At 37.4% G+C, this 120125-nt stretch overlaps 11 protein-coding genes, 1 non-coding gene and 3 pseudogenes across 14 annotated transcripts; 9 read left to right on the top strand and 6 right to left on the bottom strand.

The window, feature by feature from the left end:
* Positions 1–18264: 18264 nt before the first annotated feature.
* On the top strand, positions 18265–20138 carry NF-YC1 (nuclear factor Y, subunit C1). The gene is made up of 2 exons (XM_089628373.1): positions 18265–19016; positions 19851–20138. Exon 1 carries the CDS (start codon positions 18360–18362, stop codon positions 18999–19001), a length of 642 nt encoding a protein of 213 aa, XP_089484499.1. The 5' UTR covers positions 18265–18359; the 3' UTR covers positions 19002–19016; positions 19851–20138.
* A 2735-nt stretch (positions 20139–22873) lies between these two features.
* LOC149383253 (protein transport protein Sec61 subunit gamma) lies at positions 22874–23990 on the top strand. 2 transcript variants are annotated; one of them, XM_089628375.1, is made up of 3 exons: positions 22874–23104; positions 23225–23340; positions 23762–23990. In XM_089628375.1, the coding sequence occupies exons 1-2, from the start codon at positions 23011–23013 to the stop codon at positions 23338–23340; spliced, it is 210 nt and encodes a 69-aa protein (XP_089484501.1). In that variant the 5' UTR covers positions 22874–23010; the 3' UTR covers positions 23762–23990. The 2 variants fall into 2 exon arrangements, with proteins under 2 accessions (XP_089484501.1, XP_089484500.1); XM_089628374.1 differs by having other exon boundaries at positions 22880–23104; positions 23788–23990.
* A 107-nt stretch (positions 23991–24097) lies between these two features.
* Positions 24098–26558, bottom strand: LOC149383252 (protein NUCLEAR FUSION DEFECTIVE 4-like; annotated as a pseudogene).
* Positions 26559–27125: 567 nt separating this feature from the next.
* Positions 27126–29772, bottom strand: LOC149383251 (protein NUCLEAR FUSION DEFECTIVE 4-like). The gene is made up of 4 exons (XM_089629198.1): positions 29313–29772; positions 28964–29235; positions 28159–28833; positions 27126–27649 (listed from the first exon to the last, which is right to left on the bottom strand). The coding sequence occupies exons 1-4, from the start codon at positions 29646–29648 to the stop codon at positions 27181–27183; spliced, it is 1752 nt and encodes a 583-aa protein (XP_089485324.1). The 5' UTR covers positions 29649–29772; the 3' UTR covers positions 27126–27180.
* Positions 29773–30574: 802 nt separating this feature from the next.
* On the bottom strand, positions 30575–31868 carry LOC149383250 (thylakoid lumenal 17.9 kDa protein, chloroplast). The gene is made up of 4 exons (XM_089629503.1): positions 31581–31868; positions 31249–31363; positions 31080–31149; positions 30575–30989 (listed from the first exon to the last, which is right to left on the bottom strand). The coding sequence occupies exons 1-4, from the start codon at positions 31850–31852 to the stop codon at positions 30763–30765; spliced, it is 684 nt and encodes a 227-aa protein (XP_089485629.1). The 5' UTR covers positions 31853–31868; the 3' UTR covers positions 30575–30762.
* A 91-nt stretch (positions 31869–31959) lies between these two features.
* Positions 31960–32041, top strand: TRNAS-UGA (transfer RNA serine (anticodon UGA)). Its single transcript has one exon. It is a non-coding gene; the product is annotated as a tRNA-Ser (tRNA).
* A 253-nt stretch (positions 32042–32294) lies between these two features.
* Positions 32295–33920, top strand: LOC149383248 (2,3-bisphosphoglycerate-dependent phosphoglycerate mutase). The gene is made up of 4 exons (XM_089629504.1): positions 32295–32415; positions 32509–32626; positions 32711–32763; positions 33448–33920. Exons 2-4 carry the CDS (start codon positions 32536–32538, stop codon positions 33685–33687), a joined length of 384 nt encoding a protein of 127 aa, XP_089485630.1. The 5' UTR covers positions 32295–32415; positions 32509–32535; the 3' UTR covers positions 33688–33920.
* Positions 33921–39240: 5320 nt separating this feature from the next.
* LOC149383247 (dolichyl-diphosphooligosaccharide--protein glycosyltransferase subunit 4A pseudogene) lies at positions 39241–39574 on the top strand (annotated as a pseudogene).
* A 1399-nt stretch (positions 39575–40973) lies between these two features.
* NPC6 (non-specific phospholipase C6) lies at positions 40974–45119 on the bottom strand. The gene is made up of 4 exons (XM_089629009.1): positions 44443–45119; positions 42717–43220; positions 41686–41862; positions 40974–41469 (listed from the first exon to the last, which is right to left on the bottom strand). Exons 1-4 carry the CDS (start codon positions 45041–45043, stop codon positions 41174–41176), a joined length of 1578 nt encoding a protein of 525 aa, XP_089485135.1. The 5' UTR covers positions 45044–45119; the 3' UTR covers positions 40974–41173.
* Positions 45120–49742: 4623 nt separating this feature from the next.
* LOC149383245 (uncharacterized) lies at positions 49743–51313 on the top strand. The gene is made up of 4 exons (XM_089627723.1): positions 49743–50687; positions 50757–50807; positions 50974–51105; positions 51299–51313. The coding sequence occupies exons 1-4, from the start codon at positions 49743–49745 to the stop codon at positions 51311–51313; spliced, it is 1143 nt and encodes a 380-aa protein (XP_089483849.1).
* Positions 51314–54751: 3438 nt separating this feature from the next.
* LOC149383244 (CBS domain-containing protein CBSCBSPB5-like) lies at positions 54752–59379 on the bottom strand. Its single transcript, XM_089628724.1, has 15 exons — positions 59052–59379; positions 58582–58776; positions 58295–58463; positions 58060–58192; positions 57810–57980; positions 57301–57379; positions 57095–57208; positions 56915–56981; positions 56711–56816; positions 56564–56622; positions 55993–56096; positions 55757–55890; positions 55535–55620; positions 55345–55434; positions 54752–55242 (listed from the first exon to the last, which is right to left on the bottom strand). Exons 2-15 carry the CDS (start codon positions 58704–58706, stop codon positions 55063–55065), a joined length of 1617 nt encoding a protein of 538 aa, XP_089484850.1. The 5' UTR covers positions 58707–58776; positions 59052–59379; the 3' UTR covers positions 54752–55062.
* LOC149383243 (uncharacterized) lies at positions 59103–61706 on the bottom strand (annotated as a pseudogene). Its single transcript, XR_016301564.1, has 4 exons — positions 61573–61706; positions 61485–61496; positions 60890–61341; positions 59103–59204 (listed from the first exon to the last, which is right to left on the bottom strand). The product of XR_016301564.1 is annotated as an uncharacterized LOC149383243 (transcript).
* Positions 61707–65611: 3905 nt separating this feature from the next.
* Positions 65612–66138, top strand: LOC149383242 (uncharacterized). Its single transcript, XM_089629352.1, has one exon. It carries the CDS (start codon positions 65754–65756, stop codon positions 65961–65963), a length of 210 nt encoding a protein of 69 aa, XP_089485478.1. The 5' UTR covers positions 65612–65753; the 3' UTR covers positions 65964–66138.
* Positions 66139–68967: 2829 nt separating this feature from the next.
* LOC149383241 (uncharacterized) lies at positions 68968–69531 on the top strand. Its single transcript, XM_089629125.1, has one exon. It carries the CDS (start codon positions 69138–69140, stop codon positions 69345–69347), a length of 210 nt encoding a protein of 69 aa, XP_089485251.1. The 5' UTR covers positions 68968–69137; the 3' UTR covers positions 69348–69531.
* Positions 69532–69643: 112 nt separating this feature from the next.
* Positions 69644–72742, top strand: LOC149383240 (Pentatricopeptide repeat (PPR) superfamily protein). The gene has a single exon (XM_089629124.1). It carries the CDS (start codon positions 69792–69794, stop codon positions 72696–72698), a length of 2907 nt encoding a protein of 968 aa, XP_089485250.1. The 5' UTR covers positions 69644–69791; the 3' UTR covers positions 72699–72742.
* The last annotated feature ends 47383 nt before the right edge of the window (positions 72743–120125 follow it).

Raw genomic sequence — 120125 nt, 5'->3', positions numbered from 1 at the left:
AGAAAGTCAGAGTTCTAAATTCACTATGTGATATAGACAAGACCTATTGGTGAAATACTAAGCTATGAAGATGTCATGAACAACTTTGTGAAGATCTCATAGATATGGAATTCATGTACAAGATTGCTGAAATGCAATGTATATCACCTCATTCTTTATTCCTTGGTATGTGAATAAATGAACTGGCCAGTGTCCAAATTCAGTCGTGACTCTTTTGGATGAATCAATGTGACTTGTTAGCTCCTCTTCAATACATTGTTTCTAACTTATTCACGAGCGACAAAGGAGTTGAGGAAATAATAACTAGAAGGGTGAAATGGTAATTTTGTAAATCTCATCTATTTGATGATATTCATGAAGGGTAAACATAGATAATATTCAATGGATCCACTCATTACAATTAAGTAGAATTCTTGAGTAGAAAATATATTCATTTGAACCTAGAGATTTCAGTGTCGGCTCTTTAGTGGAGTCAGTTGACATTAAGCTAGAACTTGAAAAAGGTTTATGAACTTTTGAGACCAAGTATGCTAGCTCAAGCTTTGTTCATTTGGATCCATGAGGTCACTACCACAAGTCATTAGAGTAAGATTAGTTAAACAAGAAAGCTAAGTCAAAACAAGTTCAAATGTTGAACTAGACAAGTTTTACGAAAATTGTCTAAAGGGTAATTTTGTCCTTTTGGACATAGGATGGTATGAATGTCAATAAATAAGTTTTTTGACATTGTCATATGATGACAAATGAATTTGGATCACACGGCCAACTTGAGAAATTTGGCCTTGAGGATTGAATTTCATTTCATGGAATTTTATGTGAAAATTATACATGGGCCTTTCCTATGTTGTCATGAACAAATAAAGAAACATCTAGAAGCATGTTCTAGAAGGTCCAAACTGTCCAACCCAAGAGAGAAAAAGATATTATTTTGTGCATTGATGTATGGAGATACTTGCCAAAAGAAAAAGAGGAAACAAATTTCCTCTAAGAGGAAATGAAGTGGGTGACCAAGGAGAGAGACAAAGCAAATGAGGAAACAAATCCATGATGGCATGTTGGACGTGCAAGAAGGGGAGAAAGAGGAAACACGGATTTGATCATGAATATGTGATATTCAATGGAAAAGAGGAAACTACCTTTTCAAGGCAAAACCTCCTCCTATAAATACCCCACCTCATTCACAATTCACAACACACAATTTTAGAGATTGAGAGCTTCTCTCTCTAGATTGTAGCCTCCCCCCCCCTTCTCTCTCTCTCTCTCTCTCTCTCTCTCTCTCTCTCTCTCTCTCTCTCTTCTTGTCCTTTTGTTTTGGCACCTAGGTCCTCATTAGACCTAGTATTTTGGTTTAGCTCTTTGGCTCCAAGACAAGTTCTTGAGTCATAGTGTTTAAAAGTGGCCACACACTAAATCCTAGCCATACTCGAAAGACTCTAGTGGTAGAAACATTCGTGGTTACTCACAGGTTCAGGAAGACTAGTAGGAGGTGAGCTAAGTGGGGAGACGAACGATTCAACCTTCCTAAGGCTTCTCAACGTTCAAGCTCCATTCAAGATTGGTACCGAGTGAAAACTCAAGTAGTTTTAAAATTTTAAATTATACGCTCATGCACTTTGTCTAATTAGTAAAAACGTTTTACAAGTTTTTAAAGAAATTTTTATATTCCGCCGCTTGCTAGAAGCGATAATCTTTTCTTCAATCCTATAGATCTATTCCAACACTCTCGTCATAATCTCGTGGGTCTTTATTTTTCGGAAAGATCAATTGGATCTTCTCGTCAAGGCCCTTGACATATTGGCTTAGCTCGTCAATTTTTCCATATATGTCCTTGAGATCAGACTTTACAGTAGCCATTTGATTCTCCAAAGCTTGCAACCGCTCCCAATAGAATGAATTTTTTTTTAATATACACCAGTTATTAATATTAATGTCAATAAAGACATGTTTATGCAACTTTTGACATTTATGGCAATAAACACATATTTTTGACATGAATGTCAATAAACGCATGCAGTTATTGACATTTATGTCAATAAACGCATGTTCTTATTGACATTTATGTCAATAAACACAAGTTCTTATTGACATGAATGTCAATAAACACATGTTCTTATTGACATTTATGTCAATAAACACAAGTTTTTATTGACATGAATGTCAATAAACACATATTTTTAATTGACATGAATATAATAAACACACATTTTTTATTTACCTGGGAATGCTTGTCAGTACTCGTCGGTGGCACCTTCGAGGCTTCTTTCGCCGCCACATTGGATTTCATTAACTTTTTTTCACGACTTTCGACAACTCTTCCTTTCGCCGCCACAGTGGATGAGCGAAGTGGAGTGTAAACAATCTGGTACATTAATTCAAGAACATGTTGCTAAACAATTTGATACATTAATCAAAGGACATGTTATTAAACAATCTAGTAATTTACTTGAGAGCTTGAGAAATCAATTTCTCGCATCTTTAGCGCAGAAACCTTAAACGTAGATTTCCATCGGAGCATGAGAGGAATGACGGTGTCGGAGACTTTGTGGTAGATTTTTTGCTCCGAGAGGATGGGAAAAGACTCGAATGCCCAAATTTGAAGAGGCAAAAAGAAACCTGACAGTCTCACCTTACTCGTGTCCATCGACCTTGACTTCTCAATGAAGGTTGTAATCTTTTCATGGAGGAAATTCCAAGCCACATTTCCCTAAGGGTATCGGTTGAACTCGTCCAAGTTATCCACCAACTTGACATAGTTCATGTTCGGTACCTAAACAAAACACAATCAAGTTAGACATTCAAAAAGGTTTATCGAAATGCAATACTCATAATTATTGTCATTACTAGACAATTTGAATTGTCGGGGATGAGCACGTTCAACAAAAAAAATACAGTATTTTAAACTTCACCTTCTTCTTAGTCTGCCATTCTTCGATCTCGAAGACCAAGGACTGCACGACGTCCCTCTTATTTAAGGCACCGTTGTGGAAGGCAGTTTCATAGATACCATCCTTAACAACTTCCGAATAAGAACATTTAGTGTAGTCGTCAACAAACCGCAAGCCGGTGATCTCCCCAAAATTCTCCTTAGTAAATGACCGAGGTTCACCGCCAATTTCAAAAAACAAAGCGTCAGAAGATGAGTCCTTGTATTGTCCAGCCCGCGATATAATATGGTTGACTATGGCTGAATAATTGGCTATCTCGGGGACGTCAAGGAAATGCCCAAAACAAGATTGCCTGAATATATGGTCCTCTTCCTCGGACATTGATTTCTTGATGATCTCATTGAACTTCTGAATACCGCCCAAAAATTTGAACGTAACCCCAGCAATTTGGTCACCGTCCAAGACTTTGCTCCATCCCTGAATGACAACAAAAAAAACTTAGAACATGCTAACGTTGAAGTAACAATGTCAAACCAGCCAGTTTATTGACATCAATGTCAATAAACCAGACAGTTTATTGACATCAATGTCAATAAACAAGCTACTGTCAATGACCTCGGCAACACCAAACACATGTTATCAAAATTGGGAAACAACAGCTTTGTATAAACACACATTTGGGCGCCAAGAGTTAGAGATGCATTTTTAGTAACATCTCACATAATTAACATCTCAAAAAGAAGCAAATTTATATAATCAACATCAACGGATTTTTCAACAACAAAATCATGGTTTTTCTTCAACAACATAAAACTATAATCAACATCAACATTAAAATTAACTTCAAAAATAATCACTAACCTTTTTTTTTTTACCGGATGACTTTACGGTTTGGGGCTTAGCCGATGGATTTTTTTATGACGAAATCATCAAATGATTCATCTTCGGCTTCAGATACCACATTGGTATCTATCTTTGGTCGCTTGGCCGGAGACTTCGGCGACTTTGAGATGGTCGTCTTCCTCTTCTTCTTTGTAACGCTCGGATTCTTCTTCACAACGCTCGGATTTGACCCATCGACGCTGGGATGGGACACACGAGGACTTCTACGCACCACCGGGGGTGATTTCTCAGGCGAGAGTTTGGGTTTCTAGGCGGGCGATTACTTCTTAGGGTTTGAGTTTGAGTCCGGTATTTGGGTTTGGGTTTCAGTCAAAATGGGTCTCGTTTTAGGGTTTTGGTCTGGGTGTTTTTCGTTAGGGGTCTGGGTATTCGTCATTTTGGGTGGTTTTGCCGAAGAAGTGGAGAAGAACTGGAGAGAAAGAGAGAGATAGGCGCGGTGGGTTTCGGTGGTGAGAGAGAGCGAAATGGAGATAGTGTCGGTGGATCGAGCTCGCATCAGACACGAACGATCGCTCCGATGCGCCTCTTTTGAGATGATTCCACCATATAACCATATTAATGCGGAAAAATAATTAATTACGCTGATCATAAGCTAATTAAATTATGGTTATAATTAACAAGATCTAGTTATGTTTAATTAATTTAATTCACGAGAGCATATAAGTCAAGCAACCGATATAAGAGTAAACGAGTACTTACATTGATTTTCGGTTCAGCTACAGAACGCTCCAATCCAATCGCGTACTTCTTGCGTCGTCTTGATGAAGGACTCGAGGATGACACCTTAGTCTTCCGAAACGTAATCTCCTAGACGAATAAGAAAGATGAATGGGCACAGTCTTTATCTCACTAGATCACGAAACTAGGTGTTTCGAGATCTCTCTCTTATTTTACTAAGAATGGAAACGAATTTCCGAGGGGAGGGAGAGGCAGATGCACGGCTAAGGGAGGCTAGTGATGCACGAAATTTCTCTCAAATTTCTTAAAATAATTGCTTATTTTTGCATTCTCATGAACCCCTATTTATAGTAGTAAAAGGGAGATATTCATGAAATCTTCCAAAATATTTTATTTTCTTTTATTGTGTTCACACTAGTGGATTAAATCTAGGTCATTGGATCTCAACAAGTGAATCCTACTTTTTCTCTCATTCATCAGATCAATATCTATGGGATATTATTCTTTTATTTAAATAGAGAATAATTTATTTAGTGAGATAATAAAGGAGAATATATTATTCTCCTAAATATCCTCCTAAATAATTTCCTTTAAATAAGGAGAAAATATAGGACAATATCTTATATTTTTCTCTCTCCTTTATTTAAACAACTAAAGAGAAAATATTGGTAAATACCAATTATGTATTTTCGAATTTGATGGCACACGGCCAAAGAGATTTGCGCAAACCCTAGTGCCAAATAACCAAATTCGAATTTTCCATGTGTGCAAGGCCCAATTGCTTAAAACTCAATTAATCATTTATTTACTTGGTCCAACAATAAACAAATAATTAATAATTGTTTATTTACTTGATCAAATAATAAATAAACAATTCTACCATAAATATTTATTTAATTCTGCGAATACCCGTTTTCCAGAATTAATGCTGTCAATCACAATTACAGCAAGTGAGATTAATAATGATAAACATTATTATACGAAAGTTCTTATCCGCCTTTATCAGAGCCGAATCGGGGACTATGGACCTAGTAATAGGAGCTTAACAAATCCGATGAAAAAGACGAAATAGTCATTTCTCTTTTGTCCATCGATTCGTCTAATCTTGGTCAAATACTCCACCTTGTAAGCCAAGACTGAACTCTCCTTTATACTAGAATTATATTTACTCATCGTGACGAGTGTCCACTGATATAGTCAGTTCGTGATCAAGATCCTCCATGGTTCAACCCGTGTCAAGAGAAGTCAATTTTTCCGTTATACTTCTCTTGATACATATCAGCCCTAAGCATTGTTGCTTCCTTAGCGAAAGATTCTTTCGAACGTTACTTACTTCGAAAGTGCTAGCAATCTATCGGTTCTGGAATCAACCCTTAGGTGAGTGAACATTAACCTTCTTTCAGGAAGGCTGTATTCCGTATCTGTAAATCACTTCCCACTCGAATCATGCTCTGAGAAAACTCACAAGACATAAGCTGTGATTAGCATGAATAGCCTTTTAGCGAATGAGTCAAAGAGCTCAGTAACATAACCCAGTGTCCATGATCACTTCAGAATTTAGATCAAGTCTCACTGTGACCATCATAGTGACCTCGGTTAGTGTGTCGTAACGGTCCTTAAACGACACATCTACAACCAAGACATGTCCAAGTCGTACACTTACCACAAGTGTAGAATGCTCCCACATAGTGATCAGCCTTCACCTATGTGTTCCACATATATGACTTTAGATATAGCTTTCCAGGCGTATATCAGTCATCGACCATGTTTTAGCACACCGCCCGAACTCAGATGCCCAGCACGTGACTCAGTTAGATACGGAGGCTATGGAAGATAGTTGTTATTGATTCTAATTGTTTAGAACTCAATCCACTAATCATATAATGCCAATAAAGTAATCTTATTATCAAATTTAGTAATCATTATCTTCAAGTGGGCAATATTCCCAACAATCTCCCACTTTGACCAGAGAAGATAAGTTTCCTTCAGCCAATTTAATTCTTTGCCATCATTATAGACGGTTTAGACTTTGACCCAGGATTGAGATTCCCATCATATGGATTCCCATTTTATCTATACTCTATCATTTATGTCGATCTGACATATGTCCCATTATTCTAGTTCATGCATTTTTGCAAGTGATCTTTGACTTACCATTTAAGGTCAAGTCAAATTGTCCATAGTAAATAAATTTACTTTAGAACAAATTAACACTTCGCATACCTTTAGATTATACACCAGACTTTATATCTAAAGATAACAAGTCTCCCTATCAAGGTGTACATCCCTTTGGTGCCAAAACCGGTTGCACCATTGCATGGTTTGATCTCATCACCACTTACTATAGTGTGATTTATTGAACGTGTTTAAATAAGAATTTATTGACCTATTTCTATTACTTGGTTATTTATAGTTCATCCTTGTTTGTCGTGTTCATATTCAATATATACACAGGACTTTAAGGATCTACTATATTTAAATAACTAAGTATCTAACTATTTCCAGAAATTACAGTGTTTACAACACATGTAGTTATTCTCGGAAATACGGCATTGTCTAAGGTCTAATTATTAGTCCTTTTAAAGACAATGTCAATAGCCTCAACATTGAGCTCATACCTTATATCAATAAGTATGTTTGAGACATAACGGAATGAGCATGTCATTTCTAAATTTAATTTTAGAAACAGTTAGCTCAGTCAATTTACCTGTGTCATAATGAGGTCTAGAACTATAATAGTAATGACTTTATTCATGACACTTGTTTAGGAGCTACATTTATCGATCATTCTCAAAATATCGATTATAACAAATATCCATGTCCAATCAATGATTAGTTTGTTAAGTATTCAGGATCTACCTTTCATATTTCAAAAAGGTTTAGTAGTAAAACTACTTCGATCCATGTCTTTATGTTATTGGAACTCCATCCTCAAAGGACAGTTCATCTTCAATTTTGAAGATCCTTAATGAAGTGGTTCGTGGTATCAGAAAGAAGAGTATCATTAATGATAATGTCTCTCCTTAAGGGCTCAATCCCTTACCTTATAGCTTATTAAAGCTTAAACCATTTCATTAATCCTTTTATAGATCTCTATATTCCTTTAAGCTAATAGCTTAACAGGTAGATCTATTAAATATGGGCTAATAACTTTCAGACAAGTTAGTATGATCGAGAGTGATATCTCAAGATCATGTCTTTCCATTTAAGGAAAGTTTATTGTTGATGAGAGTGACAAGGATCCATTCTAGGATGCTCCCACTAGGTTATTGATTTTAACGACAAGATAATTCAAAATTATCCTTCCTTTCAATTCATTGATTTATGTGGCAAGGTAATCATTGATTACTCTTTCACTTTAATTATTGAATAATGGCATATACATTCCGGTTAAGGATGCCATCTTCAATGATGGGTTTAATCCTGTGAAGGATGTTGCTATTTATTGAACAACAAGTGGCTAGATTTCATTAAAGAAAGTTCCCACTCTTTTATTGAACAATAGTGACTAGAATCCAATTAAGGATGCTCCCACTCAATAATATTGGTTATTTAGTGGCTAGGTTCCATTTATGGATGCTCCTACTATGTCAATGAATAAGAGCAGCTAGGTTCCAGCTAAAGATGCTCCTACTCGATTATTGAATTTTAGACTGGCTAGGTTCCAATTAAGGATGCTCCCACTCAATCAATAAATCTAGAGTGACTAGGTTCCACTCAAGGATGCTCCCACTCAATCAATACGAATATTAGTGACTAGGTTCCAATTAAGGAAGCTCCCACTAATTTAATTCATCATCAACACTAACTTTTGGTTGTGTCTCCTTTATTACTTATTATTCGCACAAGTCATTGTCGAATAATGGTAATAATTATTTAGACGCTTTCAAAGCTCTAAATAGTTTTTAAACAATAAAACATATTCAACATAAGAATTTAATGAAGCAATAAAAGCTAATTAAATTCTAACAGAGATAATAACTTAGAAAATATTTATATTTATTTATTGTGCTTCTATATAGCATACGAACGGAAAAAAAAAGTGACCTTCATATTCTATACCTTTTTTCATAAGGACATAAGCATTCATGCATATTCAAATATCATAAAAGCTATCAAGGCATTCAATTATAGAAGGAAATATTTAAAGACACAACCATGTGTTCATAAATAATGTAATAAAACATAACGAAAGAAAGATTCATCCTATCTGGAATAACCATAAAGGCTACAGTCCAGAAAACCTCGGATTATTAAATGACACATCCCATGTTCAAAAATAAATCCAAAAATGAAAGTAATAAAACTAGCGGGAAATTAGATCTTCAAACGGAGCATGAGCTTCTCTACAATTCGGGCTTGAATCCGACATTGTTCAGCAAGCTCGTCTACACATGTGTGCTCCATCAGATCTGCTCTGCAACAAGAAAAGAAGTATGCTCATGAATAATTATCCTCAAAATATTTTTAGGATATCTTTAATCATGAATTTTAAGGTACCATACCAGCATTCTTCTTGTTTTTCTCAAGCTCAGCCAAGTACAAAAGACAATGCCTCTTCCAATGGCCTTCAGTGTTGCAGTGGTGACATTTACCAATGCTTTCTCGCTTCTTTTCTTTTCATTTTCCACTTCTCTTGAAATTCTTCCTTTCCTTCTTAGCGGGACCTTTCCCCTTTGAAGTATTCGGACGTGTCTTAGATGACTCAGCACCAGAAGTCAACTTCTTCTTGGTTTTAGGCGAAGAACTCTTGTCAGCATAGAGAGCTGACCCTTTGTTCTTCCCATGTCAAGTGATAGACTCGAAAGTCTGTAGTTCATTCAACAGCTGAGACAGTCCATACGTCAACTTGTTCATGATGTAGTTGGACGTAAACTGTATGAAGTCACTCGAAAGGGAATTCAGGATTATTCCCACCTGAGTAACCTCATCCATCTGTGCCCCATGGAGTTCAGCTTCGGTGAAGTAGTTAGTCATCTTCATGACATGATCCCTCACCGGAGTTCCCGCAGTCATCCTAGTGCTAGTGCACTTACGGGTGAGCTCAATGCGGGCTTGCTCGCTTTGCATCCCAAACATTTGTTGCAACGAGTCAAGGATCTCCACAGCGGTCTCCTTCCCTTCCATCTTAGTTCGCAACGCATCAGATATGCTTGCGAGCATGTAGGCCACCGTCTTGTTATTGGCAGTAGTCCACTTGTCATAGTCCTCCCTCAAGTTCTTAGAGGCACCATGAGCAGGAAGAGGAGGTCTGTCTTCAGTGAGGATAAAGCGAATGCTTTCACTCACAAGCACAATGTTGAGATTCGACTTCCACTTAGGGAAGTTATCTCCAGTCAGGACGTCTTTCGACAACAGGGCCATAATAGGGTTCGACATGATTACTAAAAACATAAAAAGCACATTTATTGGCAATATGAAAAGAAACAACCATCAATATAATTCAGGAAATAAAAACTATAATGCAAACATGCACGGGATAAAATACTAAACAAAAGAACCCGGTTTTTATATTCCAAGGTAATTCGACTAATAGCCACAGTCCGTTTCACTCTGGTGACGTAACGGAGTGCACCTAGTGAAAATGAGAACCATCTCAGATTAGTGAGCAATCATAGTACATGCACCTTCATAACTATGCTCACTAACTACCAATTTTATAGGAATCTTTGGCCACATGAGCAACCACCGGTTGGTTCATGCATGAGTCAACCCATCATTTCAGTGAAAGAAATCTAGCTCATACGCACTAGCGTAACTAGTACACGCAGAGATCAACCCTCCCACCTATCGTCAGAGACACAACCTTGGTATTGGAATCAAAAAAGCCCTTCCGAATGGAACTGACCACCATGTTTAGAAAACCGCCGGTCACGAGGGGATCTTTCATCCTCACGGTGTTGTGTCAATGTTGGAGACCTACGACTCAATATACTTTCAGTATTTTAATTTTCCTAGCATTAACTTTAATCTAGGTGATCCACTCAAGTTAACTAAGTCATATTAAAAACTCGAGTGTTTCTAAGCTACCCTTAAAAACAAATGTTTCGATATAGGTTAGTGATTAGGAATTCGTGACATCTAGTCTTGATTATCCTAAAAGTATTCCATCACGGAAAAGCTCCCAGTAGAGAAGGTGAGACACTAGGTCTTCTTAAGTACCTCTCAGCTTAGCCTCTTATCGGCTTGGTGACAAAGCTCTCCGATCCGTTCAACTCATTCATTAATTAACTATCCTAATCCAATTAGATAATATTAATGAATGAAAGCCCATGACAACTATTAACATACGATACATGATCTAAGTTATAGCATACAAGCATGGCATAGTAATTAAATAAACAAGCAAGAGCATGCAAGAATGGTTTGATTCAGATTGATCGTTTCCTATTTGATTCTATAAAGTAAAACAAGATGAGCCCAATTATATTGGCCCATGGATTCAATTGGGCCCATTCTTATGTCCCTTAGAAAAATAAATCAATATCAAATTATTTAATTTCTCTAATTTTTTATCGAAAAAATTAATTAAGTAAGGGCTCATTCTAATGTCTCATTTAAAATAAATCGATATCATAATCATTTATTTTGTAATGTTTTAAATAAAAATCATTAGAGCTCAGCCCATACAATTAATTAAATAAAACATTTAAAAACTTAATTTTTTTTCGGTAAATTTTTTTTTTAATGATTGGGCCCGTGGGCCCACTAGGGTTTCCGGGCTGAGGCCCGGACGAATCCTCTAATCTTGACCTAGGACAAGATTAGACTTGAGGCTGCACCGGACCGCCGCCGCCAAGAGGGCGCGGCCCGGCACTAAGAGGACGGCCGAGACTTGTCACAAAATTTTGTGACAAGTTTTCTTGTGACGTAGTCGTGGAGGCTTTCTTCGTCCGTCATGCTTCTTCGTTGTGTGTCCGTCTCTCGCCGATCGTCGTGATCAAGAACGTCGCACCATCGGATTACAACAATAATAATAATAATTACATAAAACCTATACCCTTTGAATTTCGGGTTTACAAAAAATCTAGAAAAGCGAGAATCAAATATTCTACGATCAAACCACGAATCACAATTCACATATCATATATTGAATTGCATGAAATTCACATCCACATATAATTTCATTCAAACCATATTTAAATTAATTACAAGAACGAATCGATTAATTAATCATAACATCTAGCTCTGATACCACTTGTCGGTGGATCGAGCGCGCATCGGACACGAACGATCGCTCCGATGCGCCTCTTTTGAGATGATTCCACCATATAACCATATTAATGCGGAAAAATAATTAATTACGCTGATCATAAGCTAATTAAATTATGGTTATAATTAACAAGATCTAGTTATGTTTAATTAATTTAATTCACGAGAGCATATAAGTCAAGCAACCGATATAAGAGTAAACGAGTACTTACATTGATTTTCGGTTCAGCTACAGAACGCTCCAATCCAATCGCGTAGTCCTTGCGTCGTCTTGATGAAGGACTCGAGGATGACACCTTAGTCTTCCGAAACGTAATCTCCGAGACGAATAAGAAAGATGAGTGGGCACAGTTTTTATCTTACTAGATCACGAAACTAGGTGTTTCGAGATCTCTCTCTTATTTTACTAAGAATGGAAACGAATTTCCGAGGGGAGGGAGAGGCAGATGCACGGCCAAGGGTGGCTAGTGATGCACGAAATTTCTCTCAAATTTCTTAAAATAATTGCTTATTTTTGCCTTCTCATGAACCCTTATTTATAGTAGTAAAAATGAAATATTCATGGAATCTTCCAGAATATTTTATTTTCTTTTATTGTGTTCACACTAGTGGATTAAATCTAGGTCATTGGATCTCAACAAGTGAATCCTACTTTTTCTCTCATCCATCAGATCAATATCTATGGGATATTATTCTTTTATTTAAATAGAGAATAATTTATTTAGTGAGATAATAAAGGAGAATATATTATTCTCCTAAATATTCTCCTAAATACTTTCCTTTAAATAAGGAGAAAATATAGGACAATATCTTATATTTTTCTCTCTCCTTTATTTAAACAACTAAAGAGAAAATATTGGTAAATACCAATTATGTATTTTCGAATTTGATGGCACACGGCCAAGGAGATTTGCGCAAACCCTAGTGCCAAATAACCAAATTCGAATTTTCCATGTGTGCAAGGCCCAATTGCTTAAAACTCAATTAATCATTTATTTACTTGGTCCAACAATAAACAAATAATTAATAATTGTTTATTTACTTGATCAAATAATAAATAAACAATTCTACCATAAATATTTATTTAATTCTGCGAATACCCGTTTTCCAGAATTAATGCTGTCAATCACAATTACAGCAAGTGAGATTAATAATGATAAACATTATTATACGAAAGTTCTTATCCGCCTTTATCATAGCCGAATCGGGGACTATGGACCTAGTAATAGGAGCTTAACAAATCCGATGAAAAAGACGAAATAGTCATTTCTCTTTTGTCCATCGATTCGTCTAATCTTGGTCAAATACTCCACCTTGTAAGCCAAGACTGAACTCTCCTTTATACTAGAATTATATTTACTCATCGTGACGAGTGTCCACTGATATAGTCAGTTCGTGATCAAGATCCTCCATGGTTCAACCCGTGTCAAGAGAAGTCAATTTTTCCGTTATACTTCTCTTGATACATATCAGCCCTAAGCATTGTTGCTTCCCCAGCGAAAGATTCTTTCGAACGTTACTTACTTCGAAAGTGCTAGCAATCTATCGGTTCTGGAATCAACCCTTAGGTGAGTGAACATTAACCTTCTTTCAGGAAGGCTGGATTCCGTATCTGTAAATCACTTCCCACTCGAATCATGCTCTGAGAAAACTCCCAAGACATAAGCTGTGATTAGCATGAATAGCCTTTTAGCGAATGAGTCAAAGAGCTCAGTAACATAACCCAGTGTCCATGATCACTTCAGGATTTAGATCAAGTCTCACTGTGACCATCATAGTGACCTCGGTTAGTGTGTCGTAACGGTCCTTAAACGACACATCTACAACCAAGACCTGTCCAAGTCGTACACTTACCACAAGTGTAGAATGCTCCCACATAGTGATCAGCCTTCACCTATGTGTTCCACATATATGACTTTAGATATAGCTTTCCAGGCGTATATCAGTCATCGACCATGTTTTAGCACACCGCCCGAACTCAGATGCCCAGCACGTGACTCAGTTAGATACGGAGGCTATGGAAGATAGTTGTTATTGATTCTAATTGTTTAGAACTCAACCCACTAATCATATAATGCTAATAAAGTAATCTTATTATCGAATTTAGTAATCATTATCTTCAAGTGGGCAATATTCCCAACAGATAGAGACAGCGAAACGGAGAGACGAAGAGAGAGAGAGAGAGAGAGAGAGAGAGAGAGAGAGAGAGAAGATGAAGTGAGGTCGGGTTTTTTTGGCCGACGAACTGGAGAGAGAGAGATTTTGGATTTGGATTTGGACGAAGAAGAAGAAAAGAAATGATTATGGACGGTTTCAAATTTTAATTCCAAATAAAAAATAATTGTTAGAGGTAATAAAATTTTAAAAAAAAAAAATTAATTTTCTTAATAATTATCTATTAAAAAAGAAACTAAATAGGAAGGATATAAATGTTATAGCTTAGTTCATGTAATCATATTTTAGGATTAAATTGGACTTATTTGATTTTGGTCTAAAATCATTGTATGAGTCATAGAATATGAATAATCCCTTAATTTTTTTTGCTATGGGCTTTGTTGTTGCTACAAGGTGTGCTTTACACCATGTCCACTCCTTCTTTCTTAGTAGGGAAAATTACATAACTAGCTTAAAATATGCGTCATTTTTCATATCTTATTAATGTTTTCAAAATATTTCGACAGTAACCGTTTTCATTTTCTCTGGACAAAAATACCCTTGTGTTTAAATTTGATTAACAGTTTTTAAAATTTGGTTAACAATTATTGAAATTTAGTCAATAGCTATTGAAATCTGATTAACAGTTTTGAAATATGGTTAACAGTGATTGAAATCTGGTCAACAGTTATTAAAATTTGGTTAATACTTACTAAGGATAAAATTGACACTTTAAAAATGAAACGGTTATTTGTGAAAAATAAATAACGGGTATTAAAAGCTATTTCGAGTTTTAGTATGTTGCTAATAGAATAGGACCCGAACAAACAACAAGCATTGTTGTTTATTTGTGACAACATAAAAGGTAACGCAATGACCTTTTACTATGTAATTTGTATCATAACCATGTATTAAATAGTTTACTGAAAAGCCGTCTTCAATATTTTTCCCTTCAAAAAACCTATCTTTAGAAAACTATTATTATTTTATAAGATATCAAAGTAGGTAAGTGCAAATAACCACTTACTTAATGATTGGAAATTGGGATATATTTGTCTGAAAAAGTGGCTTTAGTTTCTACTCAATACAAAGTGGAAATCATTGGTCTTTTTTTTGTTGTTGCTTATATATGAAAGTGGGTTCAACAATAAATATATATATATATATATATATATATATATATATGAGTGGGAAATCATTAGCCATAAACTAACAATCTAAGCCCCACTTTTTGGGAAAAATTACACGGAAACTCTATTAAAAAAAGATTACTATAAGAAAAAGTGAGAATCTAGTCGCATAGAATTTTGACAGATTTGTAATTCTTGAAAATAATAAATTGCTTTAAGGGTGTTCTTTGACAACATGAAAAAATCAAACGCTCCGCCCTCTCTATCAGATAGAAGGGCATGTTAATTTTTTTTTTAACTGGTTAGATTTATATTATGTCCATCTTACTACATAATATAATAAAATAGAGTAAAAATAGAGTTGGATTTGCTACAATCCAACTTCATTATGAAGTGAATGAATAGAGAAACTTCAAATTTCATTAAGAAATAAGTTCAATAGACTCACACTAAATACTTTATTCCTAGAGGTTTTTTTGCTTCATTCGAAAACCATACGGGATATTAGTTCCCACCTACGATAATCAGGTATTCTCTTTGTCGTGCCGTTGCCACCCTCTAGAGCTCCTCTATTTTCGTTGGAGATTCACCGTCGCCGGATTTTCTCCCTTGATGGAGATTCACCGTCGCCGGATTTTCCCCCTTGACGGAGATTCAATCTCTTCTTCTTCTTCTTCTTCAACATCTGTCTGCATACGTAGTCAACGCTTTCCAAAGCTGCAATTGAAAGGTTGAAGATGAACATGAGACTTCATTCGGCGTTGTAGACGCCACAATCATTGTGGGAGATTTCTGCAGTTGTGACGAAAGCCTTGAATTCTTAGATATTGGCAATAGATAGATTTGTACAATTCAACACCAAATACTCACACTTTCCAAAGCTAGGGGTCACAAAAATTCATGTCCGAGAGATCTGTCTGGTTGTGAGCCAAAATCGTTTGAATCACATATCTAGGAAGTGGATCAAGATTCCAGCGATTCAAAGTTGAGAACCCTAGTTATCGGATGTGTTATGGACATCGCCACCAAGGGTTCTCCGGTCATCTACAAGTCAAGAGGCGCGACTTCCTCCAGTTTTCCCTTCCCGGCAATCTCAGCTCGTTTTTATTCCTATACCTGCATCTTCTTCACGCATTGCTTCACTGATCCTAGTTCTTTCTCCTTCATTAGTTGTTGAATCTTGACTTGATCACCTAGGTACGTACTTGCTCCATCGGCGGATGAAAGTAGTCAAGTGAGTTGATCTTCATTTCATTCAAGTTAAGAATGAATGGTGACTATCCTCCCATCGGAATCAATCTAGTGCTTATTTGATCATTGATTTATATGCGATATGCAACTTCTCATAATTTGAGTACATGTACAAAGTGAAGAAGTACTCTACCGATGAGATTCACGCTGCTGGATCACGATCGTTGAAGATTAGAATATGATTCCATATCCTCAAGCTCGCCATTGTTATATAACAAAAATTCCAAAATTTCATCCAATGGTATTATAGGGCAACAAGTTGTTGTTGCTCGGTAATTTTAAAAGTTTGAAAGGAGTTCCAATAAAAATTCATAGAGATTCATATTGGTATAAGTAAAGATAGGAGTATTTTTTTTTCAAAAATAAACTCTAACTAACCAAGAAAATATTTAAGTAGAAGGTTTCTTCCCTTGATTGATAATATTTTGTTGGTCAAGACCAGACATTGGAATCTCTATACCTTGGAGGATGCAAAGGCGCTAAAGATTTATGACCAATGACGGAAGTGCAAGTGCTCGCCTCCTAGATGACAGACACCATCGACTTCCGAGTCAAACATTGGAGGAGCTCAACTTCTCAATCTTGTCGTCTCATCCTCAACTATGTATTACCTTTAAAAAAATTATAATGCCAATCAATAAATAGCTCGATAAATAATGTAGACAACACACTCACACTTAACCTTGAGCTTGTGGAAGGAAATGCATTTTCATTTTCACGAGACACATAATTTTGGGTTTGACTGGAATGAATTATTATTTCCAGTGTTGACCGGAATTCCGCTCGGTATGGAAAGGAAATTTTCGTTTCGAGTAAGTCGACATGAGTTTCCTTCCGATCATAATACATTTATTTTCGGCATATTTTAGACCCGTTGGATTTGCAACTGTCACAAATCTAACGATTTATATGTTTATATATATATATATATATATATATATATATATATATATATATATTTAAACATAAAAAAAACCTTAATTGTACGTGTGGAAGAAACCATTTTCGTTGGTTGCTGTCAACATTCGTTCATCCAGTGGAAGGAAATCCTGCCACTCACGCTTCTCCATGGAAGGAATCCTTCCACTCGAATTTCAAAGTCGGAAGGATAGAATTTTCATCCCTCTTCCGTACCATAAATCCAAGATTACTCGCGTTATGCAACAACGTGGATATAGTCTCCAATAGTGAATAATCAATCACAATAATTTATAATAAATAAACAATGCAAATCCATCGTCGTTATACAATATACATTAAACTTTTGACAGAAAATATATATAAATATATATCAACTTCCATTTTATAATTTAAAAAAATTTAAAAATAAACCACCAAACAAACAAACAACATGCATATACAATGTTTCTTCTCTTTTATGTATTTTTGAATTTTTTTTTTAAATTTAGTTTTGGTACTAATATTGTTTCTTCTCTCCTTGTCTATCCATTCCCATCTCTCTACTATATGCAACAAACAAACACACACTATGCAACAAAATACAAACAACATGCATACTATGTCCAAAAAAAAAAAAAAACCATGCATAGCCTCAAATAATAATGAATAATAAACACCAACAATAACATGTATATAAACAAAACAAAATCAATAATGAATAAAAAATAGTTAAGAGCACACATCAATGCCCAATATTTAATAATTAATAACCTTCCATTTTATATTCCTTATTTTAATTTTTTTAACTAAAATAAATAAATAAAACCAAACATAGAAAACGCCACAAACAACATGCATACTCTGTAATAAAAAAAAAAAAAATAATAAAAAATAAAAAAGTGCATAGTCTCCGATAATGAATAACAATAATAATATGTATATAATAAACAAAACAAAATCAATAATGAATAAAAAAAAATTAAGAACAAGCATCAATGCCTAATGTTTAATAATTAATAACCTTCCGTTTTATATTAAAAAAAAAAAAAAAAAAAAAAAAAAAAAAAAAAAACAGAAAAACCGCAACAAAGGAATTGCACTTCAATTCAAAGAAAGGGAATCTAATAATAATAAATAAAAAAAATTCAAAGAAAAAGAGTATTATTTTATATCTCCTCTCCTTATCCCCATCTTCCTCTCTCCATCTCTCAAACAAAACAAAAACAAAAACAAAGCCTCTCTCTCCATGGACGGAAGTAACGGCGGAGGAAACGGCGGAGCTCCGGTGGGAGCGGCGGCGTTCCAGCAGCTCCTTCAGCAGCAGCAACAGCAGCTCCAGATGTTCTGGTCGTACCAGCGACAAGAGATCGAGTCGGTGAACGACTTCAAGAACCACCAGCTTCCATTGGCGAGAATCAAGAAGATCATGAAAGCCGACGAGGACGTTCGGATGATCTCCGCCGAGGCTCCGATCCTCTTCGCCAAGGCCTGCGAGCTCTTCATCCTCGAGCTCACCATCCGATCCTGGCTCCACGCCGAGGAGAACAAGCGCCGGACTCTCCAGAAGAACGACATCGCCGCCGCGATCACGCGCACCGATATCTTCGACTTCCTCGTCGACATCGTCCCCAGGGACGATCCCAAGGACGACGCCGTTTCCGGCGGAGGAATCGGCTCCGGAATCGTCGGGGCGGCGAGCGGAGTTCCGTACTTTTATCCGCCGATGGGGCAGCCGACGGCGGGCGGGATGATCATCGGACGGCCGGCGGATCCGTCGGCGTACGGACAGCCGCCGTCGCAGGCGTGGCAGTCTGTTTGGCAGGCCGCGGCGGAGGACAGTGGGCCCTACGGCGGCGGCGGAGGAGGTCAGGGGGGTCTCGATGGGTAGTGGAGAGTCTCAAAGGTAAGATGGGAATGATAATTTTGATTTAGGGTTTGATTTTGGGGGTTTTTAAGGGATGCTTTTGAATTTGGGGATGAACATTGATTCTTTGTTTCAAATTTTGAATTTTTTTTTGTTTTTTTCGAATGGAATGGGTGATGAATTTGATCAAGTGTTGGAATTGATTTTTTTTTTTTTGGGAAGAATTTATAGCCAGCCAAAAAGAAAAAAAAAAAAAAAAAAAAACTTGAAAGACAGAGATTTAGTATGAACATTATTGTTTTGGTGTCTTATTTGAGAGCGGAACCAATCGGAGAACAGAAATTGATGGTTTTCATTTTTGGGGATGATTTTTTTGTGTTTTTCTCTTGCCAATTGTTTAGGGATCAAAGTTGTGTCCTTTTTTTCCCTGTTATCGTATTGATTCTAAGCTCATGTGTTGAATACAAAGCATTGTTTTGTGTAAAAAAAAAAAAAAAAAAAAAAAAAAAAAAAAAAAAAAACACAGATGGTATTTAGGAACAATGTGGCAACTTGTGATGAAGAAATGGCTGCCTTTTTTTTGCCTATGTTTTGTATGTTATCTTTGTTTCTGACTGATTTTTTTTTCCCACTTTTAATGCCAACCGTTGAAAGAAAAACTTTTGGTTGCTGTTTTATTGTGTGATTAGGTTGGAACGCAAAGTTTTTGGTTTTATTATTTAGGCATTTGATCTTTTCCAGAACACAGGCATAAACTATAACACTAAAGAGATGAACTTATTATCTTCTGTAATCCATTTTTTTTTATTGCTACAATTTACAAGTTTTTGTTTTTATTTTACTGGGAATGATCGGAAAGATTTTGTTTTGCAGCCGAGAAGCTAATTTGCCGACAGAAATGCTGCACGGTTTGAAAGGAAAACATATCGACTATCGAGCTGTGCAGAAACATGTTCATCCGAATATTTTATTGATATTCTCTCAATTGTAATTTACTATTCTTCTTCTTCTTCTTCTTGTTTCTGGATCGGACTACTTAATTAATACCCACTCTGATCTGTTGAGTGTCTGATGTGCAGAGTCTTTTGGCGTCTTAATGTTATCGCTAATTGAGATGATATTTCAGGTCATCAATTCTTAAAGACAGCTTCTTTTTTTTTTTTTCATTGAGGACAAGGGTCTCTCTTATTCTCTTCCGTAACATTGGATATATCATAATTTACACATTAACCAACCAAAACTACACTAATTGCCGTTGTTTAGCATAACAAGTACACAAAATTACACAGACGACAACTTTTATTTTGATAAGTTAATTCGGCTCGATAAACATTCAAACTATTGATTTATTAATTGTTAATGCCGTTTTCTAGAACATTCAAGGTACATGTGGCAATGCAAGAAGCGGACTCGAGATTCCAAATGCTTTGTTGAAGTCATTGGCACTGTTTTTTTCGGCGGTCTTACGACGATTGTGATTAATTGGGTTGGACCCGAAAGGTCACGATTGATCGAGGGTAATAGTGAACAAGAATGATGGTTGTTTTTCGGCATTTGCGAGAGATCCGTGGCGAATTGGGGTCAATTCCGAATATCCACAATCTTCAAACTTCAAAGAGCCTAATATTTCTCAATAGTCTTAGTATTGGAATAATCTCAAATTGTAAATAGGTAGACATCTTCCTTTCATCTAATAAACTTTCGTTGGAGTCTAATTTTGAAGCTTCAATTGCTGGAGTATGTTCTTTAGGGGTTTTCCACACGAGTTCTGTCAAGGAAAGCATAAATAAGAAATGATAAGGGCATTTTAGAAATATGGCCAAAAGCTAACTTTCTTTTTTGGTTTTAACTCATGTTTGTCGAACTTTAGGAATATAGCCAAACGGATTGACAAGCAAAAAACAAAGTCTGATTTGCCATTATCTATTAACAAATTCGTCACTTTCTATCTCCTATTTTTTTCACACTTTTTTTTCATAAAAACTTTAAAAAACCATATCTATCTCATATGAACTCGAAATTGAATGATTCCAAATCATACGGATTCGTGACGCCGAGATCTTCAAAAATAGATCTATTGTGTTTGATGAAAAATCATGTTCAATGTCATAGATGTAGAAAAATCACGTTACTACCTTAGACATGGAAATAACTGAAAATTTTCGAAAATCATCTGAAAATAAATGAAAATGTAAACATGATGCATTAAACATGATTTTTCATCAAACACAATGAGTCTATTTTTTAAGATCTTGGCGCCACGAATCTGTAGGATTTGGAATCACTCAATTTCGAGTTCGTATGAGATAGATATGGATTTTTGAAGCCTTGATGCAAAAAAAAAAAATGTTTGAAAAAAAGTAGGAGAGAAAGTGACGAATTAAAAAACAAGAGAGAGAAAGTGATGAATCTAGAAAAAAAAACGTTATATTTATTTAAGGACAAATATGAAATTTTAACCCATTACTCTAGTGCCACATAATATAATTGGCTATTTTTCTAAAACTCTTCAAACGTTGGCTAAATCTCAAACATTGAGTTTAAGATTGCTTAGTTAATTACAAAATTCAAATAATAATTATAGAATTTTGAGAATTAGCTACTATATATGATTTTCTATATTGTAAAACATGTAAGTTTGTCATTTTTTTTATATCTGTTAGCACCCAGCCGGACAAGGCCATAATATCTTATATTTGTAGACTTTTTTTGTTTTTATCGCAAGAATATCGTATTTAAACTTTTTACTATGAAAATAATGTTTATTGTTAAGTTGTAACAAGCATTTTACCCCGCACGTTGCAGTTGGAATAAAATTACATAAATTTGTAATTTTTTTTTAAGAAGTTTATTGAAAACAGTAATGGACTATACTCTAAAACACACTTGTTTACTTTTAAAAAAATATATGTAATGATAAATAATAAAATTTTAAGCTAGAAATTATGACATTTATTTATATTCATATAAGATGATTATATACAATAAAAGATAATAAATTTATAAGCTATAAATTATGACATTGTATTTATATTCATAATAAATGATTTTATATATAAGATCGTTAGCTCAGTAGTCTAATAGCACATTCTGCTTTTGAAAAATAGCAAAAGTTTCATTTTATTAAGAAAATAGTCTACCGGACCGAAGTAAATTTAATTAATTGTTTTAGTTGCAACAAATTCTACTGAAAATCAACAAAACTAAAATTTATCAACGTATAAATAAGGCTAAAAATTGATAAAACACAATTTGTAAAAATTAATGTACGAAGAAACTCAATTTGGAATATATATATAAAAAATGTAATCGGTCACCATTAGTTTATGGTCATATTTATGTACATATGGATTATATGTATATATACTAATTTTATAGAAAATAAAAAGGTTAAAGTGTTATATAAAAAGAAAACTTTAAGTTGATATAGGAATAAAGAAACTCTGTTTATATAACAAAATATATAAAGGGTACTTTTGGTGTGTATATAGATGATATTAAAAGATATGTATGTAAGATTGTATGCGTGTTTATATGTATAAAAGAAATATGTATGCATATATAAAAGTCAGATAGGGTAAACAAAGAGTAAACAATTAAATAAAATAAAGGCTACAGTATTTTAGAGGTTTGTTTTAGTTATAATATAGGATAATGTTTTAGTTGATTTAATTTTATGTACCGTTTATAATTTCATTTATCATAAAAATAATCGTTTTGCTGTGTGAAAAAATGTTATTTTTGAAAGTATTTTAAATAGCCATCTAAAACTGTTATTTCCGTAATTTTCCATATTTCTACGCTGGTCCGGCCCAAACAATTCTATCTGATCTTGGTGAAAGAAAAAGGGCCGAAAAGAAAAAGACAATTTAGAAGTCCAAAATTGTCCAATCAGAAAACAAGAAACACGTCATTGACTATCCATCGTGTAAACGCCTCTCAACTCTCCGACTCTCTCTATTTATCTCTCTCTCTCTCCCTATTTCCCTCCGACAATTCTCCGATCCATTTCGAAAGACGAAGCACAACAACAATGGAAGCCATTGACTCCGTCATCGATCCCCTCAGAGACTTCGCCAAGGACAGCGTTCGTCTCGTCAAGAGATGCCACAAACCCGATCGCAAAGGTTTGTTTTTAGATCTGCGCTAATTCGATTCGATTTGTTGATTTCGTTTGATCTCATTTACTTTTGTTGTTGATTCATACGTCTCCGTGGTTGATTTGATTTGATTTAATTTTGATTCAGAGTTCTCCAAGGTCGCTCTCCGTACAGCAATTGGGTTCGTGGTGATGGGATTTGTGGGTTTCTTCGTGAAGCTGATCTTTATCCCGATCAACAACATCATCGTTGGATCCGGTTAGGTGAGATTTTCTTCCGATCTCGATTCGTTGAATAGTTAATCCCTTGATCCGATCGGTGTATCTGTTATATTATGCGAATTCATTTCGTACGAATCTAATTGAATTGATTGTCTAGGGTTTTTGAATGTTTAGCCAAATAGATGATAGCGTTTGTGATCTGTATCACATATAAATCGGTGTTGACTAGACAAAAAAGTTCCCAAGTAATTTCTCGTTTGCATGTCGATTTATATCTATGCATTTCAAGGTTGAATTTCGTAGCATACATAGCTGGGTTTAGATAGACCAAATTGTCACAAATGATTTCTCGTATGCATGTTGATAATATGACATGCTTTGTAGATTAAATTGGTGGTGTTATTTGTACCTGTGCCTTTACAAATCCAAACCAGTTACTTAGTTTTTTTTTTTTTTTACTCAGGCTTTTGTTCTATGTTCCTATTTCAGGTCTTCTTGAGGATAAAGCTATTAGAAGGAGGATTCCATAGACGTAGCTTGTATTCACAAAAGAGCTTTGTTTTTTATGAACATCAATTTTTGTTTTTAAACGTGTTCAATTGACAGAAACAAGATCATATAATTTGACTTTACCGTTTCGTTGAATGCCACTCTGTTCCTTTCAATTGTTATTAATTTTTTTTTATCCTTTAGTTTTCTTATCCGTGTTTGTTTGTTATCTAAATAATTTTCATGTTAATATGGTGACCTCTAAATAATGTGCATGATAATGCTATATGATGGGCAATCAACCAAAAACTGCATATTTGAAAACTTTTTTTTTTTTTTTTTTTTTCTGAATGCCACTAAATGGCTAAATATTAAACAATTAAAAAAAATTAAGAAAAATAAGTAAATCCATTGGTGTCATAAAACGTTACATGAATAACAGGAGTTATGGGAATTGAATTTGAAATCCTGAGTGCGAGGTTTAAAATTTAAATTATACCGAGATAATATGAATATGCATTGTTCACCTATCAAGCTAATAGAGCCACGAGAAAGAAATTTAAAGTTCGAGCCTTTGTTTGTAAGCAGGATCTTCAGCTGAACAAAAAGCATGGCATGCCTATAATTTGTATTGAAACTGGTTTTACACAGATGAATCAAACAATGGTGTTTCCATAAAGCTGCGCATAAACTGGTCTCGTTCGATAAATGACGATCGAGGTTACTGCTGATGCGATGACACACAGCCCCGAGAGGATTCCACAAGTGAGAGCATAGCAAACGGAACCCGAGCAAGTGAGAGAATCTGAATTGGCCATGGAAACCGTGTTCTGTTTCTCGGCATAGTAATCGTATATTCTGCTCGCAATTACTCCGGAGAAGATGAGCGAGCCCACGGGGTTGGCCAAATTGAGGAAGTTGTAGAGAGCGCCAAAGCTCTTCAACCCAAAGAGCTCGGAAGCCGAAGCAGGCAAAACCGCCCAGTGAGCCCCGTAGCCAAGGCCTATCAGAACGCTCAAAACGTAAATCTCGCCTAGCCACGCCATCGCGTAGTAGAAAAATCCGAATGCCATTATCATCTGAAATATCGCGATCGCTATTGGCCTCGGGTACGCATAGTCTCTGATTAAAAGAAGAGGAGAAAACCTTAAAAATGATGATAAAAAAAAAAAAAAAAAAAATCACTTGTTTGAGCTAGTTGAGTTATGATTTCATGTTAAGATTTAGAGATTATGAACTTGGTAAACGCATAAGATGCAAACTGAGCTATACGAATTCTGATACCATGTTAGGATTTACGAGATCTCATCTTAGAATCAATTACCAAAAAAGTAAAATATGTTTCACTTTCACCTTGTTATGATCTCGGAAAAGTAGCCTCCCGCGCGATGCGGCCGAGGAAATTCCAAATGCTGATCATGGAGATGAAAATGGTGGTATCATCGTACCCGAGCGACTCAGTCATTTGTCCCAAGTTGTCGATAACAGTCACACCCGACCCAGAGGCCCAGACGAGCGAGGCGAACATGAGCCAAAAGTCAGCCTTGGCCAACGCTTGCCTCAACGTGAAATCTTCCCCTCTCCGTGGGCCCCGCCTCCTGACCCTGACCGCCCCATCCGCCACCGCTTTGACAAGCCTCGCCTGAAGTTGAGCCACTCGTCTTTTCCTCTCTAGACGCGACAGAGCCTCGAGCTCTTACCTCGGCTTCTCGTCCTCAACCTCGCTCGTGATGCTGACATCATCATCATCTTCTTCCCGATTCTCTGACCTTGACATGAGTCTCTCTCCTCCTTCTTCATCTTCTTCTTTCGACGAAGACGAAGAAGTCAAAGGGATCACTATCGGAAGAAAGACGAGGGCGAGCAAGACTGCCGCGAAAACCGTAATTAGGGTTTGGCTCAGGCTATACAAGTCCTCTATCACAAGCACTCCGAGCAAATAGATTGCGAGGAAGAGGCAAGCTGCGTAGACGAAGGTGAACCTTGGGGAATCAGATGACTTGGCTTGTCTGTGTGTTTAAAGATGAGAGACCAAGGTTTACCTCGAATTTTTAGGATTAAAATGGCTAAAATGCTATTAAAATTATCTTACTAGCCGTTGTTTTTTTTTTTTAATTGATAGCATGAATACCTGTGGGCCTCGGTGATTGGCCGGACCACGAGCAGGAGAGCCGCCACAATGACTGAGGGACCGACCGCGATCATGAACACGATCGAGGACTGGCTTGTCGCGTTGAATATCAGGTAGACCTGGGTCAAGATCGCGCCGCTCAGCCCGGCAAACCCTTTTAGAATCCCCACGATTGGACCGCGGTTCTTCGGGAAGTTTCGGACGCATGAAACAAGCGACGCCGTGTTGAAGTACGTCTCTCCGCTCGTCCCGATGAAAATGCAGAGACAGAGCTGAGAAGAAAAAGAGGTAACTTGTGACCCAAGAAAAGAGAAAAGGAAAATAGATAGCGGTGTTAGGGGTTGAAAAGTAGTCGACTGACCACCCAGAGAGGCATATTGGATTTGGGGAGTCTGTTTGTGATGATGAGCCAGAGAGCTCCGTAGCCGAGGAAATTCTGGAAGATTCCGATGAGAAGAAGAGCCCAAGTCGGGACGAGCTCAGAGAGAGCTCCGGCGAGAAAGCCGATGCTGTCTCCGAGGTCTTTGGCGACGCCGATCATTGCGAGCTGTCTCTGGTTGTATCCCATGGCGGTTTTGATCACTGGAGATATGATTCCGAAGAGGTATCCGATACCGGCACCGCCACAAATACAAGCCATCTGTTCCTACTCAAAGCCACAAAACCTTCACGAAACTGCGTCGTTATGATCCAACGTCTCTTAGATCTGGTATTAATTTATGGGGTTGCTTCGTCTGTGATATATATCCCATACAACTTTCCAGGAGCTTTTGGAGACTTTTGCTTTTGATAGTCAGAGAATGATTATATTGGTGAGTTTGTTTTTATATTAGTCTCTATCACCATGTTGTGTCCCTGTGGTAGATTAGTTTCTGCTAAAAACTCAAGCATTGTATATATATATGTATATATATATATATATATATATATATATATATATATATATATTACAATAAGTTTATCAATGAAATTGTGTGTGCTCGAAAGCCTGACTGCATGTGCTTGTTACCATGGAAGGCTGGGATATATTGTTATGTTAAAAAGATCCAAAGCATGATTTGCATTTGTAATTAAGGACGAAGAGACCTTAAATGATCATTTTGCTTTTTTTTTTTATTTTTTTTTTTTTTACAAAAAATCAACGTGTTAACTAATAGCCATGAGAGCCTAAAGCTGCATATCCTTGGAACAGATAAATATCTGAATATATTGGCATTGTAGGCCTAGAATTTGTATGGAAACTTATTTTACAAAAAAGTGAATCAAGCATTTGTAGTGTTTCCGTAAAGCTGCGCATAAACTCGCCTCGTTCGATAAACGACGATCAAGCTCAACACCGCTGCAATGACGCACAGCCCCGAGAGGATTCCACAAGTGAGAGCATAGCAAACCGAACCCGAGCAAGTGAGAGAATCAGAATTGGCCATGGAATCCGCTTCCTGTTTCTCGGCATAGTAATCATATATTCCGCTCGCAATCACTCCGGAGAAGATGAGCGATCCGACGGGGTTGGCCAATATGAGGAAGTTGTAGAGAGCTCCGAAGCTCTTCAACCCAAAGAGCTCGGAAGCCGAAGCAGGCAAAACCGCCCAATGAGCGCCGTAGCCTAACCCTATGAGCACGCTCAGGACGTATATCTCGCCCGGCCATGCCATCGCGTAGTAGAAAAACCCAAATGCCATTATCGCCTGAACTATAGCAATCGCGACTGGTCTCGGATACGCATAGCCTCTGATAAAAAAACACAACGTGCACAAGAACAAGAAGTATAAGAAAAAGAAAACCTTTAACATGACAGTTTTTACTTACTTGAGCTTGTTGAGCTCTGATATCATGTTAAAATTCAGAGAATACGAATTTATCCTTGTTTTCTATATGCGCGATGCTTAACATATACAGGGATGGAGCCAGAACAATTTATTAAGGTTGCTAAAATGAAGATAAAGAAAAATTAGCAGTTAATCTTTAGATGTTCAAAATGATTAAAGGTTTAATTGGTTAACCGTGATTTTTTTTGAAAAATGTAAACTAATTAACGCTTGGTTCCAATATTTTTTATCAGATGGTTGATTAACCACGGTTAATCATGAAATAATTGGTTGAAATTGGATCTTAATCGGAAATTCAATATTTAAATTAATTGACTTGTTGATTTTAACCGGTTAAAAAACCCACATTTACCTTAGGCTCAAGCCAGCTCCGTCCCTGTTTATACGTAAAACATTTGTTTTTCTTTTCACCTTGTTATGATCTCGGAAAAGTAGCCCCCAGCGATGCGGCCGAGGAAATTCCAAATGCTGATCATGGAGATGAAAATGGTGGTATCATCGTACCCGAGCGACTCAGTCATTTGTCCCAAGTTGTCGATAACAGTCACGCCCGACCCAGAGGCCAAGACGAGCGAGGCGAACATGAGCCAAAAGTCAGCCTTGACCAACGCCTGACTCAGCGTGAAATCTTCCCCTCTCCGTGGGCCCCGCCTCCTGACCCTGACCGCCCCATCCGCCGCCGCTTTGACAAGCCTCGCCTGAAGTTGAGCCACTCGTCTTTTCCTCTCCGGACGCGACAGAGCCTCGAGCTCTTCCCTCGGCTTCTCGTCCTCAACCTCGCTCATTATGATGCTATCGTTATCATCGTCGTCTTTATCGTCTTCTCGCCTTTCTGTCCCCGAAACGAGCCTCTCTCCTTCTACCTCGCCGTATTCTTCCAATAAAGACGGATGTTTGACGAGAGTCAAAGGAATCGCTATCGGAAGAATCACGAGCGCAATCAAGACCGACGCGAAAACCGTGATTAGAGTTTGGCTCGGGCTATACAAATCCTCTATCACGAGCACTCCGAGCAAATAGGTCGCCAAGACGATGCAGATCGCGTACACGAAGGCGAAGCTAGGACCATCGGATAACCTAACTTGCCTGTGTCAAAAGATGTGACTAAAGTTAACCTTACATTTTTTTTAACCTTTTTTTACCCCGGAAAATCGAAAAATTCAAGTTTTTTTTTACTTTTTTTTTTGTTTACTGGTTAAAAATGAGCTATGTATACCTGTGGGACCCCGGGACGGGCCGGACCACGAGCATCAGAGCTGAAACGACGACTGTGGGACCGACCGCGATCATGAACACGATCGAGGACTGGCTTGTCGCGTTGAACATCAGGTAGACCTGGGTCAAGATCGCACCGCTTAGCCCGGCAAAACCTTTCAGAATCCCCACGATCGGGCCGCGGTTTTTTGGGAAGTTTCGGATGCAAGAGACCAATGACGCCGTGTTGAAGAATGTCTCTCCGTTAGTTCCAACAAAGATGCAGAGACACAGCTGAGCAGAAAAAGGAGGTAACTTGTGATGCAAGAAAAGATAATGTAGTTAATTTTTTTATTTTTATTTTCACTGACCACCCAGAGAGACATATTGGGGAGTCTGTTGGTGATGATGAGCCACAGAGCTCCGTAGCCGAGGAAGTTCTGGAAGATTCCGATGAGAAGAAGAGCCCAAGTTGGGACGAGCTCGGTGAGAGCTCCGGCTAGAAATCCGATGCTGTCTCCAAGGTCTTTAGCGACGCCGAGCATGGCGATCTGTCTCTGATTGTATCCCATGGCGGTTTTGATCACCGGAGATATGCTTCCGAAGAGGTATCCGATCCCAGCACAGGACTGGACCCACATTGCCGCCACGAAAACGAGCCATCTGTTCTTCGCCAAGGCCTCGGAAGCCTCTCGAAACCGCCTCATTGTGATCTATCGATCCAACGGCTCTTTGATTATTACAGAACAAAACCGATTTGTTATATGTTATATCCGAGAGTGTTGATGCGAATCAAAAGGCTTCCGAGAACTTTAGTGTGTGCAAGGAATACTGATTTGGTTTGTGATATATTAAGACTGAGAATGGGAATATTGATGATTTGTTTCTCCATTTTCACCGTATTCAGACTGAGAATGGTAGTTGGTCATTGTGAGATTTTATGTACAGATGTACACATGCATCGACAGCTTATATTTTATGTATAATATTGGAAGTTCCCATGGAAGACTTATATTAGTCCAGTTTTTAATTAATAAATAATCTAGTTAAAATCCTGATATATTTTTAACCTATTATCCTCCGGTTAATCTAAAACGAGTTCGGTAAGTCAGCTTGAAGCGCCTCCAAGTGTACAGCTAATCAGGTTTTATTTATTTACATAAGAGGCCTCTTTACATAATCTAGGGTCTTTTCTAGCTACATATATATATAATTTAGGTTTAATATTGATATATATTGATATGTGGCATCAATATTCTCATTATTGGTATATAATAAGTTAAACTTTTGTAATTAGGCTATTTTTAGTCCTTGACTTTTTTCTTATAGTAATTTTTGTTCCTAACTTATTCATAATTAGTAGCTTTTATAGTCCTTTAAAAAAAAAAAAAAAAAAAAAAAAAAAAAACTTGAAACATATTTATCAACTAAAATATTTTGTGAATTTGAAACTATATTTTGACCCTAAAAACACAATAAAACTTAGAAAATTGTATTTTAGAGCATTATTTTACCTGAATTACACTTTTTAAACGTCTAAATAAACTAGTTTAGTTTACGTGTGCGTTATAAATAGTTTAGGAGTTAAATTTTATTTTGAGACATAAATTTATTTCGCACAGGATCAACAGACTATCAGCGCTTAAAGCCAAAAAAAAAAAAAAAATAGAAATCAACCAAAATTCAAATGCCTGAGACATTTACGGCTATCAGCAGGATCAGAAAGTGAACCCCAAAAAATATTGGTGAACTTGTTTCCGAAGTTCAAATAACAATGTTGATCAAAACAGAGCTGATAAAAACAAAACTGAGAAAACAGCCCTACTCAGAATCCATGGCATCGAAACTCGGAGCATACCAGCCGAGCTGGTCCACAATGCTCTTCAACCGCGCTTCTTGTCCCTTTGAATTTCCTAAGGCCGTCGTAAACGGGTACACATACGTCACGTTTTTCGCCACTGCCCTATAAGCCACCACGTCTCGTTTCACCAAAAACTCGAGCACGTCTTTTCCAAACCCGCCAAAAACTTCGGCTCTCAAGTATTGGCCTGTGCTCAATCAATATGTCACACATCTTTTAATTACTATTAAAAAAAATATATCTAAGAAAAGGCTTCAATCAAGTTGGTTTCACTTACCATCAGGGGTATCTTCCAAGGCCTCAATTTTCACATTAGTTTGAGTCTTCAAGATTGCTTCTTTAAGTTTCTGCTCAATTTATCCCCCCCAAGAAAAAAGGATTGAAAAACCTAAATTATGTGGAAAATAAAATACATCAAAATTTGAGATCAAAGTTTGTAGAAAAACCTCCATTGCATTGCCTGAGTAATTCTCCGGAATCATCCATGGGATCGAAAAGGAGGCCGATTTCGGGTTAGACGATATACAGCCTGGATTAATAGATGGGCAAGGTCTGATTTTCCTGAGGAAAAAAAAAAAGTCACATATTTGATGATGAATCAAAAAGCTCAATTTGTAATGTGAAAAAAGAGAGCAAAAAATGTAGGAACTTGACAACTAAGCATCCAAGCTAATTAACGATGAAAACTAAAAAATGACCAAAACCCATTTGAAAGAAAGAAAAAAAAAAACACTAGAAAAGTGCATGGATTAATAGTTTAAGCGATTTTGAGACACACCCATTTTCAAGACCGGTCTGTAAACTCTTGGACTGAGCGAACGGAGTGGTGGTGAGCGAAGGGATCGCCGAAGAAGACAACGGCGAGCTTAGAGTTGCTGTGAGAGCCAGAGAGATCAGAGTCGGCACAATTATCGGCTGTTTCGGAAAAGGGCTTTGAACGTTTGATTTAGTGGGTCTCTGAGGATTATTAAGAGAAGCATTAATCGCCGGTGAGTACAGAGACGATATCGAGGGTCGGAGAAGAAGAAGATGGTGATGATGATGACCCATTAATTCACGTCCGTTAATTCAGTTGTAAATCTACTACTATCTACCCATTTGATTTTTAATTGTGTATTTGTGGTTTAAGGTGTTTGTTTAGAAGCAAATATGCATGTGTCGATATGTCCGAGTGGTTAAGGAGACAGACTTGAAATCTGTTGGGCTTCGCCCGCGCAGGTTCGAACCCTGCTGTCGACGAATGCATGATTATTTGAAGTTTTTATAAAAGCATTGGGTTATAAACGACAAAGAATTTAGAAACAGGGGTTATAAATGACAAATATTTGAGAAACGACAAAGGAACATAAACGACATTGGATTATTAAACGACACGGATTTTAGACATGACAAAGGTTATAAACGATAACGATTTTAAAAACGACATCATATTAAGTGATAAACGATCAAGAAAAATATTTTAGAAACGACATAAGATTTTAAGTGATATTGGGTTTAAATGGGCCTTGATCATTCTGAAGACACAAAAATTACGATAGAGACCACTATCTCTCTCTCTCTTTCGCGCGAGTCGGTCTCAGAGGCCGAGCAAAACCCTAACCGTATACTCAGAGGTAAATTGTGCTCTACGACGACAATCTCCGATTCGTTAAAGTTTGATGATCTGAGTAATACTAATCAATCAAGTTCATTCCAAATTTCTGCAGTAATTCTAGAAGACCAGAGAGAGAGAGATGACTCAGACGAACAAGCTATTCAAAGGTCAAAAGAAGAGGAAAGTAATCCCTCCTAATCGTCATGGAAAATCTGTTCATATTCGCAAAGGTAAGTACTTATTTTTTTCCTGTCTCAAATTTGCTTAGAGAACGTGAAGTTTGTATAATTTTTTTTTTTTTTTGGTATTTGTAGGAAGGAGAGCCGTGAAGCCTTTGAAGTCCACAAGCGAATTGGAAACCGATCGAGTATGCCTCGATTTTCTCTTCTTCTTCTTTTTGCTCCAAATTCTTTTATCTCTACTTCATATATAGTATTACGTTGATGAATATCTTGATAAGTTTTTAAAAATTCCAGTGTTGTAAAGTTAATTTTTTTTCTCTTTCTTATTTGGTTTATATTGAGTTGAAAATGTGGAGTAGTCTTGGCATTGGAAGAGCCAGTTTTGATTTTACAAGAATACACATAGTTTTCACTTTATGGGGTAGTCTACGGAAAATCCATAGATTTAATGAGTTTTAACACTTCCGACACTGATTAATTGGACCTTTTTAGTATGGTGCTCACATCCAAGCTTTTAAGTTCTATCTTTGAGTGTTTTAGCCAATGCTGTTTTATAGTTGTTTGAGAGAAGATTTTCTTATAGAATTTCGGTTGTAGTTTAGGGGAAACAGACCAATCGAAACGCGGTGTATAACAAAACGATGAAAGTTAGAGGCTTTGATAGGCGTCTATATTATCTTTTTCTACGGTTAAGAACCGGCTTATTTCAAGGAATCACTTGGTTTGACTAATCGGATTGGATAAAGGACTCGAATGCGAGACCTTTGTGAGTCTTTATAAGCTGCTTCGTTGATAATTTCGTTTGGGAATGTTGTGTGATATGAGCGATTCATAGTGCTCTTACGTTTTTGGGCTTTGACTGTGATCAGGAATTGACGAAGTTCATAAACCAATGCAACGAAGTAAAAGCAGCCACGGCTGCAAATAAAGAAGGAGGTCAGCTGAGAATAGTCAAAGACAAGGCACCGGAGAATCAGCCCAAAAAGAATAAAGCATCTGCGGCCAAAGAAGGCGAATCGAAACAAGAAGGATGTGAGGCCAATGAAAGCGATTCGGACGATTCGTCTTTAATAAAAAAAGAAGAAAGCGATTCGGACGATTCGGACTAATAATCTCGAACATCAGTGGAGAAACAAATACGACGAGGAGAAGAATATAGGTCGGCACTGACAGACCATACTGAAAGTTATTAGCTTAAATTTATGTTCAAAGCATGTATCTTGTGGCCATTTTTTTTTTTTTTTGCGTAGCGAAACAATGACGTTTCAGATCAGCAGTTTTGACCAACGGATAATTTGTTATAGTTGAGAATGAAATGAAGGAAATAGAATAATTTATGGAATTATTTTATGCACTTTGTTGGTACTAGTGAACAAATTGTTATTGTTATGCTTATGTTATCCGTGGAAAATTCAAATTGTAATTTTATTTATCATTATTGCAGTTAGTATTATAAATATATTCAGTGTTGCACGTTATTATAATAGGAATTAGTTGGTCAACTTAGTTGTTATTATAAATATATTCGAATATTGCTAGGGATATCAGTTACGTAGTTTCCTGATTCTGGAGAAGATAATTCATCTGATGTATTCTTTTTTAAAATCATTCGCCCGATTCAATAATGCAAGCCAGATAATTTTCTTCACTAAAACTACATGGTATTAGAGCCTAAATCTCATTAGAATACCATGTAGTTTTAGTGAAACTACATGGTTTTCTCCGAAGTTCGTGCTGAAGAAAGCCGGAAGAAGATCAAGACAGCTGAAGAACACACCACTGATGACTACAGGAACGCCACCTCAGCACTATTTGTCCGCGGAGCTGACCAAAGGAATGATTCGAAAAAGAATCCATTTTGTGACTTCTGTAAGAAGTTTTGGCACACTCGAGACAAGCGCTGGAAGATTCACGGCAAAACCACCTGGCTGGAAAAGTCGATCTGAGAGAGCTCTTCACACCATTGTCGAATCAACTCAACCAGGGCAGCTCCAACTCACAAGGGACCAATTTGGACAACTCTTGAAAATGCTTAATCCACAATCCAAACCTTCCATCGATCCATCCAGAGGCGGCTCGATGTTTTTGGGGGCCTTGGGCGATTGATAAAAAGAGGTCTTTTTTATAAATAAAAAATAAATAAATTATTATGTTAATATAAAAATTGAAAAAAAAAATCAATTTATAATAATTAAAAATAAAAAATTTAAGTATCTAATATAATTAAATTTAATCATGTCATTGTTATATTTTTTTAGACATAATATGGTTTTTACAAACACAAAACACATGCAAGTCGGACATTGTTTTTGGGGAGGTTCATAACTTAAAACTCTTAAAGTGTTTCTCTCTGAAATATATATGAAAAAATAATCTTAGGCCTAAAAAAGTTTTGTTATATTTTTTAACGAATAATTTGTAGTAGCATGTATACTTGTGTGTTTATTTATATTGTCCCGTTTTTTGAACTTTATATAAGTTCAGTATGGATTTTCCCATGGTTAGGGTTGGGAGTCACTTCGATTCCCGAGAAATCCAACTGAATTCCAGGTGGGAAATTCATTCCCGACCTGCTAGATCCCGCGACGTTCGGGTTAGATTCCGCCGACGAGAGACCTACTGCGTCGCAGCGGGATTCCAACGCTCTGTGCCTAGATGAAAGTGTTGACACTTTTCGCGTCACGGTCTGGTATGACCGCTTCTGAGCTGCGGCTCTCTCGATGAGGGCCTGCAGCATTAACTTCAATTCGGGGATCATTTCTAAACCGGACGCGGGAGTTGTCAGAGACGATGATGCCATGGGATTGGAGAGACAAGAAAAAAGGTGTTGGAAGAATTTGGGCGTAGAGTGTAAGGAAAATTGATAAGATTCCCACAGACGGCGCCAAACTGTTGACGTGAGAAATCACACCAAAGTAGTCGCGACAAATTTATAAAAGGAAATGGGTCGATTTAGATTTGTAGATGGGTCTCAATTCTTTGTAACAAGACCAAATTGAAACGCTTAGGCATATTAGACAATAAAAAAAAGACGAGAAACAGAATATAAAGCAAGCTCGGGGCTGTTTGTATTATGATCGCTCAAAATAGTACAAAGATGTTAACTTGAAGATAAGAACGCAAGATTGGAGAAAAAAACGAAAAGTAACGTGCCCGACATGGGCTTGATCGTCTTATATTTATAGTACAGGAAGTGAGGTTGCGAGCTTCGGATTGCAGGGGACACGTTGTGTGTCAGTTGGGATTCACTACTGCGTCTTGGGACACCTGTCATTGGAGACCTATTCGTATGAGGGGCAGCTACGGATCGACTAGGCTGGCGGGCTTCGTATCTGCGGGTCTTTGGGGAGCGGTTATCTTGAGCTGACATTGAATCTTCTAACGGGTTGACGTAATTCTTAAACCTGTTAGCAACAAATACATGGGCTTGCCCCTAATTTTATTGTTCTGGGCCAAATCCCTCTAGTTAGATTGAGGACGAAGTCCAACATTAACATACAAAATGGTCGACCCTTGTTCAAACTATTTACGATCCATGTGGTAAAAAAAAAAGTTATTTGCAATGGAACAAGAAGCATGTAGAAAGCATGTGGAGCGTGAATTTGGAGTGTTGAAGTCAAGTTTTGCAATTGTGACCAGACCATCCCACTTATGGAGTAAAAAAGTGTTACATGATATCATGACATCGTGTATTATTATACATAATATGATAATAGAAGATGAAAGCGATGTTAAACCAACTATTGAAGAACGAGCCGAAGTCCCAAATGCAGAAGTTGAGATGGCAGGCAATGAAGATGCTCGATTTTAACAATTCTTAGCTCAACACCGACAAATCAAGAATAGAGATGCACATATTGAACTTCGAAATGCATTAATTCAGTACTTGTGGAATGAATATACTAATTTCGATAATTAGTATATGTAATCTATCTTTCAAATATATGTTTTTTTATGTTGAATTATTTAAATGTAGTATGTTTTTTTTAGTAATGTAATTTTTATTTCAATTTTTATTTATTTTAGTTTTTTGAATATTGGTAAGTAATAAATAAGTTTAATCATTTAATTAAAAAATATAAACAATATAATTATTTATTGAAATATTTATTAATAAAGAGATTGTATATTTTTTTTTTTTTGAATAGTACGGAATTTCCATTAAAATTGGGTAAAAAAACCCATCAATACAGGAGAATAACACTTTAGTACATGGATTACCAAGACCTAAGTCGAGGTGAATCTAACACCAACTTCCGGTAAAAGCACGATATGTGCAAACTTCCGACAACGGGAAGAATTACAAGCACCAATAGAGCACACAAGAGGCTTGTTAAAAACCCAAAGAATGGTGATGGAAAAATCCAACCAAACTTGGTCCGATAACCACGAATAGGGTGGCTCTTCAACCTGCATAGATAAAAACCTAACAGGAAATCCACTACGGGAGAGAGAACTACGGTAATCCGAGTCCAACACAAAACAAAGCAAAGCAAGAAAATGATAGGTCCATGCCAACATCAAAAGAACAAACTAAAAAACTAAAACTGAAGCAAACTAAAACAAGGCGAACACCCGCACCCAAGATCTGCAGCGAGCACGGCCGCGTCGCGAACGTCGACGAGCCACAACTACCACTCTCCAACCAAAACAGTGTCGACGACGCGAGGCCGGGCCACATGAGAGAAAAGTAGCGCTCATCTAGACTTTGTTCGACCTCACCGGATAAAGATGTTAAGACCGGGATCGACGAGGGGCGTCGATCTGAAAAGGTATCACCCTGTGAGGACGGAAGCCAAGACCGAGGATGGGCTTTGACGGAGCGCTTCATCGAGGAGCGTCGGAGATTAGCAGCCACGTCGGTGAAGAGTGATAGATCGGGGATGGCCGGGTCTGAGGGAGCGCCGAGGGTCGCCTGAGGCTGGGGCGACATCGAGCTGCACCACGCCACCTGAAAAGACCAACACCAACAGCAAAAAACCGAACGTCCAAGGGAAGAGACGGCGCAACTCGGTGTTTAGGTAAACCGCCGGAGAAGGACCCCGCCGGATTTGCAGACCGGGGCGTGGGGAAGGAAAGCAGAAAAAACAAAAGAAAAGAAAAGATGTAGCAAATCGGCTAGAGATTAAACATGCCTCCCCCCAAGACTTAGCCTTGCCGCCGTTAAACGAGGGCGATGGCCGTTGCCTGGGGGGAGTGGGCGGCGGCTGAGAAGAGAAAGAGTTTCTAAAACCCTAGTTTCGGAAAGGGGAGAGAGAAGGTGTGTTTTTTTAGACAGAGATTGTATATTTTTAATAATATAAAAATGGTAAAAAGTATTTTTAGTTGAAATTTGATGTTCTGATTGGAGTTCGAAAAAAATTTGGTGCTAAATAAATTAAATATAGTGGGTGAGTTGGAATTGCTCTAATAAAAACTAGAATAATAAAAACTAGACTCTATATCTGCTAACTCTATACATAATTAAATATAATAAGAAAAAATAATAATTCTTAAATACAAAAGCCTAATACCTGTACCGTACAGGCTGTATTAGAAAACCCTTGAGATCTGCTCCAAAAAAAAAAAAAAAAAAAAACCCCTATTAGTCGTCGCTCCCAATTGCTCGACGTCTCGCCTTCTCCCAGGTGATGTTCAAACTCTTAGTTTGAGTTTTTTTATTTTATTTTGTTGATTAGTATTGCTTGAATTCCCTATTTCATTGCGAAAATATATAATTGATGTGTTTTTAGTTTATGTAATTTGAAATCGTCTAAAATTCAAATTCCTTTTTTTGGCAAAGTCTAATCAAGATATACCAGGTAGAGCATTCCCTGATTTTAGGGCTTAGATCTTGGTTTTTGTTCGCGTATTTGGATTTTGGGGATTTTGTCCTGGGTTTTGACTTAGAAGATTAGGGGAAAAAAAAAGAGAGAATAGAAGGATGTTTTAGTATTTTTTGCGTTTTTCTTAGTTGAAACTGAATAAAAGTAAATGAAACTCTGCAAAGCGGTGTTCAAGCAAGGTCATTTTCCAGACCTAAAACGTACGTTACTGAGGCGTTTTCCGGGCGTTTTACTATTTCCACGCCTCAGTACGTTCGTTTTTAACGTTTTTTTAAACCTTGATAAGAGTTGGTTTAAATGATCACTGGTTTTGGAAACTGTGCTCATTCTTTGTTCACTTATGTAAAAGAACGTCAATTGGCTGTAGAAAGTGAACTAAAAACCGTGTCTCATTATACCTTTTTTTTAATCATGCTTGTGTAATACAAAATGAACATGATTTAATTTGCGATTTTAGAGATTTGAGGTGGGGAAAAAATGTAGTTATCTTTAGGTAAAGTAAAAGAAAGTGGCTTGATATGACATGGTCAAATTGTTGGCTCAGTATGAAAGGAGTTTTTCTGAATTTTTAAGCTTTGCAATTCACTAATGTGTTTATGCATTATGAGTAGATTCATGGTTCGATTTATCTGCTTCATATTCGAATTTTCAATTTTCCACTTTTATGGTGTATATTTCTGAGGCACAATGTTGCCAATATTGTTTGCAACAACGATGACTAAGCCCCAAGCAAGAACTTTAGGTTTCATTTTTTTCTTTTTTGCGGAAGGAAGATTTATAGAAGTTTCTATAGAGCATAATTATCGTATCCTAATTTTGTGTACTGTTGTTCTTCAGAATGATTGATGATCAGGACCTGGGCTTCATTGCCAATTTCCTTGGCATCTTCATATTCGCGCTGGTGATTGCCTATCATTACGTAGTGGCGGATCCGAAATATGACGTGAAGGCTAACTAAAATGTGAGACAACAAAGGATCGGAAAATATGAATCTAGTTTTGACTTTGAGCATTATGTAGCACGTAAAATACCAGTATGAATATTTGTTAGCTTAATAGCTATTCTGGATTCCTTTCTCACAAGAATATATCTTATTAGTGTGTTACTTCTCAGCATCTTTCAGTAATACTATTACAAGAATATTTAATTTTGGACGTGTTATATTTGAGTCTCTTGCCTATAGTGTGTTAAATTTATTGTTAGAAAGTTTGGTTAACCCGTTCTCATAAGCGTTATTAGCTCACTCTTGTGAACTTCTAAATGGTTATAAGTTCAGAACCATAGATATTGTCTTGGATTCCTGACCTGCATTGTAATCGATCCTCGGTTCTTTGGGCTGGGACTTTAGGGAATGATTATGAAGAATCAATTGTTTTCTTCCTTCGAAAAATTGAGAAAAACATTCATGTTTGTTGCAGAAGTGGTCTCTTCGAAAATGTCAAACACCAATTTGATGATACATGTAATTTCTCAGTCCCCATATGGCTAAAACTTATGATTAAAATGTCCCCACATACTTTGTTCACATATATATGTATTTTATGTTCGCTAAAGTCATCAATCTGTCTGACTTTATACAAAAGTTAGTTAAAGATGCGGTTTTTGCGCACCTTAGATTGAACTCTTTAACACTTTACGTCAACAGCAACGTGGGGACATTTCACTCTCTTTCTTTTTTATGTTTCTTCCAATCAGGTAATATGATTATTTGTGGGGTTTAGTCGATGAAGAAGTTAGATGATTCATGATTGTTTGGCATTGTTGTTGATGTTGGACTTTGTCTTCCATTAATATGAAAGAGTTTGGGTCTAATACAATCATAATCGGATCAAGGCCCACAAAATTGGTTCATTTTTAGAATTGAGCTGAATTTGTTATGCTCGATGCACAAATTCACGGGTTGACCCTCGAAGTGAGGCAAGTTTATAAGATCAATCAGATAGCACAACTATTTTCCTGAACACCCGGATAACGTGCATCCACCACCACGGCATTTCCCCTCGTAACTACCCCGCTCAAGAAATGGTCTTCAGCGACAGGTATCCTTCCGAATAACGATGAGCTCTGCAACAAACGTGTGACGTGTCTTCGAGAAGACCGGAGCTCGCCAACCTCCCCGACGACTATAAATATTGGATTATTAAGCCTTCCTAGGCACGTCTTTTTTTTTTTTTTTTTTTTACGAATGCTTTGTAATCGCCTCACTCTTAATACAAAGCCCAGAGCTATCTTTCGACCCCATCTTCTCTTTAATTACGCATTTGCAATCTCAATTTCGGGAATTGGATTTTATCTTGTTACGAACTTTAAATCTAAATCGCCATTTTTTAATTACGAATTGTCGAGATTGTTTTTGGTTTAATTTTTCACATCTAACAATTATCATTGATGATGTTTGGTTACTTTGTAAAAATGTTCCTTATTATAATTCAAGATGTTTGGTTTACTTTGTAAAAAAGTTCCTTATATGAATAACTTGATTACACTTTCCCTTTCCAATAACAGTGTGTTTATAGACTAGAGAGTGCAAGGGATATCCCAAATACTGGAAGATGCTAAATTACTTGAAAAAATACAAATTTATCTATATATTAGTATTTATCTATCGCTTTGTGCTCTTTGTCCAACAATGAAAAAAAAAAAAAAAAAAAAAAAACACGCGCGCGCGCGCGCGAAAACTTTTGACATTTGTATTGCAGGGAAATCACAAATTCTATAATAATGAATCAATACAACACCACCTAAAATAATAATAAACATATTGAATCAATCATGGAGTGGATGATCTGGTAGTGAGAGAAGATCTCATGTCTACAATGGCAGTGTCATGAGCACCCAAGTTGATGGCCTCTTTGCTGGCCCTCAAGAACCTCGAAACCGCGCCTTTCACGTACCGATCGGCTTCTTTCACACTCATCTTCTTGCTCATCTCGTCGGGGAAGCTGCTCAGAAAGTGGTCCCCGTTCAGCACCGCCGCCAGCTGGACCACCTCGCTCTGAAATTCCGATAACGCCCTCTCCTCCTCCGCCTCTGTCTTCCTCAGCGGCGTCACCTCCGGCAACACCTCTGCCACCGGTCAAAATCATGTAATATTAAGATAACTAAGATATAAATAAGGCTTTTTAATGCTGATCTTAATTATTTTTGTGACAACATTGTCACAAAACTCTTGTTGTCCCAAGCATTTCTTTTTTTAATAGAAAATTCAGGTGATTCGAAATGCGATCGTTTGTGTGCTATAGTTGATAGAATAATGATTGGAGATCGGGCGTGGTGTGTTACCGGGACAGTCGGTTCTTGGGGAGGTTAGCTCGGTGACGACGTGTTCAAACGTGCCAGCCCAAGCATCTCTGTGGGTTAAGAAGTTGGATCTCAAATTGAAGATCTTCTTGATTGTTGCCGGGATCGAAGAATGCTCAAACTCCGAGCTTGGCGTCGGTCCTTGGGGCCCGCTCACAACTGAAAACGATGCCAAGTCAATTAGATGAGTAAAAGCTTCTAAATTCATCAATTAGAAAAGATAAATATCCTTCATATTCTCCATATTTAGTCGTGTAAGCCAATTACTGAAAAATCCAGGTCGAAATTTGGTAAAAAAAAATTGGAAAAATCTAACTGAACATTGATGAAACCCAGAGAAGGTTTTTAAACGAAATTTACACCGAAAAAATAATTGAATTTCAAAAAATTCCAGCGAAAAAATAAATAAAATCAAACGTCCAAAATTTTCATAGGCAAACGGACATTTCCATATATATAGACCCACGGGGTCAATCGTATAAATAATACCATCTAATAAAAAAGCTATATAGGTTGTATTATTAAATATAATGAAATCAAGAATAATTTTAGGGACACAACTTTCGGCAAAGGTGGACTTGGCTCGCCTAAACTTATTGTATGCTATATTTTAGCCCTTTCCAATTTATTTTTTTTCCTTGCATAATAAAATTAAACTTGCAGCCATTCTAATTTCTATTCATTCGTTCTACTAAAATTAATCCCTACCTTGACCATCCAGAAACTTACTAAAGATTTTTGTTGTCTCTCTCTCCTATATATTTACCTTTTTTTTTTTACCTCTTGGACCCTCCTAAATTTCGTTTCTGCCCCCTAAATGCTAGAATAAAATTTAAAATACTTTTGTCTCCTTAAATCCATGTTTATACCTACTAAATTTTGTTTTTCTCCCTTAAATTTTTTCCTTTTTTTTATTTTTTACTACTAAAATTTTATATTTTGACCCTCTTGCCCATCCTAAATTTGTTTAAATAAATTAAATATGGAAAAAAAAAAAAAAAAAAAAAACTGACCAGTCCCTTTCTTGATCCAAGGAGACACCATAATAGTAGGAACCCGAACCCCGAGGCGGTCAAACTTAAAAAAGCCTGGCGGCGGGCCCGTGTTCCCATCGGGGCTCGGTACATCAACATAAGGCGTAGCCACGTGGTCGTAAAACCCTCCGTGCTCGTCGTAGGTGATCACAAGCAAGGTTTGGTTCCACTGCGGGCTAGCCCTGAGGGTCTCGTACACCTCTTTCACCAGCCTCTGTCCCTGCGCCACGTCGTGCGATGGGTGATCGTCGTTGGCGGGGAAGCCCTTGAGGTCGAAATAGCGGGGCTCGATCACGGAAAGATCCGGAAGCTTCCCTTCTCTGGCGTGTTTCTTGAAGGAGATGCCGTAAGGGTGGAATTTGAACACGTATTTGAGTTTTCTCATGTTCCGGTAGAAAAGTGTTGTTGGAATGTTCTGGAAGTAAACGCCGAAGTTGTGCCCGTCCGCGTGGAGAGAGTCGAAGATCGTCTTCTGAGGGAAACCTGAAACAACCACGGCCCCGGAATTATTTCCGTTATTGACCAACTATATCTATAGACTATAACAATAGCTTCAAATCTTTGCAACATTTTTTTTCTTCAGAAAATTAAGAAAATAGTCAACTTAAACGTTTGATATTGCTAAATAGTCAACGTTTGGTAAATCTTAGATAAATAGTCGCTTTCAGATGTAAATAACCAACCTTTAGTATATGGAAGTGACTATTTACGTAAGATTTACCTCTGTCAGTGACTATTTACCTAAGATTTAATGTATATGTGAATGTTTGACCTTTAGGCAGTGATACAAACAGAATTTGAATGTGAAAGGGAAAAAAAAAAAACATTAATTTTTTTTTCAGGGGCTGTGTAATTCTTTTTATTTATATAGAATATACATGAAAAAAAAAACTCATATAATTTTAGGTTAAAAAATTTGTGTATGTACATAAATTGAAGGTAAGAAATTAATTTCCGTCCCCTGCTTTTAAGTTAATCTTGAAAATTCTTATTACCATTGATGAACAATACAGTTTATTAATAATAAACTGGAATATATACATTGTAAGTTAACTGTTTTTTTTTTATTATTACAAGCTATAACTCATTTTTCAATAACAAAAAGAACAAAAAAAAAAAAAAAAAAAAAAACAATAGATACACCAATGATTTCTTCTTTAAAAATGTCTCATTTCAAGCTTTCCATTTATGCCTTAAAACTTAAAAGCTTTATAGAGTAATCTTTGATTATTATAATATTACAAACTTTGATTATTGTTCATTCGATGCGTCTGTCTTTTAGAGTACTCTTATCTTCTTTTTTCTTCTTCTAAAACACCATATAATAATGAGAAATTGTCTTATTTGTCGTCAATTTTATAATTTTTTTCTCAATTTCCACCGAAATACTAATTTTTTCCAAAATATCACAATCTATGTCAACAATGTTGACATCTATTTTTGCGCTTCACTATGAGATGTCAACATTGTTGACATAAATGTCAACAATATTGACATCTCGGTGGCATTTTGGAAAAAATTAGTATTTTGGTGAAAATTAGAAAAAAAAATTTATAAAATTAGTGACAAATTGGACAATTTCTCTCTAATAAATGATTAACAGATTAACAGAATGCATTAATAATAATCTAAAAATATATAGTAAAAAAATTTCTAAATATTGATAGCACACAATTCAGTCTTTAAGAAAAAAATAAAGGCTGACCTGAAGCGAGTTGTTTCTTCACATGGGAGGTCGAGCCGTGTGACGTGGCGGAGTAGACAAAGAGCCGGTTCGGCTGAGTCGGACCGGGAATCGAAGAAAACCAACGGTCGAAAACCGCGTACTCCTTGGCTAGGGCTTCGTAGACCGGAACAGAACCGGGTCTGAATCCCTTCATGACGGTCTTGGAAAGCTCCGGCGAGATCGAGAGAGCTTGCTCGACGAAGCCGGTCATCGTCGGAATATTCTGATTGAATCCGAACACTTGTTGCTCCACGGCGTCGAAGGAGTGACCCGGGTCCGGATCGACGAACTCGGCGTCGTCGGTGAAGCAGATCGACGACGTGTCGTTTCGCTTCGTCGACATTGGATTGCACTCTTTTCCGGTGACGCCGTTGATCGAGGAGTTCACGACGGTCTTCATCCAACCCAGCATGTGGTCGAACGACCGATTCTCCATCACCAAAACGACGACCGTTTTGATCGGCGTTTGAGCTTGTTGAGCTTGAGACGAGGTTCCATGGAAGTGTTGGAAGCAGAGTGTGAGGAAGACAAACAGAGTCAAGTGTTGTCGTTTTTCGTCACTTCTTTTTCTCTCTCTCATCTTTTTTTTTCCTCCTTTTTCTTTTGTGAATGAGTGATGTTCTCTGAATCTGATGCTTGGATTTTGTGGAGTTTTACTTATATTTAAAAGCGAAAAAAAAAAAAAAAAATGAAGATGAAAGTGAAACTAAAGTGAAACATGTTGTCGTGCCACGTCAACACCAAAGCAATCACCTTAAAGGCTTAAACTAAGGAAAATGTGTTTTTAAAATGGCGGGCATATTGGTAATTTACCGAAAATAAAGTTTAGCCTTTTTTAAATTTTACGAATGGATATATTAGCAATAATAATGTCTCTCTCATGATCATACACGTATGACATCGCATATTCACAAAAATCGCATAAATGCAAATCTTTATTTAATTTCATTCAAACGAATAGCACTGATTAGTGTTTAGTAATAACATCTTCTATCGTTATCTGATCCTTTTCGCTTTGAATGCTATTTTTAAATGAAATCTTCTTATTAATAGAATGTGAGTGAAAGAAATAAAGACATAGATAAGGAACGGTACTATGAATATCATGTATCATGTTCATGTCACCACTATGGCAATTTCAGGAGATTCCTCAAAGGAAAATGACATTCTTTTGGATAGAGACAAAGCGAGGATTTCCATTTAGGTGGGACTAATTTGTAAACAAAAATTCAAGGGGAGCTAATTTATAAATTTAAAAGGTAAAAAATTGTAAAAAAATGAAAAATGGGTAAAAAATGCAAAAAAAAAAAAAATTTGAGGGGGCTTTACAGCTGGCTTCGTGCCTGCTTTTGGATATCATATATTTTAGAGGGGTTGTTAAAGAATTTTTTACTCTTAACCAAAGGATGAGAATGTTCTAGTCCATCGTTTTTCTTCTCTTTTTATTTATTTTACTTTTTTTTTATCATGATTCATACTTCTTATTTTTATAGAAATTTGTGGCAGTGAAATCAGAACAGCAGTCACTGTGCTGGCAATAATAAGATCTAGTGTCATGTGAGAATGGTTGTGGCCTGCCACGTCAAAAACTTTCATAAAATAACAAAAATCAATATCTAAAATTGCCGTATAACAACAAGGCAACAATACTTGCCTCGTGACAATCAACTTGTTATTATCATCCTCTCTCTTTTTTTTTTTTTTCTTTTCCGGCGTATGAAAATTTTGGTTTGAAAATATTTATTAGTAGTGTCACAAAACAATGTATTGGTTGGTTTAATATAGAAATTTGGAAGTACATATAAAAATCATTTTGGACATTGAATTTGAAGTGAGTCGATGACTACAGTCATATACGTGTTGACCGACCTCATAAATATGACCTACCAGATATTCTCTCTCTCTCTCTCTCTCTCTCTCTCTCTCTCTCTCTCTCAATTAACAAGACTGAGACGAGTGGTTTTAATGAAATCCTATATATTTAATGCAGAATTGGAGAAAGATCAGACATATTTCACACTCAACCATTATAATAGTTACACAATGGACTGCATGTGAAGCGTTAAAAGATTGCGTGAGATTTAATATGGGACCCTTGAGTTTTGAAGCTCAATGTAATATCACATTAGAATATGAAGCCATATTTTAAACTCTTTAAAAAAAGGAAAAATGATATTTTTGGTCCCTCAACTTTGTCACTTGTAACAACTTGGTCCCTGAACCAAAAATCTGCATTTTTATCCCTTCATCATTGTAATTGTATCATATTTGGTCATTATGTTACTTATATCACCAAAATAAACGAAATTCGATCGTGTGTCTATCATGTGTTAGGAAAAATAAAAAAATATATTGGTAATAACGTGAATTCGCAACATTCGAATCCATTCGGCAGTGTTTCTGAGACGGTTTGGCTTTCATGAAGCCGTTGTCGCCACCATCGGTAAGTAATTAATCTTTATCGAAATGGGTCTCTCTCGAATTAATATCTCATGTTATAACCAATATAGCATTGTTTTTCAACACATGATAAACACACGATCAAATCTCGTTTATTTTGGCAATATAAATATCGTAAGGACCAGATATGATACAATTACAATGACGAATGGGTAAAACTGCAGATTTTTTTTGTTCAGTGATCAACTTGTTACTGGTGACAAAGTTGAGGGGTCAAAAATATCATTTTTCCTTAAAAAAAAATTAAGTTTTTGACCCCTTGAATTGTCTAAAATATCCTTAAATTTTAAAAATCCAATTTATCTCCTTCATTCCCATTTCTTAAGCAATATTCATTCACTTCTACCTACTGAGCCATGCAAATTTCTCTACCCATCGGCCCACGAAAATTTCTCCTCCCACTCACGCAAAACCATTTCTAGTCCCACTTCATCTTCGTCATCCCATGCAGCCTCAATCGTCTCCACAAAACTGTGACGACAAAGAGGAAATGGGACTAGAAATGATCGTGCATGAGTGGGACAAGAAATTTTCGTGGGTCAGTGGGTAGGGAAATTTTCGTGGCTCGGTGAGTAGAAGAAGTGAATAAATATTGCTTAGTTTGAAAAAATGAGAATGAATGAGATAAATTGGGTTTTTTAAATTTAAGGGTATTTTGGACAATTCAAAAGTCAAAGACTTGATTTTTCTAAAAGGTCCAAATATGGTTTGATTTTCAAATGTGTTGCTACATTGAGCTTGGAAACTCAAGTTTCCCTTTAATATAAGGGAAATTGCCACAACTACTACCAAATGAATAACTTTTTCCAATTTCCCACCAAAACCATAATTTGGCCAAAAATGCCACTAACTCAAATGTACAACTACCCTTTTACCCTCCACTTAAATTTTTCTTACAACCCACACCAACTCTCCCTCATATCCCATCTCACTCCTCATTTTCGCTCATATCCCGCTCATATCTCATCCCAAATCCCTGACTCTCTCTCTCTCTCTCTCTCTCTCTCTCTCTCTCTCTCTCTCTCTCTCCGTCGGTCTCTAAAACCCTCGGCGTCGCTACACCCATGGTCACGCAGAGCCAAACGCCTACGAGACCCAAACGCCTACGAGACTCAAACGCCCACGAGACCCAAACGCCCACGAGTTCGTAGTCCAAGACCAGCCCGCGCCTACGAGACCCAAACGCCCACGAGTTCGTAATCCAAGACCAGCTTGCCCACAAGGTTTGTCTCGCATTTCTTCATTTTTCATAAATTTCGTGGTTCAAAAAGTTCAAGTTCTATGTCATTTTGATAGTTTAAAGAGATTCAAATGTCCTGTTTGGTCTGGGTATGTTCACCAGTGAGTTCATCAATTGTTGACTTCAGATGTCAACAGTGGACGTCAACTGTTGACATCTGAAGTCAACAAATAATTAATAACTCAACTCTGCCTATGATTTTTGTACGCAGTGATGGCGGCTATTTATTTATTATTCAAGCACAGTGGAACTTGGGTTGAACCTGGTTGTTATCATGAGAATGGATCTTTCGGAATCATGGTGCCGTATGAAGTTAACTTCGCTAGTTTGATGCAAATCATTTACGCGAATTTGGGCAAATCACCATCCACTCATATCATTGGTGTTGCATACGCCATGGCTGGTGCCTTGAAACCTGTTGAGATAACCAACGACGCTACGTTAGAAGGTTATTTATATTTGAGGAAGAGGAAAGAAGATGACACGGAGAAATTACAATTGATATTGGAAATAAATGAAATTCCACCCGGGCTCGATTCTCTAGGGGTTGGATCCACTGGCAACAGCCGTGATAGTGGTTGCGTTGGAAACCCGCCTACAAGAGTTTCTGACATGCCATCCATACCCGAGGAGGGGTGTGGTTCGGTTCCAACTCCTGATTCGGTAATTCGTGGTACGTTCGGATTGGATGACTTAAGGTTGTCAGCTATGAGACACAACGACAACAACAACGACAACGACAATGCTCTCCACCACGAAACTCGCCTCCACCTATAAATTCCCGATCCCCTCCTCCACCACGCAACTCCCCTCCGTCACCACGATCCCCTCCTCCACCACAAAACTCCCCTCCTCCACCACGCAACTCCCCTCCGTCACCACGATCCCCTCCTCCACCACAAAACTCCCCTCCTCTACCACGCAACTCCCCTCCGTCACCACGATCCCCTCCTCCACCACAAAACTCTCGTCCTTCATCACCGTCTACGCCGAATTCACATAGCGTCCCAAGTTCATCTACTAGGAGAGACTCAAACATGGATGAGGCTATTATTTTAGATGGTCATTCCCCCGTATTTATTGAGCGACATGCATTGTACAAGGATAAAAAGACTTTACAGAAACACTTGATGTTGTTCGCTATAAACAACAACTTCACGTATAAGACAAAGAACTCGGACAAAAACACATTGCATGTTGTTTGTCTGGGAGAGCATTGTAATTGGGCTGTCCGGGCCGTGAGAAAGGCTAACACGCCCATTTTCCAAATTAGAAGGTAAACTCTCTTTGTTGAATCATGTATGAAATTGAAATACTGTAATTAGATCTCTGTTTTTTGACATCTGGTGTCAATTGTTGACATCTGGTGTCAATTGTTGACATCTGATGTCAATTGTTGACATTAATGTTGAAACTAAGTTTGTTGTAATTTTCATGTTTTAGGTTCGACAACGACCACAGTTGTGCCCTGAACGTAAGACAAGGACGTCACCCGCAAACAACGAGTACTTTAATAGGAGAGGTTGTGAAGCATAAGTGTATTGATCCAAGCGTGGGTATGTGCAAACCGAAAGAGATAATGAACTACATGCAAATGGATTACGGGGTGTCTATGTCTTACAAAAGAGCTTGGCGTTCCAGAGAGCAGGCTCTAAAGTCCCTCTACGGCAATTCCATGGAGTCGTACGCATTCTTACCTAAGCTAAGGTACATGATCGAGACTAAGAATCCAGGTTCTTTATTTGACCTCGTCACTGGTGAGGGCGGCGTATTTATTAGTTTTTTCATGTCACTCGGCCCATGGAGAACGGGGTGGAAGTATGTAAGACCCGTGATTATCGTCGATGGTACTCATTTGAAGAACTATTACAAAGGAACGTTGTATACGGCGTGTGGGATGGACAGAAACAAACAAATTTTTCCACTAGCCTACTGTATTGGTCCTTCAGAGTCTAACGAAACTTGGATTTACTTCTTCGCCAAATTGAAAGATGCAATTGGGGAACGGGAAGAGCAAGTATTTGTATCTGATAGGCACGCTGGCATAATCAATGGCATCAAGACGGTATTTCCGAACTGTGATCATGGTTTTTGCATGTACCATCTTCACGGTAATTTGAAGACTACTTTCAAGGGGATTACGAAGGAGGTGAAGTGGAATTTTTACGGTGCCTCGAAGGCATACACTCAGCGGGAATTTGAAAGTTTCATGGTCATGTTGGACGCTGAAAATCCCGAAATACGACGGTACTTAGCTAATGATGTCGGGTATCAAAGGTGGGCACGATGCATGTTCAGGAGAAAGAGGTACGGTATCATGATGAACAACAACGCGGAAGCATTGAATGCATTAAATGTAAAAGTCAGACAATTTCCAGTTTCGAAGTTGATGGATTGGCTGAGAGAGAGAAGTATGAAATGGTTTTATGAACGTCGAGATGCTGCGGCCAAAACAAACACGCTCCTCACAAAAGTATACCAAGCCAGAGCAGACAAGTACATTGCATACGTTGTTCGAATAGAGGTAAAGTCTACAATTGTTGTATGTTTCATGTTTTGTACAAGATTTTGATGAAGTTATGTTTTCTACTAGGTGAGGCCATCTTCAGTCGACGAGTTTGAGGTCGTAGACAGAGAGGGGATTGTATATGCTATTAATTTAGAAGAGATGACATGCTCATGTCGGCGATGGCAGGCTCATAATTTTATTTGTCCACACGCAATCGCAGCATGTCGAGTACGTAACCGTCAAGTTGAGAACTACATTTCCGAGTTCTACTCTACGGAGTATTTGCGTGCAACCTACGCAGGTGTACATCATCCTCATGGCGACATTTCGAGTTGGAATATTCCCCCCGAGGTGGAGAATATCAAAGTTCTTCCGCCTCAACACAAAGCACGTGCCGTCGGTAGGCCCAAAAAGAGAAGAATACCCTCTCAAGGTGAGGACATTATTAGGCGCAAGTGTACGCGTTGCGGGCAAATTGGCCACAATCGTCAAACATGCAATAGTGCTACTCCTTTGTCCACGCAATAATTTTAGACTTCTTTGTAATTTCCACCATTTCAGTAGTGACTCTTGTTGATTTCTTAGTTTATTGAGAAATTTATTTGTAATCTCCGACTTGTATGCAGATTTTAGACATCTAAAGTCAACAATAGACGTCTATTGTTGACATCCGATGTCAACAATTGTTTGTGATTTCTTATTGTTCTCCATTAGTTGTGAGGGAACTAAACAATTGATGTCAATTGTTGACAATTGATGTCAATTGTTGACAATTGATGTCAATTGTTGACATTAGATGTCAACAATTGATGTCAACTGTTGACATCTAGTGGATGAATTTAAATTTAGTTATTCACTTAGGCATGCAATTCACACCATTACACATATATAAAAGGGACATAGTGTAAATAGACATATTAAGCAGTTTCAAGCATTCAAGTCATACAAAAACCCATACAAATATAAATATTACGAAGTTTAGACCAATGATGTGGGAAATTCATCGTCAGACTCATTTCTTGTTGATCCTCATCCTCCTATAATAGAGAAGTTCCTCTCTCTGGGTTTTCAGCATAAACAGTCGTGTCCCCTTGGGCACGACTTCCATAAAATCTCTTTTTTCCTTCAACGGAGTCTCCCAATCGTCTCCGATGATTTCTTTCATAACCCTTTCGAGAGACATGATCGGACCCGATTCAGTCTCACTACAAAAAATATCCAAGTACCATATGTACTCAGCTTGGCTCATTTGAAACTCCGTGAGTTGTGCATCACCGAGTTCCGATCCGCTTGCCTTATTAACATCAATTGACTACAATTTTAGTAATTGTCTACAATTATAGGTATGAATGTCTACAATCATAAAAAATAATAACCGAAAATCAGCTTTGCTTGGCATCAAAATGTACCTCATTTTTAGATAATTTTCTCTTTCGGGGCTCGAAGTCGTCATAGCTTGTCACCGGAGATTCAATGAAGTGTTTTTCTGACATTTCTGCATATTAGTATCAACAACGTTCATTATTGACATCTAAGGTCAACAACTGATGAGAGAAATTGACATCTAAACTCTACAGAGTTCATCAGTTGTTGACATTAGATGTCAACAGTTGACGTCCATTATTGACATCTAATGTCAACAACTGATTATTGACATCTAAAATCTTCATTATTTGTTGACATTAGATGTCAACAGTTGACGTCCATTATTGACATCTAATGTCAACAACTGATGAGAGAAATTGACATCTAAACTCTACAGAGTTCATCAGTTGTTGACATTAGATGTCAACAGTGGACGTCAACTGTTGACATCTAATGTCAACAACTGATGAGAGAAATTGACACCTAAGGTCATCAGTTGTTGACATTAGATGTCAACAATTGACGTCCATTGTTGACATCTAATGTCAACAACTGATGACATCTAAACTCTACATAGTTCATCAGTTGTTGACATTAGATGTCAACAATGGACGTCAATTGTTGACATCTAATGTCAACAACTGATGAACTCTGTAGAGTTTAAATGTCAATTTCTCTCATCAGTTGTTGACATTAGATGTCAACAGTGGATGTCAACTGTTGACATCTAATGTCAACAACTGATGAACTCTGTAGATTCATCCCAAACACCTAAAATCTGTTCATCCAAACAATATCCCAAACAATATCCTAAAGAACTGATGAACTCTGAAGATTCTTAACATACCCAAACAATATCCCAAAAAATATCCTAAAAAGCGAAACGAACCTTGTGCGCGACCTGATCTTGGACTAAATCTGGAGTTTGAGTCTCGTCGGCGTTTGGGTCCTCGAGTTTTAGAGAGTTGGTGCGAGAAAGAGAGCTGGTCCTCGGGCACCTGGGTTTCTTGGGTCTGGTGGCTTTGGGTCCTCGTCGGCGTTTGGGTCCTCGAGTTTTAGAGAGTTGGTGCGAGAAAGAGACCTGGTCCTCGGGCACCTGGGTTTCTTGGGTCCTCGGGAAAAGACTGACGCGAAGAGAGAGAGAGAGAGAGAGAGAGAGAGAGAGAGAGAGAGAGAGAGAGAGAGAGAGAGAGGAAGAGATTGACAGGAAGAGTCATGGATTAATGTGAGATACGAGCGGGATTTTGAGAGTTGGTGTGGGTTGTAAGAAAAATTTAAGTGAAGGGTAAAAGGGTAGTTGTACATTGGGATTAGTGGCATTTTTGGCAAAATTATGGTTTTGGTGGGAAATTGGAAAAAATTAGTGATTTGGTAGTAAATAGGGCAATTTCCCTTAATATAATACTAAATATTTAATGACAAAATCATGGACCCATTTGACAATTAAGAGGTAAAAAAACAAAAGAAAACAAATTATTTTTGTATTATTTTTATTATATTATTATTTTTAGATGCAATGTGAACGCAAGACCTTTATGAGTCATATACTGAGCCAATCAAGAATGTGAAACCGTGATTCGAGTGGATTTGGAAGTTTGGAATTTGGATGATTCTTTTTATTATTTTATTTACATAAATATAGTTATTACCTAATCATCATATATTCAGATCTTACTCCCCACATTATAAAGTTTAACAAATTAATAGTTACTGACTGGGTCAGAGACCATTTAGTGGGAAAGCATGAGTAATATGTGCTTAGGCCTTGTGCAACAACAAGGGTTTCGACGGACACAAGCTGGGAAGCACAGCTTGAATGTATTTTCCGGAACTTTAATGGTTATGCTCATAATTTATGTAAATGGGCTAACCCTAACTTGTGTCATGGAAACATCGCAGATGATGTTGTTGTTTGAATGAAATTCATCTTATCGAGAAAAAAAAATCACATGGCAAATCACCAAATATAGAGTGATTTATTTGGTATGATATCGTGTGGTTTCTCCAATCACACGATATTCTTCACGGCAAATATATCGTGCAATACAGTATTTCATTATATTTGGTATGATATTGTATCACATAGTATAATTTTTTAAAAAAAAAAATCTTTTATTAGTATACTTGACTTCCAAATGCATGTAAATTTTCATTAAATACCATAAATTACAAATTGACTAAAAAAACACATTAAAATAAAATTCAATTAAAAAATTGAAACATAATAAACTTAAACATAGATTATAAAATTAAAATTAAACACACCAAATAAATATAAAACTAAAAAAAAATTGATGCTAAAAATACAAAAAAAAAAAGTGGGAATTCAATATTTCAACACTAAATTTGGTGTTAGAGTTGTAATGCCCCAAAATTAAGCAAGAAAATTTAATTTTGGGCTCCACAAACCGACGAAATGAAATGTGGTAGGAACTTGGAAATGGTAATGGGGTGTCCTTTTTTATTCTATTTTTTATTTCTTTATTCTGTGGTCAACTTTCTCATTCAAAATCTTCAAAGGGAGATCAACAATGCTATTAAGCACTAGTCTAGTTGAATTAGGTATTGACATTGTTTTCTCTTACAATACATTTCGCTTTCACAATCCATAACATAAAATCTATGGGACTATGGATAGAAGAAATAACAGCGATACAGATTTTGTTCCCGTTAATCATACAAAACTTTATGAAGGCCAAGATGCCATAAGTACATGAACAAATTGTAATGTCTTATTTAACATATCATCAAGACACAAGTCACACAAATCACGAATCAATTAGTACAGAACAAAAGAACGGACTTCTTTTTCTTTCTTTCTTTCTTTCTTTTTTTCTTTTTCTTTTTTTTTTTTTGCCTAGCATTCATTATAGTTTGTACAAACATGTATGAAAGCACAATTTCGTGCCGTGTCCCAAACAACTGGTCCGAGGAATCTTATTTTTTTTAACCAGGCATGTCGGTCAATAACAAGCTTGAAAAAGTGAAGAGAAAAAAAAAAGTAAATTTGTTTTTATAGGAAATCTTAGTTACCGGCTCTCTTCAAGTACGCTAAGACCCCTAAACCAGCAACGAGGGCGGCCCCGGCTGCGACGGCACTGTAAGCGGAGGCCCATGCTGAGTCAGCATGAACGAATTCCAAATCTCCTTTCGGGCCTTTCTGAGGATCGCGTGTGACCGGATAGTCCAAATGTAGTTTCAACCCCTTCAAAAGATTTTACGAAAGTTTAGCCACTGATCGAAATTCATCAAAATCATGATCTTCACGTGTTATGCGAGATTTAAAAGTACACAAATCTATTTTTACCTTCCATCCGGATAGCTTTGCATGTTCGACAGCCGCTAAAAGATCATTATCTGATGCGAGAACAACCTTATCGTGGTCTTCATCTTCGTACTGCACGGCGTAAGAAATCATGTTAGGAAATCGGAAATGAGGAAACCCTAAAATTGTTTAAAGAAGGTTACGGTAAAAAAGAATAATTACAAGGGCGTACCAAAATCTGAGGCAAGTTGCTCCGGTCAATGTCGTCACCTACTCTCTGAATGATGGAAGTAATAAGATCCGTCAAATTCCGAGCATCTGAGACCAGAAAATAGTTGCCGATTAAGAAATGTCTAGTAACTATTATTCGGCCAACACGGCGATCGAATGTGAAGTAAAGAAGACTCGGGTTTCAAGAACGAGGAAGCTAGATAATTAAAATGCAATCTCATACCACAAGTAAACCTATGCATTCGGCCCTTCTTGTCTTGGATTTTAAATGCGAAAGTATTAGACAAGCCCGATAAAGTATATGGATAAGATCTCCCTGTATCTGTTCCGTCAGAAGCTAGTTTCAAGGAGCCTTCACTGAAATGTATTGAGTCAAAATTAAATGAATAACTTGTATTATACAATGCGACGCCCATTATTTAAAAAAAAAAAAAAAAAAAAGCATGTAGATATACCGACCTACGAGTATCGTCATCATCATCGTTGGAAGCCATGGCTGAGTCCCAAAACTTCTGCATCATAGTGGTTGCAGCCTCATTGGTAACCCCAGCAGTGCTTCCAACCTAATTTAAAAAAAAAAAAAAAAGGTCTTAGAGTATTTGTTTCCCACACTTCAAATTTTCGACATCTTCCCCCATTGCAACTATACATTCGAGAAATCATAGAAAAAGTCCATCTAGAATGCCGAGAGAATCGATAACCTTCGAATTCCATTGATGAACGATAAGAAAACACAAAATAACCAGGTACTCGGGAGATCTGTAACTCTCCCAAAAGGCTAGTCCGCCCTAACCAAACTAACTCATTTCCTTCGTGAATGATTCTTTCAAACATTTAATACAGACTAACTACTCCAACTAATTATTTATTTCTCACCCGAAATGACTAACTAATTGTTTATTGTCTGCGATTTTATCAAGAACACACGTTGACATAGACTTCCATATTCTGAGTAGAGTAGTAATTCACCAAACACGATGCATCTCAACTGATGTGTAGATTGGTTTCAGGAAGGTAATATTTGACTTACAGTGGCAATCGCTGCGTGAGTGATGTGAATAACATCAACCACCGCGACTACATTCCCATCTGTTTGATCATAAAACCACAATACATCACAAACCAATTCAAGAAGAATCAACAATCTCAGAGAATAATCTAAGAAGTATTGCATTACCTCTGTCAACCACAGGAAGGTGCAAAAATTTTCCGTCATGCATGTTGTGCAAGGCATCAACAATTGGTGTATCGACAGTCGCACATTCTGGATTCGGAGTCATTACCTATCAGAAAACGCCAAAAAAAAAACATGATGCATCAGAAACTGTGCATGGATATTTACACAAAATGAAATAACAAACTTTTATTTGGATGTAATTACCTTTTCTACAGGTGTAGACTCTGGAGGAAGATTTTGAGCTATGACCCGCATCAGGATATCCTTTGAGCTGAGGAATTCAAATAATTGATTAGAGTCAATTTATTCATACAATTGTTTACTTTCTCTTCTCTGGGGTGATAAAAATAAATAGTGGATATTAATTAATCGATAAGGAATTACGTGAGGATTCCTCGGGGCTTGTTATCGACGGTTATCACCGCTGAGCTCTGCTTCAGCTCGAGCATCTTTTGTGTTGCCAGTAAAACAGTGTCCGATGGAGCAATTGTTACGACACTACACGGACCAACCAACTTTTAGTAAATGGTAATGTATCCTGATGCAAAGCGAATAATTCGCAGATATATAACTGACAAAATATTACCTACTTTGAATTCTCGGGGACGATAGTAGACAACGATGGCTTAAACATCCGTTCCCTAAGTGTTTCAATAAACGTATTTGGACCTGCATAAAATACAGTAGTGCTCTTCTTGTTATATGGGACTACAAATACCTTTTTTGCATCACATAACTATTCATTACTAAATGTGTCAAGTCTAATGAGGTTCCATCTCAAAATCAATTTCCTATGAGATGAATAACTATGATCTTATAAACCTTGTTAAGTCTCACTATCCTCAACACGCTCTCTCAAGATGGTGGCTCTGTGGACTGAATCCCATTATGATTGGACTTGATTCTCATTGGAACTAATAAGCTATGATACCATGTAAAGTATCATCAAGTTCATCTCAAAACTAACTGGCTATGACAAGAGTCTTAAACCCTCATTATTTTAATGGCGTGGGATCCTAAACAAAATGCGAGTAAAAAGAATATAACAGACTCGTTAATGGAATAGGACTATTCGACTGAGAGATAAACACCGACTAACCAGAAATAGTTGTGCCCCAATGTTTTTCAACACCTTCAACAGCCGCTGCAATAGCCTTCCCTTTCTCCGCTGCCCGCTCCAAGCGAGCAATAGCATCGTATAGACACTTTGCTATGTCAAGTAAAGCAACAACCTCGCCGTTCTCCACAACCGGCAAATGCCTGAACTTTCCTGTAAACCCACGGAATCAAGCAATTAGTCTTATGGTAAGAACACATCAGAAAGGAAACGTGGTGAACATATTGCCAACCTTGTACCATCTTCTGTAGAGCTTCCACGGCAAGAGTGTCAGACAGAACAAATATCGGGTTTCTTGTCATGACTTTAGAAACTGGCGTTTCCTCTAGATTAAGCTCACGAGCTATGACCCTAGTCGCTATGTCCTTCAAAAAAAAAAAAAAAAAAAAAAAACACCATTTCAAAACCCGCTATTGCTATATTCCATATCATTTCGTTCTGCTATCTAACAATCATAAAACTAGTACCTTGTCCGTAAGAATCCCACAAAGCAACGCATTAGAATCGGTCAGCAACAAAGCATCGACTCTACGAGCAGCCATTCGACGACATGCCTCCTGAACTGTTGTGCTTTCGGGCACAGTCAAAGCCTTCGAAAGCCTCAATCTTTTCACAGTTCGCTCTCCCGTTAATCCCCTAATCCAAACACAAAATCCATTAAACTGGTTCCTTAATCCTAAACACAATATTTCTTACACATACAAAATTCCAATGTTCAAAAAAGTTTTATTCCAAATTAAAGTAATCAACATACATAGACTTGGAAGATTGAAAGGATTTTCTTGCTGGATCAGGTCCTCCGTTCTCGGCTGATTTCTTCTTCGTGAGCGAAGTCGTGGTTGACAGACTTTTTCTTGAAGGACCGCCTTGACTAGCCATCCTCAATGGCTATAATTTTTTAATTTTTTTTTATGTTTTACTTTTTTTTTATTCTTTTATGACAAAATCCCTGCAAAAAAAGAGATAATCAACAGAATAGGAATGAAACTTCTGGTCAGAACGAAATTAATTCATGTACGTTTGGTAATCGAAGTACAGCTGACAAATCCTTTTCCGTTTTCTTGTACTTTTCTTTTCGATATTAAAACACGATAAACGAGACAAGATTTTTATAAAAAAGGAATATAGATTTTTTTTCCATATATACAAAAGAAAATTAAATATCAAAACCAATTTTTCTCGGAATCCAAACAAGGAAAACACGACACCGAAATCCAAGATTACCTCGATTTCTTATCCTCTTCCTCGGAAACAACGAGAAGCTTCGGTTCCAAGTCAGAGAACACGATTGCGAAAATTCAAAATCCAGGTAATCTCATCTGAGTTCTCGAAGATAAAATCACGCGAGAAATAATCAGCCTCACTGAGCTTGGGAAGCTGAAATGGAACAGATTTGATTCGATGAATCGGGAAATTTGTTGAACGTCGACGGTCGGGATTTTGGCCGGGAAACTTTTTTGAAAAATTTCCGGGAAAATTCACCGACCGGGCGGGAAAATGATAAGGACAGAGAGGGTAATAGAAAGAGAGAAGAGAGAAATTGAAACCCTAGAAATTGGGAGGACGATAACAAATAACCAATTAGAGCCGTGCACGTCAACTTGTTAATAAAAAATTAAAAAAAAATTAAGTTCTATTCTTGTCTAAATTTAGTGCCTTGTTGTTTTATTGTTGCTTTCTTTTTTCTCAATTAATTAATAATAATAACACCGATTTGTGACATAGTTGTACAACATTAATGTGTTTGTATATTGTTTTACAAAGATTTTATTTTTCTAATTTTAGTGCTTTGTTTTTTTATTGTTTTTTTCTTTCATTTAAGTCTAATTAAGAACATGTTGGACAACATTTATGCGTTTGGCGTATTTATTTTTATACATAGTAAGAAAAGGTAATAGCTCTTTTTGTTTTTCGTTTTGGTTTTGTTTTTTTGTTGTTTATTATAATTTATACTTCATGGCTGGCCTCGAAATATAGGGGACATGATCATGATGTCACTTTGTATGGTCCCTTATTAATATATTTAATTTAATCATTTTAGATTTTAATTAAGAGAGGCTTAAAAGATCATAAACGTGTGACGTGTAGAGGACGAATACTTGGAACTTGGAAGGTCAAATAAACCTTTTATATGAACATAGAATAAAGGTAAATTAGCTAAATAATCATATTTATAATGTTTCGTAAATCTTTTACTATGTATTTACATGTGTAAATTGACGTAAATATCCTTTTTTATTTCAATGAAAAGATAAAAAAAAAAAATGTCACGTCATCATTATAGTTAGTTATCTAAAATTTACGAAACGTTGATTATATAGCAATCTCAAACGCTTTAGAGGATAAAATACATTATTTGAATTTGATCTCTATTTTGTAACAAGAAGAAGTGGTTTTTCGTTTTCTACCTCGTATATACATATGAAAGTAACATGATTAACTAGTAAACACGGCTATTTAAGTTAATGACAAATGGTTGTAAGTTAAAATTGATTAACTGTTAGAATTTTTTGCTTATGAAAATAGTTATTTAAGCGCAGTGTATATAGATCGACAGAGTGTCTTATTTTATTTTGTTTGCAGTTATGTTATATATCAAGACTTGTCGTTTATCGACTGTCGTTTATTTTAGTTTTCAATTAAGTGGAGTAAACTTATGGTGTGTTTAGTTGGAGGTAATGCCCTATAATCACATTCTAAAGAATCTCATTAAAGTAGTCAGATTCACAGGAATGAAAGATTACAATGTTTGATTCAAAATTTTAATATTTTAAATAGATTCATGGGAATGTTGCATTAGTGTGTTTGATTTGACAAAGTAACGTAATGTCTAATGTGAAAAAGATATATACGCCCATATGATATTTATGCTTCGTTATTATAGTATATATCTTTTATACAAATTAAACATATAAATAATAAAGATCTTATAAAATAGACAAACGTAAAATAAAATAATCATTAGATTTCATAAAAGCATAAATAATGGTTCTTAAATAATAATAAAAAAACATAAGACAAATAACTTGAAAAAAATATTTAAATTCATAAGAAATATAAACTTTATCTAATTTTGACCGCCCGATTTTTTTTTCCAGTGACATCATAATAAATTTATACTTATACTTATCATCTAATGTATAAAAGTAGTCATGTCTTTCTGATTTTGACTAAGAAGATATCCGGCCTCTATTATTTGCTCTTCAGTCAAACCGTCAACCTTTTTAATCTCTTCGATAATGCTCATTCTCCTCTTATCTACAGCTGTTTGAGCGTTAAATTCACCTCGAAAGCTTTGGGTAATTTCTTTAAAACTCTCAGAAGAAGCAGCATACATATCTGAAATTTTGTTGATAATTTCAGACAATGATACAACTAATTCATCTCCACTTGCTAACTTTCGCCGCTTTCTTTTATTACCAGACTGTGATGAAATTGTTACTCTAGTTGTCGTATCAAGATCTTCATTCGGTGGTGTCAATTCATTGTCAATGATATAATCCTCCAAATTAGTCTGACATGTCTCTATTTCTCTATCAAGATCATCAATAATGGATCATGGTGACCTACATGCATTTCCACTAGCACGATCTTTTCCGAATACTATGGATAAGTCATCATAGTATGGAAATGGTTTTGCGAAGTAAATCCTTTTGCCGTCGGATGACTCTAAAATTACTTGGCATTAAAAATTGCATAAATTAATGACATGCTAACATAAAAAAAAAAGTTAATTAATACTAACCTTTACCCACAACTCGAACACCTCTTTTTTAGCCTCAATGCATTTGTCGATGTCATTCCAATCAAACCCACTAGCATTTGGCCCAAGCATTTCGGCAGTAGCGTGATAATGTTTTTTTCCACAATATTATTCGCGAATCAATGTAAGGGTTTCCTGTAATTCGACATCCTGGAATTTTTTCCTCCATTAGCTTTTCTAACTGTTGTAGATATCCAGATCTAAATGTGCCATTGTCAGCTTTCCATCTTCCACTATTTGTGATGTCTAATAGAGACTCAACCAATTTTCCATCTTCATTTGCATTCCACTGAAGCTTGGAAGAAGTTTCACCGGAATTCATTTGCCAAACTTTAAATTACTATCTCATCAGCTAATTGACACATAAAATATACATATTGTAGAACTTTATTTTTGGTACATGAAGGACAGTAAACACGTCTAAACGTTACATTCAACAAAGCATATTCTAATCCAAGTAGTTTAGACATGCTTTTGAAATCACACCAATAAATAATTTACAAGCTTTGGTCTTCCTATAATTATATACCAACAAGAATAGAAACAAAGTAAATATGAGCAGCACTACAACATGAAAATAGCATAGCGTTTCTTCAACAATAGAGCAACAACGACATAAGGATTTAAACTCAAGAGAGAATAAGCCATACTCTATTTATGATCTAGCCATAAGTCTGAGAATCCAATTTGGTTTTACTCATCACAAAAATACTAATAAAAAAATCTCTTTCAGACTTTTTGTCAAACACATAGTTGTCAATATTTAAGCTAGTACCATTTTTGTTTCTGACTTTTATTCTATCCCAAAAAAGCATTGATTCAATCAAACTGAGTGTACATGTGCTGATTCAATCAAACTGAGTGTACATGTACTGATTCAATCAAACAAATTCGCAAGGGAGCGAAAAAAAAAACCTACGAACCAGGTTATCGTGCTTGACGTAGGGAAAAAAAATTCTGCACAGACCAAGGATATCGTACAATCTTTCTATGTAATTGCAGAAGGGACCAACGAAAAAAAAATCTGCACTGACCTTGGGCTGAAATTTCGATGCCGACGAGGTTATAGTGCTTGATGTGGATTTTCACAATGAAGTATTGATCGACAATATTGTTGTTGAAGAACGTGTTACGTAAACCGCAGCCAAGAGACTAACGTGTTGGCTGCGTAGGTTTTTTTTATATATTATAAAAATGATGAAAACGTGAATTTAAACAGATCAAACATTAACACGTTAGTGGAATGTGAAAGCCACGTGATTGGTGGTATTAGGATTACCATGGTTTAAGGTAATTTCATTCCCTAAGTAATCACATTCCTGAGAATCTTTTTTAACATTAATGCACTCCACACAAGGTAATCTTAGGATTCCCAAACATGTGATTAACATTATCCCCAACCAAACGTAATCCACTCTACTTATTAATTCTTTTTGTTGTACGTTTACATTTATCAGCTTGAATTAATTCCTTTTTTACCCCCTGGACTCGTACCCCGATTACATTTCACCCATTGGACTCGGAAATGTTGCAAAACTAATCTCAGAACTTAGACACGTGTTACAACTTGCCACTTCCGTCAGTATTTGGACGTTAAGTTTAACTTTTTGATGACATGGCAATATTTTAAAGAGTATAATACTATTTTTTATTATTTTAAGTACTTTTAATATTTAAACAGATTAAATAATTAAATATTTTTTATTATCTCTCCTCTCTCTCTCTCTTTCTTTTCTTCTTCTATCTTCTTCTTCCTCTCCTGGTTCGGTTCTCCCCACGCGCACACCTGCGAGAAAACAAGAAGATTTAATTTCTACTTATTGTTTATGGTTTTATATAGATTTAATGTTGAGTAACCAGATATAGAAGCTATCAGTGAAATTAGACAAGGAAAAACATTATGGAGTCTGAGAGAAGTTCATAGACCGTTGAATCAATCAACCACCCAAAGTTTATATCTTTATGATTTGCGTTATTTTTTTATTTTTATTTTTTCAATTAGAAATCAGCACCAACGTTGAAGAGGGGACCCAGTTTCAACAAGTTTGTAAAGGCTTTTTTTCAAGAAGGTCGCGGTTGTGAAGAATCCGGGTCCCACGCAAGGCACTTCGCTTGCCAACGGAGCTACCCAAGACTCTCGTGCTGGCGTAGATGGTCAGACAGAGGGATACCCGTCAGTGGTACGTTTCGCGAAACTTGAAAAAAAATCATGTCTTTAATTTATGTCCCTCTTCAGTTTCCTTGTTTGATCTCTGAGCGTCTCTGGAGATGTAAAATTGCAGAGTCAAATGTTAAGTAGTCTTAAATAGCTCTGTCGGAGCTTTATTAGCTGACTCTAATGTGCTTTGTATAGCTAGGTTCTAGCTTTGCACTTCTGCCTTGTTATTATTGCTTGCCTGGATTTTCTTTTTTAGAGAGTATGTTTTGTCCTCTGTAAGTTTTGATGGGTCACATGTTTGAAAGCATCAAAGTAAACTTGTTGATTAGAATTATGGAAATCTGAATGACCAGTCCTTTTCTGTGAATGTATTTCTTTCAGGACGCTTAGTTTCTTCTGCATAAAGAAATTTAGTAGTAGTAACATATGATCTAACGAAGATTTCTTTTCGTTCTTTAGGAAGAGAAAAAAAAGAAAATCAACGAGTTGACCTCCGAGCTAGAGACTATAAATCAACGATGTGAAGTGTATCGAGCAAATTTGCTTGCTGTTCTGAGAGATATGGAAGAACAGAAGTTGAAGCTTGCTGTCAAGGTTCAAGAAAAGAAGAAGAAGAAGAAGAAATGAGAGAGAGATATAAATATTTAATTATTTAATCTGATAATAATATTTAAATATTAAAAGTATTTAAAATATTGCCACGTCATCAAAAAGTTAAACTTAACGTCCAAATACTGACGGAAGTGGCAAGTTGTAACACGTGTCTAAGTTCCGAGATTAGTTCTGCAACATTTCCGAGTCCAAGGGGTGAAATGTAATCGGGGTACGAGTCCAAGGGGTAAAAAAAGAATTAATTCTATTATTTATATAAGATTGCACACAACGTTTCAGGTAATGAGAAGTTTTACTATTTTCATTTTTAAATTATATTATTCTCGTCGTCTTTCTCTGTGCATCGTCTTCACTGGCTCAACTACATTCAAAATTATCGAATGTGAATCATTGATGAGTTGTAGACAAACACATGTTTAAAAGAAAAATAATTAACCGCTTTTAAACCAGTTAGACTCAAGTGGAAAATTAAATTAACCAGAAAAACAGTTGATTTTAAATGCTCAGTTAAACTTAACTTTTTATAATTTACTCAAATTGCTTGATTTATTTGACCGGTGTTAAATGAAATCCATTTTTTGATGGCTAAAAAAATCCCTCTGTAGTCATATCGTTTAGCATCACATTTGCACATTGGTCTCACAAATAAACGACACTTTATTTGTATTATTTAAATTGGTTTATTGAGTTGATGTGGGCAAGCTGTATATATTTATGATATTGCAATAGAAAATTGCAATAATACTTGTACACACATAATGAGCTGTTATATATATATATAAAAAAATAGTTCTAATAGAAAATTAATATCAATATGTTCTTAAGACGTCAAAGTGTAGCACGCTTGGTCAACGTAAATAAATAGAAACATACCTTCAACTTTTCGAGCAAAAAAAAAAAGAATATTCATTTACTATGTTTATGGAGGAACGTCTTCCCTGATTATTTTCTTTTATTTTTTAGTATCAATTGAGATTTGGATGGCATTACTATTAACATTTCAAACAAAAAAACAAAAACCATCTCAAGTTGTGGAAATTGTTATGATTTAAAAGTGTAGATACTAAATCAACTAGCGCAAGCGACTTGTACACATTTCTTTACATGAAAGCAAAAAATAAACAATAAACAAAGCCATTGCGTGAGAATTTTGGCCTGCAAAACTAGAATCCAAACTTCTTTATATCCATAGTATCCGAATAATACACAACTAGCTAGATATTGGCAATGAAGCCTTTGTTGACATACAATATACTTATAATTTACTACAAAATTATCAACCTTATCTCACCGTGTATATATATATATATATTCATTGTTCTCTTCCACAGTAGTACTACAGTTTACACACACTAAAATATCATATAATAAAAAAAAAATCAAATTTGTTACAATGTTGGATTGGGCTCCGGTCTTAATTGGGTGGTTGCTCTTCATTCTTCTCTCGCCGGGGCTTTTCTTCCAGCTTCCGGGCAACAATAGGGGCGTCGATTTCGGAGGCTTCAACACCAACGGCAAGGCTATTTTGGTCCACACAATTATTTTCTTCGTCGTGTTTACCATTTTTGTATTGGCGGTCGGAGTTCACATTTTTACCGGATGATCTTCTTCTTCTTCTCCTCCAAATATATTTGTCTTGCTTGTGTTGTTCTTTTTTGAAAGATATGGGGTTGACTATAATAAATTTGATTAGATATTTTTCAAGTGTTTTTATTTGACAATCAAGGTCCAATAGACATCTTTGAAGGTTTAAGAGAACTTATTTAATGTAATGTGTATATTCACGTGTTAAGTGCCATTGACCACGTTCATATACAGGGAATATGAAAACGACAACACAAAGAGAGAGAAAAAAAACTTCACATGAGCAACCAAATGTCAGCGAGAAGAGAGGAAAAACAATCAAAATGTTGAGATGGCCAGGGATCAATAGAGAAGCAAACGACAACATATACATAAAACGACAACATGAATTGCAATGAAAAGTTTCAGGAAACGGACACGACAACATTTACTTAGGCTCCAAAATAATCATTTTGATATTTTGTTTATCCTCTTAGCCTACAAAATAATCATATTGGGATTTTTTTATCAGTGTTTTCTCTTTTTCAAATTTCACATCGTTGAAAAAAAAATCACAACGCCGTTGTGCAACCGCAAAAAGCTAAACTAATCGAAACAAAACCAGTTCAATTTTTATTAAGGATATTAATTATATGTGATTTAAAAAAAAGGATAGTGAGCATACTACCCCAATCAACCCATCAATATTAGGAGAATAGTCTAAGTTTGAATAAATTAAGTGAATAACTCAATTAATATTTCATTACCTAAATTACCCTCATATATAAGAGCAAAACTCAATTTTCCCAAAACCTAAACCTAAACTCGTTCTCATCTTCGTCCATTTCACGCCACTGATCCACTTCACGCCGTCGATCGCCGCCGATCCATTTCACGCCGCCGCGTCGTCGCCAATCGGCGTCCATCCTCGTTGCTGATCCCTAACGTCGCCGGTGAGATCCGCCATAGACGCCGTCAAGATCCGTCATAGACGGCGTCGATTCCGTCGAGTTCCGGCGGCGGCGATGCTCGGAGAATCGACGGCTCAGATTGACTCAAAAATCGGCGAGGGGAGAGGAATCGGCGGCGGAGAGGAAATCGGCGACGATGGAGGGGATTGAGGAGAGACACTTTGCAAATTCCCGAATCAGTTAATTTAACTAACCTACTGGAGTGAGTTAGGTTTATTAATTAACTGATTCGTGAAGGATTTGAAACTCACAAAAAAAATACAAAAATCATAACTTAAGTCAATTGATATTCAAAGCATTCAATTAATTAACCTAATTCCGAATTCAATCATTTAGTAAATTAACTTTACTCACAAAAAAAATCAGAACCTAAACTAATATTCAACCAATAAGTTAATTAATTAATCTAACTCACTCCAGTAAGTTAATTAAATTAACCTATTCGCGAATTCACCAAGGACGTTATGGTCTGAGCCGAAAATATGGGCTATTTGCTTAATAAAATGAAACTTGGGCTATTTCCCCAATAAGAATGACAAACTTGGCTAGTTACAACAAATTTCACTTAAAAAACATAAATTTGTTTATTGCAAAAACCAATAACCTTGTAAATTTACGTGACTTAGATACAAGCAGATACCAGTAAATAGAAAGAAAAAAACTTATCAACTACATGTAATTTAAAACATAATTAGAATTTGAGAACAAATTCAGAGAATCACCAATCGGTATGAAAGCATCCGAGTCTCTAGCCCAATCCACTAAACGCTAACAAGAACGTAAACCCTTTTAATTTAAAACTTTCTGACCAAACCCTAAAATTTCAAAAGAAAAATCAACATGGCACCAAAAAAAAAAGGAAGAAGAAGAAAGAACAAACAACCCGAAATCGCATTCTAATATCATTAAATCCAAGCAACTATTTGAAGAAATTTGAGAATCCCTACCTACCTTTACACTCAAATTTAGACTTTGAAGAAAAATATTTAGAAATTATTCACCTCAATACAGAATGATGAACACGCGTCTTCATTGTGCAGCTCTTCGCGAGCAATGCATAATAAATATAAAAATTATGTATAGAGAGATGAATAAGAATAGCAACGGTAGATTTGAAAGCCGATTAGAAAAGCCAAGCACAAGAAACCCATTTTGTCACCTCACCAACCCCAATCCCGCCATATTCCCATTTGTTTGAAAACTCGGCCATCGCCTTAGCAACATTAAGGCTGTGACGTGGCTAAATGACCACATGAAACTAATTTATCTTGTTTTATGGTATTTAGGCTTATTTGTATTTTAAAAATAAAATCGCTAAATTATTTTCAGAAAGCTATTATTGGAATGTTAATTTGCTTAAGACGATATCACCTCAGTCTAATTTTTTTATTTATTGAAACATCGGTTAAAATACAATTAATAAGTTTCAAGTGACTAAATTAGTTATCATTCGTGTCGAAAATATTTGTTAGATATCACCATGAGTAAATTACACAAAATTAAGGAAATGATGTTAAAAATCATAAATAGATAAACAAATACAAAAGCTAGAATGCGAAAGTCGAAAGTGATTTAACTAATTTACATGAAAACAAGTAGTCAAGCCAGTATGTACATGAATAAGAAGAAAAGAAACATTATAACAAGTCAAGGCATACATTCTACAAAAAAAAAAAAAAAAGAAAAAAAAAAGAAGGTAGAACTCCCCAAACGACATGCAACTGAAAACGACATCAGAAAACAACATAGGGCCCACCAATCAACGAAATTTCAAACCCCACCCCTTTCCTTTAGCACAAACGTCCCGTTGCATTTAATGTCAATAGCGTGGCCGTGGGACCAAAACCCAAACCAATACTGACCGAAGGACCACAACAAATTTTTTTTTTTTTTTTTTGATCGAAAGGATCACAACAAATTACTTACCCGTTCAATGTACAAACAAACACAATCCCAAGAACATCACAACCGTCCAACGTGGAACCAAAACACCCTTGGCCATGGAATGCAATGCAACGCAAAGAAAGAGACATCACTTGTCACGAGATAAGCATCGTTTTGATAATTATTTGTCCACAATCACACACAAATGACATGACACATGTTGTTTTAGCCAAAGAAAACAAATAAAGAAAAACCACACTCAGTCACTCACTCTCTCTCTCTCTCTCCAATATTCCAATACGCCCCCATGCTTCATTAGCCCATACAGAGCTCCCGAAAGAATACATAAGGAAGGATCAATGGCGGATTGGGGACCGGTGATGATATCGGTGGTGCTGTTCGTGCTTATGAGCCCGGGACTGCTTTTTCAGATTCCGGGGAAAGGGAAAGTGGTGGAGTTCGGGAACATGCAGACTAGTGGCGCTTCCATATTTGTCCACGCCATCATCTTCTTCGCCCTCCTCGCCATCTTCCTCATCGCCATCGAGGTCCACATCTACACTGGTTAATATTATCAACCTAATCTATTGTCACATTATTAACCATAAATATATATCTATATATATACATTATATTTCTTCTTTTTTTTATATTAATAAAATTCATGTTCTATGTATAAAAAAAAACTTTGTATTAAAGAATATTGTGTTTGGTTGTTCCTTGAATCCTATTGTTGAAGGAATTTCTCTCTCTCTCTCTCTCTCTCTCTCTCTCTCTCTCTCAAGTTGTTTGGTAGTGCTGACAAGTTGGGTTTGTTTTCATTGGGCTAGTGTTCAAATTTGAGCCACAAATCAACGCATCTCTATTCCGTGAAACAAAAAAAATATATTCTATATGTTTTGTTTATTCAGCGGCCTCAGAAAAGTTTATCTCTCAACCCTGGCTTAGATTCCATCATAAAAAAAAAAACACACACACACACACACTGGCATAGTTTATCTCCGGCCATAAAAATGACGTCACTGATGAGCTCAATCACGTCATGCACCACTAACCACCACCCTTTCACACGGCGGCCTTCTCTCTCTCTCCCGTCGAGACTCCCTCTTTCTCTCTCAAATCCCAAACCACAAACCAATAACAACAATCTATCATTAAAGGAATCGTCTCTGGTTCGAGAAGTGACCAGACTCTGCAAACGAGGAAAACTCAGCGACGCCTTCGCTCTCCTCCGAGAAAACGACGTCGTTTCGGCCCAGACGACGAAAGACGCGATCGGGGTTCTGATACAGGCGTGTGGGAAATGGAGTGACATAGAGATGGGTCGGAAAGTCCACGAGATGGTCTGGTCGTTGACCGGCGAGGCTGGTCTCCGCGAAGACTTCATCCTCAACACCAGACTCGTCACAATGTACTCGCTCTGTGGGTCCCCCGTGGAATCTCGCTCTGTCTTTGAGGGGCTCCGGAGAAACAACCTCTTCATGTGGAATGCGCTTTTGAGCGCCTACACGAGGAACGATCTTCACGAAGACGCCATTCGAGTGTTCTTTGAGCTTTTGTCGGGAACGGAGTTTCGACCCGACTCGTTCACCCTCACTTCGGTGCTCAAGGCGTGTTCGTGTTTGAGTACTTCGGATGTGTGGTTCGGGAGGGCTGTTCATGGGATGGGTCTGAAGCTGGGCTTGGTGAGTGACGTGTTTGTCGGAAATGCTTTGGTTGGGATGTATGGGAAATGCGGATTTTTGGAGGACGCTATCCGGGTGTTTGATGCAATGCCGGAGAGAAATGTCGTTTCGTGGAACTCGATGCTTCGTGGGTTCTCCGATGCGGGTTCTTCTCGAGAGGGGTTTGGTTTAGTGAGGCGAGTTTTGGAGGAGGGTTTGTCGCCGGACAATGCCACGCTGGCGACTCTACTTCCAATTTGCGCCGCGGAAAGGAATATCGGGATGGGAAAGGTGATGCATGGCTTGGCGGTCAAGTTAGGGCTCAACGAGGACTTGATGGTTAATAATTCGTTGATGGACATGTACCTGAAATGTGGGTTATTCTCAGAAGGTAATGTTTTGTTTCGTATGAATGATAAAAAAAATGTGGTTGCGTGGAACACGATGATTGGAGGTCTCGCCAGGGACGGCCATGTTTATGAGGCCTTCGAAGCTCTACGGAGAATGCAGAGAGAAGATGAAGGTGTGAGGGTCGATGAAGTCACTATATTGAATTTGTTACAGTCTTTTTTAGACGCAAACGAGCTCTTGAGCTTGAAGGAGATGCACGGTTTTTCAATGAGACGCGGATTTCACAACAACGAACTCGTCGCGAATGGGTTTGCTTATGCTTATACGAAGTGTAAGTCATTGAATTACGCTCGGCGTGTCTTTTGCAACATGAAGAGGAAGATGATAAGCTCTTGGAATGCACTAATCAGCGGTTTCATCCAAAACGGCGATCCAAAAACAGCTTTGGAATTTTACTTTAGAATGAGAGATTTTGGATTTGATCCCGATGGTTTTAGTATCGGTAGCTTACTTTTGGCTTCTGCAAATCTAAAATCTCTAAGGTACGGGAATCAGATTCATGGATTCGCTCTGCGCAAAGGCTTCGAGAAAGACACATTTATAGTCACGTCTTTGATATCGATGTATATTCAGTGCAACAAAATTTCATTGGCTCGTGATTTATTTGATCACATGGAGAACAAGACTTTGGTGTGTTGGAATGCGATGCTCGCTGGCTATTCTCAGCTTCAACTCCCCAACGAAGCCCTTGTTTTGTTTCGCCAAATGCTTTCTACCCAACTCAACCCCCGCGAGATCGCTATAACTAGTGTGTTGGAGGCTTGTTCGCAATTGTCGGCGTTGCGTCCTGGGAAAGAGCTACATTGCTTCGCTCTGAAGACTAATTTCTTGGATGACACGTTTGTAGCTTGTTCCATCATGGACATGTACGCAAAAACCGGCTGCATGGAGCAAGCTCAGTCCCTCTTTGAGCAATTGAAGTATAAAGATGTTGCATCATGGAATGTTGTGATTTCGGGGTTTGGAATCTATGGGAATGGAAACAAAGCATTGAACCTCTTCAAAGAAATGCAAAAAATAGGATTAAATCCTGACAAGTTCACCTTCATCGGCGTCCTAACAGCATGTAGTCATGCTGGACTGGTTGCAGAAGGACTAAAATATTTCAACCAAATGAGAGATACATACACAATAGAGCCCAAATTGGAGCACTACGCATGTGTAGCAGATATGTTAGGCAGAGCCGGGAAGTTGGAGGAAGCATTGGAGTTGGTCGACAATATGCCTGACGAACCCGATACCAGAATATGGAGCTCGCTACTCAGTTGTTGCAAGATTCATGGAGATTGGAAAACGGGAGAGAAGATTGCCAGAAAGCTTCTAAAATCGGGACCCAAAAAGGCGGAGAATCATGTCTTGGTGTCGAATTTTTACGCGGCGTCGGGGAAATGGGAGAATGTGAAGAGAGTGAGGCGGAATATGAAGGAGACGGGGATGCAAAAGGAAATTGGGTGTAGTTGGATTGAGATCGGAGGGAAGGTTTATAGCTTTGTAGCCGGGGATAGCTCCGCGTCCGAATCCAAAGAGATGTGGAAGGAGCTAGAAAACAAGATAAGTAAGCTCGGATACAAACCGGATACGAATTGTGTTCTTCACAAACTTGAAGAGGAGGAAAAGATCGAGCGATTAAGAGGTCATAGCGAGAAGCTCGCAATATCTTTTGGATTATTAAACACGAAAAGAGGTTCAACGATAAGAATTTTTAAAAATCTTAGGATATGTTTAGACTGTCACGATGCTGCGAAGTTCGTATCAAAAGTCGTTAAGAGGGAGATCATAGTGAGAGACAACAAGCGTTTTCATCGATTTAAAGACGGACATTGTTCTTGTTCTGATTACTGGTAAATATAAATATTATTGAGATCAAATTTGAGAGTTCACGTGAATTCATGAGAATGGAATGGATTGGATTCCTAAACTATATCATTATTTTTATCTTGTTTGGTGGCTTCAATCTGGTGTGATAATCTCTATAGCACTACTTAATCAGTTGAATTATGGGCGAATTAGTAAAATAGTTTCCAAACAAACCATTAAAATATTAAACCAGAAGTCTTTTTTTTTTTTTTTTTTTTTTTTTTTTTTTCCAATATAGAAAATCCAAAATCATTTTTAAAAGTTAAAACCGTGATTGCGATAAGCACCAACAATGTGAATAAGTTGTTGACGCTCCGCATACGATTTTGCTTTGAGAACGAGCCACAAGAGTTCCCATAATGCGGTTGAGTTATCAATGAAATTCGAACAACAATTCTTTTTAGTGAAAATTCGAACAACTATTGGGTATCTATAAATTATAATCAAGAACAATTTATGCAAAATCAGCTCTACGTACCTGCTAGCATTTTAATTCTTCAATCTGCCTAAAAAAACACAAATATAAAAAATCAAACAATATGTTAAAAAGAGTTATAGGAATGTGATTACTACAACTGGGATAATCTTATTCTTAACGTCACAAAACATGTGACTTTCATATTATATTCTCGTATTATAATTCAGTTAATATATTATATTATGTATTTTTTACGCATTTATATTTCAAAAATTTGTTACGATTAGCTATTTTATTGGCTTTTTCAAAAAAATTATAGCTCAAATTTTCATTTTATTATATTGCGAGTTAGTTGATTATTCTTTTTAATAAAGTGAAACTTAAACTAATTTTTAGAATGATGATGGACTATTAAATTATTGACATAATTTGCCCTTTTATATTTTAATAAAAGTTATGAAGAAGAAAAAAAATTGGTCATCAATTATTTACCCGTTGTTTTATGAATAAATTGAGGATAACCGTCTTCGAGGTCACTTGATCTCGGTTAGGTTGGTCGCATTAGATATATTTATCAAATATTCAATGTTAATCTCGATTATTCTACTGTTACAAATTATGCATACAGGAAATTAGTAAAACAATTTCAGCGAAACTAAAATTTAAAACAAGATAAAATCAATAATGGAGATTAACCAACTAAGACTAGGTGGAGAAATCCTAAAACAACACTGCACACAATAAAGACCCTTTTAGTAAATATAAACATGAGCGTTGCTATTTGGCCCGATTCACGATTATGGACGATCCACTCACGTGTTGACACGTGGCAGTTCGTTGCCACGTGTCAACACGTGAGTGGATCGTCCATTAATCGTGAATCGGGCCAACAATCAATTCCCTATAAACATCGTACTAAGAATCTTCTTTTTGGGCCCAATATCCAAAGTGGAGCTCAAAAACGAACGTCAATATATGGGTTAGAGCTTTTTGGTTTATCAAAGTTAAATTTAAAAGTTTATCATAATGCAACTTTTAAATGGTTTGCAATAAAACATTTATTTAAAATTAATTGAAAGCTTATTGTTAACGCCATTTTTTTATCAACACTTAGAACCATCTGTAGTTCGATCTAGGGCCGGACCCTATAACCGCACATAGGTTGGATGTAGTGAAATATTCTCTTCTCGTCGTCTTTGCCTCGCCGTAAAGAGGTTTCCGGTTTCTCGTCACTTTGTGATTAGTTCGTTTTCGTGTTCGTCGAGTTCGTCGTGTTCTTCGGATTCTTCGCGATCTTCGAATTCACCGAGTTCTTTGTGCTCTTCGTGTTCGAGGAGTCCTTCGAGTCCGTCGTGTTCTTCGGATTCGTTGGGTTCTTCGCATTCTTCGTTTTCGTTGAGCCCTTCTAGTTTGTCGTGTTCTTCGGGTTCTTCGTGTCCTTCGTGTTGGTCGTGTTTTTCGCCTTAAAAGACAAGAAACGTGAACTAGAGGGATGCGGAGGGGTTTCCTCTGCAAGCGCTCCACGCTCCACATTAGTCGAGGTGGGGGGCTAACATATCCATATATTCATGAGTATATATTTTGTATATATGTATGTGTATTTTTGGTATCATGCACATGAAACATAAACACATACTTTAATGTTAATTTATATATTTATTATATATATCTACTATCCAAGTATATATATTATATACATATTTATGTTTATTTACATGCCTCTATATATAGATAGATATATATATATATATATATATATTTATGTACGTATATATGTTATATATGTATATGGCATTTGCATGCACGTGTATATTATACACGTATCTATGTTCATCTTCATGCCGATGGTCGTCCAAGGTGAGCCACGCCGAAGGTCTTGATGATACGCCAAAGACCTCATCACGTCGAAGGTTATAAAGTACACCGATCGTTCATGACCGATGGTTTTTGGAAGCTTGTGAAAGTATCATGCCGATGATTGTTTGCCTAGAGATAAAGCTTCACCGATAGTTGAAGCCTTGTCGAGCTCCGCCTCGCGTCGCCAATGGTCTGCACTTTGTCAAGCTCAGTCGATAGTTCCATTACGGATTTCGCTGATGCTTGCTCACATTGAGCCACGCTGATGGTTAGAGCTTCTTGGAGGTTCTTCATGTGATCTTCGCCGAAGGACAATCTTTATGGACTCACGACCAAGGTTCTTTTAGTGGTGTTTTTATTCCGCATATACCCACTTTAGTATTTGATTTTTTAAATACCCCTTCTGGTTATTGTAGCGACTCGAAATTTTAAGATTAATGTTGTAAATTAAGTTTCTAAAAAGAACGAAAAAAATGGAAATATATTTTTGCTTCGAGTTTAATGGACGATAAAATTATGTAATTACTTTTCTAAGAATTATTTCCATAATTTTGGGTTTGGAATAATAAGTTTTAATAGAAAAGGGTTTATTTGCAACAAATAAAAAGAAAAGAAGAGTTGGGTTGTGGAGCAATCGGAGGAAGGAAGGGAAATTTAAAGTGAATACTCTTGAGTATTGCCAAGGTTGTTAATTTTCAGATTTTATTATGGATAAATGAAATTAGACTAGTTCTGAAATGCGGGATTTAATTTTTAGTTGGATGTGTGTCTCTTTGGGTCCTATGGTTTTAAATCATACGTTTGAGTATGAGTATTGTGAATTACTCGTAGAGTTCTGATCAAAGTCGGTGTGATTTATCGAAATAGGACTCGAGGCTGAAAGCCATTTAGAGGGTTCACAGTGTAAATGAACGTCTGGATTCTCGGTGTTAGTGAACGTTTGGGTTCACGGAGTGAGTGAGCGTCTCATGGACGAGAAGTATAGACGCTTAATCTCGAGGTAGGTTAATATAACCATTCTCTCCTGATTTTATGGTTTGGCCTCAAGTATATATTATTTTCGAAATGAAAATGGCTGCGAACGTGCCACGAAACCTAAAATCGTTTTCAAAATGTGGCGGAATTTAAAATCGGGATATCCGATTATGAAATTGAGAGTATTTTTTATAGTATACATATATCCTGTATTTACGAAAGAAAAATTTTGTATATCCTGGATAAGCCGGACACACACACAAACACATATACGGTGCAGAGAGTGCACCTTGCTCTGATCAGATGACTGCCATGGGTTAAGTTGGCAGGGTGACTCAGGAAATAGTACACGTTGAGATGTATCTAGAGACACATTTAAATTTCTGTCATTTACATTCCTGCAATTTAAATTTCCGCAAGTTATACTTGTACGTGTATGGTGATTTACACGTGACAATAATATTATTATTATAAAGTAAAGTATTATTTTCGAAAATATTTTTACTCAAACCATTACTATAGCACCTATTGGGCCTCAGGCTCACCCCTATTTTTCTCAAAATTTTCATATAATTAGGAAACAAGAAGAAGGGTTAGGACGACCTCGGAGTTTAGCGTCGTCAAATATTTTGAAGTCTCGGTTTAGTTTATCTAGCAGGTCAATTAATAAGCTTTTGCTTGTAAAAATGTTGTTTTTTTATTATTTTTTTTATCGTTGGACTTGTAAAGTAAATAACTGAGTATGCACCGTGTATATTATCTACGTATGCATCTATATATATATATATTATATACACATATATATTATGCATACATGTACCTTTTTTATTATATATATATATATATATATATATATATATATATATATATATATATATATGCGGATAAATTTCATATATACCCATTTATGCCTATTCCATATTTCCATTGTTTGAGTTGTTTATCCCGCATATACCCATTTGTCGTTATTGTATGCATTTATGTATATTCTGCATACAATGTATATATGAAATTTATCCTTTTGTTTTGCGCGTCAAAGTTTTGGGATTTTGCTTCGGGGAAATGGCCGGATCTAGTAGTCATTTTATTGTTTTGGACCAAAATATTGAGTTCCTTGTTTTTAGACACTTTTAGTAGTGAATTTAGGAGAGATAAATAATTCATACCCAGTTTGCCCTTTAATTTTTATTTTTGTTCATTCAAACCTCAAACTCACCTATACCTTTCTCATTTCCTCTGCTGCAAAAGAATCGCAGAACTCACCAATGGCCTCCTCGTCTTATCACCTCGTTGAAGGTCGTTGAAGGTCCAGCTTGGACGCGCACCTTGACCACTCCGATCATCTTCTCCTTGCTTAGCTCTCTCGCGTGGATCGCTGCCAAGGAACGAGCCCAGGCGCGCGACCACCGAGTCTTCTCGAGCGCTCGACCGCCGTGAAGTGTGCGCCACCGTGAGCTAGGAGAAACGTCGGGAGGGAGAGAGAGCTTGTGGAGGAGGCCGGCTTTCAGGAACATAGAGAGGTGAGGAGATTTCTTCAGATTGGAATCCATGTTGATTAGGGTTAGGTTTTGATTTGGGGGTTTTGGTTGAGAACGTGTTTTGATGATTTTAGTTGAAGATTTGAATTGCTTTCGGTGATGATTCTTCTGGTTATGGGTTTGTTCTTGGTTTTGGACGAGTGTTGTTTTGGATTGGGTCTTGGCCGTGATCTTGGTTTGCTTGTTTTACATATATGTCTATATCTACAATTGCGATAATTATAGACATATATGTCTACAAATTTCTAATATGAGTATCGATAATTGTAGAGATATGTCTATAATTATACAAATCGTAGACATACATGTCTACAATTATAGAAATTATAGATAACATATCTTCCAACCCCGACGCGGCCGGAGATCTAGTTCAGGTATGTGTCGTTCTGGGTTTGTTGGTGCCATTACCCGCCGTCTCTGTGTTGTTTGTTGCTGGGTTTGTTTGTGTGTTGTTCTTCGTGTTTTTGGACATTTGAGTTTTTTTTCGCGTTCTTGAATTGTAGATATACATGTCTACAATCTCTGAAATTGTAGACTGTCCCCGTCATACGTCGTTATTGTAATTGTAGATATACATGTCTACAAATAGTCTCATTGTAGACATTTAATTTTTTTCATACACGATAATAACAATCAGATATGCGTTTTTACTATGCAGGAGTGTCAGTTATAACAATTGTAGATATTATAAGTCTACAGTTACTACAACTCTAGACGTCGATATCTACAATTGTTGTTAACTGTAGACTTATAAGTCTACAATTTATGACAATTTTTATTACAATTATACATATCAATCTAAAGTTATTCTGATTTTTGAATTTTCTTATTCAGGTATGAGAGTGAACATATTTGTTGTATAAATGAGAGACAAGCCTCCGACATACAGATCACGTGCCGTCGGTAGACCGAAGAAGAGACGGATACATTCTCAAGGGGAAGAGCCTATTCTTAGAAAGTGTTCGCAATGTGGAGAAGTTGGTCACAACCGGACTACATGCAACAATCCAGTTCTTTTGTCCGAGAGGAATGGATGAATTATTATAGTTGTATGTGTTTTTGGAACTAATTTCAGTTATTATAGTTTAATGACTAATTATATGTCTTTTTGAAACTTGGAGTATATTTCAATAATGGATGAATGACTAATTATATGTTACAATTTCAGTAATTTATGTCTTTTTTACGTCCTTAATTCCTAAACATAAATGACAATAGTTCAAATTGTAGACATTGATGTCTACAATTTTAGTGATTGTAGATATTGATGACTACAATTGTGGTGATTGTAGATATCTACTGTTTACAATCGGTCCACAACTATAGACACAGACCATACAAAAATATATAGCAGTTTTAGGTTCGTTAACACGTCCAGAAGCGTTAACACTTCCCGAGACTCTACACGTCCTGAAGCGTCGAGAAACTAAAACCTGAAGTTGAAATCTCATTAGTCAATGATTCGGGAGAAGCTGATGAGCTGAAGGTTCGTTATCGGGATTCACTGCGATTCGGTTCAGGGGTTCGAGAATTTAACGAGTCTAAAATAAATTAAACAAAAAATTGGCTACGTAAGCCACCTAAACTATAGGAATTGTAAATTAGCCAACCTTTGGTAAATACTTTGTAAATAGCCAACTTGCATACGTGGCAGTCTGTTAACTACTTTTTTTACATGTTTGGCTGGATTAAATAAGTATTTTATTAATCTGTTAATAAGTTAATTTGGTTATTTACAAGAAATTAACGAAAGATGGGCTATATCACAATTCACTATAACTGTGTGGCTATATAACTTAATAACCCTAAATTAAATGAATAATCCGAAAAATCATTCAAACCGAGAATTATGAATTAATTAACCAGAATTTAAATTCTCAAACATTCTTAAATAAATAATTAATAATCCCTGAATACAATCTCAAATCTAAAAATTAAAAGTCGAGTCTAACGCTATAAAGCGATAAATGACTCACGAGTGAGATCGAGCTTTAAAATCTTTTTCTGAATTCACTACTCTTCGGCTTCGAGCTCAGTTTTCGCCGATTTTCGCTCGCTTTGACTTGATCTGCAACAGAGCTGTGAAATTCAGGAATGAACATCGAGTCAATTTCTAAATTACTTAACTCGTCATGAAAAACCACATTTCAATCTCAGAATTAACTAACAGAAACCCGAGCCCGAAAGAAATATCAAATCTCAAATAAAATCTCGATTAAAATCTCAACTCCCAAATCCATTTTCCAAATCAATCATCAAATCAAACTGAGCGATTCATCAACTAAAACACAAAGAACTCCCGAGGCTCAGATTTTCTATCACAAGACACTAAACAACAACAACAACAACACATTTAAGAACTCCCAGCCAAAAGAACCACACGGCCAAAACGTAAAACACGGCCAAAAACAAGCAAACCAAGCTCACGGCCAAGACCCAATCCAAAACAACACTCGTCCAAAACCAAGAACAAACCCATAACCAGAAGAATCATCACCGAAAGCAATTCAAATCTTCAACTAAAATCATCAAAACACGTTCACAACCAAAACCCCCAAATCAAAACCTAACCCTAATCAACATGGATTCCAATCTGAAGAAATCTCATCACCTCTCTATGTTCCTGAAATCCGGCCTCCTCCATAAGCTCTCTCTCCCTCCCGGCGTTTCTCCTAGCTTGCGGCGGCGCACACTTCACGGCGGTCGAGCGCTCGAGGAGACTCGGTGGTCGCGCGCCTGGGCTCGTTCCTTGGCAGCGATCCACGCGAGAGAGCTAAGCAAGGAGAAGATGATCGGAGTGGTCGAAGATGATCGGAGTGGTCGGAGCTAAGCAAGCTGGGCCTCGGCGGCAGCGGCGTTCTCCCTTCTCTCGGCCGGCGCGCGCGCGGTGGAGGATCGGTGGCTGTGAGTCGCGCGATGGAGGAGACTCGGTGGTGGCGCACGGGAATAGGAAAGGAAGAAGGAAGGCGAGGAAAGGTGGCGGTGATGATTTTGGGTGGCCGGCCGGGAAGAGAGCTTGGATGATGTGGTCTGGAATTTTTTTTTCCTTGCTCTGTTTGCTCTCTAATGTCGCGCGGGTGAGGAGAGAAGAAGAAGAAGATAACGTGAAGAATGAAGAAGAAGGGCAAATATGTACTTGCTCACTTAAGCAACTACTAAAAGTGTCCAAAACAAGAAACTCTATATTTTGGTCCAAATCATTGAATTGAGTAGTAGATCCGGTCATTTCCCTTTTGCTTCGAGGGACGTCATTTTTGGGTGTCGTTTTTACATTATTAGGCATAACACCTGTTTCAACTAGATAACTTAAATTAATTGAAGAAATAAAATAAATACATATTTAATAATATTATTATAAATTAAAAAAATATATTAGGATTGAAAATATATTTTTCCCGATTTGACAACATTAACCCACAACCAAATTTGTTGACAAATAATCAATTAGATTAATATTTTCTTAATCTTTAGAGCTAATTTCAGTCCCGAAATTCGGGACCAAAATGGAACAAGATTGAGGATTTATGATAAAATTTAAGGTCTAAGTTTTATAATATTTAGAATAAATGACACTGTTGTCTGCTGTATTATGGCAGTTGTCTCACTTCGGTCCCTGAATTCTCAAATCTTTGTTATTAGTAATTGTCCGTCTAATTTTTGGTTAAAAATTCGCTAAATAGGCATGTACTGATCACCTGATAACTAAAAAGAAGGAATTTATGAAAATGACCTTATTTTCTATTAAAACAGATTTTAATTAAAAAAAAATAACTCCACTGATAATCATTTCAAAAATATGAGAAGCAAACAATAAAATGGATAAAAAATAGAGACTGTACAGTTTATTGAAGAGATAACGGGAAAGCTTCGGTTTTGAGATTATTTAGCTCCTACGAATACAATAATGACAACCAAATCCGAGATTTTCAAGAACTGAATCGAGAACGAAGAAAATTGGGAAAAGTTTCAGAGAGAATTTTGAATTGCTGAAAAATTGAATTGATTGAATTGATCTGAAAAACATAAGCGTACAAACATATATAGGAACAAAACAACGTTCCACGAGAAAAGACTAAAGTGCCCCTCACTTACAACAAATAAGAAAGGGCAAATAGTAAACTGATAAAACCAAAAAGAAACTTATAAAACGCTATTGAGCGAACTGAGGAGTTGAGCGAGCTGCCGAACTGAGGAGTTGAGCGAGCTGTGAACTGAGGAGTTGAGCGAGCTGCCGAACTGAGGAGTTGAGCGAGCTGAATTCTAATACTCCCCCTCAAGCTGGACGAAAAATGTCTTTGAGGCCAAGCTTGGACAAAATAGAACGCAGTGCTGGGGCAGATAAAGGCTTCGTGAACGCATCTGCAAGCTGATGTTGAGAACGAATCGGCAACAACTTCACATATCCACGTTGCACATGATCACGCACAAAGTAGAGATCGATCTCTATATGTTTTGTGCGTTCATGGAACACTGGATTAGTGGAAATGTAAACCGCTGCTTGGTTATCACAATACAGTACTGTGGGACTTCCTTGCGTTACTTGGAAATCATGCAACAACTGCTGTAACCAGAGTATTTCACTGGTAGCAAAGGCCAGTGCCCTGTATTCAGCTTCTGCAGATGACCTGGCCACGGTGCTCTGCTTCTTCGACTTCCATGCCACTAAACTGTCTCCAATGAACACGCAAATTCCGGTAATGGACCTCCGTGTGTCTGTGCAGGTTCCCCAGTCTGCATCAGTGAAACCCTTCAGCTGTGTTGATGAGGAAGAAGAGAAGAACAGCCCTTGTCCAGGTGAGCCTTTGATATATCTCAGGAGTCTATGTGCAACCTGCAAGTGAATGTCTCGTGGGGCCTGTAAAAACTGACTTAATGATTTCACAGCATATGATATATCTGGACGAGTATAGTTAGATATAATAAACGACCAATTAAACTCCTAAAGTGAGTAACATCATTTAATAGAACACCATCTTTGGAGTTTAAACCCGCATGTGGACTCATAGGTGAAGCAACAGGTTTAGAATCTAGGAACCCATACTCTTAAAGGATTTGTAAGGCATATTGCCTTTGATTCACCACAATCCCAACAGATGATCTGGCTATCTCCATGTTGGAATCGATCTAGGGTTTAAGAAAATAATTAACACTTCGGTAAGCGGCGGAATTTTAAAAATTTTCTTTTACAAGTAAAAACGGTTTTTTTTACTAACCTAGACAAAAGAGCAAGTACATGTAATTAAAAACTATTATAAGCTAAGAAGTTTACTAACCTTTCTTGAAGCTTGATCTTTGAGAAACTCTTAGAAAGTTGCAACGCTCGTCTCCCCTCGCAGCACGTCTCTCTTCCTTTCCTCGGCACCTCGAGCAACCACGAAAGTTTCTATCACTAAATCACTCGAAAGAAAAGGAATTAGTGTGTGTGCACTTTTAAACACTACGACTTAAGAACGAGTCTTGAAGTCGCAGAGCTAAACTCTAGGTCAAATGAGGACCTAGGTGCCAAGACAAAAATCGAAAATAAACGAGAGAGAGAGAGAGAGAGAGAGAGAGAGAGAGAGAGAGAGAGAGAGAGAGAGGAGTTCGGCCAAAGTTCTAGAGAGAGAGTCTCTCAAATCTCTTAAACTTGGATGAATGAAATGTGAGGAAATGAGGCTCCTATTTATAGGAGAGGTCTCACCTTCAATAAGGTAGTTTCCTCTTCTATAGAATATCACATATTCATGAGCCAATTTCCTCTTTTTCCCTTTGAGATACTCGGCCAAGGATGCCTTCTAGAAGGCTTGGATTTGTTTCCATTTTTGTTCCTTGCCTTCCTTTTTCTCAACTTGGCCGATTCCCTACAAGCATGTGTGGGAAATTTGTTTCCTCTTTTTCTTTTGGCAAGTATCTAAATACATTTATGCACAAAATAAACTCTCCTATTTCTCTATAGGGTAGGCGCCCAACATGTCTCTAGAAGGAGCTTCTAGAAGCTTCTTCATTTATTCATGAGAACATGAAAAATGCCCATTAAGAATTTTCAATAAAACTCTTATGAAATGAAATTAATTCACGAGGCCCAATGATCAAGTCATGGCCGAGTGACATTAAGTCATCAAATGAACTTGTCAAAAAATTTATTGACATTCATTTCATCCTTTGTCTCAAAAGACAAAAATACCCTTTTGACTATTTTCGTTCTCGTTTTGACTTAGCTTCCAGTTTAACTATTCCTATCGATGTGATTTGTGACAGTGACCTCATGGACCCAAATGAACAAAGCTTGAGCTAAACACTTGGACTTAAAAGTTCACAAACCTTTTCCAAGTTTAGCTTAATGCCAACTGACTCCACTAAAGAGCTGACACTGAAAATCTCTCGGTTCAAATGAATTTATTTTCTACTCAAGAATTCGACCTAATTATGATGAGCGGATCCACTGAATATTATCTATGTTTACCCTTCATGAATGTCATCAGCTAGTCGGGATTTACTAAAGTACCATTTTACCCTTCTAGCTGTTATTTCCTCAACTCCTTTGTCGCTTGTGAATAAGTTAGAAACAATGTATTGACGAGGAGCTAACAAGTCACATTGTTTCATCCAAAAGAGTCAGGACTCAATTTGGACACTGGCCAGTTCATTTATTCACACTCCAAGGAACAAAGCATGAGGTGACATGCATTGCATTTCAGCAATCTTGTACATGAATTCCATATCTATGAGAACTTCACAAAGTTACTCATGACATACTCACAACTTAGTACTTCACCAATAGGCCCTGTTCGGAATCACATAGTGAGTCCGAACTCTGACTTTCTCAAATGAGAATACTAAGGTGTGAAATGACATGTCTCATTTCAGGATTAAGGTAAGCATGATGCAATTCATACATAGTGACTTCGAGACATAAGAGGTTAAATGATTTGTTCTTATCTTGTCTCTAGAAGTGCACTGGTCAATTCAGTACCTTCGGAAGATACCTAGAAGAACTATAGAGTCTCCAACTCTCAATGCCTCATAACCAGACATCATAGATTCTTCTAACAATCGTACTGAGGTCAATAGTCCTTTGACCCTAAGATTGCGAACATATCGTTTTAAGCAAACTACGAAGAGTTTGTTCATGCAAATCTATATTTGTCTCTTCGTAAGTTGTTAAGTTTGTTTATGGACTAAAAGACTAAGGTTTTATCATAAAGCTTCAAACAAAGAAAGAATGAATGAACGTTTTAACTTTATTAATGAATGAATAGGCAATTACAAGCAAGAGTCTTCATGAGACTTTATTACATCAAATGTACAAAATAAAGATTACAACTCTTCTTGTGGGCACCATTGACAACACTCCAGCCCAAGGAAAAACTTTAAGGGCCCTAAGTCCTTAAGCTTGAATTTGGACTGTAGATAGGTCTTTACTGAGTCTATCACCTTCTGGTTAGGACCTGAAACAATGATGTCATCTACATAAAGAAGTATGAGAACAAAATCATTCCCAGAACCACGAGTGAACAAGGAATAATCAGATTTAGACTGTGTAAAACCAGAATCACATATAGCATGTGTAAAAGTGATGTTCCACTGTCTAGAAGCTTGCTTCAAGCCATATATTGACTTGTGCAACTTGCACACATGCTTTCCTTCTCCTTTTATTTGCTCCCCATGTATCTCATAACCCATAGGTAAGTCCATATAGACTTCCTCAAACAAGTCACCATTCAGGAAAGCATTATTAATATCTAACTGAGCCAAAATCCAATTTTGTGAAGCAGCTAGTGCTAATAAGACTTTAACAGTAGTGAGTTTAGCAACAGGAGAAAAAGTATCAACAAAGTCTATTCCTTGTCTTTGGTTATACCCTTTGGCCACTAATCTTGCTTTGTGCCTAGAAAGAGTACCATCCGAGCAGTACTGTCAAGAGGAATATCTGCAACTTCTGGTGCTGGTTGAGATGTCTGTTGGTCAGGGATCTTAGTAACAACATTTTCATTGTCAGTGTGGTCAATAATAGCTGGCATAGGTAGAACAATATTAGGGAAAGGATCAATGATCATATTTTTCACTTGTTCATGATGAAAAGGAAAAACTAACTCATGGAAAACAACATCACGAGATACAAAAATTTCCCTAGATTGAAGGTCAAGTAACCTGTATCCTTTAATACCAGGTGGATAACCCACAAAGACACACTTTCTTGCACGTGGCATGAACTTGGTTCTATGTCCCTGTAAGGTATAAGCAAAAACCAGACATCCAAATACCCTCATGAAGTGGTAATCAACATCTTTGTCAAATAAAATGTTAAAAGGGCATTTATTTGACAATAAGGGAGTTGGAGTCCTGTTGATAAGATAAACAGCAGTCAAGATACATTCTGACCAATATTCAATAGGAATTTGTGCCTGAAAGTACAAAGATCTTGAAACATTGAGGATATGTTGATGCTTGCGCTCAACAACTGAGTTTTGTTGAGGGGTTTCAACGCAAGAGTATTGGTGGAGAATCCCCTGTTGAGCAAAGTAATCTGCAAAAATTAGCTCCTTGGCATTATCTGATCTAAATTGTTTGATAGAGCAAGCAAATTGATTTTTGACCATGGCAAAAATTTAGGAATTAAATGGTGAACATCTGTTTTATTTCTCATGAGATACACCCAGCAGAACCGACTATAATCATCAACAAGAGTCAAAAAGAACCTAAAACCTGAATGTGATGTCATAGAATATGGACCCCACACATCACAATGTATAAGGTCAAAGGTCTTTTTAGACATGTGATTGTTAGAGGTAAAGGGCAATCTACGCTGCTTAGCTAATGGGCATATATGACATGGACGATTTTTATTTGAAGAGGTATAAGAAAGCTTAGATTTCAAGAAATCCAAACGCTTGTAGGAGAGGTGTCCGAGCCTATTGTGCCAAGTCTGTGCTGTAATGTTGTTGACATATGTAGCTTGACTATTCTTCAGCACATAAAGCCCTTCATGTTCCTCACCCTTGCCAATCATCCTCTTCATTGACATATCATGTATGGTAAAAGAATCATGTGTAAAAGACACCATCACATATGAATCTAATGCCAAAGTATGTACTGATATCAAATTAAATTTGAAATCAGGGATGAAAAGAACATCTTTGAGCATCAGATCATCATTGATAATGACATTTCCATAATAATGCACAGGTATAACAGTGTGATTTGGTAAAGTAACTGTAGAATTCTTCAAGGTTTTCATGTTAGCAAACAGAGATTTATTCGTACAAACATGCCTTGTAGCGCCAGAATCAATGATCCAATTAAGATTAGAGAGAGCAATACAACCTGAACCATTATTTAAACAGCAAGAACCTGTATGGAAAGACGTCATGTTGATGTCAATATGACCTTCTGGTGGTGCTGGAGAGACGATCTGGTTTGACAGCATGCTGATGATCTGGTGGATTTGGTCATTCGTCAGATTTGTTATGGAGCTTCCACCAGATTCTTTCTTGCCATCAATGGTGCTCTCAACAATGTTGGTTTGATTCTTCCCTTTGGGTTTGTATCCTGGTGGAAATCCATGAAGCTTGTAACATTTGTCCACGGTGTGGTTCGTCATTTTGCAGTGTGTGCAGTAGAGACGCTCCTTCTTATTGTTGGATCTCTTCTGATCATTGACAGCCACGGCAACTGCATTTGATTGATCTTGCTGAGCAAGATTGTTGTGGCACATTGACCTCTGCTTCTCATCTTGGCAAACCATCGAAAAGACCTTGTTGATAGGCGGCAGTGGGTCTAGGAGAAGGATTTGACCGCGAACCGTGTTGAAAGAATCATTCAATCCCATTAAGAACTTCATGACGTACTCATTTTGCATGAAATTGAGAAGATCTTTGGATCCTCCGCATGAGCAAACACATGGCGGCCTATAAACACTCAGTTCTTCCCAGAGAGTCTTGAGTTTCGTATAGTACACGCCAACAGTTTTCTGGTCCTGAACGAGGTTCATGATTTCCTGTCTGAGTTCAAAGATCCTAGGACCATTACTCTGCTCATACCTCTCTTGGAGATCTTTCCAGATGTTAGTCGCCGAATCGCTGATGACAATACTCGAGGCTATCTCTTTGGTACATCAATTGAGGATCCAGCTGATGACGATGTTGTTGTTTCTTTGCCAGGCGTTGAGCAGGTTGAGATTCGATTCATTTGGTCTTTCAATTGAGCCATCGATGAATCCAAGCGTGTTCTTGATCGAAAGCGCCATCTTCATTGATCTGCTCCAGGAGTGGTAATTCTCACCGTTCATTGGTTGAGTAACCAAGATCATCCCCGAAGAATCTGAATGATGCAAAAAATACGGATCTATAACCTCATCAATCGAGGTTTTCCGTGAAGTGTTTTGGATTGCCGACATATCACCGCTCAAAGATTCTTCTGTCGACATTGTCGGAGCTCAGTGAAGAAATCAATTGAGAAAGGAAGAGAAGGCAAAGAGATTCCGATCAGTCTCAGAGAAGCGAAAGTCGCTCTGATACCATTTCAAGAACTGAATCGAGAACGAAGAAAATTGGGAAAAGTTTCAGAGAGAATTTTGAATTGCTGAAAAATTGAATTGATTGAATTGATCTGAAAAACATAAGCGTACAAACATATATAGGAACAAAACAACGTTCCACGAGAAAAGACTAAAGTACCCATCACTTACAACAAATAAGAAAGGGCAAATAGTAAATTGATAAAACCAAAAAGAAACTTATAAAACGCTATTGAGCGAACTGAGGAGTTGAGCGAGCTGCCGAACTGAGGAGTTGAGCGAGCTGCGAACTGAGGAGTTGAGCGAGCTGCTGAACTGAGGAGTTGAGCGAGCTGAATTATAATAGAGATGAATGTATTTATGTGTACTGTCATTCCTCGCAAGATTGATTTAAAATTTTCCTCTTTCCGGTATCAATTCATTTACCCCCCTCAATTCGTCTCCTTCCGTGGCGGCCAATTATCCCCAAAACTGGCCCATAAATGCCTCGCCAAACCCCACGGAAGTTCTTGCCCTTATCCTCTCGGATTTAGTCGGGTTTGTTTTAGAACGGAAAAGACCGAGAGAGGTTGAGAGCTCCGGCGAGGCTATTGAAGCGAATGGTTTTGAATAAAATAATTAAATAAATAAATTACAATAGAAAAATAGCTTACCAATAGCAGCAGTAATTAATGTTATCACATTTGGAGATGATTTCAGTTTGTCAATCTGAGTTAGTAGTGCGTTCACAACCTGAAATTCCAGTTTGTAAAAAGTTCTGATTACTTTCTTGGCAACCAAGAATGTTCTTCAAAAGTTGTTGCTCATGAAGTAGGTGATGATGTAGAGATCGGAGAGGTATTTTTAAAAGAGTATTGTAGAGGAAAGTACCCATATAGAATCCGAGGGTTCAGAATCCGACAGAGTAGCCTTTCGAGCAGAGGCGAGACTTTCAACTTCATCTGTGGCATCATCACAAAATTTATAACAAAAAGGCTAAAAGAGTAAATCAATAAATCATAAGTTCAAAGCTCCGAAATTAAGCTCACCAATCAAAACAAATACCAGGTTGTTTTCTTCCTCCACCATTTCTTGAATTTTTTGGAAAAGCTTAGCTATTCTGTGTTTGTGTTTTTCTCTAGGCCGTCTAGTCGGTACGTACAAAGGTAAGGTAAAAATCTAAGGTTGTGTTTGGTAGTTAACTCAAGCTGTTTTTTGTTTTCTGTTTTCTAATTTTTGTAGTTGTACTGAAAAACTGTTTTGTAGTTGTTTTCAAAAAGCTGTTTGGTACAGTTTTCATTTTTGTTTTTGAGAAATTGAAAAAAACTGGAAAAACTGTTTGGTACACTTTTCACTTTTTTTTTGTTGAAAAAATGAAAATTGAAAACTGTTTTGTAGTTGTTTTCAAAAAGCTGTTTGGTACAGCTTTCATTTTTGTTTTTGAGAAATTGAAAAAAACTGGAAAAACTGTTTGGTACACTTTTCACTTTTTTTTTTTGTTGAAAAAATGAAAAGTGAAAACTGTTTGGTACATGGAAACAATTTCTTAACTCAAATTTTTTTTAAACATAAATTTAACAACAATTTCATAAATTATTTATTTAAATACAGGAAATACATCACATAATCAAATCCAAGAGCATTTAAACGCACTAAGCAATTTAAAAAACTCACGAGTTTATCGAGCTCTAACTACGATAACACTTTTCTTGAAAATTTCAAACTCCGGCTTCGTTGCCTTCGACTCTGCCGGTTCCTGCTCGTTCGTCCAAATCTGTAATCAAGTCATCGAATCCGATAACGAGTCAATTTCACAATTTCAAACTCGTATCAATTCCAAAATCCAAAACCCGACATCTCAAACCCGAACCAATTCAAGTAAACATAACCCGAATCCGAGTAACTAAACGCTAACACACAAAAACGTTCACACACAATAACCAACCCGAGGCTCAGAGATCATGACAACATAGTCAAACCGAAACACACAGTCAAAACCAAGCCCACGGCCACAACAAACACACAGCCAAGACAAGTCACACGGCTATAACAACAAAACCCAACCAAATTCGAGTTCAATTTCTAAATTTCAAATCATCAACATCGATTATCAAGCTCCACCAACCATTAACCTCAATCAATTGCTCATAAACAACTCGGATTAAGAAAAGCCGCAAATACAAAACCTCAAACCCTAACATCTTGAATTTCAATTCGGTAAAAAAAAACCTCACATCGTTTCAGGAGGAATTGAACCCCTCCGGCGTTCACCTTCTCACTCGCCGGCGTCCTCTCCAACTCGCGGCGGCTCAGCCTTCACGGCGGTCGCGCGCTCGATGAGGCTCGGCGGTCGCACGCCCGGGTTCGTTCCACGGCGATGAAGAAGGAGATAGAAGGAGAGAGAGAGAAGGTGGCGGCGATGGTGAGGCTTGGTGGTGATTGAAGAAGATGGGCCGGCGGCGGTGACCCGGCGACCGAGGGCTTCTCCGCGGCTGCGACCCGGCGACCGATCGGCTTCTCCACGGCGGTGACCCGGACGCTCTCTCTCTCTGCTCTCTTTCTCTCTCTCTAGAGATATGAACGCTCTCTTTCTCTCTCTAGAGCCATGGATGCGCAGAGGGTATATGGTGAGAGAGAAATGAAAAGTGTTTTACAAAACACCGATTTATTGTTTTCAACTTTCTTTGTATATTTTAAAAACAACTTCAGTACTTTTCAAATGATATTATTAGGAAATTGTAACCAAACATCAATTTTATTTTTTGTTTTCTATTTTTATGACTTGAAAAGTCAAAAACTGTTTTTGAATTACCTACCAAATAGAGCCTTAGCGACCTAATAAAATGATTAGAAAAAGTAACTGAAATGAAACCATTTGACGTCTAAATTAATCCTAATAAAAAAGTAACAAATACCCGTCTCTGTTTTTTTTAATCCCTTTTTATTGTTTGTTTCCCATATGGAATGATTATCAGTCGAGTTATTTTATTATTATTTAAAATCTATTTTAATAGAAAATAAGAGCACTTTCATAAATTCCTTCTTTTTTGTTATCACGTGATGAGTACATGCATATTTAACGGAGTTTTTAACTAAATATTAATCGGAAGGGGCAACACGTACAAAACGTAGAGTTCAAATATTAATAACAAATAGGGGAATTGACACTAATAATACCATCTCAATGTGACTTACCAAATGTAGCCCAAAACTAAAAAATTGATAAAAGTAGTACTACAAGTAGGTGAGATAATTTATTTTTTCTAGAACAACCCTCAAGACCCAAAGGTTAGTAAGAAAAGCCCATTAAGAATTTAGTTAGTGGGCAACCCCAAATTCGGATGTGGCCCAGATTTACTTTACGGCCAGTCCATCTTTCATAAGGAGTACCAAGAACCGTTTTAGACGGAACTTGGTTCAGAATGTAAGCGGCTGTTTCGAGGGCATACCCCCAAAAGGAAAGAGGGAGTGATGAGTAACTCATCATTGATCTAACCATCTCCATTAGAGTTCGGTTCCTTCTCTCTGACACTCCGTTTTGTTGAGGTGTGCTAGGTGCTGTAAGCTGAGAAACGATACCTTCTTCTTTAAGAAAGTCATTGAACTCTCCAGACATATACTCACCACCTCGATCGGATCGAAGGGTTTTGATCTGTTTGCCAGTTTGCTTTTCCACTAAAGCCCTAAAGACCTTAAATACGTTAAAGGTCTCGGATTTGTGTTTGAGCAAATAGACAAAACCGTATCTTGAGTAATCATCAGTGAAGGTAACGAAGTATGCATATCCTCCACATGCATGTTGACTGAGCGGACCACATACATCAGAATGTACTAGTTTCAGCACGCCTCTCTTCTTTCCTCGGCAACACGAGATAATTTAGTTAGTGGGCACTTTTAAACACGATGGCTCGAGAACAAGTCTCAAAGTCGAAGAGCTAAAAACGCTAGGTCAAATGAGGACCTAGGTGCCAAAACAAAAACGAAAGAAGACTAGAGAGAGAGAGAGGAGAAGTCGGCCAAGTCTAGAGAGAGAAGCTCTTAATCTCTATAACTTTGGATGAATGAAATGAGAAGAATAAGGCCCCTATTTATAGGAGAGGCATTACCTTCAATAAGGTAGTTTCCTCTTCTATAGAATATCACATATTCATGAGCCAAATCCTTATTTCCCATTTTCATTTTGGGCGTGTAAGCCTTGGCTTCTAGAAGCAAATTTGTTTCCTATTTTGCTTGCCTTGGCCGCCCATGTCCTTTCCTCCTAGAGGAAATTTGTTTCCTCTTTTTCTTTTGGCAAGTATCTTCATAAATTAATGCACAAAATAAACTCTCTTTCACACTATGGGCTGCACGAAATTCAGCCTCTCTTTTCCTTGGGTTGGACGAAAATAAGACTTCTAGAAGGGCCTTCTAGATTTTTCTTCATTTGTTCATGACAACATAAGAAAAGCCCATTAAGAATTTTCAAGTAAAATTCTATGAAATGAAATTAATCATCAAGGCCCAAATTCTTTAATATGGTCGAGTGGTTTTTAAATCATTTGTCATCATATGACAATGTCAAAAAATTTATTGACATTCATTTCGTCCTATGTCCAAAAAGACAAAATTACCCTTTCGATAATTTTCGTAAAACTTGTCTCGTTCTTGTTTTGACTTAGCTTCTAGTTTAACTATTCCTACTCGATGTGATTTGTGACAGTGACCTCATGGATCCAAATGAACAAAGCTTGAGCTAAATACTTGGACTCAAAAGTACACAAACCTTTTCCAAGTTTAGCTTAATGTCAACTGACTCCACTAAAGAGTTGACATTGAAAATCTCTCGGTTCAAATGAATTTATTTTCTACTCAAGAATTCAACCTAATTGTAATGAGTGGATCCACTGAATATTATCTATGTTTACCTTTCATGAATATCATCAGCTAGTTGGAATTTACAAAATTACCATTTTACCCTTCTAGCTGTTATTTCCTCAACTCCTTTGTCGCTTGTGAATAAGTTAGAAACAATGTATTGACGAAGAGCTAACAAGTCACATTGTTTCACCCAAAAGAGTCAAGACTCAATTTGGACACTGGCCAGTTTATTTATACACATTCCAAGGAACAAAGCATGAAGTGATATACATTGCATTTCAACAATCTTGTACATGAATTCCATATCTATGAGAACTTCACAAAGTTACTCATGACATTCTAACAACTGAGTACTTCACCAATAAGCCATGTTCAGAATCACATAGTGAGTCCGAACTCTGACTTTCTCAAATGAGAATACGTAAGTTGTGAAATGGCATGTTTCATTTCAGTATTAAGGTAAGCACGATGTAATTCATACGTAGTGACTTCGAGACATAAGAGGTTAAATGGTTTGTTCTTATTTTGTCTCTAGAAGTGCACTGGTCAATTCAGTACCTTCGGAAGATACCTAGAAGAACTATAGAGTCTCTAACTCTCAATGTCCCATAACCAGACATCATAAATTCTGCCAACAATCGTACTAAGGTCAATAGTCCTTTGACCCTTAGATTGTGAATATATTGTTTTAAGAAAATCATGAAGACTTTGTTCATGCAAATCTACATTTGTCTCTTCATGTGTTGTTAGATTTGTTTATGGACTAAAGACTAAGGTTTTATCATAAAGCTTCAGACAAGGAAGAATGAATGAACGTTTCAACTTTTATTGATTATTCAACAGTTTCAAGCAAGAGTCTTCGTAAGATTATATGACATCAAATGTACATAAATAGTCACTACTACTCTTCTTGTGGGCACCATTGAAAACAAACTCCCACTTTACTCAAAGAAGATGTTAGTAGTCCTTCATGCCTAATCCCTCTCGATGTTGGTCAAAGACCTTGTTCGCAAGGGCCTTGGTGAATTGATCTGTTAGGTTGTCCACCGTTGAGATCTTCTTCACCTCCACGTCTCCGCGCTGCACGATCTCTCGGATCAAATGGTATTTCCTCTCAATATGTTTAGAGCGCTTATGGCTTCGAGGTTCCTTTGAGTTAGCGACAGCCCTACTATTATCACAATAAAGGGTCATGGGCTCGTCGATGTTTGGAACAACTTCCAAATAATTAAGGAATTTTTCTAAGCCATACAGCCTCTTTGGATGCTTCACAAGCAGCCACATATTCTGCTTCCATTGTGGAGTCAGCAATGCAAGATTGCTTAATACTCCTCCACACAACAGCTCCACCATTAAGTATGAACACAGATCTCGAAGTGGATTTCCTGGAATCCTTATCCGCTTGAAAATCGGAGTCGGTATATCCTGTCATAGTCAGGTCAGTACCTGAGTATGTAAGCATGAAGTTTCTAGTTCTTCGAAGATACTTAAGAACATGCTTAACAACAATCCAGTGCTCGGGTCCAGGGTTGGATTGGAAACGGCTAACTATTCCAACGGCGAAATAGATGTCAGGTCTAGTGCAAAGAATTGCATACATGAGGCTTCCTACGGCAGATGCGTAAGGAATCTTCCTCATATATTCAATCTCTTGTGCAGTCTTGGGAGACTGGTCCTTAGAGAGTGAGACTCCATGCCTAAAAGGTGTTTGGCCCTTCTTGGAGTCTTGCATCGAGAAGCGATCCATCACCTTATCAATATAAAATGCTTGAGAGAGCGATAGGGTCCGGTTTTTCCTATCTCGAAAGATTTGGATCCCCAGAATGTACGCGGCTTCTCCTAGGTCCTTCATATCGAATTGCTTTGCCAGCCAGACCTTAACCTTAGATAATTTACCAACATCGTTATCTATGAGTAATATATCATCGACATATAGTACCAGAAACACAACTTTGCCTTCGTGTATTAACTTGTAAACACAAGGCTCATCTATTGACTGTTCGAAGCCGAAGCTTTTCACAGTTTCATCGAATCTAATATTCCATGACCTAGATGCTTGCTTTAATCCATAAATGGACTTAAGCAACTCACAAACCTTGGTCTCTTGACCTTCTTCCACGAAACCGTCTGGTTGAGCCATGTAAATGCGCTCGTCAAGATTGCCATTCAGGAAGGCTGTCTTGACATCCATTTGCCAGATCTCATAGTCGAGAGCTGCAGCTATGGATAGGAGTATGCGGATGGATTTAAGCATCGCGACTGGCGAGAAGGTTTCTTCATAGTCAATCCCTTCTTGTTGGGTATAACCCTTCGCCACAAGTCGTGCTTTGAACGTCTCGACGTTCCCATCAAGACCCCTTTTCTTCTTGTATATCCACTTACACCTTACGGGTTTAATCCCTTCAGGAAGGTCTACAAGTTTCCAGACTTTGTTGACATACATCGAGTGCATTTCAACTTTCATGGCGTCAAGCCAAAGATTTGATTCAGAACAAGCAGGAAACAGGGTTATCCATGTCGGAGACGGCTACGAGAGTATCTCCATAGGACATGTACCTGTTAGGCTTTGAGTAGCCCTCCCACTACGTCGAAGTACTACTTGACGAGATTCTGATGAGTTTGGTTATGTTTCAGTTGGGGTAAGAACAGTTCTTACAGATGAGGTAGAAGCTTCCTCACCCAACTTTTCTTCAAGCACAATTTTGCTTCTAGGTTTTACATCTTTCATAAAGTCCTCCTCAAGGAAACGAGCATTCGTGCTAACGAAAGTCTTATCGTCCTCGGTGTTGTCAATGGTGCCCACAAGAAGAGTAGTAGTGCCTATTTATGTACATTTGATGTCATATAGTCTTACGAAGACTCTTGCTTGTAATTGCCTATCTATTCATTAATAAAGTTGAAACGTTCATTCATTCTTTCTTTGTTTGAAGCTTTATGATAAAACCTTAGTCTTTTAGTCCATAAACAAACTTAACAACTTACGAAGAGACAAATGTAGATTTGCATGAACAAACTCTTCGTAGTTTGCTTGAAACGATATATTCGCAATCTTAGGGTCAAAGGACTATTGACCTCAGTATGATTGTTAGAAGAATCTATGATGTCTGGTTATGAGGCATTGAGAGTTGGGGACTCTATAGTTCTTCTAGGTATCTTCCGAAGGTACTGAATTGACCAGTGCACTTCTAGAGACAATATAAGAACAAACCATTTAACCTCTTATGTCTCGAAGTCACTATGTATGAATTGCATCATGCTTACCTTAATCCTGAAATGAGACATGCCATTTCACACCTTAGTGTTCTCATTTGAGAAAGTCAAAGTTCGGACTCACTATGTGATTCCGAACAAGGCCTATTGGTGAAGTACTAAGTTGTGAGTCTTTCATGAGTAACTTCGTGAAGTTCTCATAGATATGGAATTCATGTACAAGATTGCTGAAATGCAATGTATGTCACCTCATGCTTTGTTCCTTGGAGTGTGAATAAATGAACTGGCCAGTGTCCAAATTGAGTCCTGACTCTTTTGGATGAAACAATGTGACTTGTTAGCTCCTCGTCAATACATTGTTTCTAACTTATTCACAAGCGACAAAGGAGTTGAGGAAATAACAACTAGAAGGGTAAAATGGTAATTTAGTAAATCCCAACTAGCTGATAACATTCATGAAGGGTAAACATAGATAATATTCAATGGATCCGCTCATCATAAGTAGGTCGAATTCTTGAGTAGAAAATAAATTCATTTGAACCGAGAGATTTTCAGTGTCAGCTCTTTAGTGGAGTCAGTTGGCATTAAGCTAAACTTGGAAAAGGTTTGTGAACTTTTGAGTCCAAGTGTTTAGCTAAAGCTTTGTTCATTTGGGTCCATGAGGTCACTGTCACGAATCACATCGATAGGAATAGTTAAACTGGAAGCTAAGCCAAAACAAGAACGAAAATAGTTAAAAGGGTATTTTTGTCTTTTGAGACAAAGGATGAAATGAATGTCAATAAATTTTTTGACAAGGTCATTTTGTGACATGTTTCACTCGGCCATGACTTGATCATTGGGCCTTGTGAATTAATTCCATTTCATAAGAATTTTATTGAAAATTCTAAATGGGCCTTTTCTTATGTTGTCATGAACAAGTGAAGAAAATTCTAGAAGCCTTTTCTAGAAGATTATGGGCGCCTACCCTATAGAGAAATAGGAGAGTTTATTTTGTGCATAAATGTATTTAGATACTTGCCAAAAGAAAAAGAGGAAACAAATTTCCCACACATGCATGGGGAATTTCGGCCAAGTGAGAAAAAGGCAAGCCAAGGAACAAAAAAGGAAACAAATCCAAGCCTCTAGGAGGCAGCCTTGGGCGCCCAAGATAGAATGGGAAATAAAGGATTTTTGCTCATGAATATGTGATATTCTATAGAAGAGGAAACTACCTTATTGAAGGTAAAACCTCTCCTATAAATAGGAGCCCCATTCCTCACAATTCATTCATCCAAGTTTAAGAGATTTGAGAGACTCTCTCTCTAGAACTTGGCCGAAGTCCTCTTCTCTCTCTCTCTAGTTTATTTTCGGTTTTCTCTTGTCTTGGCACCTAGGTCCTCACTCGACCTAGTCTTTAGCTCTGCGACTTCGAGACTCGTTCTCAAGTCGTAGTGTTTAAAAGTGCCCACTCACTAATTCCTTCTTTTCGAGTGATTTAGTGATAGAAACTTTCGTGGTTGCTCGAGGTGCCGAGGAAAGAAAGAGAGACGTGCTGCGAGGGGAGACGAGCGTTGCAACTTTCCAAAAGCTTCTACAAGGTTCAAGCTTCAAGAAAGGTTAGTAACTTTAATAGCTCATATTAGTTTTTATTTACATGCATATGCTCTTGTCTAGGTTAGTAAAAACTAGTTTTACTTAAAAAGAAATTTTTTAAAATTCCGCCGCTTAACGAAGCGTTAAACTTTTTCTTAAACCCTAGATCGATTCCAACAAATGGTATCAGAGCTATGGTCAAAGGAATGCATGTGCATGTTTTTAAATTATGAGCTTGAAAATCGTTTTCGAAAGTTTACTAATTTTGTGACAAGTTAGAATTGTAATCTTAGATTTTTTTTTAATTTATTGCTCATGCCTTTAAATTAAAAACCATGTTGATTTTCTATGAGTTTGGGATGATGTTAAAACACATTAGAATCAGTTCTAAAAGTTTTTAATTTTTTATATTGAAAAACGTGTTTTAAAAGTTTTGAGAATTTTCGAGTAAATTTTGTGACTAGTTTTATTTTCTTGCTAGTTTCGTTTATTTACTTGAATCGTTTTATGCATGTTGTTATTTCTTTTATTCTATGTTATTACCCTGCTAATAAAACACAAATAAAAGCTTTAAACAACATCTTAAAACGTTCCGTTACACTCGATTCTTTTTCGCACCTAAAAAGGACCAAGCTTTAATTTATTTCTTTTTCTTCGAGCTGGAGTAAACCCGCATTAAAAGTGGCATAACTCTCTTCTCAGAAATCGAAATTTAATGATTCTTGAATCAAATTAAAGCTCTGTCTGTCCTCTGTCCAATGCCACCGGTTTTGACTTAAAAGGACATCGGAGCCGCCAGATATGGCGATTTTACTCTGAGGTGCGCGGCTGTCTGAAACTCCAGTTTTTAGAAATCCTGATTTTCAAACCCCACTACCATGAGTTATACAACTCTAATGAGAAAATTTTCTTGAGCAAAAATGTTTTTCATATGATTATAAACATGATGTGTAAGATTAAAAGTTTTGATTTTTGAAAGATTAATTGAAATTGAATTTTTACAAAACTAGTTTGAATTTTGAAAAACCGTTTTCACTTTCAAACTTGAAAAATATTTTGTCATCCAAATCAAATAAATTTTCAAAATGTTTTCAAAACTATATCTATATCACATATGTTCAAAATCTATATGCTCTTGAAAATTTGAGTGGGAGGTCTCCTTGTAGACAAGCCGAAAAATAAAAAGATGTGTAATCTCAAACTTTCAAGTGTTCGAGTGAGTTGAAGTTCACACTTCCCTCACGCACTTTCCCGAAATAGAAAATAGGAAAAGATCGAGTATGTACCTTGTGCCTTTATGCACTAATACTGCTCTGAACATGTCGATCTAGGATTCTCTTCTAGTTGTCCGCTCTGTCGCTCTCTAACTAGGAAATTTGTTTCCGAAATTATAAGAGTCGATGAACCAACTCCAAAAACTAAGTGGGAGGGTTATATTCGTTGTTTGGAACCCACGATCCCCAACACTAATGAAAAGTGCAAGTGACGCCGGACTAAGAGTCACCCTCGTGGCCCTCTCTTAAATGAGAGTACTCAAGGGCGCTTTGCTCTGATCATTGCTCAATGAGCTACGTCCGAGAGTGAGACGATGATGGCAAGGCCTCCCCTCGGTGGATTGTTTTTCAAAGTCGATCTCTTGGACTAAGTGGTTGGTTACACACTTAGACTCAATCCCTAGTAATCCTCCCTCGAGGCCCTGCGAAAGGATGTGAGTGATCAAACCAATTTAAAAGGTGGCTAGTCTAAATAGATGTATTGACATCTTGGCTTAGCATTAATGATGTGTCATTTACTTATAAATGGAGATTTTTTGCGGCCTTCTCTTGAGGGAGTAAATTATCGTTTGGTTTATAACACCTTTGGATTTTACAAAAGTCTTAATAAAACTTAAATCCTAAACCAAAGACTAATCATAAACTTGTTTCAACTTTTCTAGGCAATATGTCTCCCAACTCTCTCTCTTTCATTCTTTCCTCGAACAAACTCGAAAACGAAAACTACATAGACTCGAAACGTAACCTCGACATAATACCTACCGTTAACAAGCACAAATGGGTACTCACCACCCCATGACGAATAATGATTCAACTCAAGAGGACAATGACGCCTTAGCGGCCTGGCTTCGATTCGATGAGATTGTGAGGTGCTATATCTTGGCATCTATGAACAATATGCTGAAAGAGCAACATCGTGACTTCGAGACTGCCGCTGACATGCTCTACAATCTCCTTGAGATGTTTGGAGGGCAAAGGCGTCAAACAAGGCTACAAGCAGTCCGACAGTTTATGAACTGTCATATGCAGGCTAGGACTCCTATTGGAGACTTTATGATATTGATCATTAGTCATCTGAGTAAAATGGAAATCCTAGGATCTGAGATTGATGGGAAGAATGTCATAGATGTGATCTTAGAAACTCTCCCCGCATCTCTTGATACCTTCAAAATAAACTACTCCATTAACAAGCTAGAGTACACTGTTACCAAGCTTATGGAGGAACTTCACACTGCTGTAGGTTTCACTAAGAGAAAGAGGAATCAAGGAGAGGCACATGCTACTGAGCAAAAAGCCTCCGCCTCTGGAACTGTGAAGAGACCTTACAAGGCCGATAAAAAGAACTGTCCCGCCTATCTCAAAGCAAAGGAACATAGTATTGTACTAGTTACCGAAGCATGCTTAGTAGCTGATAATGTATCAACGTGGATTCTTGACTCCGCTGCTACTAACCATATTTGCTGTTCCTTGAATGGTTTCAAGAAAACCAAAAGCTTAGAGGAAGGCGAGTTCTGTTTCAAATGGGGTGATGGGAGCCTGGTGTCTGCAAAGGCTGTGGGATCCGTGACGCTGTCTTTTGAAGACAGTACTTTAAACTTGAATAATGTTTATTTTGTTCCTACCTTTGGGAAGAACTTAATATCCGTTGCTCGTCTTCGTGAGCAAGATTATTGTTTAAAGTTCATTGAGAATGGAATTCGTATTTCGTTTCCTGATAATTCTTTTGTCACTGATACATGTATGAAGAATGCTCTTTTCTACATCTATCCCACTCAACCTTCTCTTTTAGACACCGAAATAGACAATGATCTAATTAGGGAGCCAAAGACGATCAAACTTTCTGAATCCTCCGATCTAACAAAATCAACACACCTATGGCACTTAAGACTTGGTCATATCAGTCTAGAAAGGATTAAGAGACTTGTGAGGGATGGTCCACTCCAAGCCTCTCCAATAGGTTCACTACCTACTTGTGAATCCTGCATAGAAGGAAAAATGACTAAGCGACCTTTCTCTGATAAAGGTCGAAGAGCCACTGAGTTGCTGGAACTAATACATTCTGATGTATGTGGTCCGCTCAGCCAACAGGCACGTGGAGGATACGAATACTTCGTTACCTTCACTGATGATTACTCACGATTTAGGTTTGTCTATTTGCTCAAACACAAATCCTAGACCTTTAACGTATTTAAGGTCTTTAGGGCTTTAGTGGAAAAGCAAACTGACAAAGTAATCAAAACCCTTCGATCTGATCGAGGTGGTGAGTATATGTCTGGAGAGTTCGATGACTTTCTTAAAGAAGAAGGTATCGCTTCTCAGCTTACCGCACCTGGCACACCTCAACAAAACGGAGTGTCAGAGAGAAGAAACCGAACTCTTATGGAGATGGTTAGATCGATGATGAGTTACTCATCACTCCCGCTTTCCTTTTGGGGATATGCCCTCGAAACAGCAGCTTACATTCTGAACCAAGTTCCGTCTAAAACGGTTCCTAGTACTCCTTATGAAAGATGGACCTGCCGTAAAGTAAGTTTGGGCCACATACGAATTTGGGGTTGCCCTGCACATGTGCTAAGGCAAAAGACTAGCAAGTTGGCTAGTAGGTCAGAATTGTGCCTGTTTGTGGGATATCCAAAGGAAACCAAAGGTTTCATTTTCTATAGTCCCGAGGACGATAAGACTTTCGTTAGCACGAATGCTCATTTCCTTGAGGAGGACTTCATGAAGGATGCGAAACCTAGAAGCAAAATTGTGCTTGAAGAAAAGTTGGGTGAGGAAGCTTCTACCTCATCTGTAAGAACTGTTCTTACCCCAACTGAAACACAACCTAACTCATCAGAATCTCCTCGAGTAGTACTTAGACGTAGTGGGAGGGCTACTCAAAAGCCTGACAGGTACATATCTTATGGAGACTCTCTTGTACTCGTCTCCGACATGGATGACCCTGTTTCCTATAGCCAAGCGATGGCTTGTTCTGAATCAAACCTTTGGCTTGACGCCATGAAAGTTGAAATGCACTCGATGTATGTCAACAAAGTCTGGAAACTTGTCGACCTTCCTGAAGGGATTAAACCCGTAGGGTGTAAGTGGATATACAAGAAGAAAAGGAGTCCTGATGGGAACGTCGAGACGTTCAAAGCACGACTTGTGGCAAAGGGTTATACCCAACAAGAAGGGATTGACTATGAAGAAACCTTCTCGCCAGTCGCAATGCTTAAATCCATCCGCATACTCCTATCCATAGCTGCAGCTCTCGACTATGAGATCTGGCAAATGGATGTCAAGACAGCCTTTCTGAATGGCAATCTTGACGAGCGCATTTACATGGCTCAACTAGACGGTTTCGTGGATAAAGGTCAAGAGACCAAGGTTTGTGAGTTGCTTAAATCCATTTATGGACTAAAGCAAGCATCTAGGTCATGGAATATTAGATTCGATGAAACTGTAAAGAGCTTTGGCTTTGAACAGTCAATAGATGAGCCTTGTGTTTACAAGTTAATACACGAAGGTAAATTTGTGTTTCTGGTACTATATGTCGATGATATACTTCTCATTGGTAATGACGTGGGTAAGTTATCTGAGGTTAAGGTCTGGCTAGCAAAACAATTCGATATGAAGGATCTAGGAGAAGCCGCGTACATTCTGGGAATACAAATCTTTCGAGATAGGGAAAACCGGATCTGTCGCTCTCTCAAGCATCTTATATTGATAAGGTGATGGATCGCTTCTCGATGCAAGACTGCAAGAGGGGTCAAACACCCTTTAGGCATGGAGTTTCACTCTCTAAGGACCAGTCTCCCAAGACTGCACAAGAGATTGAAGACATGAGGAAGATTCCTTACGCCTCTTCCGTAGGAAGCCTCATGTATGCTATGCTTTGCACTAGACCTGATATATGTTTCGCCGTTGGAGTAGTTAGTCGTTTCCAATCCAACCCTGGACCCGAGCACTGGATTGCTGTTAAGCATGTTCTTAAGTATCTTCGAAGAACTAGGAACTTGATGCTTACATACTCAGGTACTGACCTGACTATGACGGGATATACCGACTCCGATTTTCAAGCGGATAAGGATTCCAGGAAATCCACTTCGGGATCTGTGTTCATCCTTAATGGTGGAGCTGTTGTGTGGAGAAGTATTAAGAAATCTTGCATTGCTGACTCCACAATGGAAGCAGAATATGTGGCTGCTTGTGAAGCATCCAAAGAGGCTGTATGGCTTAGAAAGTTCCTTAAGTATTTGGAAGTTGTTCCAAACGTCGACGAGCCCATGACCCTTTATTGTGATAATAGTGGGGCTGTCGCTAACTCAAAGGAACCTAGAAGCCATAAGCGCTCTAAGCATATTGAGAGGAAATACCATTTGATTCGAGAGATCGTGCAGCGCGGAGACGTGGAGGTGAAGTAGATCTCTGGAAGATCCATTCACCAAGGCCCTAGCGAACATGGTCTTCGACCAACTTCGAGAGGGATTAGGCATGTAGGACTACTCACATCTTCTTTGAGTCAAGTGGGAGTTTGTTGTCAATGGTGCCCACAAGAAGAGTAGTAGTGCCTATTTATGTACATTTGATGTCATATAGTCTTACGAAGACTCTTGCTTGTAATTGCCTATCTATTCATTAATAAAGTTGAAACGTTCATTCATTCTTTCTTTGTTTGAAGCTTTATGATAAAACCTTAGTCTTTTAGTCCATAAACAAACTTAACAACTTACGAAGAGACAAATGTAGATTTGCATGAACAAACTCTTCGTAGTTTGCTTGAAACGATATATTCGCAATCTTAGGGTCAAAGGACTATTGACCTCAGTATGATTGTTAGAAGAATCTATGATGTCTGGTTATGAGGCATTGAGAGTTGGGGACTCTATAGTTCTTCTAGGTATCTTCCGAAGGTACTGAATTGACCAGTGCACTTCTAGAGACAATATAAGAACAAACCATTTAACCTCTTATGTCTCGAAGTCACTATGTATGAATTGCATCATGCTTACCTTAATCCTGAAATGAGACATGCCATTTCACACCTTAGTGTTCTCATTTGAGAAAGTCAAAGTTCGGACTCACTATGTGATTCCGAACAAGGCCTATTGGTGAAGTACTAAGTTGTGAGTCTTTCATGAGTAACTTCGTGAAGTTCTCATAGATATGGAATTCATGTACAAGATTGCTGAAATGCAATGTATGTCACCTCATGCTTTGTTCCTTGGAGTGTGAATAAATGAACTGGCCAGTGTCCAAATTGAGTCCTGACTCTTTTGGATGAAACAATGTGACTTGTTAGCTCCTCGTCAATACATTGTTTCTAACTTATTCACAAGCGACAAAGGAGTTGAGGAAATAACAACTAGAAGGGTAAAATGGTAATTTAGTAAATCCCAACTAGCTGATAACATTCATGAAGGGTAAACATAGATAATATTCAATGGATCCGCTCATCATAAGTAGGTCGAATTCTTGAGTAGAAAATAAATTCATTTGAACCGAGAGATTTTCAGTGTCAGCTCTTTAGTGGAGTCAGTTGGCATTAAGCTAAACTTGGAAAAGGTTTGTGAACTTTTGAGTCCAAGTGTTTAGCTAAAGCTTTGTTCATTTGGGTCCATGAGGTCACTGTCACGAATCACATCGATAGGAATAGTTAAACTGGAAGCTAAGCCAAAACAAGAACGAAAATAGTTAAAAGGGTATTTTTGTCTTTTGAGACAAAGGATGAAATGAATGTCAATAAATTTTTTGACAAGGTCATTTTGTGACATGTTTCACTCGGCCATGACTTGATCATTGGGCCTTGTGAATTAATTCCATTTCATAAGAATTTTATTGAAAATTCTAAATGGGCCTTTTCTTATGTTGTCATGAACAAGTGAAGAAAATTCTAGAAGCCTTTTCTAGAAGATTATGGGCGCCTACCCTATAGAGAAATAGGAGAGTTTATTTTGTGCATAAATGTATTTAGATACTTGCCAAAAGAAAAAGAGGAAACAAATTTCCCACACATGCATGGGGAATTTCGGCCAAGTGAGAAAAAGGCAAGCCAAGGAACAAAAAAGGAAACAAATCCAAGCCTCTAGGAGGCAGCCTTGGGCGCCCAAGATAGAATGGGAAATAAAGGATTTTTGCTCATGAATATGTGATATTCTATAGAAGAGGAAACTACCTTATTGAAGGTAAAACCTCTCCTATAAATAGGAGCCCCATTCCTCACAATTCATTCATCCAAGTTTAAGAGATTTGAGAGACTCTCTCTCTAGAACTTGGCCGAAGTCCTCTTCTCTCTCTCTCTAGTTTATTTTCGGTTTTCTCTTGTCTTGGCACCTAGGTCCTCACTCGACCTAGTCTTTAGCTCTGCGACTTCGAGACTCGTTCTCAAGTCGTAGTGTTTAAAAGTGCCCACTCACTAATTCCTTCTTTTCGAGTGATTTAGTGATAGAAACTTTCGTGGTTGCTCGAGGTGCCGAGGAAAGAAAGAGAGACGTGCTGCGAGGGGAGACGAGCGTTGCAACTTTCCAAAAGCTTCTACAAGGTTCAAGCTTCAAGAAAGGTTAGTAACTTTAATAGCTCATATTAGTTTTTATTTACATGCATATGCTCTTGTCTAGGTTAGTAAAAACTAGTTTTACTTAAAAAGAAAATTTTTAAAATTCCGCCGCTTAACGAAGCGTTAAACTTTTTCTTAAACCCTAGATCGATTCCAACACTCGGGACTATAGAAAATGAAACCTTTGGTTTCCTTTGGATATCCCACAAACAGGCACAATTATGACCTACTAGCCAACTTGCTAGTCTTTTGCCTTAACACATGTGCAGGGCAACCCCAAATTCGGATGTGGCCCAGATTTACTTTACGGCCAGTCCATCTTTCATAAGGAGTACCAAGAACCGTTTTAGACGGAACTTGGTTCAGAATGTAAGCGGTTGTTTCGAGGGCATACCCCCAAAAGGAAAGAGGGAGTGATGAGTAACTCATCATTGATCTAACCATCTCCATTAGAGTTCGGTTCCTTCTCTCTGACACTCCGTTTTGTTGAGGTGTGCTAGGTGCTGTAAGCTGAAAAACGATACCTTCTTCTTTAAGAAAGTCATTGAACTCTCCAGACATATACTCACCACCTCGATCGGATCGAAGGGTTTTGATCTGTTTGCCAGTTTGCTTTTCCACTAAAGCCCTAAAGACCTTAAATACGTTAAAGGTCTCGGATTTGTGTTTGAGCAAATAGACAAAACCGTATCTTGAGTAATCATCAGTGAAGGTAACGAAGTATGCATATCCTCCACATGCATGTTGACTGAGCGGACCACATACATCAGAATGTACTAGTTTCAGCAGCTCAGTGGCTCTTCGACCCTTGGCTGAGAAAGGTCGCTTAGTCATTTTTCCTTCAATACAAGATTTACAAATAGGTAGTGAACCTATTGCAGAGGCTTGGAGTGGACCGTCCCTCACAAGTCTCTTAATCCTGTCTAGACTGATATGACCAAGTCTTAAGTGTCAGAGATATGTTGATTTTATTAGATCAGAGGATTCAGAAAGTTTGATCCTATTTGGCTCCCTAACTAGATCATTATCTATTTCGGTGTCTAACAGAGAAGGTTGAGTGGGATAGATGTAGAAAAAAGCATTCTTCATACATACATCAGTGACAAAAGAATTATCAGGAAACGAAATACGAATTCCATTCTTTATGAACTTTAAACAATAATCTTGCTCACGAAGACGAGCAACAGATATTAAGTTCTTCCCAAAGGAAAGAACGAAATAAACATTATTCAAGTTTAAGAATTATCAGGAAACGAAATACGAATTCCATTCTTAATGTACTCTAGCTTGTTCATGGAGTAGTTCAGCATGAAGGTATCAAGAGACTCTGGGAGAGTTTCTAAGATCATATCTACGATATTCTTCCCATTAATCTCAGATCTTAGGATTTCCATTTCATTTAGGTAACTAATGATCAGCATCATATGGTCCCTAATAGGAGTCCTAGCTTTCATGCGACAGTTCATAAACTGTCGGACTGCTTGCAGCCTTTCTTGACGCCTTTGCCCTCTAAATATCTCATGGAGATTGTAGAGCATGTCGGCGGCAGACTTGATGTCACGATGTTGTTGTTGCAACACATTGTTCATTGATGCTAAGATATAGCATCTCACAATCTCATTGGATCAAAGCCAGGCCGCTAAGGCGTCTTTGTCCTCTCGAGTCAAATCATCATTCGTTTGAGGAGGACACGAGGTGGTGAGTTCCCATTTGTGCTCGTTAATGGTTAGGACGATGTCGAGGTTACGTTTCGAATTAACGTAATTTTTGGTTTCGAGTTTGTTTGAGTAAAAGATGATCGAGAGAGGGTTGAGAGACATAATGCCTATAAAGTTGAAACAAGTTTATGATTAGTCTTTTGGTTTAGGATTTAAGTTTGTTTAAGACTTGATAAAATCCAAAGGTGTTATAAACCAAACGATAATTTACTCCCTCAAGAGAAGGTCGCAAAAAATCTCCATTTATAAGTAAATGACACATCATTAATGCTTAGCCAAGATGTCAATACACCAATTTTGACTAGCCACCTTGTAAATTGGTTTGATCACTCACATCCTTTCGCAGAGCCTCGAGGGAGGATTACTAGGGATTGAGTCTAAGCGTGTAACCTGTTGGGAATATTGCCCACTTAAAGATAATGAATAAATGATTACTAAATTCAATAATAAGATTACTTTATTAGCATTATATGATTAGTGGGTTGATTTCTAAACAATTAGAATCAATAACAACTATCTTCCATAGCCTCCGTATTAAACTGAGTCACGTGTTGGGCACCTGAGTTCGGGCGGTGAGCTAAAACGAGACTGATATACGCCTGAAAAGCTATATCTAAAGTCATATATGTGGAACACATAGTTGAAGGCTGATCACTATGTGGGAGCATTCTACACTTGTGGTAAGTGTACGACTTGGACATGTCTTGGTTGTAGATGTGTCGTTTAAGGACCGTTACGACACACTAACCGAGGCCGCTATGATGGTCACAGTGAGACTTGATCTGAATCCTGAAGTGATCGTGGACACTGGGTCATGTTACTGAGCTCTTTGACTCATTCGCTAAAAGGCTATCCATGCTAATCACAACTTATGTCTTGGGAGTCTCTCAGAGCATGATTCGAGTTGGAAGTGATTTACAGATACAGAATCCAGCCTTCCTGAAAGAAGGTTAATGTTCACTCACCTAAGGGTTGATTCCAGAACCGATAGATTGCTAGCACTTTCGAAGTAAGTAACGTTCGAAAGAATCTTTCGCTGGGGAATCAACAATGCTTAGGGCTGATATGTATCAAGAGAAGTATAACGGAAAAATTGACTTCTCTTGATACGGGTTGAACCTGGAAGATCTTGATCACGAACTGACTATATCAGTGGACACTCGTCACGATGAGTAAATATAATTCTAGTATTAAAGGAGAGTTCAGTCTTGGCTTACAAAGCGGAGTATTTGACCAAGATTAGACGAATCGATGGAAAAAGAGAAAGGACTATTTTGTCTTTTTCATCGGATTTGTTAAGCTTCTACTACTAGGTCCATAGTCCCCGATTCGGCTCTGATAAAGGCGGATAAGAACTTTCGTATAATAATGTTTATCATTATTCATCTCACTTGCTGTAATTATGATTGACAACATTAATTCTGGAAAACGGGTATTCGCAGAATTAAATAAATATTTATGGTAGAATTGTTTATTTATTGTTTGATCAAGTAAATAAACAATTATTAATTATTTCTTTATTGTTGGACCAAGTAAATAAATGATTAATTGAGTTTTAAGCAATTTGGCCTTGCACACATGGAAAATTCGAAATAGGGTTTATGGCACTAGGATTTGCGCAAATCTCCTTGGCCGTGTGCCATCAAGTTCGAAAATTTTAAAATTGGTATTTACCAATATTTTCTCTTTTGTTGTTTAAATAAAAGAGAGAGAATAATTTTCGGAAGACTAAGGTGTCATCCTCGAGTCCTTCATCAAGACGACGCAAGGAGTACGCGATTGGTTTAGGAGCGCTCTGTAGCTGAACCGAAAATCAATGTAAGTATTCGTTTTTTCCTCAAATCGGTTTCTTGATAAATATGCTCTCGTGAATTAAATTAATTAAACATAAATAGATCTTGTTAATTATAACCATAATTTAATTAGCTTATGATCAACGTAATTAATTATTTTTCCGCATTAATATGGTTATATGAGAGAATCATCTCCAACGAGTCGTATCAGAGCGATTGTTCGTGTCTGATACGCACTTGATTCCCCGACATAACCAACCACTTAGTCCAAGAGATCGACTTTGAAAAAAAAATCCACCGAGGGGAGGCCTTGTCTCATTGTCTAACTCTTGGACGTAGCTCATTGAGCAATGATCAGAGCAAAGCGCCGTTGAGTACTCTCATTTAAGATAGGGCCACGAGGGTGACTCTTAGTCTGGCGAAAATTACTCTTTTCATTAGCGTTGGGGATCGTGGGTTACAAATAACGAGTATAACACTCCCACTTAGTTTTTGGAGTTGGTACATCGACTCTTATAATTTCAGAAACGGATTTCCTAGTTACAGAGCGATAGAGCGGACAACTAGAAAAGAATCCTAGATCTTCATGTTCAGAGCAGTATTAGTGCATAAAGGCACAATTTACATACTCGGATCTTTTCCTATTTTCTATTCGGGAAAGTGCATGAGGGAAGTGTGAACTTCAACTCACTCGAACACTTGAAAGTTTGAGATTACACATCTTTTTATTTTTCGGCTTGTCTACGAAGAGACCTCCCACTCAAATTTTCAAGAGCATATAGATTTTGAACATATGTCATATAGATATAGTTTTGAAAACATTTTGAAAACTCATTTGATTTGGATGACAAAATATTTTCAAGTTTGAAAATGAAAACGGTTTTTCAAAATTCAAACTAGTTTTGTAAAAATTCAATTTCAATTAAACTTTCAAAAATCAAAACATTTTAATCTTACACATCATGTTTATAATCTTATGAAAAATATTTTTGCTCAATAAATTTTTCTCATTAGAGTTCTATAACTCATGGTAGTGGGGATGAAAATCCGGAATTCTAAAAAACTGGACTTTCGGAACAGCCGCGCACCTCGGAGTAAAATCGCCATAACTGGCGGCTCCGATGTCCTCTTGACCTCAAACCGGTGGCATTGGACAGAGGACAGACAGAGCTTTAATTTGATTCAAGAATAATTAAATTTATATTTTTGAACAGAGAGTTATGCTACTTTTACTGCGGGTTTTACTCCAGCTCGAAGAAAAAGAAATAATTAAAGCTTGGTCCTTTTAAGGTGCGAAAAAGAATCGAGTGTAACATAACGTTTTAGGATGTTGTTAAAGCTTTTATTGGTGTTTTATTAGCAAGGTAATAACACGATATAAAAGAAATAACAACATGCATAAAACGATTCAAGTAAATAAAAGAAACTAGTAAGACAAGAAAACTAGTCACAAAATTCACTCGAAATTTTCTCAAACTTAAAAACACGTTTTTTAATATAAAAAATTAAAAAATTTTAGAACTGATTCTAATGTGTTTTAATAACATCCCAAACTCATAGAAAATAAACATGATTTTTAATTTAAAGGCAAGAGCAATAAATTAAAAAAAATCTAAGAAAACAATTCTAACTTGTCACAAAATTAGTAAACTTTCGAAAACGATTTTCAAGCTCATAATTTTAAATACATGTACATGCATATCTTTGACCATAGCTCTGATACCATTTGTTGGAATTGATCTAGGGTTTAAGAAAAAGTTTAACGCTTCAGGTAAGCGGCGGAATTTAAAAATTTTCTTTTGACAAGTAAAACGATTTTACTAACCTAGACAAAGAGCAAGTACACGTAAATAAAAACTATTATGAGCATTATAAATTTACTAACCTTTTTAGAAGCTTGAACGTTGAGAAGCTTTTGGAAGGTTGCAATGTTCGTCTCCCCTCGCAGCACGTCTCTCTTCTTTCCTCGGCAACACGAGCAACCACGATAGTTCTATCACAAGAATCACTCGAGAGAAAAGGAATTAGTGAGTGGGCACTTTTAAACACGATGGCTCGAGAACAAGTCTCAAAGTCGAAGAGCTAAAAACTCTAGGTCAAATGAGGACCTAGGTGCCGAAAGAAAAACGAAAGAAGACTAGAGAGAGAGAGATGAGAAGTCGGCCAAGTCTAGAGAGAGAAGCTCTCAATCTCTAAAACTTTGGATGAATGAAATGAGAAGAATAAGGCCCCTATTTATAGGAGAGACTTTACCTTCAATAAGGTAGTTTCCTCTTCTATAGAATATCACATATTCATGAGCCAAATCCTTATTTCCCATTCTCATTTTGGGCGTGTAAGCCTTGGCTTCTAGAAACAAATTTGTTTCCTATTTTGCTTGCCTTGGCCGCCCATGTCTTTTCCTCCTAGAGGAAATTTGTTTCCTCTTTTTCTTTTGGCAAATATCTTCATACATTAATGCACAAAATAAACTCTCTTTCACACTATGGGCTGCACGAAATTCAGCCTCTCTTTTCCTTGGGTTGGACGAAAATAAGACTTCTAGAAGGGCCTTCTAGATTTTTCTTCATTTGTTCATGAAAACATAAGAAAAGCCCATTAAGAATTTTCAAGTAAAATTCCATGAAATGAAATTAATCCTCAAGCCCCAAATTCTTTAATAATGTCGAGTGGTTTTTAAATCATTTGTCATCATATGACAATGTCAAAAAATTTATTGACATTCATTTCGTCCTATGTCCAAAAAGACAAAATTACCCTTTCGACAATTTTCGTAAAACTTGTCTCGTTCTTGATTTGACTTAGCTTCTAGTTTAACTATTCCTACTCGATGTGATTTGTGACAAAGCTTTTCCAAGTTTGAGCTAAATACTTGGACTCAAAAGTTCTCAAACCTTTTCCAAGTTTAGCTTAATGTCAACTGACTCCACTAAAGAGTTGGCACTGAAAATCTCTCGGTTCAAATGAATTTATTTTCTACTCAAGAATTCAACCTAATTGTAATGAGTGGATCCACTGAATATTATCTATGTTTACCCTTCATGAATATCATCAGCTAGTCGGGATTTACAAAATTACCATTTGACCTTTTTAGCTGTTATTTCCTCAACTCCTTTGTCGCTTGTGAATAAGTTAGTTACAATGTATTGAAAAGGAGCTAACAAGTCACATTGTTTCACCCAAAAAAGTCAAGACTCAATTTGGATACTGGCCAGTTCATTTATTAACATTCCAAGGAACAAAGCATGAAGTGATATACATTGCATTTCAGCAATCTTGTACATGAATTCCATATCTATGAGAACTTCACAAAGTTACTCATGACATTCTCACAACTTAGTACTTCACCAATAGGCCCTGTTCAGAATCACATAGTGAGTCTGAACTCTGACTTTCTCAAATGAGAATACGTAAGTTGTGAAATGGCATGTCTCATTTCAGGATTAAGGTAAGCACGATGTAATTCATACGCAATGACTTCGAGACATAAGAGGTTAAATGGTTTGTTCTTATTTTGTCTCTAGAAGTGCACTGGTCAATTCAGTACAATCGGAAGATACCTAGAAGAACTATAGAGTCTCCAACTCTCAATGTCCCATAACAAGACATCATAGATTCTCCCAACAATCGTACTGAGGTCAATAGTCCTTTGACCCTTAGATTGCGAATATATTGTTTTAAGCAAACCATGAAGAGTTTGTTCATGCAAATCTACATTTGTCTCTTCATGTGTTGTTAGGTTTGTTTATGGACTAAAGACTAAGGTTTTATCATAAAGCTTCAGATAAGGAAGAATGAATGAACGTTTCAACTTTTAATTATTATTCAGCAGTTTCAAGCAAGAGTCTTCGTAAGATTATATGACATCAAATGTACATAAATAGTCACTACTACTCTTCTTGTGGGCACCATTGACAACAATTTGGACACTGGCCAGTTCATTTATTCACATTCCAAGGAACAAAGCATGAGGTGAATATATATATCATTGCATTTCAGCAATCTTGTACATGAATCACGTAGCTCCATATCTATGAGATCTTCACAAAATTACTCATGACATCTTCATAACTTAGTACTTCACCAATAGGTCTTGTTCAGAATCACGTAGTGAGTCCGAACTCTGACTTTCTCTAATGAGAATAAGTAAGCTATGAAATGACATGTCTCATTTCTGGATTTAGGTAAGCATACTGCAATTCATACGTAGTGACCTCGAGACATAAGTGGTTAAATGGTTTGTTCTTATTCTGTCTCTAGAAGTGCACTGGTCAATTCAGTACCTTCAGAAGATACCTAGAAGAACTATAGAGTCTCCAACTCTCTATGCCCCATAATCAGACATCATAGATTCTCCTAACAATCGTACTGAGATCAATAGTCCTTTGATCATTAGATTGCGAATATATTGTTTTAAGCAAACCATGAAGAGTTTGTTCATGCAAATCTATATTTGTCTCTTCATACGTTGTTAGGTTAGTTTAAGGACTAAAGACTATAGATTATCATAAAGCTTCAAACAGACAAGGAAGAATGAATGAACGTTTCACAACTTTTATTAATGATTCAGCAGTTACAAGCAAGAGTCTTCGTGAGACTTTATTACATCAAATGTACAGAAGTAAAGACTACTACTCTTCTTGTGGGCACCATTGACAACTGACTGGCCCACTTCGTGTCACATGTGTCACGAAGTGAGTGAGTCCGTGATACATCGGTCACGGAGTGGGCGAGTTCGTGACACATCGGTCACGAACTCAACCAGTTCGGGCCACATAATAGATGTAATTGAATTTATGTAATGGTTTCACTAATTATGTCATTGACTCATATGAGTAGGAGTGGAAACAGTGTATACCTGAGGCCAACATTGAAGGCTTTTCGTTTAACTTCCACGGGGGATTGAAAAATTTCCTCACTCTCTTACTCGGCCGCAGCGCTGAAACTCAAGCTGGCTTCGCCCAATCATGTTTTGGGCAGTTTGTGGAGCAACCAAAAATAGTGTAAAAAGGTGAAATATTTGTTGTTTTACGAAACTACAAACTTGACTATTTCAATGTGTAAAAAGGCTTTGTAACTAAATTATATTTCCAAGCTTAGTTTATGGCAAACATGTTTTGGTACTTTATGATAATGTAGTTATATTATGAATATTCTTATATTATTGGCTTTCCCCAGTCTATTATGTTTTGGTACTGAAAATCCGTTAGCCTTATATTCTTCTTATTATTATGTCATACGAACAATGAATTCAATATCACAGTTCCAATATCACATTACACAGGCGAGTCCAACAAAAGTCAAACCAAATAAAATGTAATTTTATTTTTTAAATCATTCAATACATTTCCGACTCATTTAAACAATAACACAATACCTATAAACAAAACAACAACAACCAGCATTTTAATTTTGAATAATTCAGATACAATCAGTTGTTCCAATTCTTTGGCTTCAGTTGGTTCTTTGTGTTTGAAGTCTTCATTGACAAAAGATGGTATCTGGTTTTCCAATGAATTTATCTGTTGGAATTGATCTAGGGTTTAAGAAAAAGTTTAACGATTCGTTAAGCGGCGGAATTTTAAAATTTTTCTTTTTCAAGTAAAACAGTTTTTACTAACCTAGACAAAGTGCAAGCACATGTATATAAAACTATTATGAGCATAGAAGTTTACTAACCTTTTTAGACGCTTGAACGTTGAGAAGCTTTTGGAAAAAGGTTGCAACGTTCGTCTCCCCTCGCAGCACGTCTCTCTTCCTTCCTCGCCAACTCGAGCAATCACGAAAGTTTCTATCACATGAATCACTCGAGAAATAAGGAATTAGTGAGTGGACACTTTTAAACACGACTACTTAAGAACGAGTCTTGAAGTCGCAGAGCTAAACACTAGGTCAAATGAGGACCTAGGTGCCAAAACAATAAAATGAAATTGACTAGAGAGAGAGAGAGAGAGAGGGGCGGCCACAAGGTCTAGAGAGAGAGTCTCTCAATCTCTAACTTATGCGGAATGAATGAAATGAGAGGAATGAGGTGGGGTATTTATAGGAGGAGGATTACCTTCAAAAGGTAGTTTCCTCATACCCCTTGCACGTCCAAATGAGCTTCTAGAAGCCTTTGGATTTGTTTCCTCATTTGCTTTCTCTCTTAGTTGGCCGAAATTGCACTTTCCTTCTAGAGGAAATTTGTTTCCTCTTTTTTCTTTTGGCAAGTATCTTCATACATTAATGCACAAAATAAACTCTCTTTCCCACTATGGCATGAATGAAATTCAGCCTTATTTTCCTTGGGTTGGAGAAAATTTGAGCTTCTAGAAGGAGCTTCTAGATGTTTCTTCATTTGTTCATGACAACATAAGAAAAACCCATTAAGAATTTCCAAGTAAAATTCTATGAAATGAAATTAATCCTCAAGGCCCAATAAACTATAATGGCTGAATGTTTTAAGTTTCATGTGTCATCAAATGACCTTGTCAAAAAAAGTTATTGACATTCATTTCGTCCTATGTCCAAAAGGACATAAATACCCTTTTGACAATTTTCGTAAAACTTGTCTCGTTCTTGTTTTGACTTATCTTCTAGTTTAACTATTCCTACTCGATATGATTTGTGACAGAGACCTCATGGATCCAAATGAACAAAACTTGAGCTAAACACTTGGACTCAAAAGTTCACAAACCTTTTCCAAGTTTAGCTTAATGTCAACTGACTCCACTAAAGATTTGACATTGAAAATATCTCGGTTCAAATGAATTTATTTTCTACTCAAGAATTCAACCTAATTGTAATGAGTGGATCCACAGAATATTATCAGTGTTTACCCTTCATGAATATCATCAGCTAGTCGGGATTTACAAAATTACCATTTTACCCTTCTAGCTGTTATTTCCTCAACTCCTTTGTCGCTTGTGAATAAGTTAGAAACAATGTATTGACGAGGAGCTAACAAGTCAGATTGTTTCATCCTAAAGAGTCAAGACTCAATTTGGACACTGGCCAGTTCATTTATTCACATTACAAGGAACAAAGCATGAGGTGATATACATTGCATTTCAGCAATCTTGTACATGAATTCCATATCTATGAGAACTTCACAAAGTTACTCATGACATTCTCACAACTTAGTACTTCACCAATAGGCCCTGTTCGGAATCACATAGTGAGTCCAAACTCTGACTTTCTCAAATGAGAATACGTAAGTTGTGAAATGGCATGTCTCATTTCAGGATTAAGGTAAACACGATGCAATTCATACGTAGTGATTTCGAGACATAGGAGGTTAAATGGTTTGTTCTTATTTTGTCTCTAGAAGTGCACTGGTCAATTCAGTACCTTCGGAAGATACCTAGAAGAACTATAGAGTCTCCAACTCTCAGTGCCCTATAACCAGACATCATAGATTCTCCTAACAATCGTACTGAGGTCAATAGTCCTTTGACCCTTAGATTGCGAATATATCGTTTTACGCAAACTACGAAGAGTTTGTTCATGCAAATCTACATTTGTCTCTTCGTAAGTTGTTTAGTTTATTTATGGACTAAAGACTAATGTTTTATCATAAAGCTTCAGACAAGGAAGATTGAATGAACGTTTCAACATTTATTAATAAACACTACTACAAAACTGGGATCCTACAACGCTTAAAAACAGTTGTAGAATGATTCTACAACGCTTATTAAGCGTTGTAGAATCCAGCGTTGTAGAAGCTTCTACAACGCTTAGATATCCGTTGTAGAAGCTTGGCTTCTACAACGCTTACGCATCCGTTGTAGAAGCTTCTACAACGGTAGAGTTCCATTGTCCAATCTTCAAAAATTACAAAATTTCTCGCCGCGGCGATGTATATTTCTCGCCGCGGCGAGGTATTCTACAACGGATAATACATCCGTTGTAGAAGTATCTCGCCGCGGCGAAAAATATACACCGCCGCGGCGAGAAATATCTGGGTTCTTTCTACCCAAATTCTCGTCGTGGCGATGTACATTTTGAGGTTGTCTTCTAGTTTTTCTTTTACCACTAGCGCTAGAACTAGTAGTAGTTGACGACATGAAATCTAAGAAACAAAATTCCAACTAAATATCAAATGAAAACTCAATTCCAACGAAATATCATACAAATATGGTGTTTCAACCTAAATTATACATAATTCTCAATTCCATAAACTAACCCGGAGTGTAGATGAGGAGCATGGAGGCGTGGAAGAAAGAGAGACTCGGAGTTGACGCCGGAGATGCCTAGGCTTGTGTGAGTTTGACGTGGTGGTGGAGTTTGTGGGTTTGTGGTTGTGGCTTTTGGTTGGTTTGAGTTTGGGTTTGTGGGTTTGTGGGGACGGAGAAGAATAGTGAGGGCAAAGAGAGAGTGATGGAAGAGAAGAAGAGAGCGAGGGCGGAGAGAGAGAAGTGATGGCGGAGAGAGAAGGAGAAGTGGAGGCGGAGAGAGGGTGAGGGTGGAGAAGAGGAGTGAGGGTGGAGAGAGAGAGAGAGAGAGAGGGTGGAGAATAAGAATGAAGAACAATGAAGAAGAAGAATAATAATGAAGAATGAAGAAGAAAATTTGACTAAGTCTGAAATTCGGGCGGGCTTTTTGAAAAAATTTAAATTTTTAGGTTTTAAAACGCTTCTACAACGCTTAGAGTAAGCGTTGTAGAACTCTCGCCGCGGCGAAGACTATTTCTCGCCGCGGCGAGACTGATGAAAAGTAAACCCAGAATTGTCTCGTCGCGGCGAGAGATAGCCTTCGCCGCGGCACAAATATCTTCTCCAAAAAAGGGTCTCTGGAACTCTTCTCGCCGCGGCGAGAATCCTTCTTCGCCGCGGCGAGAACCTTCTACAACGGATATCTATCCGTTGTAGAAGGTTCTCGCCGCGGCGAAGAAGGATTCTCGCCGCGGCGAGGTTCATTAAATTTCACTAATCCTACAACGCTTAGATTATCCGTTGTAGAAAGTTCTCGCCGCGGCGAGAGAAACACGTCGCCGCGGCGAGGCTTATACAACGGATAGTCTAAGCGTTGTGGGAGATTTTAAATATGGTGAGATTTTACAACACTTATAATAAGTGTTGTAGAAACACCAAGCTTCTACAACGCTTATAGTAAGCGTTGTAGAAACACCAAGCTTCTACAACGCTTAGCCATAAGCGTTGTAGAAACACCAAGCTTCTACAACGCTTAGTCACAAGCGTTGTAGAAGCACCTGGTTTCTACAACACTTATTTTAAGCGTTGTAGAATCTCCAGTTTCTACAACACTTAACCGTAAGCGTTGTAGAATATGGGTTGTAGAATCCAACATTTGTAGTAGTGAAATAAGTAGTTACAAGCAAGAGTCTTCGTAAGATTATATGACATCAAATGTACATAAATAGTCACTACTACTCTTCTTGTGGGCACCATTGAAAACAAACTCCCACTTGACTCAAAGAAGATGTTAGAAGTCCTTCATGCCTAATCCCTCTCGATGTTGGTCAAAGACCAGTTCGCTAGGGCCTTGGTGAATGGATCTGCTAGAGATCTACTTCACCTCTACGTCTCCGCGCTGCACGATCTCTCGGATCAAATGGTATTTCCTCTTAATATGTTTAGAGCGCTTATGGCTTCGAGGTTCCTTTGAGTTAGCGACAGCCCTACTATTATCACAATAAAGGGTCATGGGCTCGTCGATGTTTGGAACAACTTCCAAATAATTAAGGAATTTTTCTAAGCCATACAGCCTCTTTGGATGCTTCACAAGCAGCCACATATTCTGCTTCCATTGTGGAGTCAGCAATGCAAGATTGCTTAATACTCCTCCACACAACAGCTCCACCATTAAGTATGAACACAGATCTCGAAGTGGATTTCCTGGAATCCTTATCCGCTTGAAAATCGGAGTCGGTATATCCTGTCATAGTCAGGTCAGTACCTGAGTATGTAAGCATGAAGTTTCTAGTTCTTCGAAGATACTTAAGAACATGCTTAACAACAATCCAGTGCTCGGGTCCAGGGTTGGATTGGAAACGGCTAACTATGCCAACGGCGAAATAGATGTCAGGTCTAGTGCAAAGAATTGCATACATGAGGCTTCCTACGGCAGATGCGTAAGGAATCTTCCTCATATATTCAATCTCTTGTGCAGTCTTGGGAGACTGGTCCTTAGAGAGTGAGACTCCATGCCTAAAAGGTGTTTGGCCCTTCTTGGAGTCTTGCATCGAGAAGCGATCCATCACCTTATCAATATAAAATGCTTGAGAGAGCGATAGGGTCCGGTTTTTCGTATCTCGAAAGATTTGGATCCCCAGAATGTACGCGGCTTCTCCTAGGTCCTTCATATCGAATTGCTTTGCCAGCCAGACCTTAACCTTAGATAATTTACCAACATCGTTATCTATGAGTAATATATCATCGACATATAGTACCAGAAACACAACTTTGCCTTCGTGTATTAACTTGTAAACACAAGGCTCATCTATTGACTGTTCGAAGCCGAAGCTTTTCACAGTTTCATCGAATCTAATATTCCATGACCTAGATGCTTGCTTTAATCCATAAATGGACTTAAGCAACTCACAAACCTTGGTCTCTTGACCTTCTTCCACGAAACCGTCTGGTTGAGCCATGTAAATGCGCTCGTCAAGATTGCCATTCAGGAAGGCTGTCTTGACATCCATTTGCCAGATCTCATAGTCGAGAGCTGCAGCTATGGATAGGAGTATGCGGATGGATTTAAGCATCGCGACTGGCGAGAAGGTTTCTTCATAGTCAATCCCTTCTTGTTGGGTATAACCCTTCGCCCCAAGTCGTGCTTTGAACGTCTCGACGTTCCCATCAGGACCCATTTTCTTCTTGTATATCCACTTACACCTTACGGGTTTAATCCCTTCAGGAAGGTCTACAAGTTTCCAGACTTTGTTGACATACATCGAGTGCATTTCAACTTTCATGGCGTCAAGCCAAAGGTTTGATTCAGAACAAGCCATCGCTTGGCTATAGGAAACAGGATCATCCATGTCGGAGATAGCTACCAGAGAGTCTCCATAAGACATGTACCTGTCAGGCTTTTGAGTAGCCCTCCCACTACGTCGAAGTACTACTTGACGAGATTCTGAAGAGTTAGGTTGTGTTTCAGTTGGGGTAAGAACAGTTCTTACAGATGAGGTAGAAGCTTCCTCACCCAACTTTTCTTCAAGCACAATTTTGCTTCTAGGTTTTGCATC

This window comes from Urtica dioica, chromosome 10 (genome assembly GCF_054948205.1).
Source record: "Urtica dioica subsp. dioica isolate 48M chromosome 10, U.dioica_male_clone48M_v1_H2, whole genome shotgun sequence".
Lineage (NCBI taxonomy): Eukaryota > Viridiplantae > Streptophyta > Magnoliopsida > Rosales > Urticaceae > Urtica > Urtica dioica.
Note: the sequence above shows the minus strand (reverse complement) of the source record. Positions and strands in the feature narration are given on the sequence as shown.

Bases quoted from the DNA above. Each gene is read 5' to 3' on its own strand.
- NF-YC1 (XM_089628373.1), top strand. From the start codon at position 18,360: ATGGACGGAAGTAACGGCGGAGGAAACGGCGGAGCTCCGGTGGGAGCG.
- LOC149383253 (XM_089628375.1), top strand. From the start codon at position 23,011: ATGGAAGCCATTGACTCCGTCATCGATCCCCTCAGAGACTTCGCCAAG. The intron at 23,105-23,224 runs GTTTGTTTTTAG...ATTTTGATTCAG, and splicing joins CCACAAACCCGATCGCAAAG to AGTTCTCCAAGGTCGCTCTC.
- LOC149383251 (XM_089629198.1), bottom strand. From the start codon at position 29,648: ATGAGGCGGTTTCGAGAGGCTTCCGAGGCCTTGGCGAAGAACAGATGG. The intron at 28,834-28,963 runs GTATACATAGCT...CTTTTGACACAG, and splicing joins CCCGTCCCGGGGTCCCACAG to GCAAGTTAGGTTATCCGATG. The intron at 27,650-28,158 runs GTGAAAAGAAAA...TTTTTTTATCAG, and splicing joins TTTTCCGAGATCATAACAAG to AGGCTATGCGTATCCGAGAC.
- LOC149383250 (XM_089629503.1), bottom strand. From the start codon at position 31,852: ATGGGTCATCATCATCACCATCTTCTTCTTCTCCGACCCTCGATATCG. The intron at 31,364-31,580 runs GTGTGTCTCAAA...TTTTTTCCTCAG, and splicing joins CAGACCGGTCTTGAAAATGG to GAAAATCAGACCTTGCCCAT. The intron at 30,990-31,079 runs GTAAGTGAAACC...GATTGAGCACAG, and splicing joins CTTGGAAGATACCCCTGATG to GCCAATACTTGAGAGCCGAA.
- LOC149383248 (XM_089629504.1), top strand. From the start codon at position 32,536: ATGACTCAGACGAACAAGCTATTCAAAGGTCAAAAGAAGAGGAAAGTA. The intron at 32,627-32,710 runs GTAAGTACTTAT...TGGTATTTGTAG, and splicing joins ATCTGTTCATATTCGCAAAG to GAAGGAGAGCCGTGAAGCCT. The intron at 32,764-33,447 runs GTATGCCTCGAT...GACTGTGATCAG, and splicing joins GCGAATTGGAAACCGATCGA to GAATTGACGAAGTTCATAAA.
- NPC6 (XM_089629009.1), bottom strand. From the start codon at position 45,043: ATGAGAGAGAGAAAAAGAAGTGACGAAAAACGACAACACTTGACTCTG. The intron at 43,221-44,442 runs GTCAGCCTTTAT...TGGTTGTTTCAG, and splicing joins GAAGAAACAACTCGCTTCAG to GTTTCCCTCAGAAGACGATC. The intron at 41,863-42,716 runs GTCAGTTTTTTT...CATCGTTTTCAG, and splicing joins TTGGATCAAGAAAGGGACTG to TTGTGAGCGGGCCCCAAGGA.
- LOC149383245 (XM_089627723.1), top strand. From the start codon at position 49,743: ATGAACTACATGCAAATGGATTACGGGGTGTCTATGTCTTACAAAAGA. The intron at 50,688-50,756 runs GTAAAGTCTACA...GTTTTCTACTAG, and splicing joins CATACGTTGTTCGAATAGAG to GTGAGGCCATCTTCAGTCGA. The intron at 50,808-50,973 runs GTATATGCTATT...CAACCTACGCAG, and splicing joins TCGTAGACAGAGAGGGGATT to GTGTACATCATCCTCATGGC.
- LOC149383244 (XM_089628724.1), bottom strand. From the start codon at position 58,706: ATGGCTAGTCAAGGCGGTCCTTCAAGAAAAAGTCTGTCAACCACGACT. The intron at 58,193-58,294 runs GTACTAGTTTTA...TTTTTTTTGAAG, and splicing joins GTGGGATTCTTACGGACAAG to GACATAGCGACTAGGGTCAT. The intron at 55,621-55,756 runs GTATGAGATTGC...TTCTGGTCTCAG, and splicing joins AATGCATAGGTTTACTTGTG to ATGCTCGGAATTTGACGGAT.
- LOC149383242 (XM_089629352.1), top strand. From the start codon at position 65,754: ATGTTGGATTGGGCTCCGGTCTTAATTGGGTGGTTGCTCTTCATTCTT.
- LOC149383241 (XM_089629125.1), top strand. From the start codon at position 69,138: ATGGCGGATTGGGGACCGGTGATGATATCGGTGGTGCTGTTCGTGCTT.
- LOC149383240 (XM_089629124.1), top strand. From the start codon at position 69,792: ATGACGTCACTGATGAGCTCAATCACGTCATGCACCACTAACCACCAC.